The 143,523-nt window shown below is 46.4% G+C and overlaps 1 protein-coding gene and 1 long non-coding RNA gene across 2 annotated transcripts; both read left to right on the top strand.

The window, feature by feature from the left end:
* The first annotated feature begins 63,404 nt into the window (after positions 1-63,404).
* On the top strand, positions 63,405-67,825 carry LOC127023516 (uncharacterized). The gene is made up of 3 exons (XR_007767450.1): positions 63,405-63,482; positions 64,790-64,866; positions 66,708-67,825. It is a non-coding gene; the product is annotated as an uncharacterized LOC127023516 (long non-coding RNA).
* Positions 67,826-77,446: 9,621 nt separating this feature from the next.
* On the top strand, positions 77,447-125,016 carry PMEPA1 (prostate transmembrane protein, androgen induced 1). The gene is given in 6 exon segments (XM_050907243.1): positions 77,447-77,873; positions 94,481-94,519; positions 117,446-117,600; positions 124,205-124,258; positions 124,359-124,659; positions 124,662-125,016. Coding segments are annotated over 6 exon segments (897 nt in total). The 5' UTR covers positions 77,447-77,770; the 3' UTR covers positions 124,907-125,016.
* The last annotated feature ends 18,507 nt before the right edge of the window (positions 125,017-143,523 follow it).

Below are 143,523 nucleotides of genomic sequence, written 5' to 3'. Positions count from 1 at the left end.
GGGAGACTTTGATGCCAAATAAAAATGATTCAGCATCCTCATAACTTTGACAAGTAGTGTGACTTATAAACCTTCCAGTGGAGCAGTATAACAATAGAGTACGAACTTGTAAGTCTAGACCACAGAAGATACCTACCAACAATGATGCATCCGCCCCAAATCTGAAAGAGCTTTGGGAAAGGAAAGGGCCCTAAAGAAAGCGATGAATATAAACAGAATATAGTGCCATGAAGAAAACCCATGCCATGGGTTTGGACTCATGGCAAGAAAGGATATCTGCATCCGCTCAGCTTTCAGTAATCACGCTTGTCCAAGTTATTGATACTGAGATTGCAGACTTTTTAGGAAAGGGACTACCTTTTTGTGTTTGTACGTGCCTTGCTCAAAAATGGGATACTACACCATGAAATGGGGCTTCTTTGCTGTTAATAACACATTCTGTAATGAATAACAGATTTTGAAAATGATGCACTTGCTTCAGACTCTGCCTAGGTTAAGGGGAACAAGTGAATACAGTCCCGTCCTCCTTTGGTGGCAAACAGAGCCCCAGTCAAGTAATGAATAGCAGCTTTTCAACTCCATGAAATCAAAGCACAAGATCTGCATAGGTGAACTTTACCATAGGAATAGGATATCTAGACTTGCTAGTGTAGCCTGTCACTGCCTGTCTTGGCACTTGTGATGACCACTGCATTTAAATTCAAGAGAGTGATTGACAGTTAAGGTTAGTTACGATTTGGGGCTGCTATGCTTTGGCCTCACATATGCTTAACGGACAGCAGATCTTCAGGGCTACCCAGCACTACGTGTGGTTCTAATATGGCTACAATCTCTTCTTACACATCACTCAATTCTCTACTGTTTCTAAAACAATGCATTAATTTTCCTTTTATTTTCCTGGTGCTTCATAGTTAATCAGTACAGAGTCTAAACAGGGATTTTTATATATATTAAAAAAAAGAGTTCCTTAACACCTTTATAAATCATCCATACTTCACAGTCTGAGGTTATTACCAGATGGGTATCTGTCGAGGCCTGTCTGAAGAGACTATCTGTGACTTTGATGTATTTTTCCTATGCTGCTAACAAATGGGTCACAGCCCAGTTATGTGATTATACAACATGTTTACAACTTCTGCCATACTGAAGATGCACAGAATATTGCTTGGCAGGAGCCAAGACATGCATCTTGCATGATATAAGAAGTTCTGCCTCTCTCCCTTCCATCCCTCTACATACACAAGGACTCTTACACAGACAAAACTTCCTTGCTGTCATATTTGAGAATGGTGGGGCTGAGTCTCACAGACAGAAAGTCTCTCAATCTTTAACATGCTTTCAAGCTTAGCAACAAAAAAGGATTAAAACTGTACTGCATGAAGGCTTCTGTGTTATGAAGTATCATCATCCAAACACTTTAAGTAGTATTCTGTAACATAGTCTACCATGAGTTCAATTTTTACTCAATCACTTGAAATGCACTTAGGAAAATTGCTCTTTTGCTGTTTTCACAACAGCTCTGGAAGTCAGCCTCTGGTTTAATGATAACTACTCTAATCACAGTTTGGCTTGTTTCATTTTGACAGCATTGATGTAACAAATTATTTATTTTCTGTATGTTAAATATACTATCATTGCAGCTACCGGAATTTTGTCACTGGTGCACTAAATGCGAACGACAAGGTTTGCATCTCATTAAGGTAATTTGTGTGCGCATAATTTTCAGTAAACACAGTGAATGAAATCACATATCTTCTCTACCAAAAGTGTCATCTGAAACTATTTGTGCTTGTTTTAGTAACGGAAGTTATTTTTCAAGCTCCACTATATATAGCAAAACATGTGTTTTCTCAAACAGGAGAGCCAGACAGTAAAGCGAACACAGCATCGTCAAGCAGGAATTGCATTAAAAAATATTGTTACACCATTAGGCTGAACAACCCCCCTCTCATTTGCCATGAATCGCTGCATTCTGCTCCGGGTTCAGATTCTGCAGGGTATGCAAGGAGGAAAGGATGTTTGTTCCTACACTGTGAGCAAGGGGATGGGGAAATTCTGTCACTAATTTGTTCTGATCCTGCTGCCTCATTAGGGCAGTCTGTAAAAGATGGGAAACGTGTACTATGTCAGTGAATGTGAACTTTCTGCATGGAGCTGTTAACACAGTAAATAGCTCAGGAGGAGGGAGGGAGACAGCTGGAGTACATTGTGTTTCATAAAGACTATACCGGGGCCTTGAATCTTCATTTAACCCATCACTGAGGTGACAAATATCCACCGCTTTGCTGCTGTGTGATGCCACTGCTGCTTGCCTGTTAATTTATCTGTTTTCAGGCTGTCTAGACGTTGTTTGGGTCAAAAAGTGCTGTCTCTCCCCTGCCGTGGGATTTGCCTGCTCAGCTCTTGCTGCAGGCTTCTGTGCCAAACACGCTTTACAGAAGAATGCTCCCTCTGTCTGGATGGCTTATTAAACAGGACTCCGAATATATGGAGAGGTTTTCAATCAGGCTAAGGCTTCCTACAGATAAAGTTTATTTTAACCTCTTCCTCTAAAAATACACTGTCGAGGATAAATAATTCAAATACTTTGGATTTTTTCCCCTTGTGATTAAAAATCTGCCTAAAAGCGTCCTTGAAATGTTCTCTTACGAGGTTCAAGCAAGTTTTGTACGGTCCAACCCCAGACTAAACTAAATACCAACCTGGGGCCCATGCTGTGCCTTCACTAGGGTGGTACTGTGCCCAGTGCAATGGAGACACTGGCGCTTATCAAAACCCTTTGCTGTTGCTGCCAAAAAAAGTTAGAAAATACTTTTTAAATGGTACTTCACGTTAAGTAAAACTACTAATGAATACCTTGGCCATATATTTCTTGGGAACGCTTGTAAAGATGTTGCCCTTTGGGGCTCTCAACTGCAGGGATGTTTTTTATGTGGAAAAAATCATCCAGCTGCCTTACCCAAATTGTTGCCATGAGATTCTCAGTTTGATTCAGTAGGAGATAACCAGAAGTTCCATAAAAGGAAAATTCCCATTCACTATAAAATAATGTTGTATTGCATTATATCTTCAATATCAGCATTGATTTCCTAATGTACCTGCTGTGATCTTAGACTGTAGGAATAATGTCCTATCTGGGAGTTAATGAAAATCTTTTTTTCTTTTTTTTTGGAAAAAAAAAATGGACTTTGGATTAACTGAAATATTTTGCAAGGACTGCAAGGACTATGGAAAACATTTGTTGATCTTTGAAGAAGTAAGTCTCCCAAACTGAGGCACGTTACATGCGCTGCATGGTGGGAGCTGTAGTTCCTATGTTTCATGTTCCCATTTCATTGGGAAAACTGTATCAATCAGCCTGACCTTATCTTCCAAGATTTATAGCTTCCTCATGCCATATGTAACTCACCACTTCTTATTGCTCTAATACAGAGCATAGGAAAGGTAGCCCAGCTAAGGTAGCTATAGTGAAAGATGGCATAGGCATCCATATTAGAGCCCACAGCATGATTCTTATGTGCGTGTTGCTGTGTGTTCAGCAGAAATACTTCGAATTTTTCTTTTTTGCCATAAATTCACATTTATGCATAAATACTTCTGATACATTAAAAATCTGAGGAAAAGAAATCCACCCTCACTGGAAAAAATCCTCCCAGCCCTCCCTCCTGGTTTAGAGGTCAGCACATAGGCTATGCCTGCTTTCCACAGAGGGCCTGGAGATCCATTCTGAGCTGGCAAAATTCTGTCATAGGTCCCACAGAGGGAAAGGGATGTTGTTGCTGAAGATGAACCTCTCAGGATTTTCAGCTGATTTTTTGGAGGACAGGTCTCAGTTTTCTGACATCTGTTAACTATACCCAGTTATTTGCTGAATAGCACTGTGAGCAATTCTTTGCTGGCCATTCTCTTACTGGAAAAGAGCTCATGTCCGTGAAATAGGCACCCAGACGAGGTGGAACTTGTACAGACTCGATTGACTTCAGCAAGGTTCTGCCTGAACCCTGGCTCTTGGCCACCTGGAGTGCACCCAAGAACCAGGCCCTCAGATGACCAGAGTTCAGGCAAGTGTGCCCAGACTACAGCAATTAACTCTTTGAACCCAGCTCTGAGAAATTTTTGCTCTAGGCTTTTGTGCTCTGCTGGGTCGGCAGTGATTAGTGCCTTTTAAGCCGTTTGCTAGCAAGGCTACTGAAGGGAGCATGGAAGCAGCATATGTTCAGATGAACAGAAATTCCTGACAGCGTTCACCCAGGCTGGCTTTATGTCACTCTCACTGCAAGATTCTCAGGCTTCACATCTTTTCTCACAAAGCAGGGACTACAGAGAATCTTTGTTCAAAATTTTCTCCCTCCTTCTCATTGGAATTTACAACAAAATGTCATGGAAATACAAGTTTTGTTAAAGCTTACTATTACAAAGCCTAAATTTTAGGCCAAGTTAGACCTGAAAGAGTTTATTATTTTTTCCCCATGATTAATTCTGTATTTTTTCATAGAATTTGCATAGGTTTTCTGAAATAGCTACAATCAATGTAGTAATTTTACTGAGAGCCCTTTCCAAAATACAAACTGAATAGAGAGATATTTTCTCTGATTTAGTTGTAGATCTACAGCTACAAGATTTTTCCACTGTCCTTTTTATTCTGAATGAGTAGGTTCAAAAAAGAAAACGACTCCTGTCTTCAAGACGATGGTATAAGGCTATTATTCACAGGACTTCAAAGCTTCTCGTGCAACTCCTGAGTTGTGGACAGCAACTGCGTGGTATCTCCCACTGAGGCAGGGAATGAAAGGAGGTTTAAGAAGAAACTGTGGGGAGTGGGAGGGATGCTCAGAAAAATTAAGGGTCCTAGTATGTTTTCAACCCACCTAAACTGCTAACCTTCTGCTGTATCACTTAAAAGTCTCCTGCTAGAGGTATCTCCCAGAATTCTATTCCTAACGTATTACAAATGTCATCCTTCTCTTCCCCTTCACTGTCCAGGCCGAAATGTGCCTCTGGCATTGTCTGAAACTGCGGAGGACTCCACAGCTCAGCATTAACATGGGAGCCACCTGGGTAGGCCACTGTGGCTTACTTTCATGTCAGATATCTCTTGCTGTGCTCACTGCTGATCTACTGCAGTCATGATTTTAATGACCTTCCTCTCTCTAAATCAGATGCTAAGGGCAAAGGAGGATATTTCACTTCTCCAATTTGTAATTAGCAAGCAGCAAACCTAAGTCAGGCAGTGTTTTCCTGTTGCCTTGGCAGAGGCAGGAGGTTCAGCCCTGTTCACTTATAGGGACACCCAACTGAACGCCCTGAGCTCACCCCCAGTTCTGCCAGGAATCTGCAGGGTGGTTTTGGGACAGTCTCCCTCTGCATGAGGAAGCAGGCCAGAAGTCAGACAGCCGAGGAGGAGATGGAAGAAGTGGGTTCAGTTCCTTGGTCTGCCAGGGACTTCCCGCGTGACTCTCAGCCAGATACTTTATCCTCTTGTGTTTCAGTTCTCTGTCTCTAAACCAGGGCAAACAATGCTTTCATACTTCACTGTGGTGCCATGAGGGCACATTAGGAACTGTAACATCCCCTAAATTCCATGCGAGAGATGAATGAGTTGGTTTATACACAGACCTAACAGCTATAAGAGTAGGTACTCCTTTTAGCGCATGCCTACACTGGAGATTTGAGATAGGCAACATGTTTTAACAACAGTGGGCTCTAGAGATGGGATGTATTTGGAGCCTGTAGCCGTTACTGGGTTACATGCAATAAAGCATAAGGTTATGCTTATAAGCATAAGAGCAAGTCCCTCCTGTTACTCTGCTGTGATGCCTTGGGCAATTCAGGAGTGTGGGCAGGCAACATTCCCTAATTCAGTCAGCCCCACAAGGTGGCTATCACTTGGATGCCAATGTCAAAATTGGACAAGATTAGATGTGGACTCATCACTCCTTGTTTTAGGTGCATTTAAACATGTACAGGATATTTCCAGTAGGTCTGTGGGGCAGTTTTCAGTTTGATCGCTACATTACATTGCCTTTTAAAAAAATAAAATATCTATTGATGGCACCCAAGAAGTTATTCTTCCCGTATCGCAACACTCAGAGGCAGTAGGTTTTAGAGCTGTAGAGACTGCTGATCCCAACTCAGCAGGTGATTTTGTTTGATTCATCTTGTGCTGTTTTGTCTGCTCAGGTTCCCTATAGCTTGCTGTCTAGCAAGTGCACAGAGACAGCTTACTCACTGTATTTGGGGGAGGTAGACTTGATGCGAAACAGCTGTCATGGAGAAAGCATCTTTCATCTCTGTTGGGCTTATTTTGAATTGGTAACCCTCATGTGAAGAAAGCTGGCCTTCCAGCCCTCTTGTTCCTTGGCATCTCAAAACAGTAATAGTGCCGTGGTGGCCTTTACACCTGAGAGGACATAGTGAGTTAACAATTCTGTCAGAACTTGGTGAAAGTTTGGGAAAGTGGAAATACACAGTAAGAAATGTTTGATTCTGTATCCACCATTTGAAGTTGATAGAAAAAAAAAAGCCTGTGCAGACATGCAAATATTTCAGGGTATTGGTAAAAGCCCCACACCCATTCAAAGTTTGCCATATTCCCTTTTGGTATTCTACTGGTCTTGCACAGATTGCAGCACACCTCCCTTTTGTAAGTTTTAGTTCCTTTTTCAGTTTTTGAGATGAGGTTTCTTCATTATGCCCAGACACAAACTGAAGTGAAATACAAATGCAAGTAGTTTTTACCATCAGGGTGTTTTCCTAGATGTACTCTTACTGCAGTCCATGTCCTCAGTCTCATATAAACACTTGTTTTCCTTGTAACCCTGTGATGGCCAAACAACAAACTGGAGCTCAAAGTTGCTGTTGCTCTTAGCTGCTGATAATTTTGTTCCTTTGTTTATTCCATCTGAAATTGGTTTATAGTTCAGCCCACTTCTGTTCCTGTTGGAGTTTTTGCTCCATAAACTGTATGTCTCCCTGGCTGAAAAGTCAACAGTTACTGCACTTTCATTTCCTCCTGTGAGGGTGAATCATAACCAAGCAAGGGCTGTAAGACCAAAAACAAAAGGAGAGAGAAGTAATGCGGCGGATCAGCTTCTCCAGGCTGTGTGAGCTCCGCAGGGTGCCCTTTACAAATGCAGTCCATGAACTGAACCTGAAATAGTTTCCTTCGCAATGGCTGAAGTAAACTGACCCTTGAAGGTTTGCTTGGTGATTCCAGTCAGATGAACTTGAGCTTTCCAAGGAGAACAGCCTCACAGCACTGCTCTCCCTGCTTCCTGAATGTACCCTTTTGTACTCATCTACAGCAGCAGCAGATGGGCTTGATGACTTCGGAGGACCTTCCAAGCCTACCTCCGTGGCCTCTGAATATTCAGAGAGATGTTCAAACAGCAGCAAAACATGAGCCCTAGGCTGGGACTGTGAATCCTTGTGTGCAGTGTGGGTTTTTTGAATCTCTCCATTCCGAATCAGCTTCTACACTGAATGAATGTATATGGCCTTATTAGCAGCTTTCCTAAAAAGTATCTTTGGAGGGCAAAACTACCAACGCAGTGCGGTTTGTGTGACTTTATCATTTCCTTTTAACATAATTTGTAGCTGTTTACTGCTTATTTTGATAAGCTACTTCCCCATGCCAGCAGGGTGGGGCTGTTGCGGAATATCATGCCAAGTTTGGCTTATAGAGAACAGGGGAAGACAGAATACATGTTCAAATCAACACACATATATGTGTGTGCAGGTGTTTAAAGACTAATATTTGAATGGAAAATATGACTATAAGAAAAAATATTTCCATTTTAATTGAAGTTTTCTTGAGAAAAAGGAGTATTTTCTGATCAGCTTCAGAGTTAGAAATAACCTGAAATTTATTTCACTGAGAAATTTGCTTTGCTTTCTTTTTCCCAGTGCAATTAAAAAAAAAAAAGCAAAGTTAGAGATCTGGCATGATTTTCAAAACAAATGAGTGTTCATCTGGGACTATGACATCTCAAACAAAGGTAGCCCATGAAAGTATTAAATCATCAAATTGCATTGTGGCATGGGGGATTGCTCAGCTGGACACACTGATGAAAATGCCAAATAAAATGCTCCATCCAAGGACAGTAAGCATCACTCGTGTGTTTTCACTTACTCCAATGCAAAAAGGAAGCAGTGTAACTGTACTGCAAGTCAGTTTGAGGTGAGTGTCAGTCCAGAAATGATTTATACTGAGGGACTTTCAGTCTTACATTTTGGACCTTCAGGAGATGCCACCTTACTTGAACTTGCAGTTTCTCTGAATTTTCTACTGTAAGTTAGTCATGGCACACGTACTCACTAAATGGAGGTATCAAAAATTTGGCAGATGTTTGGGAAAAGATGCTCTGCATTTTGTTGAGTTTTGCTCATATTTGAACCCTTTTTTGTCCTCTGTGGCTTGGTCCAATGCCCATCAGTGTTCATGGAAAACTCCAGTTGAACTGGATGAGTTTTGCAGATGCGGTTCCGTAATATGACAAGTTTCTTCCATTCATGCTAGAAAGAACGGAAAGTGCTAAACAAACTGCAGGAGGTGGGTGACCGTTGTCTGTGCCAGGTCCCCAGGTTCTGCCTTTGGATATTGAACGACACGATCGAAAAGAAAAGCCAGTTTCCCTGCAATGGCTGAATTCTGACCTGAACCAGCTCTTAGGCTCATGTAGGCTTTTGAAAAACTGACATTTTACTCTATGAATCACACATGGAATTTGCATCTTATGTCACACACACACTGAATAGTGGAAAGAATATGACTCAGTTATATTCTTTTTATGAATTGAACTCCAAGACAAGATGTTTCGCATTGTTTCGTCAAGAAGCCTCTGTTCTCCTCCCTTACATCTCCTCTAACACCCACCCACTCAGAGACACACACACTTACTACTACCCCTTACCGTACCACACACTCCCACCTCTCCTTTGCTTTGACCCTTCCACTGCAAGTTGTTTACTGCTTCCTATTCCCTTCAGTGACAAGTCACTGCTGTTATTACTGTATAGTTATTATTATTTTTGTGACAGCCACTCATCTGGACAGGAAAGCTTTAAGAACCTTAATTACTTTGTGGCCAGACATGGTGCTATATTTCTAAAAGTAGCTTTTCTTTTTTGGATCAAGTTCATTTCCTACAGTGTCTGGTTTTATGAGTTTGCTAAAGCTTTCAGGTTCTCGGGAACCCCCGTACTTTCTTCTCAAACACACACAAATAAATATATATAAAGAGTTGAAAATCTGGAACAATTAAATTGTTTTCACCTCCTGTCAGTCACCTACATGGAGTCATTTGCAGTTTCACATACATACTCTGCTTTCACTTCTGGGCTAAATACCTCTCTGAAATGATCTTTGTGATGATTGTATGCTACAGTTCAGGACCCTTCCAGCTGAAATGTTCTATAGAAAATATCACTGTTATTCTTGAAATGTAATTTCTGGCACTCACCACCAACTATGTTAATTTTTATATTTTTTAAGAGAAGTGCAGCAGAACTGGCAGAGAGATAGTGAGTAATCCCCTTCAAGCTATGTCCCCACTGATTTGATTTTTCCTTGACAGCTTATCCATCATGCTACATGCTTATTTAGACAAATAAATAAGAGGGCTGTTATCTGCCAGCCTGGCCTAAGGGCTTTTAGCAACACCAGAAAGTCTGCTGGCTTTCCTTTCAACATTCAACAAGACAATTAGGGAATCACATTATGGTAAACGTGGATACTACATGCTTGACTGGGAAAAGAAGAGCTGGTCTGAAGCTTGTGAATCCGTGAGAAGTCCAGTGTTGATTGCACAGTAACGTACCTCTGACCTGCAACTAAAAGAAAGACCCTCTGAGCAGGGATCAGAGAGGTGGCTTAAGAAAAACTTGGGCCTAATTCTGTGTGGTGAACAGAACAGTTCTGGGATTTATTGCTAGCACTGGGAGATATATTTTGATAAAACATCACGCTCTGAAGAAAACAGATTTGGGTCAACTGAAACATTTTGTGAATTCATGTTCAACTTAACAAGTTGTTTCACTCTTAAAATTTAAGCAAGTCAAAATGTTCCCTTTCAACATTTTTACATGAAATAGTACACCTTTCAGAAATGTACCTGGTTTTATTTTTTAAATGCTTACAAGTGAAATGATACCTTTTACTTCAAACTAAGTGACATACTGTACTCATCCTAAATGATTCATTTCATTTGGTTAAAGGAGGGGGGGAAGAAATTTCCTTGTGAATCTACCCTAAAGTGTTTTTTCCACATTTTTTCAGTACAATTTTGCAAATAACTCCTTCCCCTTCATGAGAAACCCTTTAGTGCATCGACAGAAACAGCCGTTCCTCCACCTGGTCTCCACCTGCTCTCCAAGGGAAATTTTTTCTCTCTCTTTCATTGAGAATAAACCAGCTCTTCACCACTCCTGGCTGCTGGTAACTTGAGGGCAGACTGAGGGCTGAAATGAACCTGCTCGGTCTTTATGCTGTTCAGTTAACTGACTTACTGTCTGAACACGGACAGGCTTGGAGCTTCTCACAGTCAGAGAAGCTAGGGGTGAAATTATAAGCAGAAATTTGCTCTGTCCTAAAACTGTGGGCGGGATTTTTAGAAGTTAGGCAAATAAATTCATGCAGCACTGTATGTCTGTTTGCAAAGTAAAATTCCAGAGAAGTTGACGTGAAATTATAATTAATATGAAAGCCTCATAAATGTTTGAGTCTAGTTCTTTTGGTCCATATTGTATGCAAGCAACTCCCTTGCATGTGCAAAGAAGGCCCACGTATACTGTCCCAATTTTCTGCAAAATCTAGATTTTACTGCACAATCTATCCTGGAGGTTTTCATAATGTGGGATAACGGGATAACTGTGAATTAGGCAGAAAATCAGCTCTGAGGCACAGCCCTAATGTCTATGTGAAACTGTGCATCTTCACCCAGGCAACCATAAAAAATTCCAAGTTGAAATAAAGCATGGAGCTGTGTCTATATTCGTATGGGTGTCTGGAGAAGACCTGATCTCATCTGACCTGATGAAACGTTGCCACCAACTTCATAAGGCTCTGATAAATAGTAACTTTCCAAGGATGACTTCATTTCTCTCTAAGCTGGGTTGGAAAGCTGGAAAAACCTGCCTTATAAAAGAGAATGGTCTCATCAAAATGAAGATCTCCCCAAGTTCAAAGACCTGGAGGAGTAACAAATTATATCTTCCCTTAGCTTTTTTAATAAATTCATTTCATTAGGGAAAGTTTAAAGTGACAGCTTTTAAAAATCACTTTTCATTCTTTGCCTGTTCTCTCTTTCAACAACACAGTCACACCCCAATTAACTAACTGTACTGCTTACAATAAAGACTAATGATCCTCCGCTGGCCCCCACCTCCATTAGCAGCTTCAGAATCCCACCAGAATCCCAATTAACACATTGATTTGCTTAAAAGGAAAATAGTGATCTTTGGCTGTCCATTCCACCAGCTGTGTGTTCCATCGCCCAGTCTCCAGCAAGTCCATTGATTTCCTTAAAATAAAACCAGCAAACGTCCATTAATTCCCCTCCCCTAACTGCAGGGTCCCACTCTGATTCTTCTTTTTGCCAGAGTTCACTGGGACATTTTATCTAAGAAGCTTAAAGACTAATATGCCATGTTTCTCTCCTGCTGACCCACCGGTTCATCAAACTGATTTCAACTGACTGCTAGTGTGGGACTGAAGGAAAATGTTCAGTGAGGATGTTAGCTGCATGCTGCCAGTTCCAACTTGGTGAAGCATCCAGATAAACTGGGTAAAGAAAAGGGTCATGAAAGCCTGTATGTTAAGGTTGTGTCCTCTACAATCACACTCTGATAATTAGACTTTGTAATGAGGGAGCCCTCATTATCGGAAGCTATACAAGGAGTCTGCAAATGTTATTCTTGAGGCTGGCTGGAGGTCAGGAGGGAGCACATCCACAATGCTGACTTGCCCTGAGGCCCAGCAGAAGAGCAGCAGTTCTTGTGTGCCCAAGGGGGACTCTGCTTAGGGATTCCTTGTAAGGGAAAACAGCAGAAGTTTGATGTCCAAGAAGTTTGATGTCCATTTCCTGTTTAAGAATACTCATCATGCTGTGCAATACACTGCAGATAGAGGTTATAAATAATTAGGAATGAGTGCCCAATTTGGATAATAGAACCAACCTGCCTGCAAGCTCTTTCAAGCACTTGCCTTCTGCCTGGGCTGCACGGCGTTAGAAACTTCTTCAGGACATGCATGAAGCAATAATGCAGATAGCTTTTTGAGTAAACGTCACCAGGCATCTTTTGAGGTTTCACCACAACGTACACACTTCAAAGATGGAAAACGCCAACTTCCGCTGGCCACCTAAGTACCTGTTTTTCACAGGCAGGCTACAGCGACAGAAGCTTGCTCGCCAATTGCTAACGCCAATACCCACAAGACTCCTGTAGTAAAAAGTGCAATAAAAACCACTGTGAAATAATAACCAAGTGATAAAATTACAAGTAGGAACACATAAAAAAAATCACATGCACTGCAGGAACAATGATAAAAGCCTGCCTCTCAACCTGTCTAATCTCACACGCAAACCACACCCTTGGGTATTGCCAACCAGCTGAAAGCAAGAGTAGGAGCAGAGTAAGTGAAACCACATGAATGTGTGATGTGGAGCAACCATTCTGAATCCCTATTATAGCGTTTTTCTTTTACTGCTTATACGAGATTTCTTGGGAAGGTTTCCTTCCTGGCTGGATTTGAGAACCAGAAGTCAATTCTTAATGAAGTCAACAAAAGGTTTGCTAATGTCTTAGACAAAGTCAAGATTTCACTAGCCTTATACTCCAGTCTTCCTGAATGCAAATTTCTTTCCCTACAAGGTGATTTGAATAATGTTCACCTTCAGTTTTTATGGATGGAGCACATTGGGGCAGGCCAAATCATATGTGGTTATTGAATTCAAAACCAATACTTGCATCAATTTTATTTTGGTTTTGTGGTGGGGTTTTTTACTTTCCTAGCATTTACTGGACTTCAAATGCAAACATAGAAAAAGCACATATAAAACCTGGCTGCATTCATCTTTGCAGTTGGAGAGATCACTCTACATACTGAACGAGATTAACATGCTGCAACTTGAAAATCTATGCAGCTTTTAGGTTCACTACTGGATGCCAGCATACTACTAGAGATTTGGAGATAACGACAGGGCATTAGACAGTCTCTAAATCACAGCAATTATTTTCGATGAGAATAAAATGAACATAAAGCTGAAAATAGCATTGCACTTTCAAAAGAGTGATTACAGGGCCTAAAACCTGGGCAGCAAGGTATATATATTTCAGCAATATGCAAACTGAATGCTAAGCAGAGCCTTGCATTTGTCATCGTTGCAGCCAAGCCCCAAACCAAGCACCCATGGCATGCACATTTTGAAACTCACCATTTTAAGGGATTAGTGGGAGGGGTATGATCCCAACCACACTGAACCAAATGCAGCGTTTTCTTGCTTGGTGGATGAAAGTGCAGCTTCTGCTTTCTGCATTCTTCTGTACGCCCTCATCTAAAGCCTACTTATTCACCAAAGTGCCAACTCCAATTATGAAGGCTCAGCCTGCCTCAGAGTTTGCCAGTATACCTGGATCTGTGTCTGTTTCCTTCGCACTCTTTTTCCTCCTCTTTTAACACTAGAAAATTATTGCCATGTGATTAGCATGTGCAGTAAGAAAATGGTTGGGTTAAACAATTCAAGTTTTAATTCTGTTCCAAAACATGCGATCATTTGCAGAGCTTAAAGAGAATTACAAACACTAATTGAGTCTGACAGTGCGCATGTGATGGCAGATAAGGAATATTAAAGCCATTTCCCTGATAGGTAAACAAAAGTAGGTAAAAGTAATGTAATTTCCCTGAGCTCACGCAGAAAATCTGTTATGAGGGTGACATGAAAACTCAACATTTCTGATTGTCTAGTATCATGTCCTATGTAACAGAAAAGCTCTCCATGAAATTGCAATCTCTAGTTATTAATTTCTGTACTGTGAGGACTTGGGATCCTGTTTTCAAAATAACATCTGCTAAAATACACAGGCTAATAGATACATCTGCATTCACAAGGAATAATGTAGCTCCACATTCGGATTTCCACATGCAAATCTTGAATTAGTCTTCTAACAAGTTCATTATGTGAATGATGTCTAATTTGCACATGCTGTTTTGGCAACTGTCTGTGCAATTTTCAACACACAGAACTGCATGCCTGCCCTTTGGAAACTGAAGCTCTTTAGCAACCCTTCATGTAAAATTCCTTATTTTTCTGTCATTGAATTAAGCTGATCTGAGAACTGTGAGCTCTTTTTTTTTTTATTATTAAAGGGAACCAATAGAGAATATTACAAACGACATCCTTAAAAATGAGTTAAGAGTATGATTGACTTTGAAATCACTTTAGTCTTCTAGTTTTTAAAGAGGTTTATTCTGATTAACTGACCTGAATGTTAACAGAACTGGAATTTTAATTTGTATTCAGACTGTAGGAATATCATGCACTCAGATGAGACAGTGTTGTTTAATTAGGTCTAGTAGTTAACTCAGAAGAAAGTAAATGTACTGCTAGGGGTTTGGAAGACTGCTACAGGCTCCTGGGATTTGCAGGAGTTTGGAGAAGCTTAAAAATAAGAAGTCAGTAGTTTTAGGAATTAGAAATGAGTGCTTAGAAGGTATCGGAAAGGTTCTGCAAAGTCTGCAGTCAGCATCTTTTAACCTTGTGCTTCCCATTGGCGTAATGACCTTGGAAAGATTTAAAATTTTGCAATCCAATAAATAAAGTAAATCCTATATATGTAAGGTCTAATTTCTGTGATTCCAAAGAAAGCCTTCAGATATTATGATAAATGTGATATCTACAGTATCTTCCACAGGATTCTTTGTGTTTCATTTACGATGCGAATGAGCTGTGAAAATTAGAAGTAATGTATACGCGACAGACAGCAGCCATTAATAGCAATAGAAGGATATTATCGTCACAATTATAGTTTGAATCTTTGCAGTTTTCTCTATATTTGATAAAATAAATTATACATATTCTTTCAAATTACCATGCCCACATAGTTTAATACATTGTTGAGACTTTGCTTCTGGTTTTTTTTTTTGTTGTTGTTATTTTGGGGCATTTTGTTTTTAATTGAAAGAAACACTGCAAATTATAGACTGACATATTTTTGATGAAATGACAAGGCAAGCACAAAGCCATACAGAGTTGACAAAATGAGATAGAAAAAGGGAACTATTCTTTAAAGTTATAAATGTGAAAATTGATTCAAGAACACTAGCTGTTTCCAATTTTTTATTACGACGTATTTTAAGGACACCCATGTTCTTACAAACTGGAGTTTACGTTCTGATATGAAAATATAATTAACACTTAAATTGACACTTTATGTCCTGTGGAGTGGAATTTTTCTGCTCTAAAATGCGAGCAATTTGTAAAGAAACATGGTGGCAGTAAAACATCTAAACATCTTAAGTTGGGGTGTCCTCCTACAGGAGTCGCTGGCATGGCTGCCTAATGAGATTTGCCTGAGTAGCGCACTTTGGGCCTGCCTGCACCGGGAGCAGCAGGAACGGTTTATCGGATGGGGCTGGCTGGGAGGCTGAATGCCCGGGCTCCAGGGGCTGCCACAGAAAGCGTTTGCATGTCACCTTGCAGCAAGTCATCTGCAGATACTTTTTAAGCACCTACATAAGGCGCTTTGGGGAGAAGGCTGGAGAGTGGTTGTGAGCAGGCTGACATTTTTGCATGATTAGTTTGCGTGGCTTTCCAAATGCGCTGTAGAAGAACACGAACTTGGTAGTGCATTTTGAGTTGCCCACTGGACTTCCCTGTCACATCAGAAGGGTATTCGGAAATAGTCATATTTTCAAATTCCCAATTGACTTTTATTCCCTATGTTCATGTACACTCCCTGTGGTTTGCTGGCTGGCTTATATGAAAGCCTGTGTTGCAGAAGATACTTGCTAGACCAAAGGCTCTTTCTCAAACTGCCTGAAGTAAATGGAAAGACTCCCTGTAGCAAAGCAGCACAAAACCCCCCTCCAAACACAGCTGTCATTGTTATTACAGCAATGTTGAGAAGCTTGGCTAGCTGAAGTCACAAGTGAGATGCATTTCTGTAAACCACAGAGCAAACACCCTGCACAGCCACACCTGAAATCTCTATATAGAGTGTGTGCAGGGAGGGCAGGGGCTTCAGCACAGCACATTATTTGTTGCAACAGTAATTTTCCAAAGCCAACACAAAATGTCTCTTTAAGAGCTAGAAAGGTCTGGAAGAGAAAAGGTATTCTTGCTGTTGCTTGGAAAGATAACTGTAGAATCACAGAATATGGATTTCATTGTCATTACATTCTAACATCGCAAGCTTCATTATCAAAATCCATAAACACAGTGTTAAAACAAATTACACAGTGGGGCTTTTTAGATTCAATCTTGTATGATTGTACAGTAGCTTCATCTTAATACCTCTACTTAGGTAGCAGTGAAATGATGCACTGTTTCCATCAAGGTAGCAGACAAAACCTCATTTTGCTCAATAGAACAAAGAAAGAAATCAGAAGTCACTGTTCTCTACTGGCAACAAATTTCTACCAACTCAATACAGATGACAAACATAGGTTTCAACTGAGAAGGATGACCAAGATGACCAAGGATGGAATCCATCCCATGCATTCAGAAGAATGAAATTAACTGATAACACTTCACACAACCACAGTATGCGCTGCACTGGAATAGTGCTCAACTGTGGTCTTCATTTCCCATATGTTTCAATGGGTTGCTACTAAATCCCTCCCTTCTTTACCATGTAATGACAATAATCTGATCAACATTTAAGAGATATTCTGCCCTCACCATACTGGCAAGTCAGTACAAATGAATAGGTAGCTGGTAGCACACAGAAAGCACAGCTAAGCGCTGAGCTGTGGAAACACTGGGCAAAGTTAACAGAAATATTTCCTTTAGGGTACACTGTGCATCATTACTCCTCTGGGAAGCTGAGGAGGTATAACAGGTGGCTGTTTTTTCTTTGCGTAAAGCATCTCAAACATGGACACTTTTTCAAGAAAATGTCACAAAGCAGGAGACCTACATGGACGACATTCCCCTCGCTAGCTTTTATCGGCCCATGTTCAGAGAAGAAATCACTGCTCTCCTTGCCTGCGTTGATGAGCAGCGTGAGAGGATGCAGCAATACATTGGTCAGGAGCACAACATACTAGGTCCAGTTTTGGAAGCTTTCAAAAAAATAGAGACAAAATCCCAGGCAAGGGTCAACAGGAACTATCTGAAATTTAGATACCATGAGTGAGAAGAAAAGATTGAAAGAACTGGATTGGTTTTGTCTGGGGGAAAAAGATTAAGGAAGGGCATGATAATAGCCTAGTACTATGGAGAAGGTTGATTTAAAGAGCGTGATGGTTAGTTATTTCCCTTCTCCACTGGAGGCAGGACATCAGCTTACGAAGAAATCAGCTTAATTTGCAGCAAAAAAGATTTAGATTGGGTATTAGGAAAAGCTTTCTGCTTATTAGGAGAGTTAGGTAGCGGAACAGACTCTCTAGGTTAGTTTTAGATCTCATTCTCTGAAAGGTTTTTAAGACTGTGTTACACAGACAAAGACTACAGTAGTACGCTACGGATAATCCATGTGTAGAAGTAACTTAGACTGTACAGCACGAGGAGAGGACGTGCAAAGTTTGCTTCAGTCCATCTTTGTGCTCTCCTTATCAGAAGTGGAGGTAGTTTGGCTTGGGGACGGTGTGTATAGCTGTTCAAACATGCCACTAACCTGACCAGGTTTCACTGAAATTTTTATTTTATTTTACACAAAAATGGGAGGCGATAGGAAAAGTTCAATTTCTGGAATGAATTATTTCACTTTTGATTTTCTTTACAGTAAATAATAGATTTTTCTATGTCTTTTCAAAAGTCTGCATCAAAGCACACATTTTGGTTTTATTGAAATAAAATTAAAAACCTGAGCAAAAATTATATTTACCGATAGTTTTCAGGGAATTTCAGGATTTTAGGTTCTTGTTCTTGTTTGGAAAAGAAGCAAACCTCAGAAGTGCTAAGTCGTTTGTACCTTGGAACAGCTCTACTCTCCACAGCACTTGTGTGATCTTTGGCCTCTGGCAACTGGCAAGGTTCCTCGGGGTGCCCAGGGGAGGTACGGGAAACTGCACTGCTCCGAGCTTCCAGAGATTTGTGGGCTGGATTGGGCTTCCTGTGCTGCTGCCTTGAGCTCAGCATCGCCAATGCCCGCATCTCCAGGGGACCTGTGGAAGACAGCCTGTGAATATCTTCTGCAGTTCCCGTTTCCTCTTCCCTGGTTTGACAAAGGCTTTAATTGTCTCTGTAGGTTTTGCGAGACTTTATTTCATTCGGGGGGGATGAGAGAAAGGGATGAGAATCTCAGAGGATTCTGTGACTGAATCATGGCTAAAGTTCAAACAAACTACTTAGTGCACTGGAGTGGCCAGGCAGCTTCAGGGACTGCAGCGGCATTCCTGCAAGTCCTGCAGCGTGAGACCTTGGCGGGCAAAAGGCAACGTGTACCTGAGCTGACTGACATTATGGTGGTTTAAGCAGATTCCTCCAGAGCAAGCCCAGACTGGAGAGGTTCGTTTAAGACATCATCAGCCATCTCCTCATGAAGTAATCAGCTAAAGAAATAAGACTGGGGAGATGAAAACCTGGGAAGGTAATAGAAGCTGGGGGAATGAAAGTTGGTGCCTGAAACAATTAAGAGTTCAGAGGTGAGTCAGATCAAAAACAACTGCTTTTTGTTAAAAATTCATTTCAATTTCATGGGCAGGCTGGAGAAGTAATTCCAGCACAGTCTGACTTCAGAGAAATGCCTCCCAGATAGCAGGATACAGAATAGCTAAACAGTACCAAGAAGACACAAGACAGAAGTATTATCCTTAGAGCAAACTTCTACCAGCTAGACATGCCCCGGCTGAAGAACACCAGAGAACTGAAGTGAAATGTCCTTGGTGCAGGGAAATTTACAGGCTCTTCTGCAAAATCTCCGCTCACCAAACTCTCCAAAATGATATCAAGTCTAATATCTCTGGAACCAATGATGCACCGGTTTGAAGCATTACATCACCGGCACCCGGCTTCATTGGCTGGTCCTGCCCTGAGGACAAGACATTCCTTCTTGCACCTTTTCAAAGCTGCTGCTTCTCAGGAATTAACTCTTTGAAGGGTCTCACCTAGGGACAAGTCTAAATTTTTGACTGATACATATATACACGTATTTAATACAAGAGGTTTTGTCAGCCACAGCTTGAAACTCCAAAGGAACAGCCATGTCTCTTCAGATTATTTCTCAACCTTCACTGCAGAAAAATGAACTACATATTTTCTGTCCTTCAGGAAAAAAACCCAAGTTGTCAGTGATATTATAAAAAGCAGAATATGCTGAATCAAGAATACTATGCAACCTCGGTAAATAAGGAATTTATAAGGGAAAGAGAAGGGCTGCTGCTGCTGCAGTGTAACAAAAAATTCCTCTAACTGGTTAATTAGATTAATCGGCAGCGCTGCAAAAAAGATGCTGCAGATGCAGGTTAGCTCTGCCTTGCTCGAATTTGTAGTGCTCCATTTCAGTTTGCATCCAAAAATAGCTGATAGATCTAGACAGTGTTGCAGGAAAAAGAGTGGGGTACATCTGTGCGTGTGTATATTTTGTGTGTGTTCCTTCCCCTTTCCAAATTTCCAGTTTGCCTAGTAAGTGTGAGAAATCAGTTTCATAAGATTACTGCCCAAAATCAGCTGATGAAACCCATTGCATTCTAAGTAATTTGGTTATATAACTTTTCCAAAAAAAAAAAAAAAAAAACCCTCACAGGAAAAAAAAAACCCACACACAGAAAGATGCAAGGAAGTTTCTGGAAGATCATTTCTTGCCTAACTTTTTTTTTTTTTTTTTTTTTTTTCCTGAAGAAATGTTGTTCCAGGGAGTGTCTGACTAGTTCTGCAGCTTGGCAAAAAAGCCAGACGTTACCTCATAGCTGCGGCCAGACAGCCCATTTCTATGCCAGGCAACCACTGCAGAAGCACACAGCACAGGGCCCTGCTTGATTAGCACTTCTGCTGTTTCAAGAGTCCTGGAGTGTTTTGTTCAAGGTGGGCTGCTGAGTGGGGACTCGGTGTGCTTTTGTGCAAATGAGCTTGCAGGCAGGGGGAGGCCTGGGGGGTGCGGGGGAAATTGGGGGAAGGGGGAAGGGAGGCAAAGGGACACAATAGGGGAAGTCTGCATTAATATTCCGCATTCATGTTATCTTTGGGAAACAGGATGTGTTTGATCTGACCTGGTCAAAAAAAAAATAATAAAAACAACCCACGAAGTACCACATCCTAAAGGTCAGAGTAAAAGAAAGAGATGGGGAAACAAAGAGCTGTAATGACAGAGCAGGTCAAACTGAATTAAATGTTTAATTGTCTCCCTTGTGCCTCATCAAATAGCTGTCTTTAAAGCAAGAGGGATCTTTTCTTCCAGCAAAAAAATTACCAATTCATCAGTGAGGTGGAAGGTGACGAGTGTTTGTAAACATTACAGTCAATATAATTTTCTCATCCTCTCCCTCATTGTTTATTTACCTTGTTTAACTGTCATTTACCTAGTAAAGCTGTGTCTATATGCTGTATACCATAAATGCTGGGGTCCCTGCACAAAATTACAGCTGCCCAGCATTACTCTGATGTGCTTTTTAGCAAACTCTACCATTTGCACAAGAGAAGGGCAAATAGCAGGGCACAGAGTGGGCAGAGCTGCTCAGCCCTGCACTACCGCACCTCCTCCTGGCAGTGTCCTAGGGTGACTTCTTCCAGCAGCTGAGATGTGGTTCAGCGCTCTGGAATGGAGACAGTCTGTGCAATGAGCTGGGAAAGTAGATGGTGTGTCCGGGTAATAGCCCGAGTTCACATATTCGTGTCGCACGTAGCTCTGGGGATGCTATAGGGCACTGGAGCTTCATGACCCGTCCTGATGTATTGCCTCTGTTCTTGTAAATGATGGTAGAAACTTCTGTTTGGAAGAGAAAAAACACATTTTAATAATTTTATTTTATTAGGCGACAAGATAACTACTAATAAACTCACCTTTCTATCTGAGAGTACTGCATGATTGTCAGCAAATTTGATATCAGAAAATATATGGGTTTGGATTATCTTTAGTAGCCAATTTTCCAGATGAGAAAAGTTATAGATAAAGCAGTAAAATTAATCGGGTTTGGTCACATGTAAAATCAGTGGCAGGACCAAACCCTTAACAGCTCTTGACTCTGAGTCTTACATTTGACCCCTAATGCAAGATGTGCGCCCATGGGAGGCATTAATCAGTCCTTATTCAGGACAACTTCTGAAACTTCTTCCAAGCCTTTTTTTTTTTTTTTTTTTGGGCTTACAAAGAAAAGCAGATTCCCAGATTTTTGGGAACGTCAACTGGAAGTTGGAAGAGGAGTGAGAGGGACCAAAATGTTATGCTAATGGACTTAGGGTAAAAGTGGGATCCATCTGACCCAGTTAAGACCGAGTCCAACTGCTGTATTATAAGGCCCCACAAAATGTGTCAACACCAGGGATGGGGAGACCACAAGGGGAGCTTTTCCAAGATTTATAAGAAGAGGTGTGCTCTGGATCTTCCCAGCTTCACACAAGTGGGCTAAGAGGCTGGTAATTCCAGTCCTCTTTCCAGTTACAGCACTGGAGTACAGTTGCTCCAGCCAAGTCCTTCTGCTCAGGATGTCACAGAGATCTCCTGGAGGGCTGTGCTCTAGAGGTATCACCTAGGTTGTGTGCTTGCTAGAAACATCACAAGCTCATTGGGGCCAGAGGAGAAGGAGATGGAGATTCCACCACTACCAGCAGTGCTATCATCACACAGCCAGATGTGCAGCTACTGGGCTTTGGTTCTGTGGTGCGTTCGTAGGCAGCCTGACAGGTTCAGGTGTGGCCCAGTTTGCAAAACCAGCACCAATTATAGCTGGGAAACTGGAAGAGCCCACGAGACAGAGGAGAACGGTGGACACTCGCTGCATTTGGTCTTCTTGAGGATTTCCCAGAGCTGTATGTTACTGGCTGTCAGACCATGGCCTGGCTCAAAACCATTTGGCTGCTTGGCTGGACATACGTAGCATGGCAGTGGTGTTTGTGGGTGTGGGTGTCTGTATCAGTAGTAACCATAGTATTAACAGAGCTTTCCTATGGTGCAGAATACAGCTGATTCCCTGGATGGGGCTATGTGGAGACTCCAGTCACAGGGCTGCAAAAGAGGAAAAGAAGGAAATTGCTTCTCTCTTCCTTTTTGGCAAATAAGTTGGAGCAGTGAGCAGGGTGGATTGCTGGGTGCTGTGAACTGTGCTGGCTATATCCCTCTGTATCCTTCCCAAACTCTTCTCCAGATCACTAATACGAATACATTTAAATGCCAGTTTTACAGTCACCATAGGACCAAATCATTTTGGGGCCAAATTTCCTTTTTTGCATAGTTAAGTTTAGAGTAAATTTCCTCAAACTTTGGCCTGGTGCTTAAAAACACACTAGTAACCCTTGGCACATGGGAGCAAATCCTAAGCTGCTCCTACCTCCTCTGACTTTTTCCCCAGTGTGAGGGGATTTGCTGTTTCTTACAGTTTCTCTTATCAATGATGACAAAAGAACGTGGGCGTCCCAGCTTCCAGGCATGTTCTGAACTCCTCATTTCGCTACTTCAGACAATCTTGCTCAGGACACCCTACGTGGAGCTCCTGGCAGGCTAAACACAGGGGGCATTTTGCAGCTCACGCTGAGTCTGTGCTGGAGCATCCTTGCACAGATTTAGTATAGGAGATGAGAAGGCATTTGGTCACACCTCTTCATGGGGCACATGTGAGTGACCTGCGAGGTCGTTGGGGTATGGCAAGGGAGAGCCCCCGGCTTTGCTCAAAGCTGTGTCTGCCCCCATAGGACTACAGGTACCTGAAACAGCTGCAGAGACCTGGCTGGGCAGAAGAACCTCATGAGCTACGAGTCACTTTCCCACTGCAGCAGAAACATATGCTAAGAAAATGCAGTTGGAGAAATTTAAGGCATTGGAGGGCAAGGTACGCAGTGAAAACCTCAAGGACAGTTTCAACCCCAAGCACTACGTTCATCTTACCAGCCTACACCACAACACAGATGGAAGGACGGTTTGTACAATGGGAGTGGGAAAAACTAGTTAAATATATTTATGGGATTCAGTGGAAGAAACGCATTAAAAATTAGAAATCCTTGACTCTAACCAGATCCTTGCTTCCAGACAAATTGGAAGCAGTTGGTGAAGTGGGGACTTGCAGGGTGATGGACAGAAATAAGAACCAGCCCTGCTTACCCCGATTGGGAACGGCAAGGCCATGAGTCCCAGATGTGGTCAGGAAGAGGTTATATTTGTACAGGGAACGGGAGGACACTTGTTATTGTGTCTCGGTGTGGATGCTAGCAGTTTAGCTGTACGCGTAGGCATTGCCCGTTGGGAAATAGGTATGGATGGAGCTGCAGTTTCCTTAGAAGATAACAGAGATATTAACATTAAAGAGTAGAGATTGTTTAGATTGTTTGGGGAGGAAGAAAAGGGAATGAGAGGAGAGAGAGCTATTTGAGAAGGAAAAGGATTTATTAGCCTTTGAAAGTGGGGATCTGAGAGAGGCTGGAATGGGGTTGCTATGTCATTATGGGCTGCAGTTGGAGATGTTTCCGAGAGTAAACTAGTAATAGAAATATTTTATAGGCCACCTGACCAGAAAGAACAACTGGACTGTGAAATGACTGTGCAAATAAAACAGGCATGTAAAAAGGAGAGAGTGGTAGGAATTGAAGATTTTAACTACCCAGGCATAGACTGGAATACATTAAGAGAAGGAAAATAAGGCTGGAGGTATGTTTGCAGATCAGACGCAGGCCTGCTTTCTAATTCAGTCTGAGCATCAACTGCACAGCTTGGGTATTACAAAGGGACTGCATGAGGATATCACAATAGGGGAGAGCCCCAGGGAAGCAGCTTTGACAGGCTCCAAGGGAAAAAAGATTTTAAAGGTGGATTGTGAAGCAAAGGATAAAGGAAAAAAAGGAAAGAAAGAAATAGTGGTTTTGGTCTGAGTGGCCTTAGAGCTTAAATTTCAAATATTCAGGTTTTATTGGGCTCACAGTTCCACAGAAGCAATCAGTGGTGTGTCTGCAAGTGTCAAATCATGACCCACTAATGAATTAAATCCTACAATAACCCAGCTTTACCCCAGGTGAAGCTCTGTCTGCCATTAGTTAGGCCTGGGGAAACAGGGCCTATAATGAAATCCTGGCCCCAGTGACACCAATGGTAAAAGTCAGACTTGATTTAACGAGGCCAGGACTTCATGCCTGATGCTCATAATCTCGTTGGGCAGGAGGATGATTAGGACAAGTGGGAGTACAAAGCTGGTTTGAGGAGCCAGGGAGACTCCCCAGTGGGAAGAAGGTCTAGGTTTCATCGCCTGCTATATGCACCTCTTAAAGAGTCATCAAAGGGTAAGAGACTCACCATTAAAGGTAATGATTTCAGACCACTAAGAGCGAAGCTTGAGACCATTAGTGTCTGCATCTCTGAGAGCACAACCAAGAGGATTTGGCAAAGGTTCATTCACCAAAAATGGCTTGGGTGGCCCCATTCTAGGTCCTAGGCCATGCACTCCTGGAGATGCAACCATCTCTCTGTGTGCAAAAATGAACACTTGAGTCTGGAGTCAGCTAGTGCCTACAGACTGCACTGCTGAAGGGTCTTGCTCCTTGCTAGGAAACGCTGAAGTAACTTTGTAGGGATGGGGTGCCTGCAAAGCTTCAGTACTGCAGCCGATGTGACCGCTTGCGTTTATAACTTAGAACTATTGAACTGCTCTGAAAGTGTATGGGGGTTTTGGTGGTTTTTTTTTTTTTTTTCATAATTTTGGAGACTCCTGCCTTGCTAATTCTTTTTGCTGGCTGATTCAAAGGTACTATTACTAGCTACATATGAACATGACTGATTTTTAAAATTTTTATTTGTTTTTTTAAATCAGGGAAAAATGGATCTTTTCTAGGCAGGGTACTGTGTATGTACATGTATAAAATGGCCAAGGAATAGCTAATTTTTGAGCATTGTAGCTGTCATGAATCATATACTGTTTTTTTATAGCCCATATGCTTGACTTCACCTCATATTTCCTATCTGATGAAAAAATAAAGATAAATAGCATGGTAGGTAAATTTGAGAGGTTTTAGGAACTTGCAGAAGGGTCTGAAATAGCTGCAGGTATGACACAGTAAGTATGAATTTTACTACAATTGTAGAGCTACTGCCAAAAAATAGCCTTCTCGGTTTATTCCTTTGTATTTAAAAAAAATATATGTGTATGTGTTTAGGGGAAGCAGAAGGAAGAGGTTGTAAAGAGTGAAAAGAAACCTCAAACCCTGGCTACCAACAGGTGCCAATGAATCGCAGCTCTCTTAGTCACCATTACTGGCTGCATGAATCAATAGAAGGCTCTGACTCTTAAATGAAGATTCAGTCTTTGTATAAAATATTACCTGGTAACCAGCCAGTCTATATTCAGTGAATGCCTCATGAAAGACACAGACTGAGACGTCCAAAGAGAGACAGCTCTGTGCACAATCATTTAGCAGTAGAAGCAAAAGCTGAAGTTTAAGAGTCTTTATTAAAAAAAAAAAAAAAAATCTGCTATTATTATAAACATAATTTAAGTTTTTAATAGAATGAGAATGAGCACTCCAGTAGTGCAAAGGCCACTGGAGAGAAAAGTAATTATATTGGTGTTGCAAATGTTTGCTTAGCAAAATGAAGCATGCTGTGACAGGGGCCCAAACTTCCAGGGAAGCTGCAGGTCATGAGTGATTCAGGTTGTAGGACAGAGGGTGAAAGCAGGCCCTGTGCCGTGTGCCGGGCAGCTCCGTGCAGGGGCGCAGCCGGAAAGCCCATCCTGTGCGGGCTGGCACTGCCCGAGCTCCCAAGCCTCAGTGCAGCCCTGAACAACAGCAACCCTCAATCCAAAAGCAGCAGTTTACAAACTATGTGGGTTTATATTTGTGCCCAGCAATGGATCCTGCTAGTGTCCAGAGCCAAGGACGCATCCATTGTGACTACTACTTGCAAAAATGTTGAATCAAATATGAACACCCCTTTCCTCCTTTCCTGTCTCTCCCAAACTTTTCAGTTTGGCAGACATAAGTCCCATCCTCCCCCAGATACCGTGGAAAATAGGGACTCTTCAAACAGATTTTCTTTCCGTTGGTAATATTTTTTGGAGGTGAGGAGATGTGCATTTGTTCATTAAAACAGAGATTTTTCAAGAAGAACAAACAAGATCTGCGACAATTGTCTCTGAGTTACTAATCCATTTTTTCACCTCCTTCTCCTTTAACATTTGGTGGAGAGTTTTCATCCATTCTCAATAAAGACTACTCATTAAATGAATCTTCTAGCGGAACTGGCAGGGTGTAATAAAGAGATTTTTAATCCCTTTTTACTCCAAACAACATACGGGCAACAGATATTTTCAGTTTGATTCACCTGGAGTTGTTGGGGGGGCTCTTAAGAATCTAGTTGCATTTTTGAAATCTACTCAGAGGATTTTAAGCAGCAGCTGATCTCCCAGTTTCTAAAATGTAATTTGTGACAATGCTTTCAAGATGCTTAAACTTCCTAAAAGGCTCCTGACTGCCAGCTCGTAGTCGGAGAGAAAGGCAGCCCTGATCTGGCTGGCACGGGGGACGCTGCCGTGGTGCGTGGCACGATGCAGGGGCGAGCGCTGCGCCGGCTGGTGCTCGCTCAGACCTAAATCCTCTTTGGCCTCTGCTGTCTGCAAAGCTGCGCCTGCTTCTCCTGCAGCAGGAGCCGCTGGGATGCTGCAGTCTGTGAGAGGGCTGGGATTTGTTCTGCAAGAGCCAGGCGTTGACTGCACTGCTGATGCTTAGGATAATTACACAATAAGGAAAAATGACTAATAAGGTTCTTTTCTAAGGTGTGGAGAAGGCTGAAGGCCTGGAGAGGGGCCACTGAATTTGACTAAATAAACTTAGCAGGATAGGAAGATTTTCAGCAATTATTGGCTCATTTTTTCCTCAGGCTTTCTAACCCATCACTTTAACTTACTGGCTTGAGACACTCCTTACACCCACATCACATTTTGCCTTGGGCCATTCTGCTGCTCTTGACAGCTGTCTAGGGCAAAAGGAAATCACCCAACCGAAAATGTTTTCTCATAACTTTGTAACAAGGGGATCTGAAGAAGTCAAAACCTTGGAGGTTCAGACTCCGCTTTAAAAAGCGAGATAAAATTAGGACCTGAAAATCAGGCATTGCCCTCTGCCACCCTGGCTGTATATCCAGTTGGGCTGCTGTGTACACGAATGAATAGCAATTAGCAGCAATTTGAAAATGGTTACCTGAATTGCTGAAATCATGGTGATAATTAGAAGCCAAATCGCAGCCACTCGGTGCTGCTGTTTTGTACCTGATTGGCAATGCCGATCAATGGCGAAGCGCTGGGATGTGGCTGGCGTGGCGGCACCCCTGCAGGGGCTGAGTCCCAGCTGCTGGTGGGTGGCAGTGTCTGGGGACAGGTCAAGAGTGGCAGGGCACGTGGGCAGAGCGGTTTGCCCTCTGGCAGTGCCAGGCGGGCAGGACAGTCTCGATAGGATGATTAGTGTTCAAGCTAAAGCTAAATCATGTTCAGCACTGATCTGGCTGCTGACCGTCCCAGGGTACGGAAAAGGGAAAGATGCCTTTGAGCCCACCCAGCCCTTGTGAACTGTGCCAGAAGATGCAGAGCCATGGTCGCACGCCTCGCCATGGAAGCAGGTCTTCCTTGTGCAAGCTGCTTGGTTGTCTTCAGTTGTGCATATGAGCTGGCTTCATCAATGACTGTGAATGTGCCTCCTGCGCCTTGAAGCGTGTTTGTGTAGCCGGGCCCGCAGCACAGCTAGTCACACCAGTGGCAGCTACTCTGGTGGCACATTTTTGATGCCTGGTGGAGATTTAAGTTGTTAAGGGTTTCAGTACAGTATCACCTCTGTACTGTAGATGATCAGTGTTTGCTACGCTGTGCATCTGAAACACGCTGAGTAAAGGGTGTCTGTGAGGGAGTGACATTAAAGGGACTGGGAACAGACACATGTCCTGACACTGCACTTACGGACGTTACAGTTCAGTGACGTTCAACTTGTGCTCCATCGTCTGCCGATGGTCCCTGCAACAGGTGGATCAAGCAATTACTAGAAAATAATAAAAACCTGCTCTGTCTTCGTACACAGACAAGCTAGCAAACAAAATGCGGGAAAAGAAATGCAAATTAATGAGCAGTCGGTGTTTAGGGTCTTTTGTTTTCTCTGCAAATGGGTGCAAGGGAGTCTTGGGACTGCTTCGGGAAGGTCGGGGGTCCTTTAAATGTCAAAAGCTTGAAGGATCCAGCTGGATCTCACTTAGATGTCCTTGTCTGAAGACAAGGCAGACAATGAGCTGCCTTTTAATTTCTTCATGTTTTATTTAGACCTCTTCTTCCTTTGAATCTGTTTAGAAAAATGTACACTCAGTCATTCTTCTACACCCCTGTCCCCTTCCACAGAGAGGAGGAATGGGGAGGTGGTTGTGGTTTTAGTGCGAGTGTGACTCTGCCTGTCTGAACTAGTAAGAGATTAAGCAACTTGCCCAAGGTCACAAATAATTCACTGACTTTCCCTGATGATTTTCAATACAACGTGTGCTGCAGCACAATCCCTCTTTGGAGAGTTTGTATTTCAGTTTTATTGTGGCTACCTATATATGATGACTGTCCCTTTTTTGTACAATTACCAGTGCTCAGCCTGAAAGCCTGGTTTGAAGGAAAGTTGGTATAGTGTTCCCAGGAATAAATCTGTCTGCAAATTTGATAATGGTTGAGGATCTGGGCCCTTCCGTCTTCACTGTTCTTTCTCCAAACTTGTGTTGGAAGATCTTGAAGGGATGTTCTTGTGGCTCTGAAATGTACTGCCCAGTTCTGATTTCAGTCTGCAACTATGACATGTGGCTGTAAGCTCAGCTGCACGCATCCTGACCCCCTTGCTAGCGATGTGGTCAAACTCTCAAATCTTGGAAGAACAGTTGAAGGTTCATGGCGCTGCTCCATGGTGCATCCAACAGGGACAGAAACAAAACTGCAAAGCAGTAGCTACTGGCTATTAAAAAGCATAATTAAAAATTTAATTACTTCTGAAAATAGTAGTGTCACTGGCTAGACATGCAAATCCCACTGCAAGCCAAGTAAGAAATTCAGGATTCCAGGAGGACTCTTGTTGGGTGCACTTATGAGAGTGGAGTGAGAGGATGGGATCCCGGTAAGATGGGCAATGGGTGCCGTACCTGTCCTGGTTAGATCACCCTCCCCAAACTGCCTTCCTTCCCTAGCAGTCTGTCTGTCCGTCTGTTTGCCTCCCATTGCTGTACTTATCTGATGGTCAAAGTCACTCTTATTTACATTGCCCACAGGGCATGTTGGATTGGAGCATGTTTCCTCCCTTGTTACAGTTGATGAATGCAGCCCTATTAAAATATCATCTCATCCTCACACTAGATTGCAGTCTAAGATAATATGTGTTTTTTCTATATCGTTTATACAAGAAAGATTATGTTAAATGCCAGACCCAGTAAATATTTCAAGATTCACTGCATTGCTGAGAACAGTTTCTCCCCGGGCATATGTTTCAGAGCCAAAGAAAACACTTTAAAAATTTCCTTCCTGTTTAATTTTTTTTTAAAGGGCATTTTCCCTATATCTCTTACTGAAATGACAAGTTGTCATGTTCCATGATCTTATTACAGTTGCAGATGTAACTCAGCAGGGAATCTGCCCAAGTTTACATTTAAAATCATAAGACCCTGATTCGGATCTTTTTTTTTTTTAATCAGTTTAAATCTTTCTATGGTGTAGGAATTCCAGCTTTACCTCATTGTAATCAAGATCAGAATTGCTCCTAATTATAACACTTAACTCCTGTGTAGTGCTTTACACTTTCCAGGCTCTTTATATTAATCAATTAATTAATCCCCAAAGCAGTATTACGTTCCCACTAGAAAAATGGGAAACCAAAGCATGAGGGTGAGGAGAACTTGCCAAAAGGCAGAGGTGACAGAGCTGGTGGTGACACGATCGACACAGTAGCCTGGGTCCTTCCCTGCCTCTCCCCAGTTGCCCTCTCCTGACTGTGCCGTGATCACACAAAACATCACCCGGAGGGTCCTGAAAAGATCCCACAGTGGGATCTGGGTTCCTCTGGATTTTGGGGACTAGGTGATGGTTTAGAAAAACAAAAAAGCTTGGAAAATCACCTGTCTCTAGAAGAGCTTGTAAGGTGTCTCACCAAGGCGTGCCAGTCCATGTGCATTGCTGAGCTTTTATCAGGAGGGGGCCAGCGGGGTGGACGGCACTAGAAATAAAACCTCAGACCACTGAAACCTTCCCTTAGAGATATATATCTTTCTCTCTCTGGAAAAGCACATTTAGGAGTAGCCATATGTCTGACAAGCTTACAGATCTGTACACCTAAAGCAAGCAAAGGTGATGGCCTTTAACCTCAGTGGAACCAGATTTGTCCCATATTTCAAGCATTTGCTCCATGCTCCAAAGACCTCACTGTCCTGGGCTGATGTTAAGCAAGGTTAATGACAGTGATGAGCGAAATAGCTCAGGGAGGAAGAGAACGGCCCCAGTTCTCATCCCAGTGTCTTTTTGCAGTTCACTCTCCCTCCAGTCCTTACTGGGCAGACTGTCCTTCCTAGCATGCCTGTGCAGGGAAATTTCCTTGCATAGTTGTGTCACAGCAACTGCTCTGTGCAAGCTGCACCGGGATAAATCCCTGCATGGGTTCTGGAATAAAAGCCATGGCTGCACAGAGACATGCTTCCAGAATAAGATAATTTTTATTCCAGAATAAAATCCAGGCAGGATATTTTACTGGCCTATCTATAGTGGATTAATTATTCTAGTACAGCTGTTCTGGGAAGGTATTTCCCTGTAGACAAGCCCATGGAGGGTAAAGGGGAGATGTGAGCTTGTTGAGGGATTAGGCAGAAGGGTGGGATGTTTAAAGGTTCAGCTAAGCTTCAGATAAATGCATTGAAACCTTTGGAGGTTTTCCCATCGCTTCTCATGGAGATCAGATCACTTTTATCGAAGAGAGAATAAAAAGGACTGAGATGCAAATTTTTTCTTACTAAGTTGGTTAGTTGGAGAGGGGAAAAAGAGAAGTGACTTCAAGAGGAAAAGCAGGTTACATGGACTTTAGATTATGTGATTTTGGAAGGTGTGAGTCATTAGGAAAGAAGAAGGGGGAAAAAAATCATTTTCTCTGGTCACTAGGCAGTAATGCAGAACAGTTGTTCCTGTGTTTATTTCTGTGTTTTCCAGCATGGAAATTGTTGGCATGCACCATTGTGAGATAGGGATTGTGCAAACTCAAATACAAAAGCAAATATTCCCCAATACAATAGCAGCTGATGCCAACTGTAACACCTGACACAAATATGTTAAACATATCAGAGAAGGAGGGATCATTAAACAAAACAAGTATTCTTTTAACTTTCATTTCCTGAAGAGGTTTTGATTTGTTTGGGTTTTTTAAGAATAACTGGAACAACTGCACTGGACTGGAAGTGCACATCAAGTAAGGGCAGAGAGAAGAAATCTTCGATTTCTCCTTTTGGATTACGGAGTCAGAAAACAGAGAAAAGTACTTCATTAAAAATAGGAGCAGCAGGAGATTGAATGGTTTATTCTTCTTGCAGTGTATTAATATTTTGAATCAATATTTCATTAATATAATTCACTCTTACATGCCTTTTTACTTTTTCTTAAGAAAAATTGAAAATCAAATACCAGTAAAACCAGCTGTTGTTTGTGTTCCTCCTGAAGGTCCTCTCTCCTGTGCATGTGGGTGTTTGTCCCTTTCCCCTGTTTTATTTTCTTTTTAAACCCTGAGGTTGATAAAAGTCAGATTATTATCAAATTGTTTATATTGTTGCTTACACTAAAATCAGCCCTTTTCAAGGAAATTAACTTAAAAGCAGCCAAGTCTGCTGACATGGTATTGTCTGTTGAAAATGCCTCTGGTCATGGCTGCTTTTCTCAGATTGGTTACAGGTACATGAATCACTGCAGCATTTTTCTCTTGCTTTCTCTGACCTTGCTTTTTTTTGTTTGTTTGTCTTTTGGGTTTTTTGAGCAGATTCGTAGAGCAGAGTCATGCAGGAGATGTCGCAGCATTAACCTGGGCTGCCAAGCAGCTCTTTGTTACACACCTTGCACACAGAGCGTTCAGTGCCATGGCTGCTCCAGGCCCCGTTAGAGTTCATATTCCTGTGATTGTTGTTACTGCTTGTCCAGCAGCTCTGTGGCCTCTTGCCTGCATGCCGTGTGAGGCTGCAAGCTTTCCGAAGCTGGAGCAACCTCAGCACCGGTCTCTGCTGTACGGTAGCTAATGGTTTAGCCTGAGCATCCTGACTAACAGTGCCAGGGCAAATCCCTGCTCAGGTTATTGCGTCCTTGGGCTTTCTCTCCTTACTTCTGTGTATGAGGGCACTCTGTGTGCAGAGGCAATCTAAAGCTCACCAGACTGAGAGATGGTTTGCTCGAGGACCTGAATGCAGCAGTTCTCCTCCCACCTGGCCCACCTCTCCCTTGTGGCTTGTCTTCCCGTGGTTCCCTCCCTGGGGAAAGCAGCTGCTGTGCGGACTCAGGGCTTGTCCTGACCCTGGGTAAGGAGAGAGCTGAGAGCACAACTGAGAGCGCTCAAACGCTTCTGGGTTCACCAGTGCAGACACGAAGTACACAGCAGGAGAACATCTGCCTACAGGGAGTACTGTGGAGGACTTGTAAGGCTTGAATCATTTTTGTGTGCTCCTCTGGTGCAAAAGGGACAGATCCCAACCCAGCACATAGCAAAGTCAGATGCTGGATTCTCTTCTGGCTGAATAAATTACCCCAGACTACAGCTCCTTCCCATCCTGGAGGAAGCCTGTGCTCTGCGGACGGTAGGGCAGCCGCACAGCACTCAGGCAAACTGTGCGCTATGAAGGACCTCTGCGTGGAGTTGTGCGCCCTGGCAGTGCCCCACATTTGGAGGCTTCGGACTCAGTGTGTTTGTCTGCCCCTAGTCTCATGAGAGGGACAGGAGTGGAGCTCAGATCCAAATGCAGATGCTAGTCTCCTGTATAAAGAAAAAAATGGTGTTTGGGGAAATTTCTTTTCTTGCATATCTAGTGCCAGCCTTGAACTGTCCCTCTCCATCCCACAGAGTTACCCTCTCCCCTAGCATGGATGTATTTGTTTTTCACTGGTCCTTCAATACCTGCATTTCTTCTCTCCCGAAGTTTAACTCTTCTACAACAGAGGCTCAAACTTGTTTTCTGTATGTTCATGATTAGGCTGGCAGAGCCATTCAGACAGGCTAAGAAAAGCCAGCCAAGCAGGTCAGAGAAAAGAAAGCCTTCATATGCTTTGTGGATTGCTCTCATGGTTGGTGAAACTGGCAGGACAGGGAAAAAAATGTGTTTGTCTCTGTATGTGTATGTGGAAATCTTTGTAGCTCCAGTCTAGACCTTCCCTGCTGTTCAGGGAATGAGGGAAACTGCAGCCGGAGCAGCAAGGCTGGGTGAAATCATAATAGTCCCATTGACATCAGCCTGTGCTCGGCGGACGTGCAGACCCAACACCCTGTCAGGGAAAACGTCTCACACTCGCACTGACACTCTTTCGTGACTAGGGACCTTGGCTAACACCAGTTGTGCTGCTTTCTCATGCAACAGCCGAAATACCAATCAGGACACTTCCTCTGAGCTTTAAGTAGATCCAGGAGAGCTGTAGATCAGGTGTTGCATAAGTAAACAGCACTTTAGCACCCCATTTATACAGGAACATGTATGAGGTATGATGAGAGTAGCTTTTCCTTCCATAGTGCCATCAATGCTCTCCACTTCTGATGTGAGAAAATCACATACGCTACCCTGGAGACTGAAACACGTTAAGGTTGGCCAAAGACGGTGCGTTGAGCCATATGTTGACCCAAATCATCAGGAGATTCTGTGGGTTTCGTGTCCCAGCTTTGTTGCGTTCAGGCCCTCCCTTGTGTTTGTCAGGCTTCCAGGGACTGATGTCTGGCGTTCCCACCCTGTCTGCCACCCAGTCCCAGCGAGCTTTTTGCTGGAACAGGAGCCTTTGATTTTTCATTTTGAAATAACTTTGGGGGTTGAAATTTCTTTCCTGGGTGATTTTTAAGATTTTAGATGAAAAGTATAGAAAGGCTGTATCCAAAACAAAACCTTTTATGTTGGGGACAAATGAAATGTTTCCCCTTTTTTTTCTCCCCCCCCCCCATTTGATCAGGGTTTAAAACACAAACTGGAGTCAACCAGAAATGACGTTACAGTGCTATTATCCTCTTTTTCCTTCCTTTCCTTTGCACTGATGCATTGCACTGCCTGCATCCTGACTTCCCCAGAAGACGCTTCCCGGGAGCCTCTTTTTCCTTAGAACTCCAACCCCGGCTCCCCAGGTTGTTCCTGTATGTACCAGATTAATGACATCAACTCCACCAGTCTGTATTTGCGGCTGCAAAAATAGCAAGGTGGTGACTCAAAATGAAAAGTGCTTTCCAAGTGGTTATGTTGTATTTAGTATATTAACCACCACCCCTCAGAGGAGGCGGATGAATGTGGAGGAGGAAGAGGTTGTTTTGGAGATTTTGTGTGAAACTTCTTTTGACTGACAGCATTCTGTGACAGTTCCCAAAAGCAGTGCTTTTTACTGGCTCCTGAATTCGCTTATCTTTTGGCAAATCTCCTCCCCAGCCTGCTGCCTCTCCTCCTTGGGATACTGAGACGTTGTAAAGAAACAACAAAAGAAACAACAAAAGAAACACCTGGCACGCTACCCCCGTGGCACAGGGGCACGGGATGAATGCAGCCCAAGAGTCAGTTCTCAGCAGACGGGCTTGTAGTGGAGCGACGGCTCCTGCAGCCTTCAGACTCATTTTGGGCCCGGTGACCAGAATTTTGATCATGTGTCCCTGATTATTTTCTGAGCTGCTGCTGACTTTTAAGACCTACTGCATGGCTAACTGATGGAAAATAAAACCTTTATAAGCGCTACCAGCAGCAAGGGTGGGGGAGGATCTTATTATGAAAGCCATATATGGCACGCTGGCCTATGCTATAACTGTGTATTTCAATTGTGCTCTGCAAACTTTGCCCCTGCAGACTGATGGAAAATGGCTAGATGGAGCATGGATTCATTTTCTAAAGGAAATGAGGATATAAATTCATTTAAGAAATGACATGCCAATTTTTCTTGCTCCGTTTTCCTCTCATAATAAGCGGTACAGCTGCCAGGAATTTTTGTGAAAATAACACTTGCTTGCTTCTTTTTTTTTTTTTTTAAATCCTGCTCAAACGTTATAAAAGACCCAGAGCCAGATATATCATATTTAAGATCTCAGCAGAGGTAAACCTCACTAAACAAATGAGGATCTGTCCCTGTCCCCATTGACTGCTGACACTGATAGCAACGTAGGCTGCAACGTTACTTCCTCAAAACTTGGAGAAAATGCATAACCCATTTACTTAATGGACTGAGCTATAATGTCATCAGTTAAGTGAATCCCGTGAATAAAGAACAAGATGAAGTAATTGCTTCCAAAACATTTCTGGAATGGAGTAAAGTTTCACAGTGACTGGTCTCCTGGGGTCCCATTGATATAACCTCTTTTAAGCAAAGTTTGTTCTTCTGTGATGCAGAGATCCTTTTCCAGGTGTTATTAAGGACTTAATTCACTAGCCAGCGTTAAAGGGGGCAGCTTGATCTAACCCCACTGTGACTGGGTATGTAGATTGCCATCTTGGTTTTGTTTAAAACATAGCTGGAATAAGAGCCCCCTCTAACCACACTGATTAAAATTGTTACAGAGGCATAGTGCCAAGTGCTGTTAAGCTTGTAAGGGGGTATAATAAAGTATTAATGCCTCGAAAATACACTGGTCTAATGATGTGAGCACAACTTCAGAAGTCAGGCCGCTTGGCCTGTGTCCCCTGAGCACTGCGCAGAGCTGGGAGGTCGTTACCGGTATGTGTACCCCATGCTGGGTGGTGCAGGCTGAGATGCGTGTACCCTCATGACGTTGGCACTTGTGGCAGTGTGGATCAGCACTGGAAGAGCCAGGGACCACCAGCACAGAAAAGTGGCTGTTGTGCCACCAGGATCCAAGCCCATGCCTCTGTGTGGACACAGGGGCTGCTGGCTTCAGCCTGTAACCCAGAGCTGTGCCGTGCACTATGGCCGCAGCTTTGAACACCAGCCCCATGCCTCCTACTCTTCACTTTGCCTCTGACTCCCTGTGTGGCCAAATTCGGGGGGAAGACAATCTGAAGTGCGTAAACTGGCATGCATATACTGTATTTCAGCTCTAATTCTGGAGGTGCTGAGCACCTGTAGGTCCTCTTACAGCAGTTATAAACACAGCCAAGAAAAGACACAGAAAGCTGGGGTGCGTGTCCCAGTTGAGACGGTTTCAAAACAAATGAAGAAACTCTGCTGGTCTAATGTTGCAATCATCACTCCTTGACTGCTGTGGGAGACCAGCAGAGGCAAGGTCTGCAGCATTTGCAGCTTATCTTTCACTTGGCTTTGGCTTTTTTCTTAAGAGGCAAATAAACTGGAGAGAAAAGGCTAGTATGCCATCCCACAGCAAAAGCAGACAATGAAGGGCTTACCTTTCACCAAGTAGCTTGGCGATCTGTCTGTAGAGACCCTCTCTTTGCTCCAGGATTTCAGGGGTGTTAAGCCCCTGAGATCTAGGTCTACGTCTCTTTCTCATAATGAAAATAAACAACTGTTGGAAATGCCGTTTTTGTAGTCCACAGGATAGAAGGGTTGTTTTCCTGAATCTTTGCAGCTTTTACTGGTAACCTGTGACAAAATCAGAAGACTAGGTTGGAAGGGACATCTAGGGGTTATCTAGTCTGACTGTCTGCTCAGGGAAGGGCTATTTTCAAAATCAGATCAGGTCATATAGAATAATCAGTTTAGCCCTTGATTATAATTTTTAGAGGTTTCTGCCTCTGTAGCCACATAAAGAGCTAATCTGGAATTTGGCACAATGAATTAGGTAGAAATTTCCAGCTCCAGCGCAAAAGCAAGACAGAGGCAAGAAACTCTTGAGGTAGGTCAGCCGTGGGCAGGATAGCTCATTTCTTTGTCTATGGCAGATCCATTTGGCGAGGTTCCCACCCCTGCTTCCCATCTTCCCTCCTGTCCCCACTGCCTGGCTGCCGAAGGCCGTGGGACCCTCACGGTTGTGCGGAGTGCGAAACGAAGTGTTTGTGTGGCTGTACTCCGGGGGTGAAAAACCTTGGGGAGCAGGGGCAGGAATGGGAATGATAATTGTTCACCAACTGTGCTTACAAGGCAAAATTAGCAGCCCTCCCTTGTTCCTAACTCTCCTTCCTTATCCTTTGCACAGTGCGCCTATCTGCCCCTCTCAAGTGATTTTTGTATTTCCCTCAGCAATATTATTTACACAATGTTTTTTTCCCACATGCTTATTTTTCTGGCTACTTCACATTGGCTGAAATGTTTAGTTCTTTCCATCTGACTTAGAGGTTTCTGGTCTTACAATTACTCTGGAAAAATTAAAGTGCTTAATTAACACGCAACTGCTGGAAGGGAAGAGAAAAAGGAAATATACAATCACATTCTTTTTGTTTGACGGAGAGGAGAGCCTTGTGGTACAAAACGCACAAAAATGGGTTTCATCAAGAGGTCTGGATTCTCTTCCCATCCCAGTGCCTTGTGTGATTTCCAGCCAGTGCCTGATCTCTCTAAGCCTCCTTGCCTACCTCCTGCTGTTGTGTCTTGCTTTTCTTTCCCGTTCGCTTATTTTCTTATCTGTTGAGATGGTGAGCAGCTTGGGGCAGGCACCATCCAACCTAAAAAGTACCTGTATCAGCTAGCAAAGCACCTGCCCTGTGATCCCTTTGCACTCAGTGGGGAAGAGAGACACCTCAGAATGATTCAGATCTTAAGTGGGAGAAATCACAGCTCTTAAAAAGCCTTTTTCTCTCCATTAGCTGCAGTGGGAACCTAAAACTACCATGTTGCTAACCTGGACAAAGAAAAGCTAGTGGGAACCTATGCAGGCTGGAGCATATGCAGTGTTTATCACAAGCAGCTCAGCTGAAAACTTTAACACCTAACTATAACAAATTATAATGCTAGGAAAAGCTACTTTTCCTGGGTTTCTTTCACACAAAGAATCTCGTTGCTGAATATCACTATCAAAGCAAGCAGAGCAGAAACAACTTGAGCTCTTTCTTGTAATAGCAGTGGAGGACTGTAAGGAAAATCAAGCACTGTTCTTCTGGGAATAAATAAAAGAGCAGGGATCTGAGTTAGAGCAACCCTTACAGAAACTTAGAGGAAACTTAAGGCCTGATACTTTGTTTGCAAGGCAAAGAAGAATAATGAAGATGCAGTGACTGGAGTGGGGAGTTTGACCTGTCGGGTCATTCTTTAGTGGAGGTGAATATTCTGCGTAGCTCTGCATGATGAGCAGACTGCCTCATTATAGCCAATCTAGGTGGAAGAATTACTTCAAAAGGGAAAGGAACTGTATGGTGTTTAGCTAGCTGGCTTCTAAATGAAAAAACTTGTGGGATTAAGATAGCAAAATGTTGAACATCAACAAGAAGTCTCACTTAAAAAAAATAAAGAACCCCTACCCCCAAACCTCTCAATAGGCCAAATGGTCTTTTGAAATGTGGTATTTTATCTGAGAACTGCAATAATAATGGAGCATGGAAGTCAGTAAGGGGTTTCTGAAGGCAGTTGCAACTGCTGGGTGGGAGGATGGAAGAACAGGTCTCTGTTACCTGATCTGGTGGAGTCACCTCTCTTTGTCCACCCTTATAATTTTCCATACATCCCTGCTGCCCTCTCCTCCCTGCCCTATTCCCCCGCCATCTTTGCTCCCATTACATCTCTTTCCAGTTGGATTATTTTTGATAGATACACTTTTTCCTCAAAAAAGCACGTATTCATGAAGATAATCTGTCATTTGCCACTATGACTTTGTGTGTTTTGTTTCCCTTCCTACTGTGTGTTGGGGTCATCTTTAGCTTTAGCTCTGGAAGATGGGAGGATTTTTTTCTTTTCCTGCTACCCTGTGCTTGTGCAGTGCCTGGCACCGCAGAGCTCTACTCTGCTGCCATAAACTCTGTGATGAACCACTCCTGCATGTGCTGAGTTGTAGGACTCATCAGCCAGCAAGTGACTGTAGACAGTCTCTACAGTAGCTAATGTAGCCACTGGTTAGGTAAAATAGCAATAAAATTCTAATAATTAATTTGCTAAAGCCTTTTCTCGTGGACAGATTTCCTACTACAAAAATTATGACTCAGACGCCACCATTTTCAGTGGTCTGTTCTTCAAAGGATGAATGTTTTTCACCCAACAGGGTATTGAATCCATTCCCTAGGATGTGTTAGGTATTTGTGCAAGCATCATGGCGAGGTGTTGTTGTTATGGTAACTTCTGTATTAGTCTTGATTCCACATATAGTGCAATTATGAATGCTGTTGTTTTAAAATAATCCGAGCTGTCTCCAGTCCAGGGAGCCAGCATTGCTCAGTAAGACCTGCACATCCGCACCGAGGCAGAGCTGCTTTACCATATGTTGTTAAAATAAAAAGTTGATGAGGGAAAATAAAACATCAGAAATATTTCTGTGGAAAATCAATGGAGAAGTCCACATTTCCCTTGAACTTTTCTCCACAGCTATAAGACAGACACCTACTTTTTTTTCCTTTTAAATTAATTCAGCCTTTGTTCTCAGGTAATCACATGAGTCCAAATAAGCAAGACTGCACTGTACTAATTGAAATTATTATGTAAGCTGTTATACTTACACAGAGGTGCTTTAGAAAAGCCCACTTTTGCCCAAGTCTGTCGAGGTCCAGAAGTTGTACACCCGTGCCAGACCTTCCTCGGTATATCCCAAAAAAGCTAGGGGAGGGAGCTGGAAAGCGGAGGGGCACGTGCTAAGAGATGGTGTCCTCGTGCCGTTACTCCCAGCGTCCTCGGGCGAGGAGGCAGGGCCAGCTGGAGGCCCAGGGCAGGGTAAAATCCGCTGACCCTGACCACTACGCACGGAGGGGAGAGGGGACATGCTTCTTGCCTTCTCTAGCAATAACGGACTCTGCCCTGAGGCGTGTGATGAAGATCTCAGCAAGCTCACCTCGGGAACAGCTCCCTCAAACCTGGTCAGGAAGCTGTTAACCTTTATCTCTGTAGTAGAGGTGGTCCAAGCCAGCATCCTGACCTGCAGAGCCCAGCACGCTCAAGCTGCAAGCAGTTTCTTCAGATCAAAGTCTGAATTTCACAGCTCTGAACTTCCTCTTAACTTGTAGCCTCCAACCCAAAGCCTCTTTGTCCTGGCCAGCAGCTACCTCTGCCACGTTGGTCATATACAGATCCCTCCTGTGAGGTTCATGCCGACACTGCCGCAGTGGCCCACAGTGCAAGGACCTCCTCTTGCCCCCTCTCTTTCCAGGTTTAATCTGCTTTTCACTTTTCTGGATGTGAAGCAGCTCAGATCTCAGTGCAATATTAAGGACACACAAAACCACTGAGGACTGTGGCTCCAGCGTCCACAATTTGCCTCAAGGCTCCAAAGCATTGCCTGGATGTTGCCCAGGGGACTATAAATCCACTTCTATCTCTCCAGACTTTGAACGACAGACATTTTCTCTTAAATAGACCTTCTCTGTTTTCATTCCCTTATTTATCTGGAGCTGACACTTTAACACAGTAGAAGCAGCCAGGCACTAAAAACAAAGAGAAACTCGAGTCCTTGACTTCTTCTGAGACTTGCAGCCTGTGTTTAAGAAGTAAAAAAAAAAACCTAACAGAGAAAGTGCTTTTACAGATTTGTCTCTCTGGCTTTTCTAAAACATCAAATAGGCAGAGCAAAGATTAGCGGTTTCTTCTACTTCATGAGATACTAAAAAAAAAAAGAATAAAAATATTCACAGAAGAAAAAAAGAAAGAAACAAAAGATTCAGTATACAAGGTGTTCCTTTGGTTTCTTGGGAAAATGTGCAGTGAGGCTCGAGATTGTTTGTCTGCATTGCAAACCTTCACATTGAGCTTTTGAAAAATGTTTCATTTAACTAGATACTTGACCCTCTGTGTGGATAATGTGTCTCCAAAATGAAGGGAGGAAAGGAGGAGGCAAGGAAGAAGAAAGGAACTTTCTTTGCTCCTATTATCTTCAAAGACTGCAACATTTCTGCAGGGTTTCTAGATAAACTGTGGAGGAGAGCTCTCCCATCCTTCCCCCTGCTCCAGGAGACGTCGTCCTCCGCCCCGTCTGGTGGAGGGCTGATTTCACTTTCTAACCGTTTGCTGCAGCGTGTTTTACCAGGCCTCAGCTGCAAATAAACCAGATTACCCAGCTGGGCTGGCCTCAGCAGAGAGTATTACCACTTCCAAAGACTGAAATCAAGGCTTTTCGCTTCACATTCAAGTACTGAATAAGGCAGAAACCAGTAATAGAGGAGACCAGTGAGATGGCCAGACATCCAAAAGCGCTCTGAGCTGCATGGGATAAATGGTATCTCTTACTATGGCAATTTCCCCTTCTTGGGCAACTTTGGGTGGAAGTGCCCTGTTTGCTTTTGCTGCTAGCAAAGCGATGACTCCTGTAGGCATGAGGACTGTAAGTCCTGAGAGGATGCAGAGAGCAATTGCACTGCTCTCAGGTTGGGCCGTGGGATCAGAAATGAGGAAAGCAGTGACCAGAGAGGAAGGCAGCTGCAAGGACATAATTCAGCCCAAAAGCAGTTTGAAAAAGTCTGGAAAGCAGTTTGGGTGTTGGTTTGGCAAATAGCGCACTAGTCATCCTAGCAGGCCTTGCCATTCCCTTCCTACATCAGTGAGGGCTTCACAGTCTTTGTAAAGCCCAGCCGTTTATTGAATCACTCAGATAAGGACTTGACGGAGTTTATATTTCAGGCAGCCAGGTTTGAAGCTCTTGGCCCTGGCCTTGAAGAGGAAAATGAAGCTGGTCCTGAACACAGAGGGTGGTTCTCACGTGGGTTTTTCTGTCGCCACCATGTGAGACTAGCGCGTGCATGCAACAGGCACTGAGCCACAGCCACCAAACACATCCAGACTGCCAGCTGGACTTCAACCAGACATCCAAAGGTGAAATCTTATCTCCATGCCTGAGAGAAAACAGGAGGAGATGCAGATGGTCCCAATAAACCATTGCAGGAAACAAAGTACACTTGATAAGGAGCAAGGGAAAAGGAGGACGAGAATTCCTAATGTCAGTGATTCTGTTAAAGACTTTGACCATGCCTTATGGGAAACTGCAAAGTTAAAATATAAATAAACTGACTTTAAAACCTCAATATTGCAACAGTAGCGGCTGAGTTGAATTTAAATTACCTTCTGTAATTCTTGGAATGTCTAATGCTCTAAGAAAGTGTGATGTTTTTCTTACCTCTTACATAACTTTTTTTTGGTCAAATTTCTGAAGCAGTGTATTGATTTTATTTTTTTAAGGCAGAGATTATCAAGCCTGTTACCAGCTGCTTACAAATAAGATGTATGGGCTAGGCATAATGAAGGGAACTAACAATTCAAAGAGTAGGGGATTCTTCTCAAAGTCTTGTCCAAGGATCCTAACCCTTTTCTCAAAAGTCCCTGAGTATCCAAGAAAGATATGAATGGAAGCATCATATTAGTGACTGTCGTTTTATTTTATTTATCTGCTGAGTGCAGTGCAGAGAGGGAATCATTTCCCAGCTCTAAATTACTGTAGGTCTTGTCCACAAATAGGACCTAAGTGCTGCAGACTACATTGTGCATTTGCTCTTTGCATTCTGAAAGACCCATTGGCTTGAGAAAAAGGCAGTTGTGTATCTGCTCAGAAACAGTGAAAACCAGACAGCTGCACACATAAGATCTAATTTGAAGGTTCAGTTTTGTCTTCACCATCTGAGTAGGAATGAGTATTACATCAGCAAGAGCACAGTCTAGCCTCCTCAATGGCTCAGCATTTTGGGATAAGTCCGTGCAGCTCTGCAATATTCTGTATGATTGATTAGAATTAATTTAATAATACTATTATGCCTCTACTGAACACAAAATGATTCTATAAACCCGGGGGGGGGGGAGATTCCCCTTCTAAAACGGTATATGAGACAAGTAAATCTACGGGACACTCTTAGACTGACTGCTGATTCATTTCTGATTCATAAAAATAAACAGATAGCAAGACATATGTCTGAGCCAAACAGCATTTACTCTGTGGGAACATGTAAATGTAATAACACTCTTTAACAGGGTTAAACAATATTAGCCCTCTGATTTGTCATTATTAGTGTCACTAATTCTAGTTTCATGAACATCACTGAAAATATATGGCATGCAAAAAACAACTACCATAATGTGAGCACATCCATCTGTCTTTCCAGAAGAAAAACAGGCTTGGCAGGGACTGCAGTTCTGCAAGGATTTGAAACAACAACTTTTTATTCATTAAAATGTGGTTATGGTCTGAAAATGGACTTGGGGGAGAGGAGGAGGGAGGGAAAAAATGATCTCTCATTACAGACAGCACTTAGCCGTTCCAGTTTGTCTTCCACTGGCAATCTGCACTGACAGATACAATGGCTTATTACTGCCCCCATTGAAGCCAATGGAAAAATTCCCTGTTGAATTCAGCGGGAGTAAGACCAGACCCCAAATCTGGACTGCTGTCAACAGTGGGGAGCCAATGTCAGTCTAAACAGAGCAAATTTGGTTTCTTTTCTGCCCCATGTGTCTTCAGCAAATTGCCAGCTAAGTGTTGAATCCAGACTCTTTATAGCTCTTGAGGAGAGCGGCTGGTCAGGCTTTGCCAAGCTTGTGGAGTTTGAGGCTTTATGAACCTTGTGAAATATTTACTAGCTTTGCAGAACGTGATTGACTTTTGCAAGCCAGTTCTCCTCTGACTTCAGGTCAGGGCTCACCTCTTTACCAGGACACTACCATTTTGTTTGGGTGTCCATGTGCATGTGCACATGAAGGCAGTGGTCAAAATGTGGCACCTGCACAGGGGTGCGCTTCCCCGAAGCCACAACGCGGACCAAGTCTCTTCTCCAGCGTGTCCCTGCCTTGCTCTCCCTCCCCTCCTTGCCTGCCGTGCAGATTGCTTGTGCTGTGCCCACGAGTCTCACTTTGTACAAAGCCTGACACAGTGGGGCTTCCCTTCGAGCTGCGACGGGCTGATACCAATAAATAACAATACCCCAAGCAGAAGAAACGCCTCCACTGCAAATGAAGGGCCAAGCTGCGATGAAGCACTGAGCTGGAAAGACAGACTGGGCCATCTTCTGCCCTTGCACGTGCCAAATAGGCCAGTGATAACTGCAGCCCGCGTGGGAGCTTGGGGGTACATGCGTACCTTCTGAGGCCAGAGTTACCTCCAAATGGTAGCTGTACCCCAATGGTCAGCGTTTCCCAGCAAGGAGCTCCAGGTTTTTCCCTAACCCTACCAGCAAGAGGACCGGGGCTGCTCGAGGTGGGCGGGGGACGATGGTCACACACACAATGGATGTCACCAGCAGCATCTGGCTGCAGGAGCTGAGCACAAAGCAATAGGAGACAGGGTCAGAAGAGGGTTTCAGAAGTACATGGCTTCTGCCTCATTAACCTGTTCTGAAAGCCACCAGTGCAGAGGAGGCACCAGAACTGCCTTACGCAGTCTGGTCCAGGATTTCCCTACTCCTGTATGTAGTTGGAAAGATGTTTTCTTAATGTGCCTAACTTCAGTTGTCTTTGCTGTAAATGAGGTGATTTCTTAAGGAACAAGAAGAGCAGTTGATCATTGTCCTCTTTATAACAAACTTATGCATATTGAAAGACTTTTATCATATCTTTTGTCATTCTTTTCTTTTCCAGACTAAACAAACCCAATTCCTACAACCTTTCCTTACAGGTCATGTTTTCCAAATCTCTTATCATTCCTGTTTGCTCTTCTCTGGCCTCTCACCAATTGATCTATGTCTTTCTCAAATTATGGTGCCCAAAGCTGGACATCCTGCTCATATTTTGCTGCTTTGAATATAGGAGGACAGTGAGGCAAACAGAATTAGCAGGAGATGAGGAGCTGATTTTTAATCCCCTCCATTATGCCTGAGCTGGAGAGCACTGCTGCAGGGTTTTAGGAGAAAAAAGAGCCAAAGTGGGAGCTCACTGAAGCACTGAACATCAAATTACATCAATTCCTAGTTATGACCAACTCTTAAATTATGCCAAGTCCTAATTAACCCTGAGGTTATTACTTGCTCAGATAAATATTCACCTGTACATTCATGTCTGATGGGGTTTCGGGGACAGTATGAAAAGTTTGCCTTGCTTCAGCTCAACTCCTGCCAGCACCTCTGCCTCGCCACTGCGTTCCTGCAGTCCCACCACTGAGTGGATCACGACAGATATTGCTGTGCCGACTGCGGGAACAGGGGGAGGACACTGTTGTCATGTCCATGTTCTATCTGTCATCTACTGGTAGCTATTTATACTGCGCTTATCGCTGTGGTAGGGATGAGCATGGGGTAATGGTAACGCATTAGAGAGCCTTTGAAGCAGAGAGCTGAAAAAAGAAAGGTACTGTTGGTTTTTTAATGTGCTAGACTGAGCCTGGGAGGGAATAGCTACCTGTCACAGCACGGGGACCGCTCTGCAGGCACAGTGTCTCCGCAGACCCATGGCCTTCCAGGGGCGCTCAGAATCCCTGAAAAATCACAGTCTGCATTGGAAAAATGCAAATCCCTTCAGGACTGAGCTCCAGGGCTTTAATAGCAGCATGTTTTATTCAGCCTGTTTCCCCTGTGCTGTATGTTGTCCTTTATGTGTTTTCAATATTTAAAGCCTGTTTTTCATGACTGTTTCTTCTGGCATTTCCACCCAAAATTTCTCTTTTTCTGTGCCTCTTCATTCCAGAAAAGGTGTGGTTTTGTGCACTGTCCTCCTCCAGTTGTGAAATCTCTGGGTGTCCATTAAGATGAAAAGAGTGACAGAAAATTAAATTAGTTCTATAATCTATGGTAGCAGTGCTAGTGAAATGGTGGGAGCTGTAGCTGTTTGGGCTGTGTAGCACAGGTAGAGCCAGAGAGCAGGACATGGCAGCACCTGGATTATTCATTTTGATTTTTTCTTAATTCTGTTTTTCCCCTCAGTTGATTTGTAAGGAACCGTCATTGCCTTTTATTGTTATAAACTAAGCTGTGCAGGAGGTTTCAAATGAAATCATTTCATTTTCTAATCCTCCACTTCCTTCATGAAAAAACCATTCCCTAAACACTATGCATTCGGTGCCACTGGTGATGGGAAATCAAGGACCATTTTTAAATGGATTCATTTCTCCAGACAGTCCTGCCGTTGACAAATCCAGTTAATAATACTACACAATTTTAGAGAACAGAGAGAAATGTTATATCTACTCATTCACCTGCAGAATAACTTAACACTGCGTGTCAGCATTTAAAGTGGATTGTCTGTAATTAGGCTGCTATAAAACATAAGTATAGTGGTCACAGACAATAAAACCCAAGGAAGTATCTTTGCAGTATGTCTGAGCACAGGCAGTTACACATGACTGTAACAGTCTTTCACAGGAGACTCATACAGAAAAAGATTAACATGTATGTGTGTATATAAATGTATATACACACACTACAGAGAGTAAGTCTATCAGTTGTATTAGTTATATATCGCCTCCAGGGAAAACGGAACTTGGGTTTGGGGAAATTTAAAGGAATTATTTTTAACTGAAGATGATTACATCTACGTCTGTGATCCTGCAAGACACTGGGGTTTCTCTGTCTTCCTCTGTGTTCTCCCTGGAGACTACGTAGGAAAATGAACAAAGCAGAAATGCAGAGATCTGTGGCTGCTCTGGAGACAGAGGCAGCCTCTTGTATGGCATGGGAGAGGAGAGCCAGGACTCTTCTTTCCATCGGGAGTCCATATCTGTCTTCATAAAGACAGATACGCTATTGCTCTGCCAATGCAGAGGACAGCCTTTGAGGGCTCCGGAGGCTTTGGAGTCACCCTGGACGCTGTTGCTGACAGGTTGCAGCCCCAGAGGGTTGTTCTGCCACAAGAACAGGGCTGTTTATTCCCTCTGAAACAGGATATCGAGGGGTGGAGAGTCCCAAATGACTGGGGTGTCAGGACTTTTGGGTTATATGGCCAACTGCACAGCCCCACCTGAGTGCTCCAGTCTCTTAGTCTTCTCCTTTGCCACGCAGGGATGGTGACCGGGCACTCTGGGGGCTACAGAAGCCAAGTGCCGTATCAGTTGCTTTGGTATTGCATGGTATCGCCGGGTGCAGAAAGGCTCACAGCCGTGCCCACTGGGCGAGTGCGCCCAAAGTGCTTAACCTTGTTTCAGACAAGTCTAGCTGCAGCTTACCTACAGCACTCACGTCTGTCAGCTGCATGTTTAATGGCACTGCTCTCTGGAAAGATGAAATATATGGTTGGGCAATAAAAGAAAAGCTGGAAAGAAAGATTTATAATTTTCCCCTTAAGCCTGACATTCATGTCATTAATATAGATGCGATTTAGGAGGGCAACAACTTTTTCTTCTTTTTTCTTCTTTCTTTTTTTTGCTAAAAGCTTTGTGTATGTACCCACAGTCTGACAACCAAATGGGTCTGCCTTTCTTTTTTCCCCTCCAATATGTGGATTGCTTCTAATTCTGTCAGTCAAATGGAGCAGCAGTTCCGGGAGGGGAGTGATTAAGGCTCCCTCCGAATAAAGGACTGCATGCTGTGCCTCTGCTATTCATGAAAGCTGGAGATGGAAGAGCGATTCCGGGCTCCTGAATAACGGGATTTTTTCAAACATACAAAACACACCTTAGAAATACTGTACAAACAAAGCTCAAAATCTCCAAGTGCCGTGCTTATTTTCTGTTTATTTCTTCATGCTTTATTTTCGCTTTTCATCATGTGCTCCAGGACCCCACTCAGGCCAGGCACTGGCTCGATGCTTGACTGCAGACTCACTCAGCAAAGCACTTGGCAGTTCCTTAATTTAAGTCTATGCTTAACTCACCAAAATCAAACAGATTTAAGCCTGTGCTTAAAGTAAAGCTTTTATTATCTAATTTGTTGAAAGAAACTTCACGATTAGAACTGAATGCATGGTTTTGGTCATTTGGGGGGGCGGCAAAAAATGCAGAGTAGGTGATACTGCAGTGTTTCCCAAACCAGTGTCAGTTTACCAAAATATTTGTGTAAGGAAGAAAAAAAATATAAAAAAGGTGAAATGTTTTTGAAGGTGTTTCTAAGCAAAACATTTCCATTTTTTGCAAACTGTCATTTTGCAGTTTCTTCCAGCATTATTTAGAAATGTTTAAAAACCACTTACAATGTAAAAAAAAAAAAAGCCTTTTATTTATAAACAATATCTTTTATTTGACTTCAGATATTTTCTTTCCTTTTTGACTCCTCAAAGATTTTTGACAAACATTCATTTCAAGGTCCTCTGAAACAGAAATACTGAGTTGTTTTTAGACTAATATTTAGCAGCATTTATTATTATTATTTATTCTTGACTACTAGACAAGACTTTGTTTCTTTAGTTAAGCTGTTCCCTTAAAAAGCACTATAAAAGCGCTGGTGGACATACTGAAGCAGGAACAGTGTCTGTGCATCTTCCCCCCGCCGGCCCCTCGGGGTGGGCAGCCCAGGTGTGCTGCTTGCAAACTGCTGGCAGCTGTTGGAGGAGCTGCAACATGAGCTCGTCGTGTGCAGTGTGCGAACCCCGAGCTGCATCTCTCCCCAAAGCCAAGGAGATGTTTCAGTCTTCCTTTCAGGCTGGGAACCCTGCAGCTTCCCAGCTCCCCCTCCAGCAAGGCTCCAACAGTGTTTTCCAAAGAAAAGGGAGAAGAGGGGAGCTAGTTCTGGAAGACACGAAAACAAACAACAAAAAAATAGAGTTGTCTCTATACATTGGAATTGAAGTGGGAACATGGACTGATTTTTTTGTTTGCAGTTCAGTTAAAATTTAAGCCCCATCTCCGTGTCATCAGATACGCTATTGTAATTCAGGGAACAAGGAGGTACCTGTCCTGGCAGCAGGGCTGTGAAGGGGCTCAGGGCAGAGGAGCAGAGGCATTAGTGGCACGTTCTGCAGATGGGAAACCAAATGGCTGTGACTTATCGGGGGAGTCAGGGAGTCTATTGCAGGGCTGGTAACTGAGCCACAGTCCCCCAAATATCAATCCAGCACCACTGTCATAATACTATCTTCTCCATGCAGTTAAGATAAAAAATATAGATGACTAGAAATTGTACTCCTACGTACCAAGTGTATCAAATGGATGGTGGAGGTCCTCAGAGACCGAGCATTTGTTGAAATGCAAGATATTACTTCCTGATTCCCCACTATGTTTTATGGTGTGGCAAATTTATTATGGAGATAATATTCAATGCCCACACTTAACTGAATTTAAATCCAGGAGAACGTATCCAGGTCAGGTTTTTTTCTCATCACTTTTAATGGCTGCAAACATCCTGCACATGTGAGTGACTGTAACAGCATGTCCGCTGTGTTTGCTAAGGTACAATGGAATGAACACTTCGGTACAACATGGTAAATGTTTCATGAAAAGAGTATCAAATGGACTGTCTAAAACCCTCAGAGACTGTCTGCTCTGCACTCAAACGCAGGACATTATTTCATGATTCCCTGTGATCCCTTTGGCATTGTAATTCTAAACTGTGCAAAGAGAAGTGGATGAAGGCGGATTACAAATTCTAGTCCATATAAAGAACCTGTAATTATTTGTTAAACTGTTGTGTTTAGTCTCCTGTTCTGCTCTCTCCAGACTGGGCTATGCAGTATTTTCCAGTTTAACTCCCTGACTGTATTACTAGTTTATAAGAACTATGTGTACCTCCTCCTATTTTCTCACAGGCCTGTAGATAAGATTTCTCCTTCAGATCCCAGCGTGTCTGCAGGCGGAGGATAACTGCCTGTGGGATAAAAGCTCCAGTCCCATGCTGTGCTGGTGGGACACTTTTTGACCTGACAGCAGACATTTCTGTATGAGCATTTTACATGTCTCTAGACGTCTTCTCGTACTTTTTTTCTTTTGCTCGTTTCCCCTTAGAAATGATAGGATTTGTTTTGCTTCAAGATAGAATTTCCCCTAAATTGCAAGAAAGTATCTGCTTCTCTGTCCATCCTTTCTTCTCAGAAAAAGTGTCCCCTGCTTCATATGGAGGGTGTGTGTGTGTGTCTATACCTATATATGTGTATCTATCTATACGTATATTCTTTCTTACCCTGTTCCACTGTGATTTAAAATAGCAACACTTTGCCTGTCTCTTCTCTCCCACCAGAGACAGGTAGGGTTATTTTGGAAGGTGCGAGGGTTGTTTGTTTTAATTTTTCTTTAAGTCACCAAAATAGTGTTAAATATAATTTTCATGAAATGCTCCAAACCCACTGCATTTGCCTGGGTGTATTGTTTTTCAGGCTCTCTCCCACCTCTAATCAGCTATGATTCGGCACAGTTGGCAGTCTCTGCTCAGTAAGCAGACTGTCTGAATCACAACTCAGCCCTAGAAAGGATGGTCTTTCTAGGTCAGGGCTAAATATACTGAGTATGGGGGTGAGGATGGAAAAGTTCCCATTCCAGCTGCTATCCTGCACTGAGTCTGCGGGGATAAAACTCCCCACCTTGCCAGCACATTGGGAAGCTTCATTCACTGGGATCTGCAAGGGGAAGAGGGAAAGTCTTACAGTGTTCCTACCCCGGCAGCAGAGAGGTCCCTTGGGGACATGGCATTCAGAAGTGGTTCAGAGCAGCCTTGCCACGGCTCTGAGCTGGGCGGAGAAAAGGGGCATCAAAGTAGCCACTGGTCACCTCGGCATGAACCAGGCTCATGTCTACACTTAACTTCGCTCTTTCCTAGGACTCCCAACTGTGGTGGTAGGATCAAGAGCTCTGGGTTCACCTCCTCTCTGTGCCTAGCTGGGCAGGGTGCCCTGCGAATGCACTGGCCTGCAGGATGCTGCTTGTTCTCCAGTAGCTGCCCATCCTCAGGCAGTGAGGGATAGCTACCAGATCTTTTCCTCATCTTAGGGATACTTCCAGGATGGCTGGCTGGCAAGGAAAGCAAGCTCAGGCAACCTTGCTGAGATATGGCTGTGCTGCGAAGGGCAGGGTATGGATGACATTCAGCCGTGTTTGGATGAGGATGCCCCAGCTAGTTCATGAAGCACCAAGGCTGGCAGTGTAGGGAGAGCCAAGTGCTTTCTTCAGGGCTGGCGTTTGCATGATGCCTTCTGAAGCACGTCAGCTATGGAAAGAGAGCACTCACAGGATCTCCCTCCAGCCTGGTCCAGCTATTCCTCAAGCCCATGGCTGAGACTTGGCAATCTGGCTGGAAAAATTAGAGCACAAATCCGTGTGCTGTTTGAAGTCAGTAATGAAACAAACTCCCTTTTCCAGGAGTGGGACTACATTTCCATTGGCCCCTTCCTATTAATTCTGTAATACCATCTTTCGTTTTTATATAACACACTAGCCTCCTGCAAGAGTTTTCTTTCCCTTTAGAAGATGAAGCTTCAAGATTGTTACAGTTGCTAGAGGCAACTATTCTGCAAAATCTTTTTATAAAATGTATTTATCTAATTAAAAATCTTTTAACAGCACCATGCCTGTAGGATCAAACATCTCATTTATACTGTGCAGAGCTGGGGCAAGTGTTTGCTGCTTCTGTAGAACCACAGATAAACAGGGACTGGAGGGACATAAAATGGCTGCTCCAACTCAGCTAATCCTAATGCACCTTTTCCAATAAAATAGCGGGATCTAAGATCTCTCTGGTTTATTATTGGAAGAAAAGTAATGGAGAGGGGGGAGGAGTAAGCTTATAATGGAGTCAATTCAATGAAGTTGGCAACAAGAGTAGAACAGCCTTACATCAGTGACATTTTCCAGTGAAACAAACCTGTTGTACAGAGAACAATTTTTAATTAACTCTGTATCTCATGTGTTGAGGAACGTGAGCAAACTTCTTTATGACTTTACTTTTGGCTGCAAAGTATATCCCAGTTTTTATTCTCCAAGAATAGATTCATGAGGTGAGTGGCAGGGAAGAGAGGGTTTCTAAATATGCATGTGAAACTCGGTACAAAGCAACTTTGCAAGCACTTTATTGATTTTTTTATCTGCTGTTTTTACATGATGTAGAGCATGGCGTATTAAATGTTAAATGGTACTCAAAGAATCTTTAAGACGACAAGACTTGGTTGAAGTTAGTATGGAGTTTGGAGAAACCAAATACTTGACACTCAGCCTTGACGAGAAAGAGCCCAGGCTCCTCAAGACAGTGGCCAACGTGGCCCCGTCAGCGTGGCAGCGCCGCTGACCTGTCTTGGCATCTCGTGGCTCAAGGGAGCAGCCCAGGAGCTGCTGGTGGCCCAGGGTGGACATCCCTCTGCTCTTCTGTCCCCACTGTGAGGGCAGGGCAGCAGGCAGTCTGCTGCAGAGCCCGCTCCTACCTCCGACATAGCGAAGGGTGAAAAGCATTTTCTTTCTGGTGGCATTACCCTGTCCTGTGTGTTTGGCTCTTCTCCAGTGAGGCAAGAATGCTGCCTGGTAAAATGTGGGGAACAAAGCTCAGATGGGGTGCCAGAGGAGGTGACTGGTTTTAGGTATTCAGTTGGTGTGAGCGACTTCTCATGTTTGAAAGTTCAGGGGTGAAATCAGGAAGAAACTGGAAGTGTCTGTGCCATGGCAAGGTTTCTGCTGCAACACAGGAGCCATACTGAAGCACAGTGTAATGTCTGGAGATGTTTCTCCAGAAACTGAAGCTACCGAATCACAAAATGAAACACTTTCTCTGGGTTTTTTTTAACCTATCCTAGCAAAATAACTTCTGCTCTTACTTACCTGATCAACACCAGAAACCAATCATTGCTAGCTATTGGCATGTCTGGTTTGGCTGCATTTCTCCGTGTTGCTGAAGATGTGCACAGAGCTTTGCAAGCAAGAACAAGGCAGAAGCTTGCACTGGCTGCAATCTGAACTAGCGTGCAGACAAAAAAACATAGAGAATGCGTTTGAAAAAGCACATGAGCATCTTTTCGGCTTTGCACATCTTTTGACATTCCAGGAACATTGTTCAAAATACAGATTGCACTTACAGCCACAAAAGGAGGTTGATGATTTCCAGTCAAGCTGAAAAAATGAGTATTTCATGGGGAGTTGAAAAGGAATTAAAAAGAACTATCTAGAAACCAATTGGTTTCACTTATGGTCCCGGGGCTCACCAGAGCTCAGGTATTTGTCTCAGTGGGGTTCCCTGCTTGGCCTGTACCCCCCCCCCCCCGCTACTCCCACTAATGTGTATAGATTAGAGCTGCGTTGCAGACATAGTAATGGCATGTTGAACAGCATAGATCATAGGGGAGCTGAATTTGTATGCTTTAGCACAAATTAGATTGCATTTCTAAAATCCTAATAAGCATAAAGATGGATCCAGAGGGATTGTTACAAACCAAACCAGAATAATAAGCTCATCCAGAATTTACCTAATGGACAAAAGGAGAGACGGTTCTCAAATAATGGGCACATCAAATGAACCAAAGAGCATCTCAGTAAGAAGAAATATGATCCTGTTCTGGGATGATGGGGCCTGCAGTGGGACATGGAGGAACTTTGCAAACCGTAGCTGTGTTGGAGAGAGATGCCGATGAGTGGGTAGCAGACTCTCTCTCTTAAGTACAAAAGTCAAGGAAGTACTTTATGTATGGATGAATAATTGCTTTTATGAGGCCAAGTCCTTCATTGAATCTAATGGAAAATTTGTGATTGACTTCAATGGGATCGGCACTAGACCCGTAACAAGAAAATAATAATGGTCTTGTCTGTGATATAAAGCCAAAAAAAAAAAAACCCCAACAACAACAAAAAAGAGCCAGTATTCACAGCAGCCAAGAGCTTTCTGCATGGATCTAGGAACACTGTACTTGGTGAATCATTTCTCTGTTAGATAGAGCATTTGTTCTGTTCCTGATTTATCTCCAAGCAAATTTAGACTACTCAAAATTGATTTGCCTGTTATAATTTTTCAACGCCTATGGGCAAACTCTTGGCTTCTGCTGTTTCCTATTGTTATTCCTGCTGAGCAATTGGTTGCCTGGCTCACGTGGGTCTGCTCTTCCTCCCTGCCTGCGTGATGTGACGTTATAAATAGAGGGCTGGTAAAAATCACAGCTACCCGTATTTCACAGAGGTGGGTTGGCATGGCTCAAAAGTGGTCTGTTACACTACCTGTTACATGGTTAGCGCCAAAATTCAGAGATTCTTTTTTAGAGTCATTTCAAAGCACCTGTTCTTTAAATGAACTGGGTGCACATGTTAACAGGCGATAAAGAAAAGCAAAGCACATAAGGCAGCAGCTAGGAAGACCTTAAAAGGGTTTCCCTGGGAGAGCCATTGAATCAAGAACCTGCAAATCTCCATTAATGAAAATTATTTTGCTGATACAGGTTTTTCACAATAATTTGATTGGGCTGGATTGGTATTTAGGAGGAAGAGACCTAAAGAACATTACTGGAAATGATCCTGGGGAGCCTGCTGAGTCTTAAGGCAATACCAGCCCAGTGTCAGCACATTTTATGGACACCGCTACAGCTCCTCTAGCTATTTTCTGGGTGGGATTCAAGCAGTAGGCTGGAGGGGATTGTACAGACCTCTGGCCTTTTCTGTCGAAGCTGCTGCTTACCCAGCATCCTGTCCAAATTTTATTTAGATATTCCTATTTGGCCTCCCTGTTTACAATTTTAATTACATTTGGCTATTCAAAACAATCCAGTTTTGTGCTTCCCTGTGTGCTCTTCAACACTCAGAATTCATTACCTACAGGGGCACTGAATGATCCTTTAGCCTTTATCACCTTCAGTTCCTCTGAAATTCTGGGGGTTTGCCCCGCCTACCCCAGAAGACCTTTCACGGGAGATGTCCCATTGCAGGAGCAGATCCACTGTTATTAACCAGTGTAAGAAGCTCTGTTCAACTGCACGGTCTGCAAGAGTAGCCCAGGCTTGGCTTAGCTCTGTTATGTACAAGTAAGATGCCGTTTCTAACTCACACAAGTAACATACAGGTTTGTCTTATGTTAGACTAAGCAGCCCATCTGATGTTGGGTTTAGCAGTGAGCCATCGTGCCTTTATTGGGATCCTTTGTTCTTGCAGTACCTTACACCAAAGACATTTTTTGGAAATGCTAAGAATTTGCATGATATTAAAATGCATGTTCCGTTGGGCTTTCCAGTTAATTCTTTCTTTCTTTCTTTTTTTTTTAACAAATAGGGCTCAGTTTTACCATTGTTCATTTTTTTCTTTTATTTAAGCAAAATTTTCAGCCATTCAGCGCCTCTGTTGAGATTTTTTCTTTCATTACTTTATGGCAGATGAAAGTTAAGAGGTCCAATTACTAACATTTTATGATAGCACAGAATATTATTAAAGCACTTAAGAGGTTATTAACACCTTTTATGTACCTCATTATTTAAAAGCCTGCCATATTTAATCATTTTAGCACCATTAAATTGGCATTAACAACAACCCTATGACTTACACTCAGAAATGTCACCATTTGACAACACTAATGCAATAAAACATCTCACAGAAACCTGGAGGCACCAGGTGAACTGTAATGCTTCACAGAAATTGGGCTTTTTCGTGGCTTTCAACCACAGAAAGCTGCAAGGAGTGCCACGGGGGTCCCCACCTCACCCTGCAGGCAGTGCCTGCTGCCGGAGAACCGGGAGGGAGCGGGTGCAATGCATTTGGCAGGAAAGCTGGGTTTGGTGTGGGACCATCTGCAGTGGGTGAGGAACACAAGGCACTGACTGGGATCTCCATGTGCAGAGAAGCAGGAGCTAATCCTGATTCAGTCCTCTCTGGTGTCCGAGTGCAGCCGAAGGTCACAGGTCTTGCCAGTGCAGTGTGAGTCCTGGGAACCCTTTTGTCTTCCACTGGGTGCTGTGGCACCTTTGCTGTCTCCCAGTGTCCATGCCAAGTCATGGGCTCAGGCTCTGAGAGCCCTTAATTCAGTGACTGTCGCACTCCTACCTGTGCCTGATGATGGATGAGTAACTTTGACAGAGAAGCAAGGGAATAGTAGAAAAGCCCTTCATTCCCTGTCCTGCCGGGTCCCCTTGTTTATAGGAGCAGTTACACATGTACTACTCCCTCTTGTAAAGTTGTAAAATTATTTCTCCCGTGACCCTCTTCTTGGGTCCCTTTCCTTTCTTATTTTTCCTCACTCCCTTTGCTGCGGAGGGCTGAGGCTGACATACAATCTGGTGGTTAGCAATTACACACTCAATATCAGCCTCTACCCGTTGATTATCAAGGACAAAAACCAACAGCCGTGGAGTGGCTAAGTGCAACATCATGTTAATCAAGTCAGAAATATTATTTTTACAGCCGCCTGATTATTTCTAACAACCTGCTAAAAGCCAGTGGGACTGGGTGGGTCGGAAAAGCTTTGGCGACATTGGGAGTGTTCCAGCCCCTGCTTTTCAGCTCGCAAGCTGAAACTCCAGGAGCAAGATTCAATTCATATGGGACTTTTTCCCAGCAAAAGATGGGATGAATTGTGCTTTCTCTTTAAGGCTTACAAACAAATCCCTTTCCCATAATCACTATTTTCATAGATGAGCGTTACTAATATATTTTGGCATTTTAAAGCACATCCTTGAATTTACTCTGGCAACTGCTATACAGCTGAACACAGAATCAGGCAAATTATTCCATTACTTATCTGCCCAGACTTCAGTAGCATTCCCTTTCTTTGTGATTGTCTAACAGAAAAAAATGGAAAAGGTCCCAAAAGCCTCAAGTTTGGAGCCATAAAAGGCCTCCTGAGTTGTTTTTCAGATGCTGGCACTCAGACAAGTGACTGTGTCAAAAACCCCAACAGGTCTATGTACAAAACATATCAGTCCCATCTGCTGGAAGGATGCCACCACCACTATCAGTATATTAGTGCAGCCATTTGGGGAGAGTAAATGTCAGTCTTTGTAACTCAGAAGGGTCAGGGCATTCTGCTGTGAATGAAGTTGCCTGTCCACAGCCAAATCCCCTCTGTGTATGCGATCTGCGGGCGCTTCCCTATTTCCATTGCCCTTGGAGGGATGGATTAATATTCCAGCCCAGCCACGCTTGGGTTTGTTTTGCTGTTTGTATTACATCTATATCTGTGGCAGTTAAATACTGGTAGGTCTTCAGGTCCATTAAACAAATTATGGGAGCCTTTAAACATCATGTGCTGGGCTTTATCCCCCACAGCCAGCACGCAGATCGCTCAGGTGCGAGCGGAGAGAAGTGAATAAGGCTTCCTGCCAATCCCCCTCTCTAGCAGAGCCAACTCCCTCCTTATCTGGAGAGGCGGGGGGTTAATGAACATGTATCAGTGTAGGGTTTAACAGCAGTGCCCTGGCCCTGAGGACAGAGCTGTGTCTTGTTTTCTCCTCCAGGTCTAGTTGCTGTCTCCCTAGATGCCTCCAATCTCTCTGGAGTTCCCTGCCCCTCCTTCCTGCAGCTCTCCCACCTTTTTTGAGGCTTTTTTTTGGTAGTTGTAGCACACTTAACTAGAAGACTCCTGATAATAAATTGGCTGAAGCAAGAGAGGGGTGTAAGGCACTTTATTTTTCAAAACAGCTTAGAAGTGAGTGCAAATTTTACTGGGATTTGAGCTCTTAATTAATTTGGGCCTTTTTAGAAATGACACTTTGCTGCCCTTTGCGTAGCCAAGGGGTTTCTTGAGCCTCCCACAGTGCTGGCTTTGCCATGACCTTCTTCCCCTCTGCTTGCTCTGCCATGGTGATGGAGCCAGGATGTGTCCTTGGGACGTGAGCCATGGGCTGCGTGCCTCCTGTGCTTGCTGCAGGACCCTGGGGATGAGGAAGGCTGTGGCTGCCTGCGTGTCTGATATCTCCCTGCCATGGCTGCCCTCTCCCTGTGCTTGTGCCAGCTGAGGTGGATGGGGAGAGGAATGTCTCTGCGGGGTCAGCAGCAGCTCTTGCTTGCCAGCATGGGCAGCGTGGCTCTGATGCTTGTGCAGTGGCTCCAGTGGCAAAGTGAGTGATCAAAGTGGGTGAGGACTGGGCACCAAGGGGAGGGAGACCAGAGGTGAAGAGCTGCTATATATTTTTATATATTATGCTACATACTACTATTCTTAAAATGGCAAAGCCCAGTCCTGCCTATGTGAGCAAGTTTCATCTGTTATATCAATACAGTTGCAGCAACATGTAACTGTATTGTATTCAGTGCTGGAGAATAGCTCCCATGTGGACTTTCCTACTAAGTCTTCATTGCCAGAAGAGGTGTGACTTTTATTTTTTTCTTTATGGGCAGATAGCTAATATATGCTAACTATTTTTCTGTAAAATCCAGTGGAGATGAGACTGAAGACCTAAATGCAGTGTTGCTAGGTGAGACTAGCCGTGGGCCACTTAGTGTTGTGCAGGTGAAATGGTTTAGCCCCTGCGGTTATTTCAGACTTGCCATTGCTCTTTACCTGATGAGTTAACTTAAAAACCTGTCTCAGCACTTGTTCTGCTTGTGTACATGCACTTCACTGGGACATTCATCCCAGCCTGTGTAGCCAAGCCAGCAGAAGTTTCTAGTTTAGCCTGTCCTTCATCGGTCGAGGGGTCCGTCTCCTCAGCAAGTGGAGCTAGGCAATTTGGCTGTGTTTTGCAGAGTATCAGCCCAGGCTGGTGCAAACCCAGGGTCATTTATCATCTGGGTGTATGATGGATGAGGTGATAGGAATTGGTGGCTTTGGTTCATTACTGTTGGAACCAACTGATCTCCTTATTGGCAGCCTCAGTAGAAAGTCTGGGAAAGACTCTTTGTGCCCTGTGGCACCTTTCCCTCCTTGGAGGAAGCCGGTGTCCTTCAGCGGGGACGGTGAGCAATCCCCACAGTGACCCTTGAGATTTTGCTGCCTCTTTCTGGAGCCCTTTCCTACTCTGCCAGGGCTTGGTGGATGCTCCAGATAGCTTCTGGGCCTCACAGCAGGCAGTCTCCTCGGTGACTTATTGCCCAGGACCCCCAAGCAGGTGATGCAGATCCCACAGCTACTTTCCAGCCTGAGATTGGCACGTCTGCTTAGTGGCTGGTTTGCAGCACCGAGGTATTTGCATTTGGGAGTGTGTCTTTTTCTGCCCCAGATCCCACAGCAAGCTCTACTCAGAACTGCCGCGTCTCGCGTGCAGCACAGGCGAGGCTGGCTCACTTGTGCGGCTCACCTGGTGCTTGTCGCAGATTCAGCATTTCAAGTTAAAGTTAGCCCTGGCTTTTAAGGTCTATTCCAACCCATTTAACTCCTGAGCTTTTTGTGAAAAACAAGATGGGAAATATAAAAGCTTACATCAGCTCCTGTAACTCACAAAGTAAATGGGAAAGCTACAATAAATTTACAGTCAGAAAAAGAAGAGCTGTGCTTTATGTAACTCTCACTTTGTTCAAAAATGGTTTATTATCAAAGGATAATTTTAGGTGGCAGTTGTTGCTGGGGTATTTTGTGCCGGTTTTTTAATTATTACTACTTTTTTGTTATACAGCATGATTCTTGAGCAGATACTCAAACAAGCAAGATTGGCTCATCATTCCTCTTTAATTCCACATCATGTCACTTTGGAAGGGAAATGGCTTGGTAAAAGCCAGAGTTCAGATATGATGCTGGCAGATCGTTATGAAATATTCACAAGACATTTAGTTTAACTTGGTGCTAATTGAACACTGACAGCACAAGTTACTCCTGCCTGCAGCAATAGTCTATCACGTTTAGGCAAGTGGCATTCCTTCCCCTTTGATGCTCTCCTAGATAGGAGGCTGCAAGGGAGCACAGTTAACAACCAGTAAATACTTGGGCGAGCAGCATTAGGGATGGATCCTGTGCTGGTGGTGCAGGGAGAAGCCTCCAAAGCTGGCGAGAGTTTATTTGCACAGGCACTGTGATAAGACTTCAACTCTCTCTATGAAATAATAAGTATTATGTGAGGGGTGAATTGAAATTGATACAGATATATTTTTTAATATCTTCCTTAGTGAAGACACTTGAAAGCAAGTGTATTTGCAGATTAGCTATTGGCCCAAAAGCCATCCTTGCCCTGAGATGAGAGGGTTTTCAGGGCAGTTATAGCTATCGTGGTGTAACAGTGTATTTTTCTATGGAGACATGGCCTTATTTGCTTCTTTCTTTTTCATTTCTATAGCTCAACATACTGTTTGCTGATATTTGTTAATTTGTTTCTTAGTTGTCAGTTCAGCTTCCCCATGGACGTTTAATAACAGGAATTTTCCTACCATTTTAATTGTCTCTTATCCCAGAGCCAAGCAGAGTTTGAAACAGAGTATTAATGCCATCATTTTAGTGATCAGACATGATGTGTGGTCTAAATAGCTTGGATCAAAACTCAGTACCCAGCTTTGCCTGAAACCCTCTGCCCATCTGTGGTTTAGATGCAGTTATCTGCTGTGGGTGCCTCAGTCTCCCAGCTATTGAGAAAGGCCAAGTTGTTACTCAAGGACTTTTCTCATCTCCCCATTTGGAGGAGTTTGCTCCAGGCTTCTCCTGTGCGGTTAGCACAGGGGGTGCACAGTGGGAGTGCCTCAGTAGGAACCTTGCTCCCCTCTTTGCACTGCAGCCAATGCCAGCCACGTTTTGTTACTCTCAGTGTAGCTGAAGGACTAAGTGACTTCTACTTGTAGCAACATGTTAGAAAAGTGACCCAGAACATTTTTAATCCGTCAGGGGAAGTGTCCCCATCTGCCCAATTTACCTATCCCGGGGAGTTAAACTGGAGATGGAGTCACATACGAGAAGGCGTTAATGAAACTAACCAAACATTGAGGTGACAGGGACTTAGATTACATGAGTCCATCTAGCAAATGGTGTGGTGACTCTGAGCTCTGACATGAGCACTTGCTGGCTGTAGAAAGGCAGACAGTAGTGCAACCACCATGACTGACCAAAGTAGTAGTAGTACAACTAGCGGTAACCATCTAAGAGCTCCAGCAGCTCAAAGGAGTGAAGACTTATTGTTCAGTGCTTGTACAAATGCAGGGAAAATGGGCATGCCCTTCCCTGTAGACCTGATGGGAAGCTACAGGTGGGTGTAAACAGCCAAGAAGAAGAATTAAAGTGGGAGTAATATTGTACGGGCAGTAGTCACAGCACACACTGGTGCTGAGGCTTTGTTTTTCCCTTTTATACAGAAATCATTGGAGAAGGGGAGTGTTAAGAAAGGATTTAAAGGAGGTAGCTGTGACTACCTTTGAAGCTTGGGGTAGGGTGGAGGGTGAAGGATGGTTTCTGAGCTGGGCAGATTGGAAGCAGCAGCTGATGACTTACGTTCACTCACCTCCAGTGCCAGTCCTGGAGAGTGAAATGGGGATCACCCTGAAGGTGCTTCTGTCTGAGGTGGGGGACACCCAGCGGGGATTGCAGAGACGGATGACCAGGTAAATACAAGCAACCGAGAAAAAGATCTTTTCAGTAGCAGAAGATCTTTTCAGCCCAAGCAGAACCTGGATATAAGGTCATAGCTGAGCTGAAAGCCGTAGAAACAGAGCTTTTCTGCCCTAGAGTTTTACGTGAGTTGGCTAATTGCTGTAGATCACAATCTGCTGTAAAAACACACCTTGCTTTCAACAAAGACATGTTCTTAAACATATTTTCAAAAGCCAAGAATGCAATGCTGGACTAAAAAAGCTCCCAGACTTCCTTTCTGTGAACCCCTCACTCTTGGATTGCTGAATGTCACTCTCCCAGTGATACTGTCCTTGGGAGGGTTGAATAAACTTATAGTCCCCCTGTGTCTGTATAAAACATCATCACCAGAAGAAGCGGAGGGAGGGACATGAAATGTCCTGTCCTCCACAGAGTCCGGCTCCAACTGGCTTCCATAAGCATTGCTCTTCAGGAGAGAAAATAAATGAGGCTTTCAAAATTGTTTTACTTGATTCATTTCATTCTGGGCTAGAGTAGGGCAAATAGACAGTGGGAGGACTTCACTGATAAAGTACTTTTTTTTTCCAAAGCAGAGAATACCAGAAGATAACACAACAGTAAATTACTGCATATTTTAAACCCTTGTAGCTAAACATTCCCTTTTGGGGCTGCGCCAGGTATCTCGCGGTGCCAGTGAAAATGGGATACAGATGTCCACTTGTTTGGATGGAGACGCTGCAATAATTCATGCCTGCTACAAATGATAGGATGCCTCGTGCTTACAAAAGAATACCCTGATCTTTTTGTCAGTAATAAGAAAATATATTCTCTGTACCTATATTAAGGAAAATCAGGCCTGTAAAAACTGTGAAGCATGTTTTTTCAGTTTCCAAAATGTAACTTCTGTTGTAGGGACGCAGCCTGTGCTACTGCCACAATACCAACCCAAGGGTGTCATCACTCAGAGGGGAGTGAATCAGTGTCTGGGACAGGTACACGGAGTGTTAAATACCTGCTGCTAAATGTGCATGAACAGAGGACCTGAGCTTGCAGAACAGTGGAGCTTTGGGATGTTGTGTCTGAGACTTTTTTTTTTTTTTTTTTTTTTTACACAACTTTAGCTTTGAATACTTGCTTATTTTTGTAAGATGAATTCAGGTGTTTTTAAAATGTTACCTCTGAGTTTGAACTCGCTGGTGGTGAAAATAGTCTCATTAAAGTCCATGGTAACAGTGTTCAGGAATGTGATCTGTCCATTTTAATGGACGATATGGAAATGGGAGCTGTATACCCCAAAAATACATAGGGATGGGATAGGGAGAAAGAAGAGCTGAGCCATTCACACTGCAACATAACAGCAGGGCTGACACTCACCTTCTGCTTTTTCATGTGTAGCAGATAACTGCAAAACTGGCATCTGCCAAAAGAATTTGTTAGCATACCTGAATACTTGCACCGCTGGTTTCCCCCTGTTGTGCTCCTGTCAGGAGAGGTACAAACAGGTTCACACCTGCTGTATAGCTTCAGGTTGAAGGAATGCATGTGCAAATTTGGCAGGTAGAAATTGCGCTCTTTAAATTAGTCTCCTGAATTTAAAGCTCAAGAGTTCTTGAAATCGGAGCTCTCTGCTTTCCCTGCCTGCTGTTCTATTTTTCACTTTCTTCTTGCAATGCCCATATTAAAATGAAGATTTTTAAAAAAAAATTTTTTTAATCTTCTTAGTTCATTTTCATGGTGGAGCTGTAACTGAATCCAAAATCACACTTCTGGGAATCCAGCACCAATGTTGTATGAAGGTTTTAAAGGTATGCACAGTTTTTTCTCTCGCTCCCCTGAATTTTACTTTCTCAGTAATTTTTATGAAGTGGGTTTGGGCTTGACACAACTGGCACAGTTTGGGCTGTAATGACTTATTCTTCTGGTTTATTTGGGAGGCGTTTAACCATTTGCTCACCTTTCTCAAGTTGTCGGTTGACTTTTAACTGAAAAATCTCATTTTGAAACAAAAAAACCCTGAAAATCTTTTGATTCAGTAGCACTTAAATGCAGTGCTTTATTTCTCTAATTTTTTTTCAACTGTTTTTCTTGGCTTAAACCACTCACCAGATTTTTTTCCAATTTAATAAAAAGTTTTGGCATTCTGAAATGGCATCTTCTGCAGGACTAACTGTTAACTGATTGTTTTTCCCTGATACTGTCTACTACATTGAATTTTTCACATCAGTGCAGACCGTGGACAACCCTAGCTAGCCCTATATATTAGGGTAGTGATTTTACAGTCCTCATCAATATGCAGACCTTTCAAAACTTTCCAGGGGAAATGTGGATCCCTGGATAGCAAATTACCAGCTGCTACCAGCTGAATACCTTTTCTCATATCTCTGTGGACTCCTTGAAGTCCCCAGGCCCCCAGAAGTTCACGGAGCAGAGCTAAAAACTACTTCAGGTTTGCTCCCACTTGCTCACATAATGTAGTAGTTTAGCAAATACGCGCTGCCCCACTGGTATTTCTTCAGTGGAGCTAGTCTCAGCCAGAAATAAAGGCAGGGTCTATTTTTTTCTTCTGTAAGTATGTTCTAAACATGAATTTCCATGAGTTTCCAACATAAGACCTATATCTGCATGGTAAGTAGAGTCACTTTCACTTGCAAATGAGGTTGGATCTGCTAAAAAATCTGCTAATTTGCAATAAAAATAGCATCCATCTTTGCTCTGCAAATATAGCCTCTTTGAAAACTGTCCCATTTTCAGAACTGTAGCAGCTTGTAGGATGGGAGAAAGGGGAAGGAGGAAATACCTTGCATTTGAAGTCACTTCGTATTTCTCCAGGACTATTTCACACACCTTTAGTCATTATGTTGCGTTTTATGTTGTCACATTAATTTTCACAGCAACAGACTGATATAAACAGTGTGACTGCACTGCAGAAGCAAGGGAAGCTGGATTGATTGGAAGGGAGAAGGATTTGTTCAGACATAAATATCTCCTGCCATATTGAGGGGAGTTTAAAAAAAAAAAAAAAAATGGCCAGCCAAGAAACTGCTTTTTTGTAGGAACGTTCTGTTTCTCTCTTTTTCTTTTTTTTTTCTTTTCTTTTTAATGCGTGCTTCAGTGTGAGAGACCAAGAACAAGGGGGAACCGAGTGGCTATTTAATGAGTCCGGGATGCTGAATGCAGCTGCTCTTTCAGGTGGGTGAAACTGCAAGGAATGGAAGACAAGGAAGGTGAACATGTATGCAGAAGATGGTATTAAATCAGGAGGCCTGGTCATGTAACGTCTTGTTGGGGAAACTGCTGACTTTCTTGCAAGTTAAATGCTTGAAGGAATTGCAGAGTTAGGCTCCAAGAAAATGAGGGCATACACCAAAAAATCAGCACCTAAGCACACAAACAGGTGAAAATACCAGGTGCAGAGAGGAAAGCCAGTGCAATGCCTTCTATCCCAATCTTCCTGCGCCGAGTGAAGGATGCAGAGATTGCATAGAGAAGAGCAGGTATTGTTGTACCTATAGAGCAACGCCTACCTGGCCATCACTTTTATCCCCAATGTACTGGGTCGCTATATGCATGTCTCTAGGGCTCCAGACTTTCAGAAACCTCCCGTAAGGGCAGGATGAGATGGATTTCTTGCTGCGTAGTTTCCCATCTCACCTGTTGGTGATGTTTCCTATGAGGAAGTCGGTGCTCTGGGGACTAGGAAATGTGTGGCATCGATCTAGGATTTCAGAGTAGTGTAGAAAGTATCAGTAGTATCTTCTAAGATTACATTTGTAGGACTAACACCTTGAGTATTTTGGGCTAGAGCTTGTGGACTGGTATAAGAAAATAAATCCACCTGTAAGGAGGTATGAGGAAAAGTCCCAGTATCTGATCAGAGGTTTTGCCAATGAGGGTGGCATGGGTTGCAGCTCTGAGAATGCCTTACTCCTCACACTTCTCCTGTGCTAAGGCCAGCTGTGATGGGTCACACGGGGCTTTGCACAGCATCTGAGCCTTGAACTGAGGTTTCCGCTTGGTATGCCCAAGTTTGACACCAAAAGCCTTGGGTGGAAACTTGCCTATGTCTGGATGGTTTGCAGCAGGCAAAACTCTTAAAAGAAGAACAGCTAATTGCATAATCATAATGGCACATACAGTACTTGAGAGAAGCCCTTAATTTCTGCTGTGGTGGATCTGGAAATTCACCTCTGGCCATGCTCAGCAACATCTATCCCCAGTCTCTGAAGAGCACGGACCAAGACGAGCTTTTTGGCCCTTTTCTTCTGAGAAAGAGCCACTAATGTCTTCAGTTTGAGCACATTATTATTTTTTTAACAAAAGAGCATGGTACAGTTCTATACACCAGTTGGAAGCAACGTGATTTGTGTCATGAATACCAATATGCGTTTGACAGTATCCTATAAATTCAACACGTTTTGAAGAGCGTTAACAAGAGTTGTAGGAACCATACTTAAATTCTTCCCCTACTTTCCCCCCCCCCCCCCCCAATTAAAAGAAAAGGAAGCTAGCAAGAGTCTGTATTTGTATCCAAAACAAATATGGCTTGGGTCACGGCAAAACTTCTGCACGCTGTGCTAGACCTGGGTCTACAGCGCATTCGTTGATTTTTGTCTCCATGAATCACCCTAAAGCTATAGGCAACAAAAGCTGAAGCTATGTAGATGTGATTTCTAGTTCATTTGTTGTTCATTAGAAAGATTTTCTCTCTCTTATTTGCGGCACCCCTGCTGCTGCGTGTTCATTAGGAGAATGGAATGTATTCCAAATATTTCCTAGCTCTGGCAGGGCAGATGGTGGAAAGTGATTTTCCAAACTCTTCTGGAAAAGGGGGGAAAAACCACACCCAAATAACCCCAAGTCACCCCCTGCACACCAGAAGAATTCGGTATTTCTGAGTGCAGACGTGCCGTACACTTTCTGTCTCTCTGGTTGTACAGTGCTGTGTGTCGGAGTGGTGGGAAGTGTGTATGAATGGGAATGTATCACATTACATGTGGGATGTTAGCAAGGCTGGGATTTTTTTTTCACAGGAAACTGCATTTGCAAAGAGCACACAGCAACATGCAGTATCCTAAAAGATGTATGTGAAGGAGTGAGCAAGATTGATTTCCCTAAATCTTCTGGGCAACCCAATGCCTAAGGGAATCCCAGGGAGGGAGGACAGAGCCCGGGCCACACTCCAGTTTCTACGTCCAGCCCTGCGCAGAGGCATGAGGCAAACTGGAAGCTCCTCAGACGCCCCGTCCCCATCCCCTGCCCTTCGCCAGCGCGGGCAGAAGGATGTCCAAGTGCTCAGACAATGGTGGAGGAAGCAGCTCTGGCTGCATTTCCCTTCTGCTCCCTGGGGAGTCCGGGGAGCACACAAGCCAGGGCCAGATTTAGCTCTTGGATCCACATGAAACATCTCTGTGCTGACTGCTCCCTTCCTTCATGCTCAGCCTCTTGTCATGGGAGTGGAAGTCGCACACACACACAAGGGGAACAGAAAAGCCGAGTCAATATGCAGCAGGCAGAGCCAGGAACACAATGCGGGCGAAACAAAGAGCGGGGCTGTATTTACTGCCTTCCCGGTGGCATTCGCTTCTCGTGCTTGGAGCTGGTTTCCTCTTTTCATGAGCCTCTTGACCTACAGATCCCTCTCCTCGGCAGACAGACCCCAAAGCCCTGCGGCTGGATCCTTATGCCTCTTCAGATCAAACCAGCAAAACACTTTGAACACAGAGCCTGAACTGTGTGTTTGCATCAAGGCTTTAAGCTCCTTGGCGCTGGCACCCGGGGTTCCTATTTGTTTTCCAACTCCTGAGGACAGCAGTGGTGCTCTCTAAGTCAATACAAACAAACCAAGAGAGGCTTGAGGCAGCGCAGCAGAGCTTACCCAAGCACCGCCGTCCCTGGGACTGTGCCGTGCTCTAGCCCGGGGAAGGTGCCTCTGGCACTGATTTGGGCTGTCAGCTCAGGCCAGCACCCCCAAAATCTCACACACAGAAACCTGGCAGAACAAGGAACTTCCTCAAAAGAAGGGCATCAATTGCCCCATCTGTGCCACCGAGACACCCAGCTTTGGAGGGAGGCACTTTGACAGCTGCTGTAAAAACCCATCAGATTTTCAAAGCCTGCTATTAGTGATGGATTTTCAAGTCCCCTCTTTCTCCAGGCACTCTCGCGTTGCAGAGTGCGTAGGTGCAGGTGGAGGTGTTGGGGCCCCTCACTTGATTCATTTCCACAGCTGGGCCTTCGGGTGCAGATGTGCGCACAAGCGGTCCACAAGCAGACATTTGAAAAGGCACCGAGAAAGGACGCACCCGCCGAGCACGAGGCAGGAGACCCCTCTGAGCCTGCGTTCATCTTTCCGGCAACTCTATTCCGTGGCATCCAACCTTTCTGTAGGCTCAGTTAAGTGTCAGTACAGTAGTGCCGTGCACGTTGTGCGACAGCTTTGCGGAAGCGGGGTTGTGAAACGGATGCCTTCTGTAGCCGCCGTGACCTTAAAACCCATTGCTCGGTCACCCAGCAGAAAAAATCAGGAGAATTCCTTCCGAACAGCCAAGCGCAGGTGCCCTTCGGGAGCTGGCTTTTCCTTTTTGGCTAGCCAGAGCTTCCGCTAGCCAGGACTGTCTCGCCGCCCGCACTGTGTCAGCCGAGATTCAGGAATTTGTCTAACCTACATCTAATACCTAAACCTATATTTTTCACAGCCTGACAGAGTTTTAAACTCCTCTCCATCAGCTATGGCCAGTATGGCCATTCAGAGATGAGCCGTGGCATTGATTCATCAAGACTCCTGTTAATTTGTTTTTGCTCAATTATTGCAATATATTTGATTCCCAATTATTATGCTCTGGAGTCAAGCTTCCTTTAGGTAATTTACAGTGTAGCCTACGTATGTGTAAAAAATTTATCGCAATCGTGTTTTTAATTAAAATGCATACGATAATACCAAAAGGAGAGAGGGGGAGGAAGGGAGGGAACCCAGATTAAGTTTTTAATTGTTTTAATAGTGAGATTTGTTTCAGTGAGAACAGGGCATATTGGTTTCCTTGGAAACATTGGCGATGTATTAGCTGTATAAAATCTAGCATAAAAGATTTGTGAAAGTGAAGCTTTTAGGTTTTAACTGATATTGTAACTCTTTTCATTTGGAAAAATCAGATTCACACGTGGCCCCTGGAGTCCCAAAAAGGTGTCTTAAGATTTTGTGTTTTCTCTTAAACCTTAGAATTAATAATTTCACATATTATCAGAATCATTAGAAATCTAAAACTGCAGTAACAACAACAACAAAAAAAACCCCTTCAACAATTCAATATCCCTGATTCATACGATTTAATTAGATGTGCCTGTAAATTCTCTTTGTGCCAAGCAGTACCAGGCTCAGGCAAGACTCCATGTGATTTGGCAAAGAAGTACAAAAATTTGGCTTTTTAAACGTTCCAGTAAAACTAGAGATTATTGGTAATGGAGCAGTAGGTGATGTTTTATATACACCCCATGTTCACTTATTTTATTGTACACAACACTGATACCTGAATATACAATATACAATGCACTCTAGCCAGCTTCAAGTTCAGAGAATCACTGTAGCTGCTGCTAACAATCTGGCCTCACACGATGTCTTCGATGCCTCTGTTTTTCCTGGCGCATGTCTTAGGAAACGGAGTACCCCCGGTGAGCCTCATCCCCCGAGACAGCACGTCGGGTTTGGGGCTACAACACCCCAAGGCACCACAGGAGGTCAAATGTACATTTTAAGGTTTTTCTCATCTGAAGTTAAAACATTTTCTTTTCATTCTCTCTGAAAATCAGGCTCCCAAATTATCAATTTTGTCTCTTTCGTGTTAGAAAATAAAGCCTTGTAAGGGAGGATGCAGCTCTCTGCAGTCGAGTGGAATCGAAACAACCAATTTTAATATATGTGATTCACCTCTGAGCCCAAACTGTGATGATAGAGTGCATCTGGAGATCGAATACTGCAAAAACTTTCTCTTTTAAACAAAAGGGGGGAAAAAAGACTGCAGATAAAGTACCAGATGTAGGATTTTGGACTATCAGAGAAGAGAATGGATGGCTTGGTTTTAGCACGTAAGACTAATCACTCAGTTGAAATCATTTCAGCAGCTGAGTAAATAGACTTACGGAAAAGGCATTTATGGGAGCATTTGTGTTCCAGGATCCTCCCTCTTTCCTAGTCCTCCTGTTTGTTTGTTTTTCTGTCTCTTCGGTGTTGAAGCTTCCCAGTTAACAGGTTTATTAGGTAGTGATGATGGTGTCAAATGTGCAGCTAGGCAATCCACATGGCCCCTCGACTGCACCGCAGCCGTATGGGCTGAGCAAATGGAGTGCAAGTTCAACAGCCTGTCCATGAACAATGGGCCTCTCTGCAGCAGTGGGGCTGTTCAGCTGCGTGCTTGGCTCGCCGCCACCCAAAGCCATGACCACTCGAGCACAAGCTCAGCCTGTACCACACACACACACGCATCTTGTCAACTTTTCCTTCTGTTCCAGTGTAATTCCCATCAGCAGCACCCAGCTCGCTGCCCGCGCGTGTCCCAGCAAGCGGCTCGGGCCCGTCCCAGACGACGTTCCTCATCCTAAACTAAAGCCTAAACGAAAACAGAGTTCAAGGGCACGGTCCTGGCAGCGCAGCAGACTCTGCAGGCCCCGCCGCTGATGTCTGTGCACAGACCGGGCTCCGGCACCAGACCCCTGCAAAGGGAACGTGCGAGTCCGTGGCCGCGCCGGGTGCGGGCAGAGCCCTGCCTGCCAGTCCCTCCCGCGGCTCCCGAGTCCCTGAGAGACGCTGCTGTATGCTAGCCCCTACTGCGTACTACGGACGCGTAACCTGGCTTCGTTAACCTGCGCAGGAAGCGTTGGAAGCGCCGTGGGTGCAGTGACACGCACCCCACGCACACACAACGTTTAACTTGCACCCTTCTCCCCAGCACGGGCGCCACAGACACCCCAGCGCCGCAGCTCCTGGCGGTCGGGACAGCCCCGTCACCCGCACACCGCCCCCCACACCCGAGCGCCCCGGGCAGGGCCCGCAGCTCTCCCGCTGGGTGCGGGGCGCGGGCGCCCGCCGCCCCCGGCCCTGGCTCTTTAAGGCGGCGGCGCGGGAGGGCGCGAGCTGCGCCTTTGTCACGGCACCGGGTCACCGCGCGGTCACGGCCCGCCCCACGTGAAGTTAGAGCCCACATGGCCGGGCGCGCCCCACCTCCCTCCGCTGACTGGCTGCCTTGCGCCCGGCGGCCGGGTCCCCCACTTCTGATTGGCTGAGCGCGCCCGTCATTTATATGCGGAGGGCGGGGGAAACGCCCGTCCGTGACACCGGGCGCCGTCGGGGGCCGCCCCCGCGGCGTCGGGGGGGGGGGGGGAGGATTTAAAGGGGCAGAGCCCCGCCGGGCGCGTGGCGTGGGCTGCTGGGCTTGCGTGGGGCGCCCGCGCGAGGGGGTTTCTGCTCTGCGGGCCCGGGCTGGCAGGCGCGCGTTCCAGGCCGCCCGATTCCGCCTGGTTTTCGATGCGAGCCCCGCGCGGGCGTTACCGGGGAGAGCCGGAACAGCCGCGTGGGAGCGGGGCGGAGCCTCTGCGCCCCCCGGGGCCTGCGCGCCCGCGGGAGCGGCTGCTGCGGGCCGGGAGGGAGCCTTAGCTCCCGCCCCGCGGGGGTTTGCCCCGCGGCGTGCTGTGCCCCGTGGGGCCCCTGGCACCAGCCGTGCCCTCCCTGCGCCGCGCCGCACCGCCGGCCCCGGCAGCGGCGGGCGGGGAGCCTCCCCCAGCCCCCGTGGCGGGCCCGGGCGGGCGGTGTGAAGGCGTTTGCCTGGGCGTGAGGTGCAGGGCCCGGGTGGGGGTAGCGCACCAGGGGTAGCTCAAACCAGCGCCCGGGCAATGAAGCCCTTGTGGGTACCCCACACCCCACCCGGGCACGCGGGTGAAGCTGGGAGGAGGGCGAGGGCTCGCCCCGTGCTGAGCACCGGATGGCGTTTCAAGGCAGGGGCATCTCCAGAGCCTCCATCTCGGGGCCCTTCCCCGGAGCAGGCACGCAGGGGCTCCGTGGGGCGATGCCGGAGCAGGGAACGGTGTTGGGCTGGGGCGGCTGCGGAGCGGTGGCAGCAGTTGGGCCTGCTGGGAAGGGCAGGGGCGGCCGAGCGGTACCTGTGTTTGCCCCGGCAGGGCAGGGCTGCCCGGCTCCCTGAGAGCTCCAACCCGTTTGCGTGTGTCAAGGCAGAAAAATGCAGAACAGAGCCTGGGTGTCTCTGATCTCACCTTTCGTGCAAGAACCAAAAGAAACTAAACACAGAGCAATTGTTTTTTGGCAAAGAGGAGTATGTTCCTGTGTACGTATGTATTTAACCATGTATGTGAGTGCATGTGGGTGTATATGGGCATCACATAAGGACAGTTCAATCCGTGAACTGTTTGCAGCTGCTCCACTTCTGAACTGCTCTACAGAACGAGCCTGGCAGCGAAGCTGCTGCGAGTGGTTCAGAGCTGGCTTTCGGAATTACTCAAGTGCTTCCTTGGATGAGCTCGAAGTCTTCACTTCGGTATGTCAGCTCTCAGTCGGGGAGTTCAGGGTCACCTTTGTTTGCTTTCCAAAGCGCCATTCCTCTCTCCAAAATGCCTGTTGTTCCATCAGGAAAAGTCAGGGATTATTTTATGTTTATGCAATTAAAACTCTTTCCTTAGCGCTGTGTTATTTTACATACGCCATGCTGGTTTTCCTAGCAGAAGAAAATGAAATGTTTTCAGCTGGGGAGCTGCGAATTCAGAGGGTGATTATTTTTTGTTAGTGAAGTGATATATTTCCTACCAGCGCCTCCAATAAAATGTAAAGGTAGGGTGGAGTCTTTCCAGTGACGTCAGCCGGAGTTATATCAGGCCCCAAATGAGACAGAATGGGTTGGAATAACATTCTGGTGGCTTCAGTAAAAATTTTCATTACAAACAAATACTCATTGACTTTTTAGCCCTCCTGGTTGGGAACAAAACCTCCTAAATGGGACCCAACCCAGCGCTGTGCAGCAATGGAAAAAAGCAGTTGGGAGGCAGCTGTGAACTGCCTGGGTTGGTGACAGCGGCTCCTGCCCCAGGGTCATCGTCCCATGCCACAGCGGGAAGGCAGGAGGGTCCTGGCCTCACCCGTGGAGAAGGGAGGGAGCGGGTGGGCTGAGGAGGGGCTCCCAGCGAGGGGGAGGGCGGGCAGGGGAGGGCATTTCGGAGCCTTTTAGGTGGAATATTGGTTGAGGTAGGTTATTGACACTTAGCAAACGGGATGAAGTCTCAGAAGGAAAATGCTGCTGCTGTTCCAAACAAGGACGAGGGCTTGTCTACCAAAGACTTAATTCACAGGATCTCGTACGCTTTAAATCGTACCTGAGATGTAGCTGTACCGACTTTCAAAGGCGAACGAGCCCTTAGCTAAAACTGGCGAGCATCCGCGTCCCTGCCCGGCATTGTTCTCCTCTGTTGCGGCAGAGATCTTGTTCTAATTGTTGGGGAAAAAACTCGAGTTTCTGGTACCAAACAGTTAAAAAAAATAAACTTAAATTAAGAGGTTAGTCACCAGAAAGTGGAAACCATGTCTGGAATTGTTAGAAATAAGGCTTGCTTGAAAATAAATATAGAATTATTCACCATGGTAACTATTGCCCTATTGCGTTAGTGCATATCGATTTAACATTAATCCAGAGACTAATGCTGTGAAATATTTGGTCTCTTTAATGGACAACTATTTAGTTAACAAAGCTTTGGGGAGTTGTGGAGTTTTTTGTTTTGTTTTGCCTTAGATCGCGTCGACCACTTTTGGAAGAAAATGATTTGACTCTTAGGCTTACTTATTTCTCACATGGACCTCTCTTTCCAATTACATTTTATGAATTTACCCTTAGTGTTGCACTATAATGATTATGTGGGGTCGCTCAAATCTTTAACTAATGCTGAAGTGTTGCAGTGAGGAAAGATGTAAATGTGACCGCACAGGCAAATGCCTGACTCCTGGTCTGGCAATGAGTGAAATGACATTATAGTGCAAAACTACCCAGAGCAGACAGATGTGTCCATGCCGTTCAGTTTGTCCGAGGACCTCAGATATTATTGAAGCTCCTGCGTGTCCCTTTCCGTGGCTGAAGAGCCTGAGGCCCAGCCAGCAGCCCCGGCTCACCCTGGAATTTTGTGGCAAAACCAGGAAGCGAAGGGACATCTCGCAGTGCCAGGCTCATCCTGGAGCCATCAGAGGTGCCTCTAGGGAGAACATAAAAAGAAACTGAAAAAAGCTGATCAGTGACAGAATACAGGAGCCAAAATCAACAAAGGTGTATTCTGGAAGTATCCCACCAGCCGAGCAGTACTCGTTGCTGGTACAGAAGAAAATCTGACAAACGGCAGTGGGCTGGAGGGTGGATAGCGTTATTACAAAGAACAGGGTGAAGCATTTAAGTTTTAGCTGATGTACTTTTAATTTTTACAAGCCCATCTGGGATGACTTTAATTATTTGTTCTTAAATCATGGTGGAAAAATGCTGATTGTTCTTAAAGCCACATGAGTCGTTCAGATGAAATTGGGATGGTGGTAAACAGTGCATTTTTAAACCAGCATTGACTTGCAAACAGTTATTTTTCTTTTTTTCTTTTTTTTTTAAGGAAGGTTAGGAAGATGTGTGAACTTGCAGCAGCCTGCATCTGAAACTGGAGCCTTTATCCACCAAAGCTTTGCAAACTTGTAAAAACTCCCCCAAGAACAAGCTGGCTGATTCACGGGGTGAGGGCAGACGCCTCTCCCCCCGCCGGAGCCAGCTCTTCCACGGCTCAGTTGCAACCTGGGCACCGGGTCCTCCCAGCCTGGGCTTGCTCAGCCATCAGTGCTGGTTAGGGTCTGTGAGATGCCTCCACCAAGGCTCCTTCTGCCACAGCGCCCATCCTCAGCACGTCCTGCCTGCGAACAGGCCTCCAGCCGTGCCCTTCCACGTGCCGCCCCGTCTCCTGTTCCCTCGGCCCATGGGTGACGCCGTGCCTGGTTGTGAAAGGCAAAGCTGTGCTTGTTGCAGCAGAGAGCAGAGAAGGACTCTGTAACCCACCAGTCAAGGAACTGACCTGCCACAGAAGAATAATATATTACTTAAAGCTGCATTTACTTGCTTAAGACTAGACGTACCATATCTGTGTCTTAAAATACAAGAATTCTGAATCAAACACGAACGATGGCCACATCCACGCAGCTGACGAACTCGGAGGGCTCGGCAGCAGTGGCAGGGCTGGTGCTGGCAGGCTGCTGCCGGCTGCTATCTCACGCAACACGAGGAAGCGTGTAGTGTTCACCTTGACTGACTTACGGCAGTGCTACGTATTTTAAGTGCAAAAGACTGTTAGTTGCAAGCTGGTGGGCTCAGCCACCAGCCACCTTTTCTGGCCAGTCAAGCAAGGTCCATTGGAAAAGGGTCTCTAATATTCAGCTGCCAAGTGTTTTAAAAAGAAAAAAATAGTTTTCCAGCTAAATAATAATAAAAGTGGGTTGATTGATAAAGCTATCTGAACTGGCATTTGTCTTCAGTTTTGACCGTGCGTGTGCGTTGCTTTAACTTTCCAGCTGGCCTTTCTGGGGCTTGTGGGCTCCCACCCGCCCGAGGCCCATGTGCCTGTCACGGGGGTAACGCTGCTTCACATTTTCATGAAGCATTTCTAGAAATGGGCCTGGCACAAAAACCCCTGAGACTCCAGGACCAACCTGAAGGAATCGACCAAAAGGCAGGTAAGAATTACCCCTCCTGTGTTACCGATGAGGAAACTGAGGCTGGGAATAAAATATAAAAATAGGATTGGAAATGCTTTATTTCCAGTTCTAGCGTAGATTTTTTTTTCAGGTAATTGTCCCTCCTCTCCCAGGCCTGCACGCTAACCCCCACCTCTGGTGCCACCCCGGGCGCCGCTCCCCCTGCGTTTGGGGAACGGCACTCGTACGATAATTCACGTCTGCTCAGCACTGGGAAGCACAAACTTCTCAAAGTTCGTTTCTATCCGAGCCGCAAGATCCTCTTCCGTCTTTCCCTTGGATTAGTAATTGTCGGGAGTTACCATCTGTCAAGTGGCAAAGAGTAGAAGATTAAACAACCTGGCAACTCCTTGTTCCTTCTCTTCAGGCATTTTCACAGGACTGGATGGGGCCGGAGGAGTAAAGCACAGGCGCGTATTTAACATTAGTTTGTAAGTAGTCATGTAGAAATAAATTCCTTTTTTGGGGGGGAGCAGAGGTTAAACCTTACCAGTGAGTGCCACCATGCCTGACCTGACTCTCACCACCATCCATCTTGCGTGATTTCTACAGCTTCGTACAAGGTTCGGGTTGGTAGCCTGTCCCCTTCTCGGTGTGATCTTCCCGGCAGCACCTCTCGGGAGCACAGGCCCAGCTGGGAACTCTTCAGATACTTCCAAATCCTAAATCAGAGCTCTCAGGAATTATGGGAAAATATGCTTTCTTAGGAGATGACTGAAGCTGTCTTTATCTCCCAGTAACAGGATTCACCAAGTAAGATAGCAGCTACTTCGCACCACTGTAGTTAAGCTTGTTTCAGCGTTTTCATTATAAACCTCTGTTTTCACAGGTTTATTTCCCAGAAAAAAAAAATTAAAATCTGTCTTGACTAAAACTTGGCACACTGAGCACTCAGGGAAGAGATGGTATTTTTTCCTTTTACCTGTCTAAAAAGTGAATGGGGCCACTCCATTTTAAAGTGAGCGGTTTGAAACAAAAATGGGAATTTCTCTGTCTGAAATAGTTTCTGAGCTTTGTAGAAGCAAGCAGCATTGTTGGCATTAACATCGGAGCTAGCGGCAGAATTTACACCGAGTTCAGCCATGGCCAAATCGGCGCTTACAGGTTTCCCGTCCCCCCGTTTCTTTTCCAATCCTTCCCATTTTTCCTTTCAAATGCTGCATTTGGGAACCGTCTCTGCAAAGCAAGCTAAAAGCTCTGCGGCTCTTGTGCTGCGGTGCCCGGGGGCCGTGCTGGGGCCGAGGGGGGGCTCGGCAGTCGGGCCGCTGCGGCTTGAGCGGGCGTTGCGGGACGGAGCCCGGCTCGCCTGTGGTTTTGCTGCGGGACGGCCGAATCCAGATGCTTTCGGGGCTGATGTGCGAAATCACCGCGAGCTCCCACCGCCGCTGGTGGAGGGCGGGAGCGGTGGGTGCAGCGAGCCCACGCAGGCAGCAGCACCCGCCTCGCAACGGTGGGCCTGGCAGCGCGGCCGATCAATCAAGAATTACGCCGAGGGCGATGGGGGTGGGTGAGACCCTCGCCCTTCCCGGGAGGCGGCCGCCGTCCCCCGCGGGCGCGGGGTGACCGCTACCTGCCTGCCTTTTCCCGAGCGCCGCCTCGGCGCTGCTCCCCCGCCGCCCCGCGCCGCCGGCGGCCCCTGACAAAGGCCGCCCTTGTTGTGCGAGTCCCCGGGGGCGCCCGGCCTGCGCGCGGCGGCGCGGATCCCGCGCGGGGCAGCCCGGGGCGCGCGCCCGCCGAGCCCCCGCCCCCGCCCGGCCCCCCCCCCCCCCCTTCTCTCCCCCCCCCCCCCCCCCGCGCCCGGCGGCGGCGGCGGCGGCGCGGGGAAAGGGCAGTCCCCGTCTGGCGCTGACGTCACGGAGCCCGCCCGCGGCTGGCGGCGGCGGCGCGCGGCCGCGTCCCCGTGGCCGTGAATGAGCGCGGGGGGCGGGAGCGGAGCGGGAGCGGGGAGCGGGCGGGCCGCGCTCCCACCGCGCTCCCACCGCGCTCCCACCGCGCCGCGCCGCGCCGCTCCGCCGCGCCCCACAAAAGTGCGGGGCTGCCGCGGCCGGGCCCAGCCCAGCCGCTTCCCGGGCCGGAGGGGGCGCGGAGCAGCCGCCGAGCCGAGCCGCGCCGAGCCGAGCCGAGCCGCTGCGGGGGGCGCTGCGCCGCGCCGCGCCGGGCTGGGTTTTTTATTTCCAATTTTTGATCGCAGCTGCATTTCCCTCCCCCCGCCCCCCCGCGCCGAGGAGGAGCCCCGGCTTTATGTGGTGCTGCCCGGAGAGCGCTCGGCGGCCGTGAAGTTCTTTGTGTCGCCGTCGCCTTCTTTTTATTTTTTTTCCTTTTTTTTTTTTTTAAATGTATAACTTAATGGGTCTGAACAGCACGGCCGTAGCTATTCAGCCCAATGTGTCCTGCACATGCAACTGCAAAAGGTCTTTGTTCCAGAGCATGGAGATCAGTAAGTACTCGTCCTGCTGCTGCCGCGGGGCCGGCCCCGACTTCCCCGGGTGTGAGTGCGAGTGGGTGCGAGGGTGCGGGTGTGCACGGCGGCTCTGGCGCTCCGCGGCGCCCCGCGCCCCCGCCGCGGGCAGGGAAGTTTCCGCGGGGGCTCCCGGCAGCGCCGGGACCCTTCGCTGCGATGCCCTTTCTCTGAGTGATCCCCCCACCCCCCTCCGTGCGAGCTCTGATCTCTCATCTGTTGCTGTCGGGGTCTCTAGCGCGGGTGTGACACGGCGCGAGTGAGTCCGTGACACGGCGTGACAGTGCGCGGCACCGGGCGGCGGGCGGGTCCCGGCGGGCCGGGCTGGCGGAGCGGCCCCGGGTGCAGCCTCGCCGGGCTGCCTGCGGAGCGCGGCCGCTCCCGCGCTCTGCTCTCCCCCTCGCCCTCCCGGCATCGGTGTGTGAAACCCCAGCTCTTCCCCATCTCGGCTCCATCGCTACCCGCATCTCGCCCGCTCCCCCGCCGATCAGCCCCGGCGATGCTCCGGCTGGTGCAGCCGCCCCTGCCCCGCGTGTCTGCCCCGCGCCTTTCACTCCGGCGGGGGGGTGATGCTGGGGGGCCCCGGTCCCCGAGCCTCCTCCGGGGGTCTCCACTAGCCCCGGTGTAAGTCACCTTCCTCTCGTTACTGGGGAGGGGAGCGCTGCGGTCCGGACACCCGAGTAGGGCTTATATTTGGGAACCTGTTCCCCCCGCCTCCAGCTCCGGGGGGCTTTTTGTTCTGAAGGGCCATTTGCCTTTTTTTATTAATATTTTTCAACCCTCGCAGAGTAGCAGTGAGTACAGTGCCTGACCTAAATATCCACTACTTTTCTGTTTGCTCTTTCCCTCTTGGAAATGAAGTGCATGGAGGTGGGAGAGAAAGAATATTACTGCTGAGGAAAGAGAAATGAGTTGGTTTCTCTGGCAATTTAAGTGAATGGTATTTTCTGTAAAGGGAAGGTTTTCAAAGCATCCCAGGCTGGGTGGGTTGTCGGGATTGTACCCCGCTTAACACCTTGTTCTGTGCCATGAAATCTAAACCCTGCATAGACTACTAATGCAAAATGGCCCAAAATGAAAACTTGGGAAAGAGTCTTGATTTTGCATATATTCCTGGCACTGCGATGGGGCAGGCTCGCGCTCAGTGCGTGTAGGGGAAAGTCAGCTGAGCTGTGCCTGCTTCTGCTAGCACAGGATTTGCCCCGTTACGTCCAGCGGGGTTGCAGAGCAGTATTTTAGAGCCAGCATCTGTCCCTTGGTATTTTGGATGGCTTTTGTCCAGTGTCGTCTGCCTTCGCCTTCTCCAGTTTCATCATTGTTTAATTCAGGTGTCTGAGTCCTGGAAAAGGTCTGTAGGCATTTGTATACCGGGTACTAAAATGTGTTCATTCTGAATTTTAGCATAAACCATACCCTTTGTACTGTATGCACATTTAATCTTGATTTAATCTCATTCGTGTTCAGACAAAACTAAGCTGGATTTGCCTGATTTTATTAACACTACCGGTACTGAATAGACCATTATTCTTTCCTGACTTTAACAGGCCGGGCTAGATGTGCATAGCAATAGCAGTGTATAAATAATGAAAATACAGTTCTTTTTTGTGTCAGCCAGTTGGTGAACATAAACTGTGTCCCACAGAATTGCAAGGATGAGAGACTTTACTTTGTGTCTGATCAAGGCTCATGGTTATGATAAAAGTTGTGAATTAAAATGTGTAATGTCTTTTGAAGAAAAAGCTTCTCTTCCAGTCCAACTCTTGGCATGAGGTTTTGTTGGAACAACTCAGGCTTTTAATTTCATTCCTTGACTTTTTAGAAATAGCATGTTTTATAATTTTGTTCGCATTTTTTCAGCGTATGAAAGGCTTGGTAGGAGGCAGGTGCCAGTTATGGATGGGGGCGGTGTGAGAGGCTGGGGACGGGGAAGTACACTGGAGGACACCTTGCCTGAATTCGGACGGGTGTTGCGGGAGCCTCGTGCCTGATGCCATTCGGCTCCCGAGGTCCTGCCCTGGCTTGTCCCCGGCCAGCACTGCGCCTGTCCCCCGGTGTCAGCCACTCAGCTCTGGGGTCCTGACACTCAGGCGCTGAGTTCCCATTAGCTCCTGGGAGCCTTGGATCGTGCTCCCTTAATGCTGCCCTTCTTTATTTCGTTTTCAGATAGGTTTCTTTATCGCCAGTGTTATTTATTTATTTCCTGCCGATGGCGGGCAGCATTAGCTCACCTCTGTGCTACAGGAGGGCTTTGGGTGCACTGCAGGGGCTGTTACCTGATCGCTTCCTCCACCTGGGTTCCGTGGAAAGGACAGAGTTGAGCCTCCCTGATATATATTCATTATACAGCTTTTTTTCCCCCTCCAATCGCTTGATTTTATTTATCTTTCTAATACGAGTTTGAGGGAACCTCAGAGCAGCTACCACCAGCTGCTATTTAATTTTCTAGCCAAAAGTTACCACGCAGGAATGCTTCAGGAAAGTGGCATAACTGTAAACTCTTTTAATTTAACCCTCTAATTAAGTTAACTGTACAACTGATCCCCAAAAATATTTCTTTGCAGGCTTTATTCCGTGTGGCAGGCTGCAGCGCTGCGGTGGAGGAAGCAGCTGGTTTCTGTGTGTGGCGCTCCCAGATTAGGATTATAAAAGGGCTTTTTGGGGGCGGGGGCGCAGAGTCTCGCCCGCCGCCGCCGGGGCTGTAGTGCCAATATGCCGGGCGGTGTTAAGCAGCCAGACGTCTGCGGCAGTGGTCTCTAATCGCTTCGGCTGGGTGAAAGAGGTCAGGGGTGATTGTCGTGGCGGAAGAGTCTGTAAATAACTAATTATTTGGCGCAGGGAGCGGAGTGCCTGCCTCCCCGCTGGCTTCCCCGCTCGCTCGCCTGGGGCAGCTCAGCTCCTGCCGCCGGCTGGGTCGGTGTGAACGGCCAGCGCCTGCCCGCTCCGGCCAACGCCGCGGCCCTGATGGCCGGGGGGGCCCTCGTGCCCGCGCCAGGGCTGCTTCGCACCCCACGGGGACTTCTCCCAGAGGGTTTGGGTGCCAAGGCTGGGGATCCTGCCTCCGCGGGTGCCTGGGCATCCCTGCGAGAGGATGACTTCAGGCGCGGGGCGCGAGGGCAGGTCTCTCTCTGGGCTGGGTGGCTCTCGGCAGAGGCTTTGCTCGTGCAGTAACGTTAGCTGAAGCGTTCAGGAGTTTAAGAGGTGTCGTTATGTCTCCCTGAGGAGATGAGGCCGTTCCCCTCGGCTGGCAGCAGCGCTCTGATGCCGGTGTCAGAGCGGCGTGCCCGGCCGGTGGCGGGCTGGGGCGAGCGAACCGTGAGAGCGGGTTTCTGTCCAAGCGAGGACTTCTAGGTTTTCACATTCTTTGGTTTAATAACAAACCAAACGCAGATGGCTCAACCAGGGATCGTGTCTCCTTTCCACTTCACACTGCTTTTTTGGCAAATACGTTTCTTTCCTAACACTGTGTCAAAGGCAGTTACGGCTTCTTCCAGGGCAGAGTGGATAATAACCATGTACTTCTTTACCCCCCCCAAGTTTTCCTCCAGGAGGTAGAGACATGGAGGGAAGCCAGAGCTGCTACCAGTATTTCAGCAAGCTAGAAAGTGTTTGCAAAGAGTGTGTTCAGTTTGTGGCATCTCAGTTTGACTTCAGCCGAACCGGGGAGTTCCTTGCGTCTGGCTCTGGCTGCGTGTCCGTGACAAGCGCTGCTTTTTGTCGAGATCAGCGTCCCAAGGCACAACCCAGGAGGAGCGGAGCACGGATGGCTTTTGCTTACGGTGGCCTAAGAACTGTCTGTGTGTGCCCTTGGCCGTCCCTGGGGACCCTGGCGGTCTGCGGTCCCAGCTCTGCGGGTCCTACCTCTCGTACCCAGGGCAGCAGGGAAAGTCCTAATTCCCTGAGTCTGGAGAGCACAGGGGTCTTAAAATTACAGTTTATTTTGTGCCCTCAGGCAGTGATTTTAATCTTGGTGTTTTATAATCGGTGTTGAATGAGAGAAAGAAAAGACCCAGAGGAGGAAATAGAGGGAAAACAGTCAAACTTTGGTTTTTTCCTCTGGGTGAACACCTGGATTGTGTTGTGCTGCACAGCGGGACCGGCACACACGGCACCAGAGGTGATCCTGTGTAATTGGAGGTGATCATATATAATGCAACGTGGAGACAAGACATGGCTAGTTCTTCCTTTTCAGTCAGTATCAGGGTATATTCAGAGGAGGATGTTTGATACAGTAAGTCCTGTTACCTTCTGCCATGAAGGCATCCTCTACCCCTTGAATAAGCCTTTGGTTTGCCTTGGTTTTATTTAGTAGTATGTTTTCAGATCCTGGTTGTGAGAGGACCAGCACTGAAGGATGTGTGGGAAACAGCAACCGTATTCCTTTCCTTAAAGCCAGGAATCCCCAAGGTAGGGTCTGGGCTCACCTCTAAATTTTCAGGATATTGAATTAGCCGAACTGCCGCTGCTTCCTTTGCAGATGGAGAGAAGAGTACCTACAAATGTATGTTCTTACTTATTTTTATTTGCTGTTGCTCACCAAATACACTAATATTTTTAGATTTCCCAGGCTGAGAATTGGTGGCTAGATAAATCCAGTTTTAGAATGAATTTGTAAACCTAAATTATAAACGGATAGACATGAGGAGACCTTTCCAAGGGAAGTACCAAAATACATGGTGTCACTAATAGACAGTAATTACAATCCAGTTTCTTTCCTGAGTAACTCATCGTACAGTCATGTCTGTTGGTCTTGTTTCAGGTAATAGCAACCATCAGAATTTGGTAACCCTAGTTAGCTAAAAAAGGTCATTTATTTGCAATGGTGTTTCAGGCAAAAACTGACTACCAGTTTGCTTCCTGGAAGGAGATCCCGTGCGTGGTGTGCAGTTTGTCTTACCAGATCCCTCAAGTTCTCTGATACACAGTGCAACTGTTGTTGGCGTGTTTCATCAAAGTAATAAAGCCTGACTGGTAAGCTTGCAAGGAGAGAGGTACGAGGGCCACTTTGCTGCAATTAAGTGGAAACTTGGTTCACACCGTGAGCACACTCCCAGACGTCCATAAAGCAAAGGAATCATTAATGTCGACGGGGATGTTTTATGCAGTGTGCTTCCTGTCTGTGTGGCTAAATTGCCGGGTGATTATTTTATAATTATTTTGAGTGGCAGAAGGTAGGTCACTTGGGCAGATCCCAGGTGAGGAAACACATCAGAGACCTGGTCTGGGTGCGAGCAGCACGGCTGAGTCCGGCCCCAGAGAGGAACAGGGAGGATTTCGGCGCAAGGCTCCCCTCCGTGAGAGCAGGATCTGACCCATCGTCTCTGTCTTTCAGAGCTGATTATGTGGGCTGCTGCATTGCTGCTTCCTTGCTGCACTAAACGTAATAGTAGTCTTGGAGCTCCTTGAGGAGCGATGCGTGAGCACAGGGTGTAGTGGAGCGGCGTAACAGCAATACCGGCGTTAAGCACAGTGCTGCCCTGGCAGGAATAGCTACCTGAGCTGTTAGCACTTCAGTGCTTGCAGGATGAGGCCATATACGTACACACCTCTGAGAGCTGACGAGTTCTCAATACTTGAAAGAGTATCGAGGTACTCTCTGTATGTGTATACAGGCATAAACACATTTGTGAAAGTTAATTGATTTAGTAATACACGAAAGTAGTTCAAAATGAGCTAGTTAATGAAGTAGTTGGTAACCAGAGAAAGGAGTTGTGGGGTTTGGGCTTTTTGTTTGTTTTTTTTAAAAGCAGATAAATTTCAGCTGTAGGAGTTTATCATCCAAATCAGAGGATTTGGGGAGCTATTGAGAGTAAAGAGAGCTTTGATGATTTGGCAAGGAATACAGCTTCTAAGGCAGCACTTTGATCTGCATTTTAAATGCTTCTTTGTAATGACAGTTTCACAATTTCTTTTCTCATTTTAAGTGAGTTTTGCTGAGGTATGTTTTGAGAGAAAATAGTAACAGCACACATTATTCTTGTTGGCTTCAGAGCCAGCTAGAACTTGTAGTTCATCCCAGATCTTTTGGCTACTATGGTAAATTTATGATTACACCAAAAAGGAGATTAGTAGAGATGTTAAATATTATCAAAGCTTTGCAAATCTTTTGAAATATCTCCAGTGTGAAACCTAAACTTGCATTAGCATTTTTGCTGCAGTATGTTGTATAGTATTTATCTAAGCATCCACCTAATATTGCAGGTTCCTGATTTAGCCTTTTTTTCGTTCTAAAGGACACGTTACTGTTTAGCACATACATCCTTTTAGTCTTGCGTTGCACCTGAAGACCTTGATTCTGGTGACTCAAGCTTTCTAAAGATAACACGATGCTGCTGTGGTGGTGCTGTTGGGAACCTTTTTCTTCCCCTTCTATCTACAGCACATCCTCAGATAAACTCTCTTTGGAGGGAGAAGGTTGTTGTCGCCTACAGATTCTTATACAAGAGAGCTTGTTGCATTAATTTGTGTAGTATGGGTAGAGTAGGAGAGAGGGTAGGAATTGGGAACGTTTATTAAGTTTTTCGTTTAAATTTTGCATAGCATCTTTCCTTGTAGCTAGTTTGGGGTAGGGTTTATACCTCTCTTGGGAAATCAGCAGCCTTAAGGGTGAGGACAAATAAGCAAGTTTTCCCAAGTTGATTTAGAGCTGTGCAGTAGCTCTTCTGGTGCTGTTTTTGGCCTCTCCTGACCTGTGTCTCTTCAGCTGTACCAGGCTGGCAGCTCTCTGCTTGTGGACCAAGTTCAGCTGGTGTGTAGAAGAGGGCACACGTTTCATTTGCAAGCTAAATTAGCCCATGAAGTTGGGTCTTCAGTTACATGTAAAGGGTAGCGTCACTGGAAGGCCTTAGACAAATAGCATTGTGTATACATTTAACTTACATCCTTTTCCAAACTGTCAGTGACTTTGTTCAGTTGGACGTTATCCTTGTTATTCTGCATATCTCTTGGGTACAGGATGCTGATTCGGAGCATGTGAGGCTGCGTGGCCCTGAGATTGTAAATTCAGCCGTCGCATTCAGAGATGCTACAGCCAGTGCACTGGTGGATATTGCAGGCCCAGGTTGGCACCAAGTCCACCACCACCTTCAGATTTTTTTAACTTAACACTACTTTTTTGCTGCATAGAGCCATTGCTAAGGTTGTAATGGATACAGTATCCCCTTTTTTCTCCAAGTAGTCAGAGTTCCAATTTCTCATTGATACAAGACTAGGCTTATGCTCCATCTAGAAGAGGGTGTGTTTTTCTCTGTGTGTTGTGTATGTTAGTGTTGTCACAGGCTGTGGCGTTACATTAAGATACCTTGCACATCTTTTGAAACTTGCCTCACAAGTTGTCAGTGTTGGTGGATGTCCACAGTGCTTTCAGACGGCTCACACATTTGTATTCGGTGTATTCAGTCTCACATGTATCTTTACTAAAATGCCTCAGACTCGCTAATTTTTCACTTGCAGTATATATTCAAAAATGTGCATTTAGAAAGGCAAGTGCTTTTGCACATGGCAGTTCTCTGATCCGTTCATGAGACCCTGCTCGTGCCCGCAGTGCTGAGGAATTGTACCTGTGATGGTTTGCTGGCGTGAGGTTTGTGCACTTCAGCAGGTGCAACAGGATTTCCCACATTTGCAAACTTGGCCCAAGCAACCCAGCAAAGCAGAATTTAGCCTTGGAGAATGAAAGCTGATTACCCCCCAGGCTTGGAGCATACCAAGAACGAAAAGAGGTACTTGCACAAAAATCAATACTACTCTTCAAGAATATATGCAGGACATGGTTTGGGGATTTTTTTCCATCTCTTCATTCTGTCCAATATGTTAAGTAGCTGGTTTGTTACTCTAACCCCCTACAAATGATTGTCAGTAATAATTCTGTAAAACTATGAATCAACTCTGCATGACTTTGTGCAAATAGACTGAGTAATTTCTTTGTTCTTTTCTTCTTACTTTGTAATTGGAGTCTGTAAAAGCCCAAAGGTTTGGTCTTGTGGAAAGCATGATTCATTTATTGGTGTCTGTGCCGACTAGTTATCTTTCAGTAATTCCACAGTGCTGCTACAAGCCAAGAGTGATTCATACATGGCTAAGTGCACAAACAAATGGGGTCATGGCCATCTGCAGAAACTTTTCTAATCTATTTATGGTATCGGAGAAAGAAGTGGGTGTATTAAGGATGATGGAATAGGTGTCAATTACATTCGTGAATATAACCGGTTAAGTAACACTAACCATTACTCAAAACCACATCTGCTCATTGCTAAAGATCACGACAGCAGGTCCTATTGAAATGTTAACATAGGTCTGATATGAGAGATGGATTGAGTGTCTAGCTTGCCTCCTAAGGAGCTAACCATCATAACTGCTATGGTAGCCTCTTCTCCCTTCGTTGAGATTGAGACATTAACTTGCACTATGAGTATTTGTAGTAGCAAAGTCGAGCTCTGTGCTGTTGCAGACCTCAGTCATTATATGCTTTACATGCAGAATTTGGCCTAATATTTAATTAACTTGCCATTGATGATCAGTGGTAGGGTTTCTCATTTGCACACCAGGTGGAATGGCTGTGCAACATCTTAGTAGAGACAGTGGTGGTCAGGTGAGTCAGTTTTCCTTCCAAATGCATATTCAGTGCTTTAAAATCTCAGAGGGAAGACGACCTGCATCTTACGAGGTAGCCTTCCTCTACTTCCGTCCCGTTTCACTAATTGTGAGAATTAATTTTCCCCTTTGTAACTCAGATAACAAAACAGCCCTGGCTGCAGCCATGTCAGAATTGTTTTGTTCAGATTTTAGTCTTTTGCTTTGGGGGAGGCAGTTTGCTCCTGCCGTGCTTGGGAGTGGAGGAGCTGAGCCCCAGCGCTGGCACTTGGGTGCCTGAGTTGATCGTAAGAAGGAGGGAGTTTGAGACTAGCGATAGAAAATAGCAGGGGCAAGAAGCCATCCTGAGGGATGTGGATGAGGGCAGCTGGCGGGTTCACTCTGGACCGCTTACTGCCAGTGCCTGCCTGCTCTTCTCGCTTGCATGCTGCAGCTGGTTTTGTACCTGATACACGTGTATCCAACAAGATCTTGTGCTTGCAGAGCACGTGGTGGTCTCACAATGCTTTAGAAACATCCCACATCCGCAGGATGGATGAGTGTGAGCTCCAGGGGCGAGCTGGAGGCACAGGTGGACCCCGCCGTGAGGTTCGGAAGCGGCTGTGGCCCTGTCTCCCCAAGCCCCGGGAGACTCGTGCGGTCACTGCTCGGTTGTGTTTGATTTCAAAGGACTTCACTGGAGCAGACAGCTCATGGACTCAAATTTCTGTAAATTGAATTTAAGCATCGGCACTGGCCAAAAATATGGAAGAATTTGGCAACATGTCATTATTGTCCTTTTACTGATGTTTTGAACGCTGTGACCATTTCTGCTGCACCCTTGCTGCACGTGCTCTCACAGAGGGAGACGAGGCCCTGGCCGACGCACTGACTATGCTGCAGAGGGGGAAGTGACCCAGACTTTTGCCCGAAGGACTGATGAGCCTCTCCTGATGTCTGAACAGCTTTCTTCTTCTGCCCTTGCTTTATTTAAGTCAACAGATTGTGTAAGCCACATGCTAGATTTACCTGCAGGGCAAGTGGGAAGGAAGCAGTGCCATTTGGATAAATTCCCAAAAGACGTCTAACCACTGAGTGTTAAGACTAACATTTCCAAGCCCGAGTCCCTACAACCGTCCTGAATCTGCTCGCCACCTCCTTCAGCCATGTGCGACGCACCCATGGCTTTGGCTGCTGAGGACAAGTCCCGGGGAAGCTGCCTGCAGCGGCCGCTTGCCGACGTGTCTGCTGTGAGTTGGGCTCTGTGCGGAGCGAGCTTGGAAATTCTCCCCCTTAGTGGTTTCTGTTTAATATTATGATTAATATTGTTATTTCTTATAAAAACAAGAAATCTGCCCCAAAGCAAAGCTGTACCCCGAGCCTCCCGCACCCTCCCGTGCTGTGTTTCTCACAGTGCTGAGGGTACTGGCTGGCTGTTAGAGCACTGGGGATGAAACCTACAGCTCAGCAGCTTAAGTGACCCAGGGTTGGGCTTGTTCTTGGTGCACGCTCCAGACTTGAAACCAGGCTGGATTTCCTTGTGCTCTTCACAAGTATTGGTGCAATGAGATCCAGTTCCTTGAGAGTCAGAGAGCATCGGTGTCCCCTGCGCTGGCCTGGGCTGCAAGGGCTTGGCTCCACTGAAGGTGGATGTCTCGGCTGCTTTCCTGGAGGAGCACGTCCTGCTGTTTCTGTGTTTTTTTCATTCTTTCCACCATTGTTCCACCTTACCAAGGGTGGTCTCTTGGCTTCAGTAACTTAGAACAGCATATACAGATTAGGCTCTTCAGCACTGAGCTCTGAAGGTACCTTGGCCTGCTAGGTGCTGCCTTTAGGACACTTAAGGAACAACATGATTTATGGACACTTGCTTCACACAATTCAGAGTAAAATTATCTTAAATTGCAATAATTTCCCATATAATAAACAGGAATCTCACTTTTATTGTTACACTTATATTACTGTAATGGGACTTTGCTTGAATTGCAAGATGTGTTTTTGAGTTCGGTGTCTCCCTCTCCAGCATGCTCAGACACACACACGAGGTGTGTAACAATGGTACTGATCACTGGTGTGCAATGCAATGAATGTTTTATATTTCTCTAGTGTGACTTATTCGTAGCACTATATACAAATTGCACCTTTTTCAGCTTTTGCTGTGAATGCAGGTGATGGCTGTCCTGTTGACTGGTGTGCCAGAGATGGGCCCAAGAATAAGGGCGAGGGGGCAGAGGTCTCTGATGGGGGTCCCGCGTGCTCCAAGCAAGGAGCACAGCAAACTACGGGGTTACAAATGTATTCTGTCTTGCTGATAGCTTTTAATCCTCCTGATTCTCATGGCTTTTTTTGATAAATACTTCTCAACGTCCACTGACTTGCCATCCAGGCCTGAATTGTAAGGAACAATAAACGTAATAGCCTCAATTTAATAGATTCACTATGAGCTTTTAATTACTGCAGCTTGGGGGGGGGGGGGGGCAGAAAAAAGATGACTGCATTTATTTAATTTAAGTTCAGAAAGTAGCTCTTTCAAATCTGAGGGAAGCATGCCTGAGTGGGCTCAGTTCAGCTAATTTGGTTATGCAGGGAGGGAAGGATCCGTCCTGCTGTGCAGCCTGCAGAGTGCTGGCTGGTCTCGAGTGGGTTAACAGCCGCATGCAGATGTTCAGGAATTTCTCTTTTGACTTGACCATGGGGTTTTGCTGCTCTTCAGACCACAAGTGCACTCCAGTCGCATCAGGTTCATGGGTTTGGAGATGCTTTTCATCCTCTCCTGTTCTTTCTGTTTGCTTGGGAAGGGATCACACTGTATCTTGCAGCCATGTGTCTTCCTTGGTTACGCTTCTAGAGATTTGCAGACCCACGTTAAGCATCTATTAAATTAAGCTAAATGGCCTTTAGGAAGCTACATTTCAAGTGGAAGAAATGCTTTATGTAACATAGGGGTATGTGAGGGGACCTAAATACAAGCTTAAATTGGCTGTTATGAAAATAGGTATAATTGGTTTTTTGCACAGTGATTTTATGGCTTCTGAGTTTAATGTCCTGATGAAATCCTTCATCCAGTCCACGTGCAGCCGAGATGGGGGTTGAGGAGCCTGAGTAATGGGACTTGTTCTAGGAACAGCCTTGCCCTCGTTCACAAATTTGGACATACCTGTCATCTGCTGAGGCTCGGCTTTGTTTGAAAGGTGTCTGGAGCAGTGGTTTCCTCTTGCCTGTGTTTGCCCTTCGGTCTCTCCCTGCAGCACTCAGCCACCCGGTGTCAGGGCTGGGAAGGGGAAGGGGCGTCTCTTACTACAGTTGTAACTAGCAGGTGAAAAATGCAAAACTCTTGCAGCTGTACCCTCCTAACTGTGCACATGCCAAGAGCTGCAGCTTTGTTTTCCAGCCTGATCAATGCAGTTAGTTTAAATCGTTGGGTAATTTAGTAGCTGGAGGCGCTTCTGTGGGCTTGGCATGAGAGCGACTGCTTTGCCTCCCCTCTCGGGGAAGACTGGGGAGGGTTTCCCTCTGAACCGAGGCTTTCCCGGTTGCAGCCAGGGCCAGGTGATGCTGTGGGGCTGTCACCCAGCCGTTCAGGGATCGGGAGCCTGAGGAAGTGGAGGATATCGCATTTTGACCTTGCATCCTCATATTAATCCAGCTAGTCTTTCCTGTTTCTATATTTAAAGCCTTTCCATTCTTCTCTCTGGAGAGACAGAGCGTCGGCTCTCTTGGGTAAAGACTGACCCATCCTCTTTTGGAAGGCTGGTCCCCAAGTAGCTTTTCTCCATAGAAAACAAGGCTCTTCTGAATCTTTTGGCAGGAATTGGAAGAATCATTTTTTTATTTGGTATATCTTCAACCAGTTAGGACTCAGAGCTGGTTTTCTTTCTACCTTACTACAGGTCTTGCAAGGATGAAAAAACTCTGTTGCTTTCCTAAGAGCATCTTAGCCAACACATGGGAGGAAGGCCTGGCACTGTGAGACAGGGTGGAAAAAGCTGAGATAGGATTTGCTGCTTCTTTGAAACTATCCCTTTTTAATTGTCCAAACAGTGTTTCAAAGAAAATCTCTGCTCTTCTCTATCTTCTTCCAGCATTATAATTCTATATAATCACTTTTCTTTCTCAAAAAGAATAGAGCGTGATTTTTTTTTTTGCAGGAGGAGGAAGGGATAAATTCCAGATGTTGCTGGGATACACTTTTTGCCTCTGTTTAATGTTTAGTGGCTTTTGGTAAATAGGCTGCGAGAGGTGGGGCTGATGTTTCTATTCCAGGACGAATCATCTACAATAAATCCGATCTGCTGCCGGGGGCCATATCTTGGGTGTGACTTGGTACAGTTAGGAGCTGATCCTGGCTCTCCTGCCTTCCAGAAAGGCAGCGAAGGCTGAGGCTGGCCCCACTGCTCCTTTGGGGTCTTTGCCCTTGGTCCTTTGGGATATTTGCCCTCCCCTTCCCACCTCGCTGCCGAGCTCCGGCTCCAGGAGTGAGAAACACCGTGCGGGGGTCCGGTCCCCTGCCCGTGCAGACCTTGGCGTGGGAATGGGCACTTCTGCTCTAAACTGACTTGGTGCTTTTTTGGGAGCAGCTCTGATCTGCAGGCAGCCCTGGGTGGGTGAGGGCTGCTGCGTCCTGCGTGCCATTCTGCGCAGGATGCCCCGTTTAGCAGGACTGTTCTGGCCGTGCTGCCGGCAAGCTGGGCTTTTTTGGTGCTGGTGTTGCAGCCCAGCAAAGAGCATCTGTGTGCCCTGCACCACAGTGTGAGGCCAGATCCAGGAGCTGGGCTCTGGGCACAGGCAGTCCTCTTCCCTCCTCCCAGAGCAAAGACTTGTTTTTTCAGTGCATGCAATGCTTTTACCTGCTTTTGGAGCCTTCTTGCAGACTAAACCAAAAATCATTTTCCAGCATGTGTTGCACACAGGCGTCGTGGGACAAATGCAGCAGCTCCATTCCCTGTTTCATGTTTTCACCTGTTTAGACTAAGTACATCTTTGTTTTGTTGGCAGCCTATTTGGTTGCGCAAACAGTGTAAGACAAAACCACTAGCAGATGTTGGTCCAGCCAGTATAATTACTGGTTCCTTGCTGCTGCTGCTGGTAGGCAGACAGCGTGAGCCACCCTTCACATGGAGTCGTCTGGCAGGACTGTGGCTGCAGAAGGGCTCTGAGCACTGATCCGCAGGGAATATGTGCCGGCTGCTCAGCTACTCCTGTATCTCTTCCCTGCTGCCGATTGCATTAAAAAAAAGTTATGCATATATGGAGGAAGGGAGAAGAGCTGAAGGTGGCTCTCGTCAAGTTTAAAGCACTGACTTTAAGTGCAAATTCTCATTTGCATTTAAAAAGTTGGCAAAATGCATGGCTAAACCAAAAGGCCAAATGTGAGCACGTGAGAGCCAGGCGAGCTCAGAGAGAGGCGAGAAGCAGCGTCCTAAAATCCTGCCTGACTTCAGAGGGTTCGGGCTCGCTTCTCCCACACATCCCAGGCCATTGCCAAAACATCGTGGGTGAGACATCATTTGACGGGGCAACGTGCCCGTGTGTGCACAGGGTGTCACACCTGCGGTGTGCGCAGGGCCGCCACGCCGAACACCGGTGGGGGCATCGCCTGTGCTGCGGAGCAGGGTGTGGGGAGAGCTGTTGCTTTCTACCCTTTTGGAAATTTAACCAGAGAACAACTGATCCTGATCCAGCCAGCTGCAGGCACGGAGGCTCTTTTCCTCAACCTCTAACTTTCCTTTGGACTTCCACCCCCTTTGGGCCTCCCACCTCTTCTTGGCCTCCACTTTTTCTCAGCCTCTACATTTCCCTTTTGGGCCTCCCACCCCGTTTCAATCTCCACTTTTTCTCAGCCTCTACTTTTCCTTTGGCCTCCCACCCCGTTTCAATCTCCACTTTTTCTCAGCCTCTACTTTTCCTTCAGCCTCCCACCCCTTTTGGGCGTCCCACCACTTTTAGCCCTCCCACCCCTTTTGGACCTCCACTTTTTCTCAGCCTCTACTTTTCCTTCAACCTGCCACCCCTTTTGGGCCTCCCACCCGTTTTGGCCTCCACTTTTTTGCAGCCTCTACTTTTTCTTTCGGCCTCCCACCCTTCTTCGGCCTCCCACACCTTTTCGGCCTCCAGTTTTGCTCAGCCTCTGCTTTCCCCTTTTGGGCCTCCCATCCCTTTTGGGCCTCCTACCCCTTTTGGACCTCCACTTTTTCTCAGCCTCTACTTTCCTTCGTCCTCCCACCCTTTTTCGTCTTACGCTTTTCTTTCGGCCTCCCACCCCTTTTGGGCCTCCATTTTTTCTCAGCCTCTACTCTTCCTTCAGCCTTCCACCCCTTTTTGGCCTCCCACCCCTTTTCGGTCTGTGTGCAGTGAGCTGGCTGCGGAGGAGTGAGGAGGAGGAGGTCACAGCTTGTTGCCACACGTTCGGTGTTTGGCTCGGCAGAATTCCTTTCTTTTCTTTCCTGTCACGATCAGTGTCGGTGCCACTTGCAGCGGGGCGGCGGTGGTGTACACGCAAGCGGAGGCTCTCGGCTGCCCGTGCACGCTGCCCGTGTGAATGCAGGCAATGCCGTGCGTTTGCACGGTCACTTTTGAATGCCTCCTGCGCGCGAAGCGTTGATTTGCCATGCATCTGAACTCGTTCCTCTAAATCAGCCTGACTTAAAATCAGTGAGCTGACTCCGAGCCTGTGGATCCCAAGTTACTTAGCTGCTACAGTAATTTACAGCGACTCTCTGACTCTTAGTGTTTTCCTGGGGTGAAAAAGTTGCTTATCTCTGTCCTCTCAGGTCCATGGAAAGTAACTTTTTAAAGCTTTATTTAGGAGGAATGATGTGTTAATATAACCCCTTGAACGTCCCGGCCTGCTCTCCTGCACTCGTACCTGCAGCTGTCGCGGCAGGAGCGGAGGCAGGAGCAGCGTGGGGAGCGGGCGGTGTGTGAGCGCCCGAGGTGCAGCAGCCTTGGCTTGGTGTGTCTGGCAGCTGGGAGCCTCCCTTGCTCTGGGGTTAAAGGCCACTTTTATAGGCCAGTAGGACTCCTTTGGCATCAGACTATGGCAGGTACTACTTAGTACCAATTAACCGTTATCAGTGACAGACAGTTCTTAATGGGCTTCATAAAAAAGTCCCATACACAGGTTTTCTCTGGTGAAATCCCCTGTGGAACTGCAGAGCACTCGCCCAGCCTGCAGTGGCTCACAGCTCATCAGGCGCTGAGGTTGTGCTGGTGGGATCGGGGGGGATCTGTGTCCCGTCATCCCATCAGTTTCGCAGATAGTAATGCGCTGCTCACTGACGAGTGAGAGAGAAATCATGAGTTGTCTTTTATTCCAAACTTTTTGCTGCTTTGCTCCTCACTTTAAAATACATCTGCTGTACATTGCATCTGGGGTTTTGTGCAAGATTTTGCTGTGGGTCTTCCTCTTCAGCACCCCACGGCCTCTGCCCCCCCACTGGGCATGGGGTGTCAGGAAGCCCTGAGCTTTCACCAAGGTTCAGCAGCATGTGGGGCTCAGCCACGTGTGTTTGCAGAGGAGACAGCACATGACAAATAGCCCACCGGCACCTTGAAGTGCACAGTGCTGCCCGGGGCCATGGAGAGGCAGTCTGGCACTGTTGGACATGGCGGGAAGGTCTCTGGGGTGGGCTGAGTGATCCCAAAAACTTTGCAAACCTTCGTAAGGCTTCGGCACGTCATCAGGCGAGTTGGCCGCAAGCGCTGAAGGAGAGCGGTCATGGGGAAGCCCGTGCAGTGGCATGGCTGGAGAGGAACAGGACCTCGTGCTGCAGCTTCTGGTGTGGGAAAACTATGTGGGGTTGTTACCAGGAGTGGTGAGAGCCAGCTTGTAGTACTTTTGGTACTCCTGGCTACTGCGGAGGTGGTAGGCTTGGGTGCAGATGTCAACCACGGTTGGCTACGGGGGAGCTCTTCAAGAATGAGTCCCCAAGAGGGGAGCTGGGGTGTGTGTTGCAGCGGGTCGGAGGTGGCTCCCATCACTGACGGATGCTTTCTGTTTTTCTTTCAAATGTCTCCAGGCACTGAATGTTTAGGTCACACCTTTCCAGGTAAACTGGGTAAGTGAAATATTTCAAGAGTTGCCAAGATCTAATTATGAAGGCTGATTGCATGATTGCAGCTGCTGTACTATAAACACCCTGGTTACTCGCTTGACAAAATGGGTGGTACGTTGCCTTGCCCTGAGAGCAGCAGGTACCTGCTGTTCGGGGTGCAGAGGGGGATGCAGCGGTGTCTTCAGAGGCTGATTGTGCAAACCTGGTATTTTTTGTCTATCAACAGCTGGCTGCACTCTGGTAGTCCTGGATGGGATTTTTTCTTCTGCTGCTCGATGTAGAAACATCTTCAAAAGCTGAATGTCTTTTTAAGCACGAGTACTCTTCCATTTGCTGTTATTGTGGCAAACTAATGAGCAGCATTACATCGAGGAGAAAAGCTTTCACTGTATTTTGTGAAAGTCGTTTGACAACCTGAATCTTTTTAAGTCATGGCATGTCGGACTTCTGTTGAGTGTGACAGGAGCTGCCCATGTTCAGGACAGACAAAACCAGGCGTTGGGAGCCCTGTTGAACCAGGCTGCTGGATTTGAGCTGAACCTGTTTGCAAAAGAGCCTTTGCTGGTTTAAAAAGACATTGTTGTAACATTTATGGGTCTCTGTCTCAGTTTAGAATTGAGTTTATGAGGGTACCTCAAAAGTAAGGCATCTTTGCTCAAATGTGGTGTCCCGAGCCTGCTGGGGAAGAACTGACTAAATAAAGTGTTAACAAGTGGTGAATAAATGATTTTAATAAATGGTTAATCAATTGTTATAGAGCCTGGGAAGTCAATAGAGCTTATGACCTTGGCTTATAACCACGCTCGGATCTTTAACATGCTTGTAATACGTACAAATCATTCATTAGGCTTTTATCAAGCATCTATTAGTAAAAGTCATAATCTAAAATAAGACAAAAAATAATTATTTCAGTTGCTTTATTTTGAGCCTGATGGAACAATTTGGTTGCACAGCAAAATAGCCCTTGCTTATGCAAAAAAGCTGTATGACACCACTGGTCCCACCAGCAGCGTTATCGTGGTGCAGACATCAGGCAGGGGAACAGCAGGAGCCCGAGGCTGGGAGCAGCCGGTGCATGCAGGGCAGACTCAGCCCTGGTGCTGGGACACTCATGCCAGTTTGTAGGGAAACTGTCCTGCAGCAGTCAATGATTTATTTATATTTATTTTATATTAATGCCTCAAATGGCGGATTTCAGCAGATAAGCCAGGCGGGCGGAGGGAGCCCCAGTGTCACACTGCTGTGAGCAGTGTAGCTCGCGGCATTTTCACTCTAGCAAAAGGTGTTTGCTGTTGCTTGACTGTTGTAAAACTTGCACCCGTTTTCTGGTCCTGTGATTTAGGAAAGTGTGTGAGCAGGGATGTGTTCTAGCTGTGCTGCTCTTCCTGCTTTCCCTGGTCTTCCCTGTCCCATTTTGTGTGTATGTTTGCGCCTCAGGGAGGGAGGCAAAGATGCAAGTGAAAACATGCGGTTTTCTTAGAATATAAATAACAGAAAATTAAATACAATTTTTTTGTTGTTGTTGACTGTTGTTCCCTGCAGTCTCCGGTTGCTTGCTGCTTTGCCACACTCTTGTACTCTTTGGGGGTTTTTAAGCTTACTAGGTGGATACTATTTGGACTATGGTGTAGGACACTTTAATGATCTTGCTGCTAGCTTAATTGTGCGCCCAGCGAGGAGCTGTGTTTGCAGACATTGGTGCATGCCCAGAAAGTCTCCCCGGGCTTCTGAAAGCCGCGGTCTGCCAGACATGGCTGCCTCTATCGGATGGCTTTTTGCCTCGCCTTTGTTGTCTGGGTCCTTGTCTGCAGCTACAGCCTGGGCCAGTATTGCCAGCCGTTGCCACCTCCACCACCCGCTTCCTCCTGGAGCGCCCTGGTGCTGCCTGCAGAGCCAGGACCCTCGGGGAGAGATGCCCGTGCGCATCCCCGTGCCGCCTGGGCTAAAGCCCTGCACGCAGGGGGTCAAAATACAAACCCTGGGCAGGGAGCACCACCTGAGACCGACTCAAGGGAGGTTTAGCTTTCGTTGGGTTTTTTTCTTGGGTTTTTAAACTGTTCCACCATCTTCCTGGTAACTCCTGGATGTCTCTGGTGTGGATGCCAGACTCTTGAATTTCTGTAAATGACTTGTGGATCTCTCTCACCTGCTGAGAGGGGATCAATTTGGCTGAGCCGCAGCCTCTGCCCAGAGCTGTGCACCGGAGCACAGTCAGGTGCTGCCGTCCTCCCCATGGGGAGCAAAAAGGGGTGCTGCAATTTCTGCTGGATTTTGTGTTGGCTCTCCTGCTTCTCACAGAGGGTGGCTGGGAATGGGTACCGAGGGTGAAGAGGAGATGCCCTCACCAAGGAGCCACTCATCTGATTTAGGAGGAGATGCAGTCCTTGAACTCTTTAAAATCAAAGGGCAGGGTGGAGGGTTTGCACAAAACAAAATTCACAAGGCAAAATATGTAACTAGATGAAAATACGTGGTCTACTGATTTCTTACAGGTTTGAGTGAATTCTGTCTGAGTGGACACACAGACCTCCCGTTTCCCAGCAGCTGGGTCGCGCTCTGTATTCACTGCAACACTCCCCTATGAAAATGCCTATATGCATCGTTCTTTGTTTTATTGTTGTGGGTTTGGGCATTTTGTTATATTAGTCTAAATGGGTTTGTTTCCATAGCTGCATACTGCTGATAAAATCCCAGTGTAGGATCTCTCCATCTCCCTGTGCATGTGTACCAAAAATAAAACACACGCAGTTGTCAGAAGATGAGCTGCTGCCATGGCAGGTTCCAAGCTGCCAGGAAGTTTGGGCTGGACCTCGCTGAGGTGGCCGCCTCTGCGCATGTGGGTCCCTCTGGTTTCACCATCTGTACAGCTGGGTTGGAGCGCATCTTCTGGCAGGAAAACCGGTTTCTAAGAAATAGTTATCTTTCCTTTGGGAAGAGTGAAACTAGTGATTTTTGTTTTGCCAAAAGTCCTGATCTGCAGGTTGGCGCGTTTCGGTGCGGGACCAGCCCCAGGGTCTGCCGGGAGCGCTCAGGGCAGCTGCTGCTCCCGCTGCCTGTGTGGTGTGGTCAGGGCATGGCCAAGGGCACAGCCGGGGTGTGAGAGCACCCGGGGAAAAGCTCGTCCTGAGGGTGCGGCTGGCCGGGAGCGCTTCCCCTCGCTGCTCTGCCAGGGGTGTCCTTAAACCCCCGGCTGCTCTCTCTCCTTTAATGCATCTTTTTAAGTACTGGGTAATAGTGTTTTCTTTCTGGCAGAGATGAAGGAGGGCTTTTAATAGGTCTTTTGTTTTCTCTTTGTGCAGTTCCCTGGCAGTAACCTGCCATTAGCTCTAGCATTTATTTAGGGTATTTGTATTTTTATATGTGGGGACCTACAATGCTGAGAAGCCAAGGGGCTTGTCCAGGGTCACAGAAGACATGTGGTAGAGCTGGGTCTTGACTTCAGCTTTTCTGAATGTTGAGCTGATCTCTAGGCTTGGTGGAGAACATCTTGGGTTGTACCCTTTTAACTGAGACAGACAGGGAAAGCAGAAAATAAAGGCTCCGTGGAAGGAAGCATATTTTTTTTGCTCTCTCCTGTTGGCAGTCTGCACAGAGCTGGATCTGCGGGATGGTTGCGTTTGGGAGCGTGAGGATGGTGTGTGTGAAATACATGGAGGCAAAGGGAAACCCAGGGCTGGTCAGGCTAGAAATCTGATGAGCGCCTTCATCTCCACTGGGTCCAGCTGCGCTGGGAACTGGGAGCTGCCCCGAAAGCTGCTGCTAAACCCTGTGCCGGCGAGGAAGGGTGGGCTGTGCTGCGCCTCCCTCCCTCGATAACCTGGTGCGTTTTGCGGGCAATGCCTGGCGATGGCTGCAGCTGGGGTTTGCATCGCTGCTCCTGTCCCGCAGCGCCTGTGTGCCTGCCTTGTCTGAGGCAGCCCCTGTGTGCCAGCAGCACAATACTCGCCTTCACTTGCTGTCAGACTGGAGGTCTAGACGCTCTCCCTGCCTTTTGTTATCAGGGTCACAGGTTAGGGAGCTTTCCCAGCTCCTTTTCCCTCCGCTGATCAGGAATCCTTCCCAGAATCAGGCGCTGCACTCAGGACTGCAGTGGGGACCTCTCCGGAGGGAGTCACCCTGCTACCCAAACACACTTAGATTTGTGGTAGCTCCCAAAAAGAAATGTGCTTTTGAAATGTGGTGGGATCACCCCCACTCCAGTTCTTGCAGGCACAGATGCTCAGCTGACACCAGCTAAATAGAAACCTTTTAGCCCTTGCCAGTAAGTCTAGAGCAAACTGCCAAAAAGCATCGAGGACCAAGATACAAAACGAAGTCAGGCCTGAGCAAAGTACTTCCAAATGAAGGATGGAACTGATGTGCTGTGTCTCTTGATTTTTAGCACGAGATGCTTTAGTCTTGAGGTTTTCTTAAAATACAATGGTGGAATTTTAAAGGTTTTCAGCAGATACAAAGCAAGTAAGTCCCCTAGCAACAAAGGAAAAGTTCTTCCCTTAATGCAGACATTTTTGACATGAAGCATTTGTGAAATTTTTTTCCCCTCCTTTAAATCAAAGATGAGTTTTGCTGAAGGAGATGTTTTTAATGGCTTTTAGACACATTCAGAGATGGAACTTGAACCCTTGATATGCATCTGCTTGTTCCCCCTGCCCCAGCCCACCCTGGCTGGCTGAGAGCTCCTGCAGCTTTAGCCTTCACCTGGCCTGGAGGGTGCCTTTGTGCTGCTGCTCAGGAGAGCAGCCCCTTGCCTGGCGGGGTGGGAGGTAAGGGGGAGGGAACGGTTCGATAAATAAGTTGGTAGCAAGTTTCTTGCATGATTTCTTTTTCTGTTTTTTTTTTTTTTTCTTCCTGGCAAGAAGACATAACAAAAAATTGGCAGGTTCATACTTTTTATTATTGACTTAAAATCTGTTAAATAATAAGAGTGAGCCAAAACATGACATCGCTGTTAGGTAGTGCTCTTGGTGAAGTGAAATGCTTCTGGATCTGGCTCACTTCTGCATTTTGTGTGTATGTGCATGTGTATTATGTGTGAAGAATGAGTGTATGAAGCTCAAATACAGGTTTTAAATAGAAATAACACTGGCAGCTCTTTCTCTGTGAATCCAAGGCTATTATGTGTCTGGCTCTCGCCAACATGAATTGCAGAGGAAGTTCATGTAAACTCCATGGCTGATTTGACAGCTGTACAACCGTGGCGGGTTCGAAGCCTGGATGCTGTTGAGCAGAAGCGATGACATTTTTCTATGTCTGGTGATTTACCTCTTTGCAGAGGGTGAGGGAGGACCAAGGGAGCCTGTTTCCCACCCCAGTCCTGGCACCCGCAGTGCTGGTGCGGGGATAGGCACGAGCTGTTGGGCAGTGGTGGCATTGCCTCCTGCCCTGCTGGGGTTTGGTGCTTCCACATCTTACCGAGGGGTCCTGATTCTGGAGTTGCTGAAAGCCATGACAACACAGGCGTGCAGGGTGACTGCAGCCAAGCGTTCATTGGGGACCTTGTTTTATTCTTACGGCAAAACCCCAAAGTTACGGTCAGGTCAAGGCTTGAAGTTCTTCCCTAAAGCTTTATCGGTAGTCTCAGATACTTCCACTCTCAGGTGAATGTCACCGATTTGCGCTGCCTGGGGGACCCCGGGGGGACATGGGCCATCCTGCTGGTGGTGGTGGAGACACGTCAGCTGGGCAGGAGGTCAGCCACCCGCTCCTCTCCTGGGACAGCGGGGCTGCTGCGGAGCTCTGCTCCGTGCATCCGTGGAGGGGCTGCACTGCAGAGCCCGGTGGGTCGGGTGGTGTCGGGCCCCCCCAGCACCATGTCTGCAGCCCCTGGAGGCAAACCTGCCCTTTTCGCCCCTGTGGAAATCCCAGTGCAGCGTGGGGAGCAAAGTACACCTGTATGCACCGTGGCAGCAGGAACAATTTGGGGTTAATTCCTCTGCAAACCCGCAATGCACCGAATGATGCTGCTTGTATGGGGCGTGGGGGGAAATAATGTTAAATTAAACTCTCCGTAAGGGAGGAAAAGCATCCAGCCCCATTCTTTACTGCTCATTTTAGTAATTTCTTCCAGATAACCTACACATCTGTGTCAGTGCAATTAAAGCAGAAATTCTGTCTAATGAACAGTTGTAGCCCTTGGGCTATTGCAGAATGAACAGTGAAGTTGGAAACAGTCTTATTAAAATAATAATTAAGAAACAAGGGTGGGGAGACAGAGGGAGGTGTGAACGAGGTGGTAGTGGGATGCTGTAGGGTGAGGAGCAGAGACTGCAGTCAACCTGGTTTTGAACTTCAGGGGTGACTCCCCACCGTGACCCCCCCATAGAAGCGACTGTATGGTGTGGTTGGACCTGGGGGTGGGCACACCCCAGTCCCCCTCCCTCGCCAGGGGCATCTGGTCATGCCATGTCACAACAAAACAGTCGTTAAAAGCCAGTCTTGCACTTTGTTAAAAGTGGCTGCTCGTAGGGTAGCTGTAGGCCTGTGGGGTGCTTGCTCCATCATGGGCAGCGTTAGCCGTCCTATTAAGCCAGATCAGCTATTTTGCGTATATATTTTTTTGGAGATTTTGGTTCTCCAACAGCTGATAAAGCTCAGGAAGGGAGGAGAATGTTTCTTGTGTTACACAGGATTATATCTGATTTTGCTTTTTCCAGAAAACTGTCCTTTCTCAGTGAAAAAACATGCTGTGCGCACCCACGTAGTTTGCTTTAACTTTCCTTTCTCTCTTGTTCTCCTGAGGACAGTGACTGCCCAGGCTGAACTGTATCAGTGATGGAGACTGGCCAGTTTATCTCATGTGAGATAGTTTATTCTTTTGCTTTTAAGTAAGTAAAAAAAAAAAAAAAATTCCTTTTCAGTGTTAACCCTTGGAGTTATAATAGTGTCTCTCCACAAGTCATCATTTTATATCAATAAATCAATGCATACTTGGAGCTGGCTTTTCAAACTTAATACACTCCTATTTAGAAATGCATGTGCTGCAGAAAGCTAGTGACATCTCAGATTAACAAAATAAAGAAAAAGAAGCAAATGCCATTAAAAAAAAAAAAAGGCCAAACAAATCCCACTGGAATGATACATTGGAATGATTTTAGTGGGATTTATATCTATGAGCTGTGGGGTTTTTGTGGTTTTTTTCTTTTGAAATGGTTGTGAACCAGAGTGATTACTTATCATTTTCATTTTAACTCCATCTGACAAATCGTTTTAGATGGAGAAAGCAATACTGCATCTTTAAATGGCTACTCTGTCAGCGCATCTTGCAGGGCTTTAAATGCCCTTTGTTATCGCAGTCTAGACAGGATGCAGGCGGAATATTTGATATGTTATAAGGCAAAGATTTGACAAGGTTGAATTAATTTACTGGCTTATTTAAAACTGAATTTCAAAACATTTTTCCTTACAAACTTGTCTTTCTCTCTCTATCCTATATTTTTTTTTTTCCAAAGTTAGTACAGTATGTTTCAACTGTTTAGACTGGGAGAGGAGACATTAGCTTACTGCAGCCTGCAGTACTTTAATTGCCCTTTTTATGACTGTCTAGACATCATGCAGATGCATGTTTGTGGTGAGAAGACATTTCCCCCTCTGGTTATACGATAGTCTGAAACCTTTACATTGCCTATCTCCTTACCCCCTCTGTCTTGGAATATGCTTTACTCCCTCCATCTCTGAAAATCACTTTTTCCCCTGTTTTATTTTTTGAAGGACACTTCAGTCCCCATTTTTCTGTTCTTTTCTGCATGCTTATTTGCAAATGCTAATGCTTTCTGGGGGAATAAAGGTATGTGGAGCAAATCGCTCTTGGAGCCTCACCAGCAGGTCACACTGCAGAAGCCACAGCTGAGGGATGGCTTTGTGCACTGTTTGTTTCTGTGCGACGTCCTGTGTGTACCTGCATCTCTCTGCAAGTATTGCAATACGTATGTATGGCTGTGTTTGTTTGGGTTCCCCTTGCCATAAGACCACAGCCTTGCAGGCCAGGTTTAAGAATGAAAATATCAGCAAGGTTTGAATGGGTTCAGAGTTTTAGTTATGCAAATTGGATGCATTAATTAACCCCGTTGCTATAGCTACTGCTTTATTGTTAAATGCAGTGAAAAGGGGACAAGCTGTGTCCGTGGATAATCCTCCCCTCTGTGCTCTTCCCCCTTCCCCGTCCTCCCGAAGTCGCCCTCCGCCCCGGTGCGAGGGCAGCTGCCGCCCTCCTCCCGGGGGCCGGGGTGCCCACCCGCCGCCGAGCATCCTCGTCCCCGCGGGCAGGTGGCGGGTGGCCCGCGGAGGCGGCTTGAAAAGCCGGGCTAGAAATCACCTCCGTGGAGGGGATGGGCAAGCCGGGGGGCTCCTCGCCCCCGCGGCCTCTTCCCTCCAACCGCCCCCAAAACCTATTGTCGGGGCTGACCTCGCGGGTCAGCTCTCCACCGCCGCCCCATGTCATCAATCTGCCGTCTAGGGGCTGCGTGGGGACGGGACGGGGGTGCTGGGGACAATGGGGCGGGCAGGAGGGACGCAGATGTGCCAGGGGATGGGGATCGGGGTGGGGAGGCTGGGCTCATCCCGCCGTGGCCAGGCGAGGGGAGGGCATGGGAACCCAGCCCCGTTCTCAACTCCAAAACCTGTCTCTGCTGAGCAAACGCTGCTGGGTTTTACATGGGAGAACAGCTTTTCTTTTTGTGCGTGCTTAAAAACTCACAAATGCGAAACACTACAACAAAACTTAGACTTTCCAGCATATCTGCTGTAGGAGTTAAAACCTTTCTCAGGCTGTTGCTACAGCTGAGGTGGAAGTAAATTTATTACCTTTAATTTTGTCAGATTTGGGGCGGTTTTACTCACCTCCCCCATTCACTCTGGTGTGTGTGTATATATAAATATAAAATTTTTTTTCACCTCTCTGTGTGAGAGTATGCACATGCATTCGCTCCCATCTGGTGGTGTTCAGACCAGTTCAAGAACTGAACTTGAATATTGCAGTGACCAAACACAGTGTGCGTGTCTGGGCATTTGCATGCATTTTGCATATATTTTTCTGCAGTGCATAATTATGTCTGTAACTTAAGATTGTCCTTGTTCCGTGGGAGTAACTTACCTTGTGAAAGGTCACTCCTTTTGTAAGCAGAAGCTGCAAAATGATATAGACGATAATGGCACTTAAGAAGAGGCAGAGAAGGGGGAGGTGTCCTGCTGATTGGCCCTGGACAGGGACGAGGAAATCCGGTCGCAGTAACAGCCCTGTCATGAGCTGTGTGGCTTTGGCCAACTTGCTCAATCTGTGTTTCGACAGCCGTCTGCGAGCCGCACGTCGGGGCAGCCCCTGCGGCACTGCTGCCCAGAGGTGTGTGTCCCGGCACCCCCGGGGGAGCCGCAAGTGCCACGGCCTCGGGACGGGGGCACGGCGGGTCCCCGGCACCGCTCCCCAATGCTGATGGGCTGCTCGGGGCTGCACCGGGTTGATAAGCGAGGTGGCGTGGGGGGAGCCGTGCTGATTCACACAGGAAAAACGCCGGGGGAGCAGAGATTCCCCAGCCACAGCTCATGGCGTTTTGTGGCTTCTCTGCGCCTCCGCCACATCCCTGAGCTGGGCACTGAGTGTGAGTCGATGGGTGTCGTGCTTGTGGCAGGGAGGCACGGGCGTTGCTGGTTGTCCCCGTGTCCCTCTCGGGGTGCCCCTGCTCGACCACTGGTCCCACAGGACTTGCCAGGCACAGTGCCGGGGGCTGGGTGCTGGCACTGGGGCACCTGAGCCGCAGCTGGCTCTGGCGGGGCCACGGACAAGCATGTTGGGAATCAGCCGATGAATGGTTTTCCCAGGAATAAGTGGAAATGGAAACTTTCTAGAGGACAGCCAGGGTGGAGGGAAGTGGAAAGGGAGGACATCGGGGCAGGACACCTGGTAAAACACGGTATATACAGCGTTCAGCCAGGAGAGGCTGTGGTCCATGCCGATGACAGCCATAAACCTCCATCTCCGCACCCACGTGCCGTCACCGCTGGCTGTTTTGTGGTGGGGTGTCCCACACAGAGCAGGAAAGCCTGTGCCATCTCACTGCTTTGCAGGCGAGGAGAACACTTTGCTGCCGCCTTCCTTTCTGTGCACACAACAAATGCAGCGTACTGGATCCTCGTGACCTGCAGAATTAAAGTTGCCTTGTTTTGATGGGCCTGGTGACTAATGAAACGCATATTCCTTAGTGTCTCCGCAGCAGCAGGAGGAGAGAGCAGGCTATGGCACTGCTGACAGCTATGGTGTGCACCGGGTGACACGGTGCAGGCGGCTGTGGCTGACTGTGAAGCTGCAGGTGCCGTCGGTGCGAGGCAGCTCCGTTGCAGTGGGAGACAGGGCTCCAGTGAAGTTGGAATCAGAAACCCAATCCGTGTAATTGCTGTTAGCTTTCTGGAGAGGTGGCAAAGCCCTCCCTGGATGGAGCACTTGCTCTCCTTGGAGCGTCTGCGACTGGCAATTTGTCTGTCGAAACAGATGTGGGCAGCAACAAACATCTATTTCTATAACTAGAAACAAATTTGGTAATTGCCTCTTTCAACAGGACTTGCTCAAGCAGGAAATGAAATTCCTAAATGGCAGTTAGCAAAAGTATTTATAGCTAAGTTCATAAATGAGATGTGCTTTCCTTTGTCATGAGTTTCTGCTGGGTGGAAGGGAAAAAAACCTCTACAGAAGCAGGCCACATATTGATCAGCAGTGTTTCCAGGGTATACAAAAATATTTATTTATTAATGTGTTTATTTTTCATAGCTGTAGAAATACCCCTGACAAAACCTCTGTGGTCTTTCAGGGTCAGCTGGCAGGGTTTGATCCGAATATTGTGTACTGTGTTTTTTCACTCATTTTTTGGTAGATTTTTTTTCTGGTTCATGCTATTTATGATTGCAAATGGTAAACTCTTGTTCCTGTGTCCCTCTCTGGATGCTCGTGTTCAAGGGGGCGGGTGATGCGCTGCCCTCGCCCCTGCCCCAGACGTCGTCCAAGCCTGACGCCATCGTGCCGCCTCCCGGGGAGCAGGAGATACTCTGGTTGTTCTCAGCTTGGTGGGGGCTGTGAGCCTTGCTCAACATTTTCTAGTGAGCAAGCAAATTTACCTGTCTTTTAAGTGCAAAACCAAAATTACTTTATGCTTTTAATCCAGTTTAGCTGTCCTCACCCTTGGGAGTAACTTCAAAAGCAGTGTACTCCTTCCAGTCATCTCAGTAGGCTGGGATCAGGCTTACTGTGCATAAAATACGTTGTCTCAAAATCCTGGAAAAGGGGAGGGTGAGAGGAATAGGCACAAAAGGGGAGAGAAGGGGTTGGCGTATGCAAGATTTTAGAGAGTCTGAGTGTCCCAAAGAACCTCGTTAGTTCTCATTGCTCTGAGGGAGCTGGTTAATGTCTTCAGGAGTTTCTCTAAACAAGTCTCCAGTTGACAGGTCTCTGCTCAGAGCCAGGAGGTGTCCCAGCTGAAAGAACTGCTGACCCCAGCTCTCACGTTTGCAATTTCCATGTAAAAGCTGAGTGCTGCCATGCCGATCCTGCCTTTCTGGCCCTTGAATGCAGGTCACGCTCCCCACAGCTGCCACCGTGCCCATGCTAGCTCGGGAAGGTCACCTTTTAAAAACAGGCACAGTGGTGTGATCAGGACAGTTACTGTGTTTTAAGGACTAAAAAATTTTCTGAGGCCTGACCAGTCTGATACTTCTGTGGGTATAAGCATGAAATGGGGCCATTTCCTTTAAAACAAACAAAAAAAGGGGGGTGGGGGTGCAGGATGAGACCATCATTTGCCAGTGACTCAGAGGATGTGATGCTTGATTACCCGGGGTGACAGATGAAGAAAACAAACTATATTAAACGCACAGCTATGGCCCAAGGATTGACACTACGAACATGACTTCTTGGGGCCCCATCACCCATTTTCCAGCAACGTTTTTTCTCAAACTGGCTCCTTTTCTGAGTCCCACTTGCTCTCAGCCCTCCTGCCCCGTTCTCAGCCTGCCATCACTAGCTTGCATGGCGTTATTTCTGCTTGCTACATCAGAACCGGCCATGTTGAATCTGGAAATCCAATTTAGCTGTTAACTGTCCTGATGATGCATGAAGCAGGACCAAATCCAACAGGCTCTTCCCAGCTGTCCTGCTTGTTGTCACGGGCCTGATCCTGTTCTCTTTGATGCCTCGGTGTTGCTGCTGCAGCTCGAGCTTCAAGATGCTGCTGATTAGTGCCAGCAGCAGTAATATCAAGATCATAGTCTGTATCTATTTCCAGTACTTCACATGCTGCCTTGTAAACAAATACAATTGTTGACAATCTGATGGGCCCTTCGTATGTCGTTTTATGGAGGTATTTAGAAGATAAATGTAGCAGATGCTAATACACGAATATTGTGGTAATGACTTTGCCTGGTCTGATTGTTTCTAAGATGACCTAACAGAGGAGCGGCGGAGGGTGAGTAATCTGCCATCTGAAGTTCTTTGTTCTTTCATCTCTTCTTCCCCATCCACAGTCTCAGAGAGAGAGAGAACATTGGTCTCTTTAACGAGTGGAGCTCGGCATCTGGTGGATGAGATGGCCTCTGCAAACCAGGAGCAGTGTTCGGTGCTGCACCCTCTCTGGCAGCCTTTGGATTCCAGCTGTTGCCTGGAGCTGTTTTGGTTCTTGCTTAAATTAGAGCAGTTCAAATGTAATGTTTAGCATAATGGGCATGTCCCTTTTCCAAGCAGGGTTGGGAAGGATGCGCCAGGGCAGAGCTGCTTGCACCGGGCTGTGTTGCTGCTGTGCCAGGGTATTTTCCTCCATGCGTATGTGTGAACCGGGGAGGGCGAGGGGCTGCGGTCAGACATGGTCCCAGCGCTGACCCTGCTGCCTCTCCTGTGGGATGCTGCAGAGTCCGAGCCCCCGCAGCTGCTCACTGAGGAGTTCTGAGTTTATTTCCTACTAAAATCATAGCTCGGAAGGGGGACTAGATTCAGATGGCTCTTCTCAAATTCACATTCTTTAGTCTTGAGTAGAAACAATGAGGTCCACTCTTTGGCTACATTGCTTAACCCACATCCTTTTACAGAGGCTTTGATGAGCATCTGGCATAACGACCGCACTTTTGTGCTGGACTCGATTCTGCTGAGTTTAATCCTCGGGTCCTTCCAGAGAGCCACATGCTGCTCCAAAGTGTGCCCAAATTTTGCTGTAACATCTATCCCCTGCTCTCCGAAAGTATGCTCGCAGCCGGCAGGCACAAATGCAAACTCTTGGGGCAGGCAGGGCTCTAAACTGAGCACAAGGACCGGGCAGACCTCAGGGCAGCTCTGCGGACCCAGCTTTGGTCCCGGCCTGCTGCAAACCAGTTTGGTAATGTCAGCTCTGGCCTTTCTGGTTCTCTGCTTGCAAAAGACGGTGTGTCGGTATGTGTAAGGCAAGGCAATACAGGGTGTCCTCAGCTTTCATTTTCCAAAAGTGATTAGGACTTGTTTTGTGCCCTAATTATTGGGGCATGCAAGGTAGCGGTAGGCTCTCAGCTGTTCGTGGCAAGGACTGTCCTTGTGTGTCTCCTTGTTCTCGACGGTGCCTCTGGGCACTGCTGAAGCTGTGGTGCTCTGAAATGTCAAGGAAGACTGGGGAGGGGAACGGGTCGGCCTGTCAAGTAGCTGACAGAATGGATAAGGGTGTCTCTCCTCCTCCTCCTCTGCAGCCTGCTGGTGCCCAAGCCCCTGCCCTTGCTGCTGCCTTTGGCTGGAGATGTGGGTGATGAGAAAGGCTGAAAGTCAGACCCATCACTTCTAGTTTAGGGCAGTGTCTCTGCCTGCCCATTGGCAACGAGTTTCGTGCGAAGATGGCAGCCCAGGTCTGTTGGAGAAAATGCTGGCTCATATCCTTCTTCTGTCTGTCAAAGCCCCTAGGTGGGTAGGGGAGCAGGCAGGGACCTCTGGACCAGCGGCTGCAAAGGATGCTTGCTATAGGATGCTAATGAAGCAGCCCAGGTTTTGAGTGCTGACAGACAGTTACTGATGCTGGAAGAGAGGGACCTTGGTTCTCCCCTATTCCAAGACTTGTCTTCCATTTGCTCTTTGAGGAGCTGCATAAGCTTGTTGAGAAGCCTTTAAGGTTACTGGCCTGAAACCATTCTCGGCTGAAATCCTTGAGCATCTGTGCTTGGCATCCCACAAAGCTTGTAAGTGCAGAATATGGGGAATCATGGACAGGGAGGAAGGGTGCATGGACACGCTTCAGCTCCAAGCTTCAGATTAGTGCCAGTACCAGTCTGATTTGGACTTCCATTTCTCCCCACCACCTTTCTGCACATGCTCAAGTCAAAAACTAGCTATACCCTTATTTATGTCTTTTACATGCTTTTTTCATGTAACTAGAGTGCTGCCATCAAGGGCTACAAGGAACCTGTTCAAACAGAAGATGCCCAAGGGTGGGGGTGGATGAAAAGATGAGAAAATTGGGAAGAGAGGGAACTGCAGTCAGGGCTGTGCACACCTCTGCTGTGTCTTGCTCTGAGTCACGCAGCCAGGGTAGCTCTGTGGACATCGGAGGTGTTAATGGAAAATCAGGGATGAAAGTGCTCACTGCAGATGTGAACACCTTTCATTAATTCATCCGGTTAATTTTGCCATGTCTGGGAAGACTCCATCTGTGTGTGTGTAGCGACCTTCCTTTCTGGGGTGTGAGGGTGGTGTGCATGGAGGATGGAGTATTGCAATCAGTTGAACTTACCCTAAATCCCCAAGGATTACGGAAGAAGCTGGGACATGTGGTGTGACATTACAGTGCGACCATATTTAGCTGATGGTGGACAGCAGCAATTCATTGACAGATTTCATAAACTTCAGGATCGGACATGGCCTGACTGTCCCCAGTCTCCAGGGGCTGTGCCGGAGGCCAGTGCTGCTCACTGGGTGCTGCTGCGGGACAGTCTCCACTGAGGTGCCCCACTCCACGTCGTTGCGGGCTCTCGGCCGGAATCTGTTGAATCACGGTGCTGAGTCACGCACGTGAACCAGGCTCCATAAATAACCACAGGCGCTCCACGAAGCAGCCATGCATGGCGAGGAGCAGAAAGTGCTGCTTCATAGTTGGAGCAAGGGCTCTGGGGGCAGAAAGCAAGATGCTTTTCTCAGCTCTGCTTTCTCTAAGCATCACCCAGCTCTTTGCACGGTGTCCACAGGTATCCTGCTGCCACCCCACAGGAGGCACGTGTTCGCCCAAGGGCTAGTTGCTGACAGAGGGCTCAGGTGCCCTGTGCTGTGGGTTCCCCATTCATGCCAATAGGTTTGTGCCCAGTAATTGCATCCTGTTGCTGGTGAGCTCTTTGGCTCCGTGCCTGCACCAAGGGCCATGCTCCTCCTGCAGTCCCAGGAGGGACCGGGTTCCTCAGCGAGGCTGAGTCAGAGCTGGGTCTCGTTCCTGGGCTGAGTGACCCAGGAAAAGACTTTGTTCCACTGCGGTGGATGGACTGGGAGCCTGGGCTCACCACTTGGCAGCTGATCTAGGTGCCTGGGGTCAGGGTGAGCACTCCTCTGCCTCACCATGTTGCATCTCCCATGCCAAGCTTTGCTCCAGCTGCTTGCCCTCTTTGGCTTCCCAGAGACCTTAATTACATCATTCCCCACCACCAACCCCCTGTATCTGTGCATTGCCTTCATCCACAGGCTATGGCTCTGCCACCTGAGCGGGGAGGGAGGCTGCGGTGTGCCCACTGCTGTGGGCAAAGCCTTGCTCTAAAACCCTGTGTGGGCACCTGCAGGCCCTGCTGGGGTGGTCAGGGGTGCTGCAGGGGCAGGACAGGGCCAGGGAGCTCAAGGTACCTGCCATTAGAAGTCATCCTTAGCCTCTGTCTGCTGCTCAGGTTTGTACAAGACCTGATTACATCTCTTTGTACTCCAACAGGAAAGTTGGAAAAGTCTCAATCTGTTTCTGCCTGTTTTATTGAGGCTTGTTAGGCAGCAGGAGGAATCTCTGTACAAAGCTTATCCCATTTGGTCGTGGTGTAAAAGCTGTTGTAAGTGTGTCAGAGAAAGTGAAGACCAGAGGTGGAGGCACAGTATGCGGTGGGGTTCCTTGGCTCTTGCATTAGGCACTTACGGGATGTTTCTCTGGGAACATAAGTGACATTTAATTAAAAATAGGCCCTATGTATGGTGGAAAACGGCCAGTCTGGCAATTTCCGTACAGCTGGGTTGCAGAGTAACGTCCTAGCATAGACAAGGACTCTGTTATCTCGGATTGCAGGTGTTCGTGGAGGGTCTTCAACAAGACGGTCCTTGCCCTGCGGTGGTCTAAAACCCGAGGCTGGGTCAAACACCCCTCCTGCCCAGCGAGGAGCCTGGCTGCTGGGAGCAAGTGACCCATGTGGGCAGTGATGGCACAGCGGTGATTCAGGGGGAAATGCTATTTCTACAGTTCTCTGAAACTTCTCAAATAGCAACATCTGCATTGTTCTCAGCCCCTTTTTAGTCTCCCTGACTCTTACTCATTTCCTTTTGGATTTTTGTACTACTCAAATTCACATCAGTTTCTAGATTAGGGGAAACGGCTGTAGTTAAGCTTTCATTTTAAACCCGCTTTTTTGCCTTTTCTGTGACTTGTGCTATTGCTGATGTTGAGGCAATGTTGGAAGTTTCCCCATAGCGGTGGGGCTGTGCCCAACACTCCCAAAGCCTGATGAAGGCTTTGCCTGCCTCTGTTACCAGCTCTCCTCTCTGTCAGGCACATGGAGCAATCTCAAAACACAGTTTTAGATGTATTTTCCAAAGGAATGCTAATAAAATGAGTGATAACGGGGCTCTGATGCTGAGGGACCATCATGGGAGCATCCATAAGCTGAGGTGCATGTCCCATCCATCCTGGGTAAAAAATTAACTGATGGCTTATTAATTTTCAACATCGAGGCTTGCTCGGGAGGTATCTCACCCTGTCTGGCAGGGTGTTGGGTTGCCTCACACCGGACTGATGTCCACCAGAAGATGAAATCAGCAGCAGGAGTTTTTTCTCCACACCCTTAAGAGCATATTTTTGATAGTCTGTGTGAGCTTGTGATCAGACTCATTGTGCTTGAGCTGTCCCAGCAGTGTTTCAAGTCAGAACTAAGGGGTTTTTACTGATAAAAATACCCAGAGGAAGTGAAAGTGAACATAGGAGAAGCAAAGTATCCTGCAGGGGATTCTCTGCTTGCTTTAATTTTGTCTCAGCAAAACAGACTTGGGTTTTAGCATGGTGCACCACAGCATTTATGATGACTGGCTTTTTTTTTTTTTTTTTTAAACTTTTTTTCTTAGGAATTGTGGCTAGTGCAGCTACATTTGTTCAGCTTGGCCATTATCTCCTGAGTGATTTCACATCTCCTTCTCATCACTTCTCGCACGATATGCAATTCCAATATATATAGAAATTGTAATTGAAGCTTACAGATAACTGTTTTGACCTGCAGATGTGTATTATACCCTGCTGAAAGCAAAGGTCATCTTGGCTGAGACCCTGTCTGGAAGCTGTTCTGTCCACTTGTAAATGATAGCTGGAGGACCCGTAATTATTGCAGCAAAATGCAGGTGTATTTTTTTTTTTTTCTCCTCTTTATACTTGCCAGTGCTTTGGAGCGTTTGTCTTCAGCAGTGATACTCTATGTGGAAGGAAGAGCATTAATAAAGTTTATAGTAAGCATTTTATGAACTGTAGTATAGCTGTAAAAAGTAAGGAAATGCATTTAAAGTATATCATAGGCTCACCTCCCCTGCGGCCGCTGTGAACCGTGTGTGTGTGCAGAGGCTCAGCGCTCCCAGCGTCACCGTTGACTCAAATAGCTCTCCCTCTTTGCAAAAATATTAATGAATTTTAAACCTGTGGGTGCCAAGTATTTTGTTCATAGGCACTCGAGGAAGCTCTGAGATGTACCTTTCTGCAGCTGCTTATGTCAAGCCGTGAGCATGGTCTTCGGTGGGAGGAGCTGGGCCGGGCACCCCGGCAGCCGTGCCGGTGAGGTGCCTCTGTGTTGGCACCAGCTGCCAGCCACCTGCCATTTTCATAAGTTTCAGACACTTCAGAGCCTTATTGTCTTGGTGGCCAGGCAGCAGCTTGGTGTGGGCAGCAAGGGCATGTGCTGCCTTCCTCCAAAAAGCCCTCTGAGCAGGAGAGCGGCTGCAGCCTGCACGTCGCGGAGTCTGCAGGCTTTTGGGAAGCAGCAGAGTCTCCTGTCATTCATTAATGTGATGCTATAATCTACTGTGAAACGCTTATTCAAGGCCACATGTGGTTTAAAGTGGCAAGCGAGTAACGAACTTGAAGAATGGGACGTGACAAGTGATTTTACTTGATCACGAATATCCAGTTTCAGGATTGTGAGAATCTGGGGGAAAAATGCTTAGTTGCAAAACTGTTGCACGCGTGCTGACCGACTCCCAAAGCTGCAGCGTCTAGACAGAAAATACAGAAAAGCAGGTTGTGTCACTTAAATGTGATGTCTGAACCTGTTAGTTTGAAATGTATTCTGGAATAAAAATTATGCAAAATTAAATTAGTGTGACCTTACTTTGCATTTGGAGGCTGAATATGCCCATCTTGTAAAGCCTAGTGCATTTATAACACTTCCCTTGGGGAAAATTACAGAGAGAAATGGAATGAGGTCTCTTCTAATTGAAAAGTGACAATGATTAGGAAGCCAAATACAAAATGTGTTGAGTATTTTTTTTCTTGTTTTGTTGTGTGTGTGTTTTTAAGAATACCAGTAGAATTATAAATTATGTGCTTTGCAGTTTGGCTTGTTTTTCATTCCCCAAAGGCTTTTTATTAGCATAGCAGCTGAATTGCACTTGTATAATAATGTTTTAACTCAAAGTTTGGGTTTTTAATGATCTTTCTTCATTAGTTTGACTGAGCTGCTTGGATAAAATCTTACCAAGTATATCTAGCTTTCCAGTGTGTTGGGTTTTTTCCCCCTTCTGCAAATGAAGCCCATGAAGGCAAGTTAAAACAGAGGGAGAGCTGGCAGAAACTTTGGTGCCTCGAGTGGGTATGAGTCTCTTGAAACTTGAAAAGCAGAAATTGAGTGTGTGGGACTTTTTTTGGTTTGGTTTGATTTTTATTTTATTTTTTCCAAAGGCCAGATTGGGCAACATGAGCGTTCTTGGGATTAAAGCTCATCTCAACGTAGCTGATGTGTTTGCTCCTAGGCACTGCGAGGCTGTGCTGCTCCTCACAGGCTGGGCTTGGGGTAGAGCAAAACTCAGGGCACTGTCTGCCCTCTGCTCTTCCCTGAGCTCCTGCTGGTACAGAGAGCAGAGGTTCCTGGTGGGTTTGGCCTCCTCATGTATACATACAGCATTGGGAAGAAATTTTAATTTCAGCAGCACCACCAAAGAAAACATGGGGGCAGATACATTTCTCGTATACGATACTTAAACATTTGGGCCCTCATCTGTGTTGCAGGACAAGGGTAGATATGCTCCGCTGCAGTGATTGAGCTGTTCGCTTTCCCGTGCTAACGAAGGAGATCGGAGAAGAGTAAGGCCATTGGCATGAAAAGGCCAAAGTCCGAACAGGGGGAGCTGATCAGGTTTTATCGTTCAGACACATTTCACCAAAGCCGTTTACAGAATGTTAATTTGCAGCTTAATTGTTCTCCCTCCTCCCCCAAAGCGAGATATTAAAATCGCTCTTCTATTGATAACGCTAGTGTGATTGCCATAACGTTAGACTAGATTCCACATTGAAATAACCCCATTTAGAGTTTGAAGAGCAAGACGTGATGCATGGCTGAACACTGCCTGCACCTCCTGGCCTTGCCCTGTGGTCCCTGTGGATGTCCAGCCCGTCCAGATGACCAGCTCCAGGAGAACGTGGGAGGGAGAGATGGGGCAGGAGGAGCGCCCCTGCCAGAAAGCAGCATCCCCTTTGTTCTGGTAATCATACTGTGCCTTACTATTACACCGCTTGGCAACTGTTTTGTAATACCCCAATTACAGGAGTCCCAGAGCCAGAATAAACACCATTTAGGGGTGGATGGGGATGGATGAGACGCTGATGTGTTGTCCCAGATCCTGACAGAATTCCCACCCTTTCTTCTGCTTCCGGCTCTGCTTGTTATATATCTGTACATGCGTGCAGGAAGCTTGGCTTAGGTCGTTTGTAAATGACACGTCTTGTGTGTGTTCCTTCCTAGGAAGGAATTAGGGCAGCGCTTCCTGATGGCCAAAACTTCACCTGTGTCACCAGAGTACTGTGACCAACTCAGCAAGGTTTGGTTCATTTAAGGGACCTCTCGTCCTAGGAAAGGAACTTTCCTTTACAACTACCTTGGTCTTGTTTTTCTTCAGAAATATAACCTCTTTTAACATAAAAGGAAATTTTCCATCACTGGCCTCATTTGTATTTTTTCTTGTGTTTTCTTACTGTGGCCAAAGCACAAGCTGCATTTTGAGGCTAAATTGACTCATTTTCCTAAAAACCTTGGTTGTTTTTTGTTTTGTTTTTTCTTTTCTGTAATGAATTCTGCAAAAGGTGGGCTCTGCACCCAAGCTGGGTGGCTGCTCTCCAGCCTGTGGGCTCTGCTGCCCACATGTAGGTGAGGCAGAGGGGCTCTGGGTCAGTGCCCCCCTGGGGCCTGGCTCTTTGTGGGTGGCCTGGAGAGCATCTGCAGTAGCTGTGGGGCTTCCCATGCCTGGCTGGGGTGCCAGGGCTTCACCCCGCTGGTCGGGTGCTGGAGATCAGCGGGGATGCTCTCAGTACCTCTGGGTGCAGCTGGCACTAGGACATGCCACTGGGCTATGTAGGGACACTCTCCTACATAGGGGGGACGACATGGGAAGAGACGTGCCTTTTTTTCATGGTTTTGCATCATCCTCTTTTTCCAGCCCTTTAAGTTTTGGTGTGTTTGTGCATCTGGTTAATCTGATTTGTGTTTAGAAGAAACGAGCTCCTGTTTCAGCCTGTTCCTCCAGCACAGGGCACCCGTGGCAGCTCTCGGGTCCGGTCACCTTTCGTTCCCACGGGTGAGCTGTGCCGCTGCTTTGGGGCTGGATCATAAATTGTTGGGAACATGTTTTTTTCCAGGCTCTTCCCCTCACAGTGGCATTCGGGCACCTTGCTGGGGTTGCTGTGAAAGACCCAGAGCTCCTCTCTTAAGAAGATGCCTTTATCTAAAAGGCATTTTTAAGGCAAAACTCCTTTGCAATGTTTGGCTTTTAATCCCTCTCTTCCCACCCCATGTGCAATCTTCTGGTATAGAGGCAGCTGTGTTTTAGGGGTGCTGTAAGTATATGGGCTCCAAGTCATGTACATGTAACTTTTAGTGACAGATAAGGCTCCTGCTTTCAAGGCATAATTCTGCTTTTTGAAGGTGGTGGGCAGAGCTGGTTAAGCATTTTGGGCAATGGCAAAAATAGCTGCTGTTTAGCAGAAAGAGCTCCGAGGTAGCTGGCAGCACTCACCACCTGGACTGTTTTCTTGACATTTATTTGCTTTTACTGGCACTTAAATGCCACCTGCCAAGAGAAAACTTTCCATAAAAAAAATAAAATTAAATTTGCCTGACTCAGCAGAAGCCGCCCCAGCTGGTACGAGCGGTGTGATGGTGCCCTTCAAGGCATGATGGGTCTTCCTATGTATCTACAGATATATACGTGTGTGTGTCTGTATAGATAAAATACAGATGGCAGCATCCATGATAGCTTAGGGCACAGCTTTCCAAAACTGGATTTTATAGCTGTCCCTACTGGGAAGGAAACAAAGTTTAAGTCCCCAGAACTATTAAATTTTGCTGGTCTGGCCCCTCCTTTATGATGAGCACTGGAGTTGCTGCTGCCCGGTCCTGGGCACGGCAAGCCCTGGGCACTGCTGGCACGAGGGGGCTTGCGGGGAGTGACCGAGTGGTTCGGGGATGGTGTCTGCTCTCTGGGTGCCAAATGCATGGAAATAATGACCCCAGTACTACATTTGCCTCCAGGACTCAGTTTTCCTTAGCCTCAGAGAGGTGTGAGGAACTATTTCCTTAGGAAAGTTTAGGAGCGGCTTCTTACTGCCTCCTGCCAAGTGTCTCCGGAGTTAACCAGATAGTTTGTTGTTTGCTTGTTCTTGTTTGTTTGGAGGATTTTTGGCAGTTTTCCTTTATGCCAATTCAAGCCACTCAAGCTGCCACTGTCAGCTAGCCGAGCCCTGAGCCGAGGGATGTCTGGAGCTCCGGGATGTGGCCCCCATGGGCAGCTGCATTGCGCCTGTCTGGCATCTCACCGAAAGCAGGAGGTCTCCCCACCTGCACCCTATGGTGGATGGGCCGGTGTCGGGGAGAGGGGGGCTGCCAGCACCCGTGCCTGCTGTGCTGTGCTGTGCTGTGCGTGCTGTGCGTGCTGTGCCGTGCTGTGCCATGCTGTGCCGTGGGCGCCCCATGCCACTGTCTGACCCTCGTGACAGAGGGGACGTGTGCCTGGTGCGAGGGTATACCGAGGAGGACTTCAGTCCGGTCCTCCCTGGAGGAAGGAGTGGTGGTGATGGGAAGAGAATTGCAGAAATTTAGCTTGCATTTAGGTAAATTGTTTCATTAGGATGAATTATGCTGGTTCATGGCTCCATGGCCCCGAGCGAGGCACACTCAGCACTGAGATGCTGCTGGTTTTGTACTCGGCAGTGGGGGCATCCAGCACACCGCAGCTGGGAGGGCTTTGGGAAGCCCTGTCTGCATTGTAGCTTGGAAGCACTCTGCTTTGTAGATCGTCTTTGAAGATCCATCCTAGAGATTCTTCTGTGGCACTGAAAAAGTGAATTAATGAGTTTTTTATTAAGTAAGTAGCTGGGCTCAAAGCATGCAGAGCCCACGTAGGCATGTGTGAGAGCTTTATGGGGGAAGGATGCAGCAGTGTCATTGGCGTCTCAGCCACATTAGTTCTTCTTGTCCTCAATTACATGCTGCTTCTTCTGGTAGCTTACAGTCTGTCTGTCTCTCTTGCAGCGGAGTTGGAGTTTGTACAGATAATCATAATCGTGGTGGTGATGATGGTGATGGTGGTGGTGATCACATGTCTGCTGAACCACTACAAACTCTCTGCGCGATCCTTCATCAGCCGGCACAGCCAGGGGAGGCGGAGAGACGAGAACCTCTCATCAGTAAGTCACACCCTGCTCTTCCAACCCGCGTCGTCCTGCGCTGTTTGCCAAATGATGTGACATTGGGGAAATGTTAGAGCCAAAGGCATTAGTTTGGGTTGTGTTTGCCTATGTGCCACTTGGCACTGCATGAAGAGACACCCTCCAGGTTGGATCTTGGCATCATCTTCTGTCTCTCAGTTATTGGGGGGGGGGGGGGGGCCTTTTAGGGATGCCTCTGACTCTTTAGGGTGCTGTATGTTGTAATGCGTGGACAGCCATAGCCTCTGCCTTTGCCCTGAGTTTTGCAATTCGGACTTCACATCAGTAAGGTAACTGCACGAGGCTGTCCTTGGTGCGTCCTGTTCCTGAAACCACCATGTACCCTCAGCTGGTTGGGGTGCATATGTCGTGCCTTTAACAGCCCCAAACTATTGAGTCCTTTGGCAGCTCCAGTTGGAGAGTCTCAAATGGCTGTATAAAAACTTATTGCCTGCCTTGAAGAGAATAGGAAATCCTGAAAGACTTTCTGCAGTTTTCACCAGTGGTGCTGCCATTACTGTGGTGGAGGGGTCAGAAAACACTTGTCAGCCAGACAAGCAGAAATCTCTCCAAGGGGATGCTCGAGAGGTTCCCTGTGTAACCCAGGCTCCCTACTTCATAAAAGCCTGAGGAGAAATGTGTTAATTGTACCTCTGATGGGGACTCGAGGGGGAGCCTCTCCAGCCTCAAGGCAGATGTTGGTTTATGCAATTTCCTCAAATGCAGCAGCTCAGACTTACAAGAACCTATAGAGAAAAGACACCACGTTTTCTTGGAGGGTGAGCATGTACTATTCACCACTGCCTACATAGCTCTGTCTTCAGTGCAGCGATATCTTGTACTGATACTTTTTGGTTTTCTAAGTGTTCACCCTGAAGGATCTTAAAGCTCTTTAAATGATAGGGCTTTCTCAAGGTCACTGCTTCGTGCCTGCTCCTCTGCAGGCTTCCAGGGCAGGCTGAGCACACCACTGCTGCCTTGTGGTGGTCTGTGTGGGGCCAAGCTCTCTTGTATCAAATCCATGCTCACTGCAGGAAAAAGATCAAATAGTGGGATTGCTTTCTTTTTTCTTTTTTTCCTTCTATTTTTTTCTTTTTTTTTTTTTTTTTAAGAGCGAGAGATATCTAACATCTTCTATTAAATAAGTCTTCAGTACAGCGCTGTCGAAGGCTGTCCAGCTAGCAGATGCCCAGGGCACAGGCTGTCCCTTTGCTCTGTAGCTGCTCTTTTTGTGACACATTACACACGGCAGGTGAAGGCCTGTATCGGATGCTCTGTGCCGAAGTGAGGAAGACACCCCTTGGGAAGGAGAGCTGTGCAAACCCCAAGCTCAATTAAACCACCCTTCGTTTTGTGGGCTGTGGAGCGCGTCTCCGGAGGGCACGGCAGTGAGCTCAGCTCGTGGTCGTTTATTGATGCTGTGCAACAGGATCAAAGTGCTGGGAGTGCGTGATCCCACGTTAAACCAGCCGGTGCGAGGGTGGTGATCGCTCAAGCACCTGCCAGCTTTGGGGATCAGAGCTAGACTCCCCGCACGTATCCCGGCTCCTCCCGGAGTTACAGAAATCTTGATGTCTCTTCTTGCCATCCCGTTGCACCCGCTTCCAACAGTAGCAGAATGTGGGCATCCGAGCACATGAATTATTAAAAATAGCAGAAAGATTCTTTTCCTGTTCTCAGATTTTTTGCTATTTTATCATGTCCAGAATGTTTTACTTGAACAATACCAAAATGTTTCACTTTACATTTTCAAAGCAAATATCAGATCAAGCCCTTTTTATTTTAATATACTAATTTCTGTTTTCTTAAGTGGCCTGTTTTTTATTTTCTTTAAAAAGAGGAAAGAAGGCTAACATGTAAAGAGATGAGAAAATCACATAGAGATTGAACAAAAATTTCAGGTTGAATCAAAAATTGTTGACTGTTTAAAAAATAATGCCTTTCTCCCCTTTTTTCTTCTTTTTAATTTTTTTTCTTTCTTAAATTTCACCAGGCCAAAATTTCCAGCCATTTTTTGGCCCAGTCCCCACACCAAAACAGCTCCGTTATTTATTCAGCCTTCAGACACATCGGCGATTAAATGGCTTTTCAGCAAAGGCTTACCTCCGCGCCTCTGCTAGACCTCAGTGAGGATGCGGAGTCTTCAAAACCTTTCTCAGAGCTAAGGAGAGAAATGCCAATGTACCATTTTGGGGTTTTTTCCGCCCCTCTTTATAATTCTTCCCCTTCTCCCTGCCCCTGTCTGTGCTGCGAGTGCAGCGTTGACGGAGTGGCAGCCAAGCTTCCCTGTGGCCCGAGCACCCTCCTGATGGGACGGAGAAGCCCCTCCTGCGCTAAGCGGGAAGCTCGTTACAGTGGGATCAATCATAATAAAGATCTTAAAGGTAGCTCCTTTCGGATTCAGCACAGTATGTCTTTTTGTAGAAAACAGCTCCAGTCTAAACGAGCGCTGAAGGCTGGCAGGCAGAGGCTATGCTGAACTGGATACTGGTTTATGTAATCCATTAAACTTGCGCTGAACCGGCGTTGGGCTTTTTAAATCCCAAACTTCATTTTGCTGTCGTGACCGCAGATAGGCACCAGAGCTGCATACACGCTTTTCATCTCTTGAAATGTTGAAGTAGTTCATCCCATGGTCAGGATGCTGCTAGGTCTTCCGGAGTTGTCCTTTTTTGTTGTTGTAGCTCAAAAATTACAACTGAAGGAGAAATTATTTCCCTAAAGGTTATTTTTTTAATGCGGTTCTTGCTAGCAAGGAATTCTTGTATTACGTCATGTGTTTCTCCATCGCCGTTCTCGCTGTACTTAAACTCTGTCTCCTTATAACAAGTACCTTTATTTTTCCAGAACTAAGAATATTTAAGAAATGCTACTACAGACTTTTTTGTGATGAGAATGGCACTGTCCCTGCACCTTTGGAACGGTGATATCCCACTCCCCCAAGAAAAAGTGGTTTAAATGCAATTTCAAAGCATACCTTTGTTGCCCAAAATGGAAAATATAAGTCCTCCTGAAGGCTCAGAGACTTAATCTGCACCATGCAGCTTTGCAGAGAAAATTCTGTGACATTACTAAAACAAGCGGTTCTATAAAAGTTGAAGATTGATCTCTAACAAGAAATTAAAAAGTAATTTTAGGTTCTGCAGTGAGTCCTGGAATACTTACAGAGGCTTTTACAGCTGTATTGCTCATCAGACGGCAGAATCTCAGCTTTCGTTTCAGAAAACCATAGCTTTCTAGACTCAGCCATTGTTGAGATGAATTCAAGTCCTTAATATTCCGAAAATCAGAGGTGAGCGAGGAGAGCCCCGAGGATGAGGATTTACAGCGGTGGTGTTGCCTCACAGGGCAGCGCAGTTTTGCTTGGCTTGGCGGGGCTGTGTAGCCATCCCACGGCCAAAGCGCGAAGGCTGAAAGTATGTATGTTTTCTTTCTGTGAGGCTTTGCCCTCCTCTGACTACTGATTTCCGGCAATTTTAATCCTACTGTTGAGTTTTTAGGAGAGATGAGCCGTTACCCAGATGGGCTGCACAGCAGCGTGTGAGGCAGAGGGTCGGTGTCAGCGAGCGGTGAGCGTGCTTGTGGTCGGTCAGCCATGGGCACATAAACATGTCCAGGTCAAGCCCTGGAGTCCCGGGAGAAGTGGTTAGTAACAGCTGCAGAGATCCAGCTCCTACAGAAAATGGGTCTCCTGTCTGCTCCCTGTCTCTCTGCAGATCCCATTTTAACGGTGTTTCTACTGGTTTGCTGCTCATGCATCCACGTGTTGCCCGGAGCATCATTCCTGGACCTCATCTGTACAAACAGATGAGTTAAAGTCTGAGACAGAGCTTTTCTTCTAAACGCCTGGGAGGGATATAGGGTGCAGGCTTTGGGTGAGTGGGTACTTAGGGGTAGGGGACGTTTTGGGTGGAGCAGCTCACGTAAGGGTGCATACGTGCCCTCCCCATCGCCTGCTGCAGCGGGAAGCCCCAGCTGAGCGCGGCGATGCTCTGCACGCCGGGAAGCGCCGGGCTGCAGCCGCCCTCGCGGGAGCCGGCTGACATCACTCCCGGGAAAGGGGGAAGCAGATGGGATATTGCCATGGCACTGCCCACTGCCAAGTTAAATATAAAACATCTAGCAGAAGGCAGCGGGGTACTCGCTGCTCAGGAAGTCTGCCATGGGGGCATGGCAAAGTAAACACAATTTTCGGAGTGCTTCCTGCTCCTGCCCGCTGCTTCGGCGTCCTTCAGGATGAGGTGAAGGGCTGGCAGCGCATGTGGCAGTGCTGGAAACCCTCCCCGTGCCCTTTGGTGTCAGCGCCGTGGCTGAGCGGGGGGGTTAGAGGCAAGAATTTGATCTGTGGCAGATGCAGTTCCTCTTGGGTCTTTTGGCTGCTGGGGGAATTTGACTGTAGACTATCCCTGCAGGCAAGAAATGTATGTAAAATGGACCAGACTAAACAGTTGATGCCTGTGTAAACTGTTGCATATTGAAGTCTCAAGGCCTGTATAAAACACGGCGTTGCATTGCTCAGGAAGGGCTATGCGGCACACAGCTCAACCAGCACATTCATTAGCTGTAGCCAGGGAGGGTGCCGGTATTGTGGCACTTAATCTCTGCTCCAAGGAGATGCTCCCTAAAAACCACCGAGAAGCGTGAAGAATCTGGGCCATCTCATTTCCATATAAATCACTGTTTTCCTTGCACTGGCAACAGGACCGCCTTGAGGTTTATGTGCAGAGCTGAGCTTCAAAAACAGGAACCTGACGGGATATCCATATCTGATACCACGTGCGATGCCACAAGAGAAAATATATTCCGAAGTTGGGGAAAATAGAGAAGAAAAAGGGGAAGGGGGGGGGCATATAACGGGTGGCTTCTTTGGAGATTTTAACGCGGTGCTGGTGCTCCGTTTCGGGCAGTCGGATGCGTGTTGCGGGATGCGCGGGTGCTGAGGCTCCTGCTGCAGGGCTCGGGGCTGGCTCTGCCCGCAGGGGCACCCCCGGTCTGTCTGCTCTCGGAGGCGCTTCTGGGGGGAGCGGAGATGCTGCTCAGCCGCTTACTGGGATAGTTGCAAAGGTGTGCAGCAACGTTCTCCCTTGTATGCCGCAGCCTGGTATGAGGCCAGATGTGCTTCACAGCTGGGTGAGGTCCAGGGAGCATCAGACAGGCAAAATCCCTTCTGATTTTACCAGCAAAGGTGTCCGTGGTGCTGCGGTACCATTGCAGCTTTTTACAGGCTTTCACCAGGGCACCAGGCTGCCCGGACCGCCACCACAGTTATTATAGAAGTAGGTGTTTTCATAGTAGGAAGGCTTGTGGTTTGCTTATCTGGAGAGCCCTGCTGTGTGGGCTGGGCCCGAGAATGGCCTTTGGATGGGACACGTAAAGGGAAAAAGGGGAAAAAGAAACACCCTTGGCATTTTTTTTCCACTGGTGGTAAATACTTCTGCCCGTGCCTCACTTGCTAGTGCCAGAACTGGAGATTCACCTGCAAGGAACTGAGAAGTGCCAGCTATTCCAGGTTATAATTACGAGCCTTCTGGCTTATTTTCCTTCAGCCCTGCCTGCTGGAGGGATGTTGCTATATGTGAATATTAGCAATATTTAAATATTTTAGTTCTTAAGGCAAAAGTGTCTAGGGTGAACTGTATACACTCAGTATCACCAGCAAATGGGAAGAACCTTTGTTTGTTTGTTTTGATCATGAATTGTAAACTGATCTCATGGTTTGGGGGTAATCGGCTTGTGGCTTTATCATGCATGGGGTTGTTGGCGCCTGGGTTCGGATTCCCATCAGGGTATCAGGGTGATGCTTGCAGTGTAAGGAAGCCTCTAGACCACAGTACCTCAGTCTAAGCCAAGGACCACTTATCCTTTTGGGGAAAAAATACTCTAGAACCATCCTGTTGCTACAGATTTCTGGGGTTTTTTTAGCCAAATCAAAATTAGGCTTAACATTTGGTTATTCACTTATTATCTTTATTTTCCTATGATTTCCTTAACTGTGTGCATCAGAATGTGGGTGTGAGGTTTTTCTTTTTTTTTTTTTTTTTTTTTTTAAATCTTGTCATTATTTCATGGAGCATTTTCTGATGTCTGGTGAATTACCCACGGCTCATGGATCACAAATTGAAAAATACTCCTCTGGCATGTTTGAACCAGGGAGAGAAACATGCTGGGTGGGTGTGGGCGGGAGGGGGGAAGTCTGCAAATGGGAGAGCATTGTTTGCTGGTGTCATTCTCATCATTCATTCTGCAAGTGATCTATTAAATATAAATGGAGGTGAAAATGGAGGGAAATTTTAATCAGAAGTGTTGTTTTCAGTGGTAATGTGCTAATAGCCTTAGCATGTACCCATATGATACCCAGCATATATGATAATAGCTAATACCCGTACTAGAGCTGGTTGCCTGCTTAGAAGAGGGTGTGTGCTGTACGTTGCTGCAGCCGGGGCAGGAACGCGTTGACGGCAGCAGCAGCATCTTACCCGGGCTCTGGTGCAGGATGAAACCTGGCACGAGCCGTTTGCAGAAGGAGCTCAGCCACTGCTGGCAGTCAGACTCACTCTGCACTCTCTTCTCCTTTCCAATGCAGGAGGGAAGCCTGTGGCCTTCGGAAAGCACCGTGTCGGGGAATGGAATAACAGAGGTGAGGGCGATGCGGGTGCGGGTGCTGCTGCCTTTCCCGCTGTCCCGGGCTGCAGCGTCTCACGCTTCTTGCCCTCTTTCTCTCTTTTTCTCCCTTTCAGCAGCAAATCTACACCCCAAGACCCAGCGACCGCCTGGCAGTGCCATCCTTTCTGCAGAGGGACCGCTTTAACAGATTCCAGCCAACCTACCCCTACATGCAGCACGAGATCGACCTGCCGCCCACCATATCACTGTCGGACGGTGAGGAGCCCCCCCCGTACCAGGGACCCTGCACGCTGCAGCTGCGAGACCCCGAGCAGCAAATGGAGCTCAACAGAGAGTCGGTCCGTGCCCCCCCCAACAGAACCATCTTCGACAGTGACTTGATAGATAACTCCGTGTACGGGGGGCCGTGCCCCCCAGCAGTAACTCTGGCATCAGCGCGACCTGCTATGGGAGCAATGGTAGGATGGAGGGACCGCCGCCGACGTACAGCGAGGTGATAGGGCACTATCCTGGGTCGACATTTTACCAGCACCAGCAGAACAACAACGGGATGCCCTCCATCTTGGAGGGCAGCAGACTCCATCATTCACAAATCAATGGCCTTGAGAGCACAACTGCGTGGAACAAAGAGAAAGAGAAACAAAAAGGGCACCCCTTTTAAAAAAAAAGAAAAGGAAAAAAAAAGGAAACAAAGAAAAAAGCAAGAAAGTAAATGAAACACTCTGCACTTCTCGTTAAAAGAAAAAGGGGGGAGGAGAGAGAGAGAGAGAGATGAGGAAGATGAGCAAAGAAAAAAAAAAAAAGCCCTTCCCCATCTCTCCATGTATAAATATTTACTTGTTATGTCTGGTCTGAATGCACAAGCCTACCAAGCTTGCAAAAACATTTCTTTATTGAGCTGTGTCTAGACGTTTAAAAAGGAAAAAAAAATCAACTGTAGTCCATTTTTTTGTTTTTTTCTAGTTGAGCTGTGTGTGAATGCTTTTTTTTGTTTGATTATTTCACTTATCTTTAAAGACAAAATATTTGCACAAAAAACATTTTGTTTAAAGATCTGCAATATAAATATATAAATATATATTAAAAATAAGAGAAAGTGTATGTGTAAGGAGCAGGAGTATTTTTGTATTAGAAGAGGCCTATTCAAAAAAAGTTGTTTTCTGAACTAGAAGAAAAATGGCAATTTTTTGAGTGCCAACTCAAAAAGCGTGTATTACATTGTAAAAAAACAAAAAACAAAAAAAAATCAAAAGCAGGGGTTTAGAGTTATTTATATAAATGTTGAAATTTTGCACTATTTTTTAATATAAATATGTCAGTGCTTGTGTTGGTCAAAGCCTCTATCATGTCTACCATGAACCTGTTAAGGGATATATGTCGAAGTGAAGAACAAAGTAGCTGGAAGGGGGTGGAAAAACGCTGAAGTGGAGATGCCAGCCCTGGGAGGAGCGGTGAGCGAGACTGCATCTTATGCAAATCCTTAATTTCCAGAGTCCCTGTGCGTGGCCGCCAACAGTCATGGCTTTATACATTCCCTACAAAGCAACAGGAGTTGGTGTGTGTCTGTATGTCATCCGGTAGGATTATTGGAGTAAAAAGGTAAAATAAAAACTCCCTGCTTCTGAGAGTCAGTAATGACTGAAGCAGACAAAAATTACTTGATTTTTTTTTTTTTTTTTTTTTTTTTGGACAACCTCTAACTTTTTGGAGGGGGGTGGTGGGGATGAGAATAAACTTCTGTGTCTGAAGGAACAAAGTGTTTTTTGGTTTATTTCTTTCAATGTTCAACTGAAGGGCCCTATTTGGAGCTAAAGCGGTGATTATGGAAGTTAATGTGAGTAAACGGTAACGTACCCACCAGCTGCCTTTCAGCTGGGGTTTAAATATCTCATTGAAAGTACGAGCTGAAAAGTGTGGTGGTGGTGAAAGTAATTTTCATTTTGTATTAACCTCCCAAACCTCTATTTGGGATAAGCGGGCGCAGCCATGTCTCGCAGCTCCGCTGTCCCCTGGGCTGCCTCTGGTCATCGCTATTTTTTACTTTATTATCCTAGCTAAAGAGGCGTCAGATACAGTAGATGGAAATGAATCTGCTCCTGTGATGTATTAATTAAAGGCTAAAGAAATACGCTTAATGCTTTAGAAGCAAACCCCCTTTACCTCTTCTGAAGATGTCCTCATCCACAGCAGCACGGTCCCACCTGCCCTCCCGCCCGCTGGGTGTTGTGTGTCTTTAATTTATCTTGGTTTCAGAAGCATTTTGTCTTACTATGCTATTGTTTACATTTTTATATTGTGTAGGTGTCTGGTAGGTGTTTTACCCTCGCGGTGAATTTGTATGTGATGGATTGAGCGAGTGAGAAACCTGAGAGCGCGAGAGAGGGAAAGCAAAAGGGAAAAACCTGTTCTCGGTCCCGTCTCCCCGGCCGAGAGAGCATCTCTCCGAGCGCAAGGAAGGGTCAGTAGGGGAACCACAGAGAGAGAAGATTTTACAAGGGGGTGTGATTTCATTTTCTGCAGGATGCTATCTAGTAGAGTGACATAAATGAAAGATATAAAGGCAATAACTATTGTTTTTAAGCAACTTTTCTATTACTTGAAAAAAAAAAACAAACCATGAGAACGGTTTTGAAGTTCTGACCATTTGAACAATATTTATATATATTTTAAAGAAGACGATGAATAGTTGAACTTGAAGTTTGATCATTATTTTTTGCTTTTTTTATTTTTGCCTAGAAATAGTCCTGTACCTTCTCAATGTTTCAAACTGCTTTTCCACAGCTCTTAATCTTCATAGCTTTACAGTCGTGTAACCTAAATTTTGATGACCTGAAAAAAAAAAAAAAGCCACAAAAAAAGAGTCATGCAAAGGAATAAATCTAGTTTGTCATGAAAGGTACAAACCTGATGAATTTATACGAGTTTTTAAAATGTATCTTTCCTTTATGTAACATGTCTATTTAGTGCCTTATTAAAGAAACAGTAACCCTCCCTTTTTAGAGAGGGGAAAACAAAATCATCGTTAGCATCACAAGTAACCAGCGTCTGGTCTCTTGCTCCTTTGGACCTTGCATTCAATTTTCCAGTCCCTTCTTTTCCTGGCAGCGCTGCCGGCTCCCCGGAGCAGCTCCATGTGCCCGGCCACGCAGGCTGCTGCCGCTGCTCTTCTCCGACTGTAAGGGAACTTGAACACGTTTATGCACATTATCCTACCCGGGGAGGTAGGAAACTGTGGTGGATATTGTAAATGAGATACCAGCCAAAAGAGAAACAGAAATATAATATCTACTGCCCTCTTGAGCCAAAATGCGTGAATAGTGTTGTTGGGGTTGGGGTTGTTTTGGGGGGGGGGGGGGGGGGGTGTTCTGTGGTCTGAACTAGTTTGTTTGCTACAAAAAACCTGGTTACCTCAGCAGGTTTTGGGTGGAATATGCATCACACATTTAAAACTGAGCAGTGAATAAGGAGGTGTCGTGGGGACCGGAGGTTGTTAAGTAACAGGATTGTCTTGTCACGTGGCGTCACCTGGCCACCAAACCCCATAGAGAGGTTAGGGAGGTGGGTAGGGTCGGGAAAGGTGCAGGGAGGGGTAGTGGGAGAGGGTCTAAAAATGCAGTGCAATTAAACCCAGCTCTCGTGCTTTGAAGTCCTCAAAATTTCAACCGATTCTCGGGGGTTTTTTCCCCTATTTTTTTTCTCTCTCCCCAATCCACTCCCAGTGTGAGCTTTTATTTCTCAAGCATCAGCCCAAGCATCTGCAGTTGAGTGATCAGTCTGTTGAGTTCCTGGGTCCAGTTTCATTTACCTCTTTCTCTAGTTTGGGGAATTTAATGAGTGTGAAACGGGGTGGCTCATCAACACCAAATTTCTATTGCAAACAATGCCTTTCAGTCCATGCCATGCACAAAGGAAAACCAAGCGGCCACCTTTCCCACTGTCGGTGCGGGTCCCCGGGGAGCGGCTGCAGCCCCGGTGGGGGGGAGCCCTGGGTCCCAGGCAGCGGGTGCAACTCAAGTCCACCTCGATGGAGCCAAGTTGTCACCTTTTGTCTTTCTTCTGTCCATCCCTCTGCTTTGCAGTCCCGAGAACTGTGTATTTCAAGTGCAGATACCAGATCTGGGGCCCAGATCAACTCCAAGTTCTGAATGGGTGTTTAGAAATAATGGTCTATTCTTTTTTATTATTATTGTTGTTGTTGTTGTTACTATTATTATTACTATTTAATGTTACTTTTTGCCTCGGGGTCCATTTCTTCCCAATTCCCACGTCCCGTATTGCCACCAAGGCAGAGTAATTGCTTTGCACACCCTTGCTGATGTCTCGACTCGTTTCCTTCTGGCCTTCATGCAGCTCAGGAGAGAACTGTACTAGAAGCTAGACTGCGGTCCTGCTCTGTAGGAGTCTCTAGCATCTTGCAGCTGCCAGCACAGAGATTCAGGCCCCTTAAGAATGATTTATTTTTAAACAAATACAGAAGAAACAAGGCATTGCTAATGCTTAGCAACCTCTTGTCCTAGCCTGCCTTTTTGCTCGAAGTTTTAAGAGTCACATTAGCTTTAAAAGGGGTTGTTAATCTTACAGAGTTTCTTAGCTTACAGTACGGCAAACAGCATCCTTAAAGTGCCCCCAAATCTTAATGGCCTGGAATGGGAACGTGGCTTTGTCGATCAGGATGGTGAGGAAGGATGGGTTTCATTTGGGGCTGACACTGGTAAAACTTGTGTTCCCTTCACAACCCTCGATTTCACCAGTTTGAAGATTCAGCTTTACTAATCTAGTGCGTTGTTTCCGTAAGTGTTACAAAATTCATTCCATCTGAAGTGGGGGTATAAGGAAATCCAATTGCTTTCTGGAGAATCACCCTTTTGTATGTGTATTGAACTATAAAATTGCACTAACTGCTATATTAAAAAATAAAGAAATAAAAGCCCAACGTTTTTACTAAGGATCGGGAAAAGACTGAATCCAGATGTGTAGCATTAACAGTGCTAGGCGAGAACAGAATGAATTTTTAATCTCTTCTGTCTCTGTATCGCTCAGAGATTTTCTATGTACAACACAAAGCTACAAAAAACAAAAGTTTTCCAGAAACTGCGCTTCAAATTTTTGCTGTACTATAGAAGCTCATGAAGGACAACATTAAAGTCCTAATTTGCCTGCCTTATAGACACATTTCATTGTATTAATATTTTCTTAAACTTCCAGTTGCATTGCTTTGGCTTTGGAGTTTGTTATAGGCAGTCCTGTATCCTGAGTTCTGTTCAAGTTTAAACTTATGTAAACTATTGACAGCACATGCAATGCAGTAATTATCTATATTTTGCTGTTTTAGTATGAATATGTACTCTGATGCCAATTTACAAAAATCTGTTGTAAACGCTTATTGTGTAACAGTAACCGATAGTGGCAATTATATGTCATTCTAAAAGCTGCAATACTTATACAATAAATTTTACAATACTTTGGAAAATTTGCCTTCACCTTTTGCTTTGTTACCCAAAAATCAGAGTTTGCCAACACAATGTAATTTCCAAAGCTCTTCCTATTTTCTTTTCGAATATTGCAAAATGAATATTCTCAGTTTTTTATATTTATGTGGTTTTCCCCCTTCCTTGTTAAGTAGCCTTCTGAATAACAGGCCAACCTCTGTATTGCCACAATGTGTTTTTTCCCGTGAAGCTGTAGCTGGTTCCTGGTGTATTTGCATGCTCGGTCCATGTGTGCGTGTGTGCGTGTACAATTCTGTTTTCTTTTGAGTAGATCAGGTGTTGCAGCTTTAATCCCAGAAGAAGCATTCCTGGTTTGCACCAATATGCCCAACACTTGCGATCCTGCCTTTCAGCCAAGAACATCACTGATGGTCAGAAGGTCTTAACTTGAATAACCGTCAATCAACAAGAACTGTGTAGATTGACTCAAATCCTAAGCACAGATAATTTGTGTGACTTTTTCCTTTCTGAGACTGTGGTCAAATTGCAGTGATCACATTAAAATGATTGAAAACTTAACTGTTTGCAGGGGGTTTTCTTTTTGTGTTTCTGAAGGATGTCCTGTAGATTCACCCAGACCTCGGGTTCCCTCTTGGGACTAAGGAGTGTGTAGTAATTAATCCCTGGGTTTTGCCTGAAGGCTGTCAGCTCTGCCTAAGCCCTCGGTCTCCCCAGGCCTTCTCTCTGGCTGATCGCAAACCTCCGTTTAAGGTGGCAGCATTTTTGAAAGTGGCCCCTGGCTTTTATAAGCGGCCCCTCCAGCTGATTTGGATAGGCAAGTGGTGGACACTTGGCTTTAATCTGGGGGAGCTGTGAGAACGAGGAGCTCCTGTGGACTTCAGCGGGATGCCTGGATGCTCTGCACGGCTGGTTACTTGCAACACAGCCCCGAGCTGATGGCCAGTTGGGAAAGTATCACTAGTAATGACTGAAAGCAGCTTAATTGCAGCCCAGGAAGGAGAACCCCAAATCCAACTGTCCATCTCTGATCCTGGAACTGTGCCACTCGCCTCCCGGTTGTGGTTTATTTTGTGGGATTCCTGGTGTCCTCTGTGCATTGCTGCTGGAAAGACGACCTGGGGCAATACAGTACTGGAAAGCAGCTGCCCTGGGTTGGAACACTTTAATTTTTCCCCATGGTAAGCAATTGGCTGCTTTTAATGCCGTGCCATTGCCTGGCTCGTCAGCGGGGCTCTCTTGGCTTCAGGGAACACTTGCCAGTAACTGACCACAGGCTCTGATGGGCCAAACACCCAACCGAGTCCTGTTTGGAGCCCTTCTACCTTTAGACCCAAATTACTCAACATACCCAGGTGTCAGCAGCCGTAACATGGCTGGAGGGGTGTTTGGCAGGGGACAGTCCCCGCCTGCTCTCAGGGCCCCGGCGAGCGGTGGGGCTTCAAGCCTGGCGCTGGCCCCATGTCCTGAGGGAGCCAGAGGTTCCCAAAGAGCTGGCATACCGCTTGGAGGAAGAGTGTGTTGCCATGCAGGCAAGGTTCATGCGCAGCGCTATGGGTTAAATTACTGTCATTGCCGTTTTGGACCATAGGACACTGGCCCCAGCAGTCTGGACTCTGGGATGAATCAGTGAGTGATGATTTTTGGAGGTGCAAGTGGGCTTCTCGAGGCATCATGGAGCACTTGAGATGATGTATCGGAGGTACCGGAGGGTGTGCTGTATGCAGTACTGCTCTGTGCTGCCAGCGTTCAGTGCCTTCCAGTCCATTTACAAACCACCAGCTGTTAGCCAGGAAGCCTTTTTTCCTCTAAATCATGTTTTAAATGAGCAGAACCCTGCTTGCTCCATTTTAGCAACTGACCAACTTTCACATGAGTATTTGGAGCTAAAATTTTTAACCCATTTGCCATCAAGAGTGACGCTTTGTCCCGAAGCCGGGCTCTCCAGGGCTGGATTTCTTGTTTCCTTTTGGGACGGTACCTTAGCTGCTCAAGCAGGCTTGCGAGGAGTCCGGTGGCAGCTCCCAGGGGGGCTGTGCTACGGGATAGCTTTTAGGAAGCAAAATCTGCATTTCAGCCTGAGTGCATGGACCAAAACAAGCGACTCCCCCTGTTGCGTGTGTTTGAGCACATAATGAAGACGTGAGTTTTGTCTTCATTGCAACCTTCATTCCTGTCTCAGCTGCCACGCGCATGCCAGCAAGGCCGGGATTAACCCTCGATACAGTGGGAGCTCCACAGGAGCTGACACGGCTCGTGGAAACCGAGGCCCCCATTCTGAAAAGACACAGATGTCTCATTTTATGCACTGTGAATAACACAGATAAAAATTCAAATGGCTTACTCGGTGTATAACACTGTGCACAGGAGTCTTGTGGGATCGGGGCCAGCAGGAAGAAACAAGGCGAAAACCCACGGCGGGGATGAGCTGATTTTCTTTACCAACGCAGCACTTCGACTGACGAACGTGACGCCGTGGGCTGCGAGGGGCACCACGGCCCAGGTGGGACGAGGAGCTCGGTGACCGTGGCGGGATACCGATGGCCCCGGCGTTGGCTCGCGCAGCTCCAAACCCACTTTCTCGTCCCACGTGCAAAGATACACGAAAACACTACATTTCTGAGAGGGGGGCAATGCCGCTGCCCCAGCCTCAGGATCACAAGTATCCCAGTGGGAAACATCCACCTTGCTCCAGGTGCGGCGAGGCAGGGGAAAGGGCAGGGTTAGGTTTGAATCACTGTTTCACAATGACGTTTTTCATTTTTGGATTCACAACTGAAACCAACATCTTCCCACAGAAAATGGGAACTCAGCTGAAACCACATTTTCCAAAGGGGAATTTTTTTAAACGAAAAAAAGCCAAGTTGAACCAGCGCAGTGCGTGGGAATGGGCAGAGAAATATTGTTACTAAGCTACCTTTCCGCGGCTAATGAGGTGATCTGGGGACACTGCAGCACGGCTGATTGGCAAAAGATTCTTTGTAACCCTTTTTTTTTTTTTTTTTTTTTTTTTTTTTTTTTGCAACTCAGTGGAAGAAACAATTTTGTGACTTTTGGAAACCACAAGTGGCAAAGCCTTTGATTTTAAACAGATTTCTGTGCTGCAAATTGAATAGGACTTAAGAAAACAGATTCAGCTTTCCCCTGTGCTTCCAGCATCGAAACCCTTTTTGCAGTGCTTCTGGCCCTCCCTGGCTGTGCTTGCTGGAAGGTGTAAATTCCAACTTCAAAGTATCTGAACTTCACAACAGCTTTTTTTTTTTTTTCACTTTTTGTGTCCATATTTTATCTGCTTGTCCTAACCCAAACTGTTCCCCTCTGTCTGCTGGTGCCTCGTCTCTGCCATCGCCCTCCTCGGGAGCCACGTTAATCCCTGCTCCTGCTCTCCCCGGCAGATGATTCATTTCTCATGGGGTCTCGGCAGCAGCTCACGCCACGTCACTGCCTGCGCCTGCATTTAATCCAGTTTGCACGTGGAGGGCACGAAGAAACGTCCCCCCCAAGGGCTCGTTCAGCTCCAGTCCTGGTGCTCAGGGATGATCCCCGCCAGTGATGCCGTCCCAGTAAAGATGGAGGAGATGGCTTGGGGTGCTTTGAGGTGGGGAAGGTGTGAAACCTGGAGGCAGCCTCTTGCTTTTTAACCTGCTCAGGCTGCTTTTCCCTCGGGTTGATTCATTGGAGCGTTTTTTTCTCCATGCTGCTGGCCCCGAAGCCCCTGCGCAGGCTGAGACCTGCCTCACCATCGAGGGAGGGGAAGCCTTGATCAGGGACAGAAACCCCCAAGTAAGGTGGCTGGAAACACAAATTTGCTCTCATGGCGAGTGTCGCAGTGATGGGTTACACTGAGATTTATTAAGAAAGCAATGTGCTCTCACAGGAATCCTTGCTGTTGACTATCCTGACTGTAATGGGAATTTACTCCAAACACTTGCTGCTATCCTTTTTTTCTTCCTTTAAAAAAAGAGTCTAGAAATTCCCACTGCTTTGACATAAAGCAGGACTGTGTAACAGTGTTAGTAGCAAAAGCAAAAGACTGGACAGAAGAAAAGAGGAAATCATTCCTGCCTGGTGCTCCTAGACATGATCAGGCTGGAAAAGCACTGCTCAAGATTCACTTCATTTAAGGTCTGATGGGGTCAAAGCTGCTTCCCCCTCCCTCTTTCCCCTTCTCAGGAGCTCTGCAGACAGCTGACCCCTCTCCTTTGAACCCAGTGCAGGAAGACTCATAGGTTTTGCTCGGTGAGGGGGCAGGCAGGGGCAGGCAGGGGCAGGCAGGGGCAGCCGGCCCAGCTGGGGGCTTTGCCCAGGTGGGCACAATCCTGCCATGGCTCAGGAGGCCAATTTAAGCTGTGCCAGGGAGGGTGGTGGCTGGCTGTGGGGGTTTCTCTGCTCTTCTGCTGAGTAGGAGCTAGAAGAAGTTTTGAAGAGGGTGTTTCCTGACCACCCTTTGCAGCTGCATGAGGTGGGACTGGGTTTTGGTTCAGTGATGCTCCAGGTTTCTGAAGCTGCCTGGGTGATGCAAAGGAAAGACAAATCCTCTGAAACAGCAGCCACTTCAGTGCTTACTCTTTTTGAGGTGAGACGGAGATTTATGGTACTTTTTTAGGGTACCCAAAACTGGGCTTCAGAGTGTCCTGGAGCCACATGTTGCAGGAGCTGTAGGTGTGCTTTTTCTTCTGTGGCTGAAAGTACATCAATCACCGCAGCTCCAGAGCCTCCTCCCTTGCTGCCTTCCACCCTGGGAGAGCAGGACCTGCTGCTCCCTGCATGAGTGGGGCTTGCTGCCTGCTGGAGAGCATCCCTCATCTGCTGGGTGGTGTTGCCCAGCAGGTCAGGTTGGTGGCTGCACCGCTCCCCAGCTTCCTCCCTGGCTCTGCATATGGAGAGCCTGTTGTCAGGTAAGATTAAAAGGTGCATAAACAAAATCTGGAGCTCTGGCTGACCAGACTGGTGGCTCTGGACTCGGCAGAGGAGATGTGACATGAAGCACTCTATACAGTGTACTTGGAGTGGGTTTTGCAACGCAGAAATGTGGGAGAGCGTTGACTGCTGGTCAGGATTCATTAGTTGTCAGCTCTTGGTGGGTGTTCGTTCCCCCCGCCTCGCACAGTCCTGACTCTCGGTTCAAATGCACACGGTTGCTTTGAGATTGATTGTTAGCAGCAGCAATAAATCACAATCACAGCAGCCAGTGGTGAGTTCTGGATGCCAGTCAAAATGCAGCTCCTCAGAGTATTTATCTCTTGCAAAGGCAGGGAACCTGGACATTGAACAATTAGATCAGCGTGGCTCTGTGAAGTTGCATTTGATTAAGAGAGTAACTCTGAAGTACAAAGCTATTGCTTTGGCGTTGATGTGCATTGCTAATAAGCAGCCTGGTTTTAAAAAAAGAGACTGGAGTCTTAAGTATAAAGCACCTCTGCCGCATTGCTCACCAAGCAACACACTTGTGCAGGCAGGTGGCTCTGCACCAGGCTCCCACCTTCTCCTTTCTGCTGTGGCCTTGCTATTGTCAAGGTGTAAATGGAGAGAAAAAGGTAGCTTTTGTTACATTGGAAGCTTGGCACAGATGTCATATTTGGCTTCCCAATACTGCAGAAGCTACTGGGCTACTTCAAAAGACCTTTAAGATGGATATACCTGACCCAGGGAGGGGAATGGCTGTGCTCTCCTGGGGACCACAGCAGCTCTGAGCTGCTCATCAGCAGGACGTGGCAGTAGCTGTGTGTCCCAGGCAGTCACTGTAGTCTCACGGGTGGGTATTCTCAGTTTGCCACGCTGTGTCCCCTTTGTGTTACCAACAGAGGACAGACTGTGGCCACAGCTCCTGCTCCGATATTGTAGCATTGAGTTAATGCCTTCAGTACCAAGTGCAGTCAGCTACCTTTCTGCAAGAGGTGTTTACAGCGTTTTAGTACTTGGGCCCATTACGATGGGTAAGAATTAGGCATCCAAAACACTTTAGGAGCTCTAAAATATTCATGCAAGCATGCAGTCATGCAAGACCGACCCCTTCGGGGCGCTTTGTGGTGTTTTGAGGAGAGTCTGTGTAGGTCTGGGGTAGTCAGCAGAGCTGGTGTGAGTGTGAGGAGGAAGCTGGGTTGGGTTTTAACTCAAGGTGAGTGCACACCGATGGCTTTCTCGGGGAAGATGATGAGCTGTAAGCACATGTTCACTCCAGAAAACTTATTAATGTACTTGTCCACTACAGTGCACACAGACAATTTTTTTTTCCCCTTGAATCTCAAACCAAGGCTCTGCAAGGTTCAGATGAGCAGAATCAGGTTAAAAACCAAATGATGCACAACCCTGATGGGTCCCACTGCTTTTTTTCTCAGCTCTCTCCTTCTCTTGTGAGAGCTGCTGTTTCCCTCGGCTCTGCTGAGCAGGTCTGTCAATTTTCTGTTCCGAGGAGGAAAGCTTGAGGTTCCCCAAGAGCCCGGCCCTGGTGCCCTGCCTCCCCACTCCCAGGGCAGCCCTCCCGGGGGCATGGAGGAGCCAGAGCTAAATATAAGCTGGGGAGGGGAAAAAAAGGGGGTGGGGGCGGAGTGAGAGGATCTGTTTATTTTCCCTCTGATCTCTGAGCCCTGTTATGTTTTATTGCTTTGCAAACAGGAGGTCTGGAAAGCTTCCTTTCCTTCTGCGCCAGTGCAAGGTCAGCTGGGTGCATAATTCCTGCACTTGAAGGAAAAAATACTAAATATGACTAGATTTACAGTAATGTTGTAAACGTGGCATGAAACTGGAACTCTATTTACCATCTCCAGGCCAGATTTTACTGTAAATGCCCAAATAAACCATTTATATAAACAATTTCTGCAAATTTGCACAGTGCCTGGATGCACTTGCATGCTGCTGCAGAATTTAGATCAGATGAGTAACCTGTGGCAGAATAGCAACTTTTATTGCAGAAAACACCTACGGAAGGTGATGCAGGCAGGTGCTTTACATGCAATGGATCTTGAGGAGGGCGAGGCACCTTCGGCACACTTGCTCTTTATGTACGGATAAGGATGTGGTCACCGTTGCCTATAGCCTGGCGATGCTTCAAAGGAAACTCTTCCGTTTCAGGGTGCGTGGTGTTTGAGTAGCTGTGTCAGAGAACAAAGGGACAGTATCAAGGAATATAACTGAGACTCCTTGTGGTGTAGAAAAGCACAGTATGAAGTAAAGCTTTAAGGAAGTAGACTAACTTTAAAAAACTTGAACAAGTTTACTCAGTTTTTCCGATTTGTCAGAAGATGCCCAACTCCTCGGTGAGGTTTCTGCCCGAATTGAGATCGTCTCAGGCTGAGTCATGAGCAAATGTAACTAGTTGTGAGTAATTGCTGGAACCAAATGTGGGTTTGTAAAATGGGCTTTGTCTTTTCTCTTAAAGTTTTGGTTTATGGGAAAAGGCATTGGTTTTGCTTTCCTGCTCTGGCTTTCAGTGCCATGTGTGGGTAAAAGCGCAGCCATGAGTCGCTGCTTCTGCGTGTGCTGCCCGTGCGTGGGGGTGTCTGACACCCCCAGGAGACCATGCCCATCAATCGCTTTCTGTCTTGGTCTTCAGCTTCTGGAGTGACTTTAGGACTTGGGCAAATGGCACAAATGTCATCCAGCACAGGTACATGTTGCTTTTAAAGAAATTCTGCATTACCAGTCCTACACAGAAAAAAACCCAAACCCTCAGGGACTGCATCATGTTGTCCTCCATCCCCATGTACTGTCTGTGTGTGCTGTCCTCCTCTCTGCTTCTGGATTCCTGTTAACTCAGGACTTCTTCATGGCTTGAAGAACAAGGTTCAGCTGCAGAAACAGCCCAGTACCCCAGCCCTGTCCTTCGATGCATCTCAATGTCCTCACAGCAAACTGACGGGTGGTGCTTGCCACTGCTGTGACCCCTCATCTGCCCTTCCTGGAGACTCTTGTTTCTTCTCCAGATCTGGCAGAGATACAGGGTGGCAGTATAGGACTTGAGTGGAATCAAAATTGCATTTTAATTGCAAACATTTGTCCAGAAATTAATGTTTCTGAACTAATGTTTCTCTCCAACCAATACATTTGGAAACAAATGACTCTTGCTAATTGATTTTCCCCATATAACAGGAGACGTACATGTAGAAAATCATCCACGCATAATTGAAAATCCTCCTCTTTCAGCAGGTATCCGCATAATCACTCAACGGATGCGTTTGCTTGTCCTCTGGCAGTTATTACCTAGGAGTCGCATGGCTGCCTGGAGGGGGTTAATTTTTCTAATTTTTGTTTCTTGAGCTGAATTAAGTGTTGAGAATCACTAGAAACAGGCTTCCATGTCTAATAAGTTTGCTTATAGTCCCCAAAAAGTGCACCCAGAGGGGGAATGTTATTGATGGCTTCCTCACTTGGTTGGAAAGGTATATTGGAGGTCTTCACACCTCTGAGATCGGTAATTCCGCCATTTGTCCCAATATGTAAAACAGTTTTGAGCAACATCCAAGGGCCTTTTAGCAGCTGATCGATGGCTCCTCCGCAGTGAAGGTACTCGGCTCCAAACTCCTTGTCTCCACCGTGCCAAACCAACTGCCTCAAAACGCCAGAAACCGAACATAAAGAACTGACAGTCTGAGTGAATGGGAGCAGAGTATAAAAATAAGTGTAAAATAAGTTGTAAAACTGAAAAGCTGTGATTCATTGACTCTCATATAAGGCAGGTGAGATCTTGCCCTGCTGCAAACCAGGTCTTGAAGGTGACAACGGATTTCAGTTGCTTTAGGAGGGTAAAAGTAAGTCCTGCACATAGCTAGTGCGTAAATCAGTATGTTAAAGGAGAGCTGCAGGGTCAGTGTCCCACCCAGGAGCATCCCTTGCCTCCCTTTGCTGTTTTGGGTGCCTTAGCCCAGCAGTGCATGAAGCTTTTCTGCCAGCGGAGAGGGGTTTCCTCTAGGAATTGTAGGAAATGGTCAAAATGCAACAGCTAGGCTTCATTTTGCAGTCTGTAGATGCCGAGGGGAAGGCAGGAAAGCCTGACTGGGGAGGGAGCTGAGTCCAAAGGAGCAAATTGGCTTTGATACGTCCCTGCAGGAGGGGGAGCAGCAGCTCCTGGGGAGCTAAGCGGATGGCTTGGCCCTTCCAAAGGGGCTTGTGGCAAAAAAGACCCCACCAGAATGGCACCTGGCCAGTGCAATTCAGAAAGCAAGGTTTGCATGTGGGGAAGTCAGCTGTTTACATGAGCTGGGTTTAACTTCTCATGTGATGGAAAAGGTTACAAGATGTTTGGGGCTCTTTGTGAAAGGTGCTGTGAAATCCAGGAATTAAGAGGTTGCTGAAAGCATACTTAGATGGGATAGAGCATTGGATGACGTGGTTATATTTAGTGGCTGCTTGAGGGCCAAATTCTACCCATATGAGGCCATGAGATTACAGGACTCGTCTTGCACAAGGAGTGACTACACAAGCACAGTTTTTGGCTCCTTTGAAAGCTGGGGATTACATGGAGCAACTTCCCAGCCATTGATTGATCGCTGAGGTCTGAGCCTTGGAAATGCTGAAATCCAGGAGTGCGGAGGAAAGCAAGACCACAGCCTGGGACAGCTCAGGGTGAGTGTCCCAGCTATCTGGTGGCCACAGGCAAGGAGGGCTTGCAAACTGGGCTGCACACTGTGCTGACAACTGTCCAGTATCCTGAGCTATACATGGGATGGATATGACTCTTGCAAGTGTATGGCAACAGCTTACTGTGTCCATGACGGTACCAGTCAACTTTGCTTCATACAACTTTCTCACTGCACACCTTCAGTAACAGCCCATGATGGGTCCTAGCAGTCATTTAATATTTTGCAGTAGTTTCCCTGTGTTGCTTTGACCTCTCTTACTATCAGCCTGAACAGACAAAAGTAATCAAGGTTTGTTCGAAAGTAATTTTGCATTAGAGCTTCTCTTGAGGAGCAGATAATCTAGGGTTGGGGTTTTTTGTTAATAAAGCTGCATAACAAAGGATTTCATCATTCCAGCAATACTGAATGTAATGTGCTTGCAATAATTAATGCAACTACTAATGGCAGATTGGAATTTTGCCTTAATTATATCATTAAGATACATTTCATGCATTTAATTGTTTTTGCAAAATGACAGCTAAGCTCTCCTGCCTCACATTTCCCATTTCCTGATTCAATTACTTCACATGCAAGGGCAACCTGCTAGTAATGGCTTTTCACAGCTTTTGCTTTCCAGGGGAAATTAAGTGGGTTTTGGTTAGATATGCCAATACATTTCAGGTTAGCAAAGCTTTTCTGTGCTGTTTGTCAATGTTAGTGGTGAACAGATGCACTGAACTCTTTCCTCCTTCTTGCTGGCCTGGATTTCATGAAAAACAGGAGGGGAAAAAAAAGGTGTCAAGACAGCCCTGGGAAGAACAAGAAGGTTAAAAATCAATCTGCAGGCCTTATCGCATGCCCTGCTGCACCAGTGGGAGGTTAGGTTTGGGTAAAACATGCCATGTCTGGCCCAAAGGCAGGAGTCTCGGCATCAGGGACTCCAGCCTCAGAGGGGATGATGTGTTGATCGAGGGATTCACTAGCAAAAGTTCCAGGGTGTTGATCCCATGAAATCCAGCTGCTAGAGAAGAGCTGGCAGCTCCAAATGGGTCCGTCCCCTGCCACAGGGAACAGACAGAGCTCAGCTATGAGAAACAGGATAAGATCATCTTCTGTGTGTCCCTAGCTTCAAAGCTGATATAGCTTGCACAAGATAATGTGACCACACAGGATATCATGTTCTGGAAGAGATGTTTTTGCAGGAAGACCTGGGAGATCTGCTCCTTTCCTGGTTTGTTTTCGCGTGACAGTGCCGATTCGTTAGCTGTGACAGTGCTGACCTGTGGGAGCAGGTCACTGATGGGAGATGGAGCTGCAACTCTGGGCCTTCTCGTGGGGCAGCACCAGCCAGGAGGCTCAGGGCTTCCCTCCTGGACACGTGCAGAGTTTCCTGCTTGCTTTTTGAAATTAAGTCCGCTTGTGTCTTTGCAAGGCCAGAGCCAGTCACCCACGGCAAGCCCAGTCTTCTGGCAAGGCATCTAGGAGGCATGAATCAGTGTGGTCCATTGTGGTCCAAAATAGGACCCAGAGCCCTTGGCAATGGTGAGATATGTGGAGTTGTTTTGGATGAGTAAATACAGTTTTCACTGGACAGGAATTCGTAGTTATGTTTGCAATTCCCAGCTGCTCAGAGGGATGGGAGTGCTGTGTACTGTCTACTTTGTGCCTTTTCTGACTGCAGCTCACTCCCAAATCTGTAATCATTGCTATATGACTACACAAAGGCAAAATTCAGGGTGAGGGTGGTTAGGAAACAGGGGAATCTCTGGCTGCAATAATCACTACAGGAAATATTGTTAAGTTGCCTTGAGGGGTAGATAGCTTTTTGCTTGTCTTTAGCATCACTGCTGGATTTTGGACCATCTGATAATAGTCAAAACTGCCCCAAAGGCCATCCAGATTGCTACTGCTGTTTGCATTGCAAAGCCAGAAGCCCACAGTGTTATACATGCTATGTAATGAAAAACAGGTAAAGGAAGCGAAGAAATGCAAGTGGATTTGTGCAGATGACAGAGTGGGTACTTCCATGCCAGGCGACAGACACAGCAACTGGGAAATACTTTGAAAACCTTTCCAAGTTGTTACTGCAACATTGACCGTGGGAAGCATTTGGGAGCAGGCTTTTGTTCTCAAGACTATAACCATGCTGCTGACTCGACGAGTCCTTGACCTCAATTAGTTACGTTCATTATTTGGAGTCCAGTGGGGATGAAGTCAATTGCCTCTTTCTTCCCATCCTTTCTTGCTTGGTGTATGACAGAGCTGGAACTTGGCTAAGGCACAAATCCCATCCAGCACTTGATGGGTTTTGCCCTAACAGTGTCCTGGGGAATCTGCAGAAGAGGCAGAGGAACCCTTTGGGCTCTGTAGAGCCACAGCCAACAGAGAGGAGTCCTACATTAGAAATGTCCTGCTGGATAGGCTGCACATCTGCTTTGCTACTGGCCTGCTAGAAGCCTCGAGCAAGAAGCTTCACGGGTCTTTCTCATATATTTTGAAAATGATGGAAGACACTCACGCACTACATCCTAGTCACATGAAGATCATTAGGGATAACACCTCATTTACCATCTATAAAAAGTGTTATCAACCCTGAATGGTTTCAAGCCACTAGAACACTAGTACACCATAACTTGTATCTGCTGGAACAGGGTCTATGCTGTATTGTCAAGCTCTGGAAGTCAGTAACCTTCAAGTTGTTTCTCAGGTAAAATAACTGCAGGTGTTTCTACATCAAAACAGACCTCAGAGGGCTTTAGGGGCTGCCCATTGGAAAGATGATGCAGAAGGATGTCAATCCATGTTATACAAACCGCAGAGAAAGAGTCTTGAATTCTGATCAAACACAAAGCAGTCACTTAATGACCATGCTGCAGGTATTGTTCTGAGACTTATTTTTTTTGTTACATCAGGTGTTGGGTAACACTTAAAGGACCTTTGTCTTTTTGATTATTGATACTTTCAATTAGCCAAAAAAAAAGTTCCCTCCCAGTTCTCTTTGGGTTAGAGACCACTGACTACTTTTCAATTTTCTGATGCTTTTCTTGAGTTACTGATGCTAACAGTTATTGCTGCATTTATCTTTAACCTTTATGGTCAGGAGTGGGGAGGCTGGGTCTGAGCTGCCTGCGCTGTGACAGGGAAAAGGGCAGTGGGTGAAAGGAGATGGAAAAAACCAGTGAGCTGCTCCTCCTTTCCACCCTTTGTAAAACAGGGCTAAGTCTGAGACACCATGCATTTTTGGCTATATATAGGGATGAGACATTATGAAAATACAGATTTAGTCAGAAAAAAGAATCCAAAATTAACTAGAACTTCCTTCTGTCATCAGATAAGATGCATTTGCTTTCAGCTCCTTCCTACTGACGCTTGGGCAAATGGCAGTCTGAGACATTAGAGAAACACGAGATGCCAAAAAGAGCTAAAGAGGTGTGAGGAGCACTGATTTCCGCTATTTAAATTAGTGCAATTACCATCTCACATCTTTCCACTAGGAAGCTGAATTTCCAATTCAATTTTGCTTATAGATTCTGTGTCTAGAGTGTTTTGTCAATAAATACCTCCCCCCCAGCCCCCTCCTTGCTGTGATTGTTAGTAACAAATTTATGTTGTGTTTTATTTCAGGTTGTCCAACAAATTTTGGAACAAAACTGAGCACCATTAATTGTTGTTCTCAGAATAAACCAACAACATAACCTATCAATGTGGCAATAAAAGTAATGTTTGAATTTCCCAGTCTTGAAATACTTAGATTGGAAATGACAACTTTATAATTGAAAATAATGGTAATTATCTCTCTGCAAAGGTGTTTTGTTGCTACACTCAATATCTTCTTTGAAACCAGCCATGAACAGAAGTCACCATAAGCAACAACAAACTAAAAATTCACTTTCCTAGAGATTGTTGCACTGCATCTGTTGTGTGGGAAATAACAACTCTGATTTTTGTTTTGTTTGGGATTTCAAAATGGTTTGTGGATGGGAAATTTCAAACCAATACCATCAGGAAAAATCAACTGCTTCTATTTAGCTAAATTTGAAATGTTATATGATGAGTGTTTTTTAATGCAGTGTGTGTATGTGTGTATATATGTATGTACACCTTGAGATCAGTATTAATATGGAAACAAGATGCTTACTGTATCAAAATGAGAAGGAAACATCAACATAATTCTTCACACTTTCCTACTGAAAAATGCCAAATGTTGTATGTTGTCAAACTGTGGGCAACATATTGAGTTGGGTATGACTGAGTTGAGCACTGCCTGAGCCCAA

This window comes from Gymnogyps californianus, chromosome 17, assembly GCF_018139145.2.
Source record: "Gymnogyps californianus isolate 813 chromosome 17, ASM1813914v2, whole genome shotgun sequence".
Classification (NCBI taxonomy): domain Eukaryota; kingdom Metazoa; phylum Chordata; class Aves; order Accipitriformes; family Cathartidae; genus Gymnogyps; species Gymnogyps californianus.
The sequence above is the reverse complement of the archived record's forward strand: the minus strand, read 5'-3'. Positions and strand labels throughout refer to the sequence as shown.